Consider the following 144,179-nt stretch of genomic DNA (forward strand, 5'->3'; position numbering starts at 1 on the left):
GCTATATCGAAACATGGACCGATATGGCCCATTTACAATACCAACCGACCTACACTAATAAGAAGTATTTGTGCAAAATTTCAAGCGGCTAGCTTTACTCCTTCGGAAGTTAGCGTGCTTTCGACAGACAGACGGACGGACAGACGGACGGACATGGCTAGATCGACATAAAATGTCGCGACGATCAAAAATATATATACTTTATGGGGTCTCAGACGAATATTTCGAGTAGTTACAAACAGAATGACGAAATTAGTATACCCCCCATCTTATGGTGGAGGGTATAAAAAATTAGAACATGGGTCAGCCGGAATCAATGTTAGGTAAGCCGAATGCCAATGTAGTAAATGAGGTAAAAGTTGAGGAGAAATTAGATAATCTTTTATTGGTTAGACCTCGTCGGTCTAACCATTTTTGCAAGCTTAAATTTAGCTTTAAAGCTATACTTAATGCATCATAAGATGCCTAAGAAAAAATATTTGGATAAAGGAAAGAATCTCGATAGGATCTAATTAAACACAACGAAAGGCAATGGGATGGAATCTATTGCACACAGTTTTAGAAACAGAAAAAGAGAAATTCATGAAAGCTTACAAGTGTATAAAAAAAATAATCATATATTAGGTTAGAAATGATAAAGAAGAATCTAGGGATATTAGCGAGCTCGATCGAGAATATTAGAAAGTTAATATACGAATACAGAAGGAAACTAGTCGAAGAACACGTGAAATATTGCCTAGCATTTTTTTGGACTATAATGGATCAATTGGTGAAGATTTTATCGAAGCACCACATTAATCAGGAGGTTCCTCATGCTATTCATAGCCCTCTGGAGATAGATATAGATATTTTATTCCCGACGGGAGGGACTGGAATACTAGAACCTATCGGAGAGCATTCGGAAGAAGGTAAGACTGATTATAAAATGGGCCAGATGACAGTGGAATTCTTGAACACCGTTTCAAGACTGATACCCGACATCGATGAGAAACCAGAAAACTGGCGTTCTTTCATCGACGCATTGTCACTGGTGGATACTATCAAAGATTCACATGAGGAAATTGCGGTTTCTGTAATAAAGACAAAATTAAAAGGGAACACCATGAACCTAATTTAGAATGAGACGACCATTCTACAAATAATAAACAGACTTCAGGTCTTAACTGCAAGAATCATGAATATTAGGCAAAGTAGCAAAACCGCAGGTGCTTATTGTGGTGAGATCGAAGCCCTGACGAAGTCTTTCGAAAGAGCATACATATCAGAAGTACTATCGAGTTATATGGCATCCATGTATTCAACTCGGATGGCTGTGAAGGCGAACCCGAAGAAGTGCACCAATGATAGGGTTAAACTTATCATGGAAGCAGGTCAGTTCAACTCCATGAACGAAGTGGTCAGTAAATTCATCAGCAGTTGTACAGAAGCGACGGGACAACAGAACTCTGTACTATATTTCAGAAACATCTTTCGTGGTGACTATAGAGGAAATAGCAGAAGGTTTAGGGGAAACTTCCGGAGTAATAACCACAGTAATAACAATAGGAATAACAATAATAACTACCGACAGAAAAACAGAGGTCGAGTTTGGAACTGACCCAACAATGGCAATAACTATTATGGAAATAGAAACGTCAATCTAATATTGACAATACAAGTTCGGAAAATCCGAACAGTCCCCTAGGATCAGAGCTGTAAATAGGAAAGTGTATACTATCCGCCTTAATTTTTGCTTATTTGTACAATATATTTGCACATAAAACAGCCAGACACATTAATAAGTACACACTGGAGCAAATGTTTCACTTATAAAAACTAACCACGCACCATATCATGACATAGACAGAAAGCATATTTCAAATCTCAGCGGAATAGGACAAGGTAAAATTTGAAACACTTGGAATAATAGATTTTGACTTAAGATTCAAAAACTATGAAATACTACAAATTTTACATGTGGTTAACAACGATTTTCCAATACAATGTGATGGAATCATTGGTAGGGATTTCATAAAAAAATACAATTGTTTATTGGATTTCAAAGAAGATTCAGATTACCTTATCCTACGCCCACACAATATTCAAAATCAAATAGAAATATCCATGTCGAATACATGCAATGAAGATTTGGCTCCACCAGCAAGGTCTGAAGTCATACAACCAGTTACACTTACGACTAAATATAAAGAAGTTTTGATACCAAATCATAAACCACAACCAGGTGTGTTCATAGCTCTTGTGCGATCTGACAAAGCATATATTCGATTCTTGAACACAAATAACCACACAGTTACACTCAAACATAAAGAAATTTTAACAGAGGATATCAATGATTGTGAGATAATTGAAAATAAGACAAATAATAGTCAAAGAAAATCAGAAATTATTAAATTATTGAATAAAAATTTTCCAAAACAATTTTGCGAAACATTAACAGAACTTTGTTCTGAGTACATTGATATTTTCGGGCTAGAATCAGAAATAATAACAACCAACAATTTTTATGAGCAAAAATTAAGGCTTAAGGATAATGACCCGCTGTACATTAAAAACTACCGAATACCGGATACACACAAAGAAGAGATAAGAAAACAGGTCACTAAACTCGAGAACCACCGTAGCGCAGTGGTTAGCATGTCCGTATATAACACTGAACGCCTGGGTTCGAATCCTGGCGAGACCAAAAGAAAAACTTTTCAGTGGTGATTTTCCTCTCCTAATGCTGGCAACATTTGTGAGGTATTATGCCATGTAAAACTTCTCTCCAAAGAGGTGTCGCACTGCGACACGCCGTTCGGACTCGGCTATAAAAGGGAGGCCCCTTATCATTGAGCTTAAACTTGAATCTGACTGCACTCATTGATATGTGAGAAGTTTGCCCCTGTTCCTTAGTGTAATGTTCATGGGCAAAAATTTGCAATTTGCAAAACTCGTGAACGATAATATTGTGGAACTCTCACAATCAGAGTACAATAGTCCATTACTATTGGTACCAACGAAATCCCTTCCAAATTCCAACGAGAAGAGATGGAGACTAGTTATCGACTATAGACAAATAAATAAGAAACTGGTAGCTGATAAATTCTCACTTCCAAGAATAGTCGATATTTTAGATCAACTTGGTAGAGCTAAGTATTTCTCTTGTCTTGACTTAATGTCCGAGTTTCATCAGCATCGCGGTATAATCAAGGCGACGATAGGAAACCTGGAAGGAATGGAAGAGTTTTCCGATCGGATACCTAAGACGACAACTAGGAATGAGAAGCAGACGATTTGGCTGTAAAGACCAGAGAACTGCCATCAATAAACTTGGTTAACCCGAAGCCTTTCGGGTCGACGCTGTCCGTGTTAAGGGCGTGGATGACGAATGCGCATGTGGAACCGCGAAACGGTCATTAGGACGGCGAAAATCCTTTGGAGAGATCCAAATCGTGAGAAGACGAGGCTATTACTGAAAGTAAGTAAAAAGGAGGTCAGTATAGCTCTCGGTATCATAACGGCGCACATAGGATTACGAGCTCATTTATGTTAAATCGGTGCGGCAAGTGATAACAAATATAGAGCACACGGGGAAGATGATGAGACGTTGGGGCATTTCTTTTGCCATTGCCCGGCTTTCGCGCCAAATATTGGGTTGCCTAAAAAGTAATTGCGGATATTTTAAAAGAAAGTAAATGCATTTTTAATAAAACTTAGACTGAACTTTAATCAAATATATAATTGCCATTTTGTTCGATAACCTTTTGCCATCTTCCTGGCAAATTTAGTATTCCACGCTCATAGAACTTCTGGCCTTTATCTGCAAAAAACTGAACCAAGTGCGATTTGATAGCCTCATCATTGCCGAAAGTTTTACCATTTAAGGAGTTCTGCAAAGATCGAAATATATGGTAGTCTGATGGTGCAAGGTCAGGGCTATATGGTGGATGCATCAAAAGTTTCCAGCCAAGCTCACTCAGTTTTTGGCGAGTGACCAAAGATGTGTGCGGTCTAGCGTTGTCCTGGTGGAATATGACACCTTTACGATTGACAAATTCTGGTCGCTTCTCCATGATGGCTGTATTCAATTTGTCCAATTGTTGGCAGTAAACATCCGAATTAATCGTTTGGTTCCTTGGAAGCAGCATAAAATATACCACCACACCCTTCCAATCCCACCAAACAGACAGCATAACCTTCTTTTGGTGGATATCAGCCTTTGAAGTGGTTTGAGCTGGTTCACCATACTTGGACCATGATCGTTTTCGACTAACGTTGTTGTAAACAATCCATTTTTCATCTCCAGTTATGATTCGTTTTAAAAACGGATCGAATTCATTGCGTTAAGGTGCATATCACTAGCGTTGATTCGGTTTGTTAAATGAATTTCTTTCAATACATGTGGTACCCATATTAAAATTGACGCCAAACAAACAAATGTAAACAAAATTCGCGCACTTTTTTTCTAAAGCAAGCTAAAAGTAACAGCTGATAACTGACAGAAGAAAGAATGCAATTACAGAGTCACAAGCCGTTGAAAAAATTTGTCAACGCCGACTATATTACTACTATATTACCGACAATTACTTTTTGGGCAACCCAATAGATACCGGCACTTAGGTGGGGACACAATGTCAGACATGATCCTACTTAGGGTCGTGGCTTGGAAAACAATTAAGGATATTGTATGAAGCAACTTAGATTTTCTATTTCGAGGTTACTTTTTTAGTATTTAGACCGCACAACAATTCGATTACTGATGCCCATAGTGGCATGGGGCGGATTAACATCCGCACCCTCTTTTCAACCTAACTTAACCTAACCTAATATAGGGGAGTTAACGACGAGATTGATCGGCTAGGCTGGCCTTGCAAGAATTTAATTTGAGGTGTTATTGTTATCTACTCAGACAAACGTAGTGTAAACATGTTGAGTAGACTAATTTATGACTGCATTTGAAATGTAAATTAGTAAGTATGATAAAGTAAATAATGAAATATCAAGCATAGGCTAATTTATGCCCTAATACATGTTTTGAAAATTTGGTAACGGGTCGATCCGACAGAGTGATAGTATGAAGTACCCAGACCTTACCCTTTTCGAACGCCTTACATGGAAGGGCCATATAAAAGTAAAGCCGCAACATCTAAAATTAAATTAGAAAGTTGTAATGGTTACTAGGCCATAAATCTGAGTTAAGTTTAGAAAATAAAATGTTGCTATATAATAACACTTTTGAAACCAGTCTGGACTTATGTTATTCAGCTTAGGGGAACTGCAGCTAATTCTAACCTTGAAATTCTGCAGAGAAGCCAATCCAAAACCTCTAAATGATCTCAAAAGCATCGAGGTACATTAGCATCAAAAATATCCAAAAAGACAAAAATATATTAACAGTAAAAGTATAAATTCGAAAACATTCAGCAGACTATTTTGTGGACTAGGTAACCATATCAACCCACTAGCAATTTCTTTCCTAGATGAATCAAACGAAGTATTGAGGCTCAAACCATTGCATATAAAGGGTGATTTTTTTGAGGTTAGGATTTTCATGCATTAGTATTTGACAGATCACGTGGGATTTCAGACATGGTGTCAAAGAGAAAGATGCTCAGTATGCTTTGACATTTCATCATGAATAGACTTACTAACGAGCAACGCTTGCAAATCATTGAATTTTATTACCAAAATCAGTGTTCGGTTCGAAATGTGTTCAAATTTTGACAAATTTTGTTCAGCGATGAGGCTCATTTCTGGTTGAATGGCTACGTAAATAAGCAAAATTGCCGCATTTGGAGTGAAGAGCAACCAGAAGCCGTTCAAGAACTGCCCATGCATCCCGAAAAATGCACTGTTTGGTGTGGTTTGTACGCTGGTGGAATCATTGGACCGTATTTTTTCAAAGATGCTGTTGGACGCAACGTTACGGTGAATGAACACATTTCGAACCGAACACTGATTTTGGTAATAAAATTCAATGATTTGCAAGCGTTGCTCGTTAGTAAGTCTATTCATGATGAAATGTCAAAGCATACTGAGCATCTTTCTCTTTGACACCATGTCTGAAATCCCACGTGATCTGTCAAATACTAATGCATGAAAATCCTAACCTCAAAAAAATCACCCTTTACAAGGCTTGCCGTTTAGATTTTTACTTAATTAAACAGTTTTGCATGTTATTTCCATATTAAATGAATACTTTTCAACATAAGAAAATAATTTTTTGTTTTGAATGCTAAGAGTGTAATTTATGTTAAGCTTTGAATTGTAATATTTTAAGCCAATTTGCATAAATTCTTATATTGTTTTTAAAGTGAAAACAAGATATGGTCCGGTTTTGACCACAATTCGAATAAGAATTGCGGCCTTTGGAGGCTCAGGAAGTAAAATAGAGAGATCGATTTATATGGGAGTTGTATCGGGCTATAGACCGATTCAGACCATAATAAAAACGTATGTTGATGGTCATGGGAGTATCCGTCGTACAAAATTTCAGGCAAATCGGATAATAATTGCGACCTCTAGAGGCTCAAGAAGTCAAGATCCCAGATCGGTTTATTTGGCAGCTATATCAGGTTATGAACCGATTTGAACCTTATTTGACACAGCTGTTAAAAGTAAGAATAAAATACATCATGCAAAATTTCAACCAAATCGGATAAGAATTGCGCCCTCTAGAAGCTCAAGAAGTCAAGTCCCCAGATCTGTTTACATGACAGCTATATCAGGTTATGAACCGATTTGAACCATACTTGGCACAGTTGTTGGATATCATAACAAAATACTTCGTGCAAAAAGTCATTCAAATCGGATAAAAATTGCGCCCTCTAGAGGCTCAAGAAGTCAAGACCCAAGATTGGTTTATATGAGAGCTATATCAGGTTATGAACCGATTAGAACCATACTTGGCACGGTTGTTGGATATCATAACAAAACACGTCGTGCAAAATTTCATCCCCATCCGATAAGAATTGCGCACTCTAGTGGCTCAAGAAGTCAAGACCCAAGATAGGTTTATATGAGAGCTATATCAGGTTATGGTCCAATTGGAACCATACTTAGTACAGTTGTTGGATATCATAACAAAACACGTCGTTCAAAATTTCATTCCAATCAGACAAGAATTGCGCACTCTAGAGGCTCTAGAAGTCAAGACCCAAGATGGGTTTATTTGACAGCTATATCAAAACATGGACCGATATGGCCCATTTACAATACCAACCGACCTACACTAATAAGAAGTATTTGTGCAAAATTTCAAGCGGCTAGTTTTACTATTTCGGAAGTTAGCGTGCTGCCGACTGACAGACGGACGGACGGACATGGCTAGATCGACATAAAATGTCGCGACGATCAAGAATATATATACTTTATGGGGTTTCAGACGAATATTTCGAGTAGTTACAAACAGAATGATGAAATTAGTACACCCCCCATCCTATGGTGGAGGGTATAAAAATTAACAGGCCAGAATTTATATAGCCGCCCTCGTATCCAACTTTATGGCAGCTTAGTTACAAATAGTAAGAGATCACAGTATAAATGGAAAACTTGCTGAAAAATTAAGGTTGTGAGAAATTTTTCTAGAACGCCAAAGAAGAGAAAACTATACAATGCCTGTTAGAAATAAAATGGCTTGCCCCCATTTCTACTTTTGTGGTATAAGGGTTGGGTTCTGTTTGTCTTTTCACATGAACAACTGCCAAAATCCATACAAACAAGTAAAAGCGTGCTAAGTTCGGCCGGGCCGAATCTTATATACCCTCCACCATTGATCGCATTTGTCGAGTTCTTTGCGCGGTATCTCTTTTTAGACATACATAGAATATTGAATAAGAACTGTTATCCTATTGGAGCTATATCAAGTTATAGTCCGATTCGGACCATAATTGAATGCTGATTGACATTGTAGAAGTCATTGTGTAATATTTCAGTTCATTCGGATAAGAATTGCGCCTTGTAAGGGCTCAAGAAGCAAAATCGGGAGATAGGTTTATATGGGAGCTGTATCAAGCTATTGATCGATTCAGGCCATACTAGACACGTATATTAAAGGTCATGAGAGAAGGCCTTGTACAAAATTTCAGCCAAATCGGTTGAGAATTGCGCCCTCTAGAGGTTCGAGAAGTCTAGATCCCAGATCGGTTTATATGGCAGCTATATCAGGTTCTATATCGATTTACGCCATTCTTAGCATAGTTATTGGAAGTCATAACAGAACTCCTAATGAAAAATTTCAGCCAAATCGGATGAGAATTGCGCCATCACTTGGCTCAAGAAGTCAAGATCCAAGATCGGTTTATATGACACCTATACCAGATTATGAACCGATTTGAATCATACTTAGCACAGTTGTTGAAAGTAATACCAAAACACTACGTGCAAAATTTTAGTTAAATCGGACGATAATTGCGCCCTCTTGAGGCTCAAGAAGTCAAGACCCAAGATCGGTTTATATGACAGCTATACCAGATTATGAACCGATTTGAACCATACTTGGCACAATTGTTGGATATCATAACAAGACCCAAGATCGGTTTATATGGCAGCTATATCAAGTTATAAACCGATTTGAACCATACTTTGCACAGTTGTTGGATATCATAACAAAACACGTCGTGCAAAATTCCTTTCCAATCGGATAAGAATTGCGCACTCTAGAGGCTCAATAAGTCAAGACCCAAGATCGGTTTATATGGCAGCTATATCAGGTTATGGACCGATTTGAACCGTACTTGGCACAGTTGTTGGATATCATAATAAAACACGTCGTGCAAAATTTCGTTCCAATCGGATTTGAATTGCGCACTCTAGAGGCTCAAGAAGTCAAGAGCCAAGATCGGTTTATATGGCAGCTATATCAAAACATAGACCGATATGGCCCATTTACAATACTAACCGACCTACAGTAATAACAAGTATTTGTGTAAAATTTCAAGCGGCTAGCTTTACTCCTTCGGAAGTTAGCGTGCTTTCGACAGACAGACGGACGGACGAACGGACAGACGGACGGACATGGCTAGATCGACATAAAATGTCACGACGATCAAGAATATATATACTTTATGGGGTCTCAGACGAATATTTCGAGTAGTTACAAACAGAATGACGAAATTAGTATACCCCCCATCTTATGGTGGAGGGTATAAAAATTATAAATGAAAAATTTTTGAAAAAATAAAAGTTTTTTGCGCTTATAGCTCTATCACACTACATGTTCTTGTTTTTTAACATGCCACTTTTTATGTATCATAGGTATTTCATTAGGTAAGGTTGAAAAAACGGTACGGATATTAATCCACCTCATGACACTATGGACATACACCTAAGCCAGTAATCGTCTTGTTGTGCACTCTAAAATCTAAAAAGTAAGATCGAATGAGAAAATTTTTATTTGGAATTCCGTGCTACTTACAAAATCCTTAAATGTTTTCCATACCACTCCCCTAAGTTGGTTCATCTCAAGTATTGTGTCCCCACCTAAGTACCGGTGTCTTATAGCAGCGAAAGCCGGGCAACGGCAAAGGAAATGCTCCAACGTCTCATCATCTTTCCCACACCGATTTTTCATAAGTGAGCTCGTAGTCCTATGTGTCCCGTTATGTTCCCAAAAGCTATACTGACCTCCTTCTTACTTCCTTTCAGTAATAGCCTCGACCTCTCACGATCCGCATCACCCTATAGGATTTTCACCGTCCAACCGACTGTTTCGTCGCCCACGCCCTTACATTGGACTGCGTCGATCCGAAAGGTTTTGGGTTTACCAAGTTTATTGACGGCAGTCTTCTGGCCTTCACAGCCAAATCGTCTGCTCTTTCATTCCCCCTTATTCCGCTATGACCCGGCACCCAAGCAATGTGGATTCTGCCATACTCCTTCTTACGCTGTAAGACTGTTCGTGACCTTACCGTCCTGGTTGTTATTGCCCTGATGGCCAGTTTACTGTTCGTAAAGATGTTCGCACTCGACGTCCTCGCGTGAACATCAACCCACCTCGCTCATTCCGTGATTGCCCGGATCTCCGCCTGCAGGACAGTATTTTAGTTAGGCAGTCTAAAACAGATCTCAGACCCTAAGTTCTCAATGTAGACCACCAGGCCCACTCTGTCCTCTATCTTTGATCCATCCGTGTAATACTATCTTCCAGATGGCAATACTAGGGTTACGTCTGTTCAAGACTGTGCCGCTGGCAGCAGTGCCTCGCATTCGACCTCAAGTTTAGTCTCAGGTATCCGATCGGAAACCCCTTCCCTCCAGGTTTCCTATCGTCGCCACGATTATACCGTGATGGTATGAGCTGCCTTGCCTCTAAGAACTATTATAACATCGTCTACATAGCAGACGGGTTCAAATCCCCCTGTTGCGTACCTTGTGCCACTGTGCATGGGACCCGCAATTTTTCCACCTGTTCCTTAGCATATGGTTTATCCAGTATCTACAGACCCGGTTCTTGGATCAATGTGTGCGTCCGCATATTGTTAAATGCCCCATCGATGTCAATGCAAGCCGCCAATGTGTATGGCATCGAAGGATTCTGCTATTTTATCAGTTTCGTGTTGGGCAGTCTCCACTGACTTTCTCTTGACAAAGGCATGCTGTTTGTATTAGAGCAGTTTGCTGGATGTTTGCTGGATGTCCTACTCGTATGATAGATACCATGGTATCTACCACACGTTCCATGGTTTTGAGTAGAAAGGACCTAAGACTTATAGGTCTGTAAGCCATAACTTGCCTTGACGGGCTTGTGTATAAATACCAACCTTGTATCCTGCCAGGCTTTCGGAGTATATGCAAGTCCCAGGCACGCTGTGAAAATAGTGGCCAGATGAGGCGCCAGATAGTCGACCTCCTTTTGTACTAACGCCGGAAATATACCAACAGGTCCGGGTGACTTAAATGGTTTGAAGCTCCTCAAGACTTCCATGACCATAAATTCCGCTTTGATAAGCCTTCGATCAACCTCATTATTCCAAGATTCCGGTGTCTCCGTGAGTCCCGTCGTATCCTGTGGAAAAGGGGATTTTATCAAAAGCCTCAACATCTCCTCCTTTGCCTCTGCTCTCACCCCCATGTCGTCTATTAACGTTTCAGCTTGGACATGGATTCTTGATAGAAACTTTTTCATCTTGGTGGCGTCATTAACGCTATCGACCTGGTCGCAGAAAAACTTCCAGGAGGCACGTTTTGCACGTTTTTTTTCTGAAAATCTTGTTGTATTCCTCGAGCCGTGTGTAATAGACATCCCAATATACTTATTTACGACGTGCTCTGTTATAAAGTCTGCGGACCTCTTTCCCAATCTTGCGAATCTCCCCGGTCATCCAGGGGTTTTCTTGGGTTGATTTCCTTCTTTGACGAGGCGACTATCTTCGAAAGACTCCACTAGTGCAGTCGTAATCCAGTAGATATTTTCGTTAATGTCTTCTATGCTTCTTATTTGAACTGTTGAGTGGAGCGGATGTGTTTTCATTACGCTCCCCCAAGAAAAAAAATCTGTATCTCGTAATAGGTACCTATTATGAATAATTTTAAAAACAAATCGCCAGACTAATGGATGAGGAAGAGACCGATAAACCAGTTCGTCCCCAGCCTTTGAGTAAAATGTTTTGTGGGTGTGTACCGGCAGCGCAATCGGGTGACAGCGCAGGATGCTGGAGGGGATGGAACTGACATTCCAGACACTTTTACGGAAGCTGGAAAGAAAATCAGATCTCCCGAAGAGCATAACATTGCCAAGACGCTGAAGAAGAAACAGAGCTCTCCGCTTTCAAGTACTCTGGGAAGATCAAGTTAGCCAGCCCTCAATGGAGACTCCAGACAGTGTCCTGTGGAGGGAGACAATGTCGGAACAGCAACGAAGGAAGCGCGCACGGCCCCTGAGTCTTCATGTTGGACTGTGCCTTCCAAAAGGATGCCACAGCCATCACGGAAGGGGAAGATGTTCGCTGAGAAAGGTAAGGAGTCGCCCTATTACGCCGGAGTGACAAGGAAGCACACTAGAGATGAGATGACTTGTGCAGTCATCGATGTCGGCTGTGCATCCGGTAGAATTCCACCAGATCGTCAGTCCCAGGTGAAGCATTTGATAAACGAACGGGTTGTCGAACATGTGTTGAACTCTGAAGGGGGTCCACCCATACGAATTATGAGCTGCGGAAAGTTTTGGTACTGTCAAAAAGCTCGTTGGAAGTATTCACACTCGCTTAGCACAAATGTTTAAAGTCGTAACAAAACACGTCATGCAAAATTTCAACCACATCGGATGACAATTGCGTCCTAGAGTGGTTCAAGAAGTCAAGATTCAAGAACGATTTATATGGCAGCTATATCAGATTATGGACCGATTTGAACCATACTTGGTACAGTTGTTAAAAGTCATAACGAAACACGTCATGCTAAATTTCAGCTAGAGCGGATGGGAATTGCGCCCTCTACAGGCTCCAGAAGTCAAGACCCCCTGATCGGCTTATATGACAGCTATACCAGGTTATAAACCGATTTAAACCAAAATTAGCACAGTTTTTGAATGTCATACTGAAACGACATGTGCAAAATGTCAGCCTAATCGGATAAAAATTGCCTCTAGAAGCTTAAGAAGTCAAGACCCAAGATGCGTTTATATGGCAGCTATATCATAACATGGACCGATATGGACCATTTACAATCCCAACCGACCTACACTAATAAGAAGTATTTGAGCAAAATTTCAAGCGCCTAGCTTTGCACCTTCGAAAGTTAGCGTGCTTTTGACAGACAGACGTACGGACATGGCTAGATGGACTTAAAATGTGATGACGATCAAGAATACTTTATGGGGTCTTAGACGAATATTTCGAGGAGTTACAAACAGAATGACGAAATTAGTATACCTCTATCCTATGGTAGAGGGTAAAAAAACAAAATGCTCACGAACTAAAAAGAAAACTACAATGAAAAAAGTAAAAGAAAACAAGATATAGTCCGATTCGGACCATAAATGAAGGTGAACATGCAAGAAGCAAAATCGGGAGATCGCTTTATATGGGGGCTGTATCAAGCTATTGATCAATTCAGACCATATTAACATACGTGATGTTGAAGGTCACAGGAGAAATACCAAATTTCTGCCAAATCGAATGAGAATTGCGCCCTCTAGAGGCTCAAGAAGTCAAGTTCCCAGATCGGTTTATATGGCAGCTATATTAGGTTATGTATCGATTTGCGCCATACTTAACACAGTTATTGGAAGTCATAACAAAACACAAAACAGCCAAATCGGATAAGAATTGCGGGCTCTGGATGCTCAAGAAGTCAAGTTTCAATATCGGTTTATGTGGCAGCTATAACAGGTTAAGGACCGATTTGAAGCATACTTGGCAAAGTTGTTGGATATCATAACAAAACACGTCGTGCAAAATTTCATTCCAATCGGATAAGAATTGCGCACTCTAGAGGCTCAAGAAGTCAAGCTCCAAGATCGGTTTAAATGACAGCTATACCAGATTATGAACCGATTTAAATCATACTTAACACAGTTGTTGGAATCATACTTAACACAATTGATAACAAAACACTATGAGCAAAATTTCAGTCAAGTCGGACGAGAATTGGGCCCTCTAGAGACTCAAGAAGTCAAGACCAAAGATCGGTTTATATGGCAGCTATATCAAAACATGGACCGATTTGAACCATACTTAACGCAGTTGTTGGAAGTGATACCAAAACACCACGCCCAAAATTTCAGTCAAATCGGACGAGAATTCCGCCCTGTAGAGGCTCAAGAAGACAAGACCCAAGATCAGTTCATATGGCAGCTATTTTAAAACATGGACCGATTTAGCCCATTTACGATCCCAACCGACCTACACTAATAAAAAGTATTTGTGCAAAATTTCAAGCGGCTAGCTTTACTCCTTCGAAATTTAACGTGCTTTCCACGGACGGACGGACGGACATGACTAGATCGACTTAAAATGTCATGACGATCAAGAATATATATACTTTATGGGTTCTCAGAGACATATTTCGAAGTGATACAAACAGAATGACGAAATTAGTATACCCCCATCCTATAGTAGAGGGTATAAAAACATAATTTTATTCTTTGCTGCAAATTCCATGAAAACAAATTTTTGCGACCTTGAATACAACGCCCTGTTTTGGGTCCATTAAAATGCTACCGTGACCTAAGCACATCTCCACATAAGAACCGTGTGTTCAACGTATTTGATTCAATAAATTATACTAAATCATTCGAAGTAACAAAATCCAAAAATTTTTCGTATATATATTTTTTTTAATTATTTGAGACAAAGAATGTTGTTAAATTCCAATTTTCAGTGATAAGCGATCCACTTTTAGGTGCCAATATGTCGCCCATCATCAGAGAGTATCAGAAAATATTTAGAAGAAGACAGAACATATAGTACATAAATGCAAGTGATATATACGGATTACAAAATATGCACATAAGACGATATGAATGCAGATTTGATTAACATTTGACCACAATAAACAAAGTATTTGACTGTTATAATCTTATATATAAAAATCAATTTGTGTTTGTAGGTTTGTATGTTTGTGTGTTCCTCATAGACTCAGAAACGACTGAACCGATTTTCTTGAAATTTTCACAGATGGTGCATAATGGTGCCGTGGTGAAAATAGGGTACTACATTTTTTGATATCTGAAGGGGGGGGCGGACCCTCCCCCTTACCCTAATTTTCAGAAACGCCAGATCTCGGAGATGGCAGGTGCGTTTTAAGCGAAATTTTGTGTGCTCTTATATAGTACCCTAAAAATAAAAAAATTGGTATTCAAATTTCGAATGGGGTACCTAGGGGGGGGCACCCCACCCTAAAACCTACCAAACATATATTTAGACCAATCACGACAATATGGGACTCAAATGAAAGGTATTTAGGATAAGAAAACGTATCTGATATCCGATTGTCGGACCAAGTGCTAGGGGGACCACCCCAAGCCCCAAAACACCCCTAAATCGGACATATTTACCGACCATGGCAATATGTGGCTTAAATGAAAGATATTTGAGACTAGAAAACGAATTTGATAGCCTATTTTGGGGCCATGTGTTTGGGGGACGCTGGAAATTTGAAATTCACTCAAAAGCGTGGACGAAGCGTTTTTAAACTCGGGTCAACATGATAAAAAAGATGAATTTCTTTGTTCATTTTCTTTTCAATAATTAACAAGTTTTAGCAAATATAGCTCTTCTACATTTATTTTTTGTGATAACACTACACAAACATCACAATTTACCAAAATAATGGTAGTGGAAAAACATATGATGGGAGGTTTGACCATATGTCTATTTATTCCAAAACAAGTAAAAGCGTGCTATGTTCGGTCGGGCCGAATCTTCTATACCCTCCACTGCAGATCGCATTTGTCGAGTTCTTTTCCCGATACCTCTTTTTAGGCAAACAAAGGAAAAAAGAAAAGAATTGCTATAATATTGGGGCTATATCAAGTTATGGTTCGATTCGGACCATAATTGAATTGAATGTTGGAGACCATAGTAGAAAACATTATGTAAAATTTCGGCCAATTCGAGTAAGAATTGCGCCCATTAGCTCAAGGGTTTATATGGGAGCTATATCAGGCGAAAGACCGATTCGGACCATATTTGGCACGTATGTTGAAGGTCATGGCCGTTGTTCAAAATGTCAGCCAAATTGGATAATAATTACGTCAAGAAGTCAAGATCCAAGATCGGTTTATATGGCAGCTATATAAGGTTATGGATCGATTTGAATCATTTTTGGCACAGTTGTGAGAAGTTGTTGTTGAAAGTCATAACGTAACGCGTCGCGCAAATTTCAGCCAAATCGGATAAGAATTGTGTCCTCTAGAGGCTCAAGAAATCAAGATCCAAGATCGGTTTATATGGCAGCTGTATCAAAACATAGCCCATTTACAATCCCAACCGACCTACATTAATAAGATACATTTGTGCTAAATTTTATGCGTCTAGCTTTACTCCTTCGAAAGTTGGCGTGCTTTCGACAGACAGATGGACGGACATGACTAGATCGACTTAAAATGTCATGACGATCAATAATATATATACTTTATGGGGTCTAAGACGAATATTTCGAGGAGTTACTAACAGAATGACGAAATTAGTATACCCCCATCCTATGATGGAGGGTATAAAAAACCCTTTTGTGGGGATTTCTACAACAGAGAGAAACAATGCTTTGTGAAAACTTTCCACAGTGTACGATCTTAATACCTACCTTAAAGCGGACGAAGATTTAGCCATCACAGAAATAGATTACAACAAGTAAAAGCGTCCTCAGTTCGGGCGGGCCGAATCTTATATACCCTCCACCATGGATCGCATTTGTCGAGTTCTTTTCCCGCACTCAGAAAAATGGGGCACATAAAATAAAGTAAAATACTTATTCCAAATAAGTTAGCGAATTTTAATCAAATTTGGTGAAATTTTGATTAAAACAAAAAAAAAAGCCAATTTTTAGTAGATTTTACTCATCTGTAATTAGTGGCAAATAGTTCAGTAGGGAAGTCATTTTACTTAACCAAATTTCTTCTCAACAAGTTAAATAATCCTATAGCAAACAACGTTATTATTTACCAAATATAAACATGTTGTTATGTTGAGTTGAACGCTTCTTACTAATCTATATTCTTCAATTTGAATAAATATTCGTTCAAAATATTTTACGAATTTCTCTAATTTCAGTATATGCGAATAATCTTAATTCAATTAGAAGTTTTAACTTAAAAGTTTGTTTAAAATGAACTTAGGTTGACAGATTTTGTAACAGAGATGATTAAATCCATTCTTCTCAGTAATACTAAACTTAGTTTTAATGCAATTATAAAGATGGTTCTTAAACACGTTGTTTGTCCTTCATACAATAATCACATGATTAACAAGTAAAAGCATGCTAAGTTCGGCCGGGCCGAATCTTATATACCCTTCACCATGGGTCCTATTTGTCGACTTCTTTTCCCGGCATCTCTTCTTAGGCAAAAAAGAAATAAAATACAAGATTTGCTCTGCTATTAGAGCGATATCAAGATATGGTCCGGCTTGAACCACAATTAAATTATATGTTGGAGACATGTGTAAAATGTCAGTCATTTCGAATAAAATTGCGCCCATTGGGGGCTTAAGAAGTAAAATAGAGAGATCGATTTATATGGGAGCTGTATCAGGCTATAGACCAATTCAGACCATAATAAACAAGCATGTTGATGGTCATGAGAGGATCCGTCGAACAAAATTTCAGGCAAATCGGATAATAAATGGACCTCTAGAGGCTCAAGAAGTCAAGACCCAAGATCGGTCTATATGGCAGCTATATCAAGTTAATGGCCGCTTTGAACATAATTTAGCACAGTTGTTGGAAGTCATAGCAAAACACGTCGTGCAAAATTTCATTCCAATCGGATAAGAATTGCGCCTTCTAGAGGCTCAAGAAGTCAAGACCCAAAATCGGTTTATATGACAGCTCCATCAGGCTATGGACCGATATGAACCATACTTGGCACAGTTATTGGATATCATAACAAAACACGTCGTGCAAAATTTCATTGCAATCGGATAAGAATTGCGCACTCTAGAGGCTCAAGAAGTTAAGACCCAAGATCGGTTTATATGGCAGCTATATCAGGTTATGGACCGATTTGAACCTTACTTGACACAGTTGTTGGATATCATGACAAAACACGTCGTGCAAAATTTCATTCCAATCGGATAAGAATTGCGCACTCTAGAGGCTCAAGAAGTCAAGACCCAAGATCGGTTTATATGGCAGCTATATCAAAACATGGACCGATATGGCCCATTTACAATACCAACCGACCTACATTAATAAGATACATTTGAGCTAAATTTTATGCGTCTAGCTTTACTTCTTCGAAAGTTGGCGTTCTTTCGATAGACAGACGGCGGACATGACAAGATCGACTTAAAATGTCATGACTATCAATAATATATATACATTATGGGGTCTCAGACGAATATTTCGAGTAATTACAAACAGAATGACGAAATTAGTATACCCCCTCTTATGGTGGAGGGTATAAAAACTTAGAATATCATAATACAAGAACATTTGATTTGTGACTTCGCTTTGTATAGGACAATGGCTCAAAACGCCATTAGAAACTTTAAAAGGTTTATTACTGACACAAATCCTAATTTAAAAAGGAAAATCCGTCTTTTACACTGTCCTCTATTTACATGTGCTGTGGTATTAAGCATCATGCGCCGCCAACAAAAAGGCGTCAGCAACACACACACACACAGGTCACAGCTAAAAACCATTCCCATGACGCGCATGTGCCGCCGACAAAAGGGCCGCCTTAAAATTATTTTTTTAAAGACAAAATTCTTATTAAAACAATTTTTAAGCGTATTTTTATTATTTCAGCGTATTATTCTCTTATGACAAAACTTCACCACTCGCCGGACTTCCTCGAAATTATTTTTTTCAGACAAAATTTTATTACATTTCTCCTAAAGACCAAATTTTTATAAAAATGCATGCATATTAATCACTTTTTTTAAAGACTAACTTTCAGTGAAAAACCTTACCTTACCCCGAAATTATTATTTACAATGTAAATTTAAAATTTGCATAAACATTTTAAAGTCTTTTTAATTTGCTTATCTCTCCCAGAAAACATTTTCATAAAATTTATTCTATGGCAAGTTTCAATGAATATTTTTAAATACAAAAATTTAACCCTTACGCCTGACCCTCGATTCCGTTGTCCGATTTTGATGAAATTTTATCTCTATATTTAAAAGAGAGGCGTGATTGACTGATCATCGTCCAGCCCAAACGGCTAAAGCTAGAGTCATGAAATATGGCACGAATGTGGGTCTTGGGTCGTAGGACCCCGATAAGACAGGGTTTTTGATGTTCGTACGTTTAGGTACTAAAAATTACGAAATGGTGACTTTTTACCCAGCGCGAACGTGTGGGGCTAGAATTATAATTTTGAGCTCAAATTAAAGAGCGTCTCAAAAAATAAGATTTGGTGACAAAAATTTCCCATAATAGTACTGGAACTTGGATAATGGATGTTTAGTACGCAATTGATACTTTTTGGTACCTTTTTTGTCAATTGAGCAACAGCATTGAGTTTTTGAATTTTGGTACACTATGGCAACCTTAATTGGTATGCCGAAAGAGCTTTTGGTCATTTAGAAACAAAAAGTACCAAAAATTATACGAAAAACTTTGCATAGGGCGAACAGGAACTAGAACTTCGAAATTTGGTTTAAATGATTGTTGTTGCGAAATAAAGGGGGTAGATAGAAAAAGTTGTAATGAAAACGAAAGAAGTAATTGATACCATTTCATACCTTAACGTTTTAATACCAAAATGTACGAAATAGGTTATTTACTTTTACAGTGAACGGAAAAGTGTAAAATTAAAAAGTTGGTAGAAATGATCGATGTCTTGAAAAATATACGATAAGTTGTACCAAAGATGAAATGTTGAAATCGTACAAGGAGTGGAATAAAAAGTACTTAAGTGCTGCAATTGATACTATTTAGTACTTTCTTTATAGATTGAGCTACAACTCTGAAATTTGGAATACAGTTACATCCGAGCGACTAGAAGACTTTTTAGATATTAGTTCATTTTGATACTAAACTTTATTCAAAGACTGAGCTACATCTGTGACATAAGAGATACAGGTACATCTTGGCAGTATGTAACGGATGACTAGAAGATTGTTTTGAATTTTAAATATTTAGGTACTAAAACGTACAAAATGGTACCTTATTTACGGATTGGGCTAAAGATCTCAAAATTGCGATATAGTTACACCTACACATTACACATTAATTTATTTTTTTACAGAAACCATCAAATGAAAACAAATTCCAGAAATTTCACTGCTAAGAATCTTAAGAAATCTTTTTGTTTGATTTTTGGGATATACAAAATTTGCTAACTTTTGACAAGCCAATTCTCCCCTAAAACATGACCGAAAAATTGTTGTAGTTGGTTTCAGTTGTCTACTTTACACCAATCTACGAAACGCCAGTATTTTTCGTCGTTATTGCGAACCTGAGCACACGGAGAATCAGCAAGAGCTCATTCGAGCCAGTCAAAGCCATTAATATATACTGTGTTGGCAATCAGTATAAAATTCAGCTCCGACTTTTTGACAAGTGTCCCCGCCGACGTATCAGTTCCTGCACCGAATAGCTACCACAATTTTGAAAAAAAAAAAATGGAAGTATCTTTACCAATTTCACAGTAATAAGAATTTTGGCATTTTTCTATTTTGAAAGAATGTAATCCTGGCTACGTTCTTGATGGGACCTGTATCCAAATAAGAATCGATGTGGCCCATTTGCAATCCCTAACGACCTACATCAATATGTAGTTTCTGTGCAAAATTTCAAGCGACTTGCTTTACTCCTTCGAAACTTAGCGTGCTTTCGACAGACAGACGGACGGACATGACAAGATCGACTTAAAATGCCATGACGACCAGTATATATTGTTTATGGGGTATTAGATGAATATTTCGAGGAGTTACAAACAGAATGACGAAATAAATATTCCCTCATCCTATGGTGGAGGGTATAAAAATGGATATCATCCTTAAATGCATTTGTTCTTGTTTAGAGTGGCTACGTTAATTCGGGCCGAACCGTATATACCCTCCATCATGGATCGCATTTGTCAAGTTCTTTGACTGGTATGTGTTTAAAACAGCGAATACTCTCTTAATGTATTTTTTTTAAATATCTCAATGTTTAAAAATAATTTTTGGGACTAAATTTTTTGTGTTTTGCAAGAATAAACATAAAATAAGAAAACTAAAATACGTTCTAGACCTTCCAAACGTTTTATCAATAACAAGTAAAAGCGTGCTAAGTTCGGCCGGGCCGAATCTTATATACCCTCCACCATGGATCGCATTTGTCGAGTTCTTTTCCCGGCATCTCTACTTAGGCAAAAAAAAGTATATAAGAAAAGATTTGCTCTGCTATTAGAGCGATATAAAGATATGGTCCAGTTTGGACCACAATTAAATTATATTTTGGAGACGTGTGTAAAATGTCAGCCAATTCGAATAAGAATTGCGCCCTTTGGGGGCTCAAGAACTAAAATAGAGAGATCGATTTATATGGGAGCTGTATCGGGCTATAGACCGATTCAGACCATAATAAACACGTATGTTGATGGTCATGAGAGAATCCGTCGTACAAAATTTCAGGCAAATCGGATAATAATTGCGACCTCTACAGGCTCAAGAAGTCAAGATCCCAGATCGGTTTATATGGCAGCTATATCAGGTTATGAACCGATTTGAACCATTCTTGGCACAGTTGTTGGATATCATAACAAAACACGTCGTGCGAAACTTCATTTCAATCGGATAAGAATTGCGCACTCTAGAGGCTCCAGAAGTTAAGACCCACGATCGGTTTATATGGCAGCTATATCAGGTTATGAACCGATTTGAACCATTCTTGGCACAGTTGTTGGATATCATAACAAAACACATCGTGCGAAATTTCATTCCAATCGGATAAGAATTGCGCACTCTAGAGGCTCCAGAAGTCAAGACCCAAGATCGGTTTATATGGCAGCTATATCAGGTTATGGACCGATTTGAACCATACTTGTCACAGTTGCTGGATATCATAACGAAACACGTCGTGCAAAATTCATTCAAATCGGATAAGACTTGCGCCCTCTAGAGGCTCAAGAAGTCAAGAGCCAAGATCGGTTTATATGACAGCTATATCAAAACATGGACCGATATGGCCCATTTACAATACCAACCGACCTACACTTATAAGAAGTATTTGTGCAAAATTTCAAGCGGCTAGCTTTACTCCTTCGGAAGTTAGCGTGCTTTCGACAGACAGACGGACGGACGGACATGGCTAGATCGACATAAAATGTCACGACGATCAAGAATATATATACTTTATGGGGTCTCAGACGAATATTTCGAGTAGTTACAAACAGAATGACGAAATTAGTATACCCCCCATCTTATGGTGGAGGGTATAAAAATCATTGCTTTAAAATAAATACCGAAAACGATGTGTATACCCCTGCGCGTGTTGTGAACCGGGCCATACTTGGTTCAGAAGTTGCAGACCATAGTAGGTACAATTGTGCAAAGCTTCAGCCAAATCGGATAAGAATTGCGCCCTATTGGGGCTGGTGAAGTAAAATCGGGAAATAGGTTTATGTGGGATCTATATCAGCTTACAGAGCGACTTAGACCATATATGGCATGCATGTTAAAGGTCGTAACCCCTCTAAGGGCTCAAGAAATGCAATCGGTAGGTCGGTTTATATAGGAGCTACATTAGGTTTTGGACCGATTGGGACCATACTTGGCACATCTGTTGAATGTCATAGAAAACATTGTAAAGGGTGATTTTTTAGCTATTATCTTTTTGGCAACACTGGTTTAAATAGCTCACGCACATTTCGTGTTTTGTTTCACTGTCAAACATCTTTAGTTTTGTCTATAATTTAACCGTGAATCGTCTTACAGACGAACAACACTTGCAAATTATTAAATGTTATTATCAAAATGCGTGCTCATCGCGCTCTTCTTCCATTTTATGGTCAGTTTCATCGAACCACTCGAATTTCCCACCAAATTTACATTGTTGGACATTAAACCACCAACACGCTAATGTAGAGTGCGAACTGAAGAAAACATCGTAGCTGTAGCGGCTAGTGTTAATGATGACCATCAAATATCGATTTGTCGCCGTTCGCAAAATCTATAACTCGTGGAGCAGGATTTAGGTGTGAAGCCTTCAAAATACAGCTGGTGCAAGAATTGAAGCGGAACGACCTACCGCAACGTATAATTTTTGGTGAAGTGGAGATCAGCCAGGAGCATTGCAAGAACTACCAATGCATCCAGAAAAATTGACACAGTTTGGTGTAATTTATGGGCTGGTGCCATCATTGGGCCGTACTTCTTCAAAGAAGATGCGAGTCGTAACGTAACGGAGAAAGGTTAGCGCTACCATGAGATGATATCAAACTTTTTTTGCCCAAAATGCAAGTGCTTGACTTGCATTTCATGTCGTTTCAACAAGACGGTGCCACATGCCACACAGCACGCGTGACAATGGACTTATTGAGAGGCGAGTTCGGTGAACATTTTCTTTCATGTTCGGGGCCCGCCCATTGGCCGCCTAGATCGTACAATTTAGACTATTTTGTGAGGCTATGTTAAAGCTCATGTTTACACAGACAAACCCGCTTCAATTGACGCATTGAAAGACAACATTTAAGCATTAATTCGTAAGATACCGGCCGAAATGTTGGAAAGAGTATGCCGAAATTGGACTAAGCGGATGGACCGTTTGAGGCGCAGTCACGGTCAACATTATGAATGAAATAATCTTCAAACATTAAATAATATGGAACCTACTATCGACTCAAATAAAAATTTAATGCATTTTTCTGAATTTTATGTGTTTTTTAGCTTTCCTATAGCACCAATCACAATCATCCAAATCACCCTTTAGTACAAAATTTCAGATGTATCGAATAAGAATTGCGCTCCCTAGAGGCTCAAGAAGTATAATTGGGAGATCGGTTCATATGCGAACTATATTAAAACATAGACCGATATGGCCCATTTACAATCCCAACCGACCTACATCAATATGAAGTATTGAAGTACAAGCGGAATGACGGATTTAGTATACCCCCATCCTATGATGGAGGGTGTAAAAAGCAAAACAAAAATATTAAAATCGACTTTAATAAAATCTAAAATCCAATAACTGTTACCATAAAAAGACATTCATCTTGAATGGGTTTCTGAAGATACAAAAATATGAATACAATTTCTACTTATTGTTCCATAATAAACAGAAAATTAAGCAAGTATATGTGGAAACTAAAAAGGAAGAACGCGTTAAGGTTGGCCGATTCAAACTTTGTATACTCCACACAAGGGATATATGCCCTACCGACTCCAGGCAGTTAAAAATACATTATTATACCCGCCACCGTAGGATAGGGGATATATTCATTTTGTCATTCCGTTTGCAATACATCAAAATATCAATTTCCGACCTTACAAGGTAAATATATTTCGGATCGTTGTGAAATTCTAAGGCGATTTAACGATGTCCGTCTGTTGTAATCACTCTACAGCCTTCAACAATTGAGATATTGAGCTGAAATTTGACACAGATACGTCTCTTTGATGCACGCTGGTTAAGTTCTTGAACGGGCCAAATGGGACCATATTTGGATATAGCTGCTACATAAACTGATCTGCCGATAATTGGATTATTTGTCATCCGATTTCGCTGAAATTTGAAACAGTGAGTAGCTTCCCGATATCTGACCAAACTATGGCCCAGATCGGACTATATTTGGATATAGCTGCCATATATACCGATCTGCCGATTAAGGGCCTTTGGCCCAGAAAAGCTTTATTTATTACCAGATTTCGCTGAAATTTGAAACAGTGGGTTAATTTAAGCCTCCCGATCTCCCGATAAAGGGAGAAAGCTTTATTTTTTATCCGATTTCCCTGAAATTTGAAACTGTGGGTAGTTTTAGGTCTCCTGATATCCGCCCCCAATATGGTTCTGATCGGACTGTATTTAGATATAGCTGTCATATAGACCGATATGTCGATTAAGGGTCTGAAGCTCAAAAAAGCTTTATTTATTACTCGATTTTGTTGAAATTTGAGATAAAAAATTCAACAGTGACTTATATTTAGTAGACCACTCAATGTCTATGCCGAATTTGGGTGTATAAGTTATCCAATTTTCACCAGATTGCGACGAAATGGCGTTTACATATACACCCGAGGTGGTGGTGGGTATCCAAAGTTCGGCCCGGCCGATCTTAATGCCTTTTAATTTGTTATACCCTCCACCATAAGATGGGGGTATACTAATTTCGTCATTCTGTTTGTAACTACTCGAAATATTCGTCTGAGACCCCATAAAGTATATATATTCTTGATCGTCGCGACATTTTATGTCGATCTAGCCACGTCCGTCCGTCCGTCTGTCTGTCGAAAGCACGCTAACTTCCGAAGGAGTAAAGCTAGCCGCTTGAAATTTTGCAGAAATACTTCTTATTAGTGTAGGTCGGTTGGTATTGTAAATGGGCCATATCGGTCCATGTTTTGATATAGCTGCCATATAAACCGATCTTGGGTCTTGACTTCTTGAGCCTCTAGAGTGCGCAATTCTTATCCGATTGGAATGAAATTTTGCGCCACGTGTTTTGTTATGATATCCAACAACTGTGCCAAGTACAGTTCAAATCGGTCCATAACCTGATATGGCTGCCATATAAACCGATCTTGGGTCTTGACTTCTTGAGCCTCTAGAGTGCGCAATTCTTATCCGATTGGAATGAAATTTTGCACGACTTGTTTTGTTATGATATCCAATAAATGTGTCAAGTATGGTTCTAATCGGTCCATAACCTGATATAGCTGCCAAATAAACCGATCTGGGATCTTGACTTCTTGAGCCTGTAGAGGTCGCAATTATTATCCGATTTGCCTGAAATTATGTACTACGGATCCACTCATGACCATCAACATACGTGTTTATAATGATCTGAATCGGTCTATAGCCCGATACAGCTCCCATATAAATCGATCTCTCTATTTTAGTTCTTGAGCCCCCAAAGGGCGCAATTCTTATTCGAATTGGCTGACATTTTACACAGGTCTCCAACATTTAATAATATAATAATAGCAGAGCAAATCTTTTCTTATATCCTTTTTTGCCTAAGAAGAGATGCCGGGAGAAGAACTCGGCAATTGCGATCCATGGTGGAGGGTATATAAGATTCGGCTCGGCCGAACTTAGCACGCGTTTACTTGTTTTCACTGATATGAGACCACAAAATATTTTCTTCCTCATTCTTATTCGATTTAGCAATGTCCGTCCGATAGACAGACGGATGGACACAGGCGGGCCGTGGTGTTCTGACATCATCGAATACTAGCTTCATTTTGTTTAGAATTCATCTAAAAGTTGATATGAGACCCTAGAAAGCATACATATAATTGATGGTTGAAACTTGAACGAAAACTTCTAACTGGAGAAAGTATATTGGACCTGTTGCAAAATCTAAATCATAATTCCAATAAAACAAATCTATTAAATTTCTCAAAGAAAAGTAAACTTTATAATTCTACTAGCTGACCCGGGCACACTCCGCTGCGCCTTCTTTTACTTTATATGGAACAAGAGTTTCCTTGGAATATTTATTTTCGAGAATTAAAGATCTTCAACACATCGAAATATCCATTTCCGACCCTATAAAGTATATATATTCTTGATAAGCGTAAAAATCTAAGACGATCTAGACATGTCCGTGCGTCTATCTGTTGAAATCACGCAACAGTCTTCAAAAATAGCGATATTGAGGTGAAACTTTGCACAGATTCTTTTTTTGTCCATAAGCAGGTTCGAAGTTCGAAGATGGGCTATATATAGACCGATCCGCCGATTTAGGGTCTGAAATTTGGAACTGTGAGTTGTGTTAGGCCCTTCGACATCCTCTGTCAATTTGGACCAGATCGGTCCAGATTTGGATATAGCTGCCATATAGACCGATCCTCCGATTTAGGGTCTTAGGCCCATAAAAGCCACATTTATTATCCGGTTTTGCTGAAATTTGTCACAGTGAGTTGCGTTAGGCCCTTCGACATCCTTCGTCAATTTGGCTCAGATCGGTCCAGATTTGGATATTGCTGCAATATAGACCGATCCACCTTTAGGCCCATAAAAGGTGCATTTATTGTCCAATGTCGCCGAAATTTGGAACTGTGAGTTAGATTAAGCCGCTTGACATACCTCTGCATTATGGCGCAGATCGGTCCAGATTTGGATATAGCTGCCATATAGACCGATCTCTCGGTTTTAGGTTTTGGGGCCATAAAAGGAACATTTATTGTCCGATGCCGAAATTTGGGACAGAGAGTTAAGCAAAGCCTCTCACATATTTCTGCAATTTGGTCTAGATCGATCAAGATTTGCATATATCTGCCATATAGACCGATATCTCGATTTAAAGTCTTGGTCCCAAAAAAAGCGCATTTATATTGCCCGATTTAACTGAAATTTGACACAGTGACTTATGTTAGGCTCTTCGACATCCATGTTGTATATGGTTCAGATCGGTTAATTTTTAGATATAGTTACTAAAAATACCAATATTTTTTTTACACAATTGAACAATGACTTGTACTTATTAGTATTTGGTCCAAATCGGATCATATTTCGATATTAATGAAAGGTGTTTACATATATACCTGAGGTGGTGGGTATCCAAAGTTCGGCCCGGCCGAACTTAACAACTTTTTACTTGTTTTTTAATCAAATCAAATTGCCATATTATACGATTCTCAGTAGTAGAGAACTAATTTGCCGGTCTTTATATTAGTTGCGGTGGCGACAGTTCTTAGTAATTTAACCATGTAAAACTTTTGAATATGAAAGTGTTGCCCAGCTGAACGTTTTTTGGACTTGTCTAGGAAAAGAAGGCTCCTTGTCGATGAGCTAAATATGGCGGCCAGCTTGACTTAAAGTTTGCAACTGCTCCTATCACACTGAACGGCATAACTTTGGGGGTACGGCGGCAGTATCCTCTTCGGTCCAGATTTGGATATATCATATATATAATTGATTATAATTGATCAACTGTTTCGAGGTGAGGTGGTCCGCTAGATATATGAGCAGAATAAAGATATCATATTCGCAGTCCACAACCTTATACTTTGATTTTAACCCCATATTGTCATAATTGGTGCATACAGCCGTTTCGTGGGGGACGCCACACTCCATCTGCCACTTGAGCACAAATTTGAATGATGCACTCCACTTAAAAATATTTATATCTCTTGATCCCCCATTGTTTAAATGGGGAGGTAAAGCACCACCTTGATTCTTGGACACCAAGTTTAATGTCATATTCGTATTCTGCTACCAAATGCTTTTAATTTGAGGCTCATCTATCTAGGATCGAATTATATTCCCATTTACCTGAATTCCTTTTATTTGAGTCCCATATTGATATTTACGTCCAATATGTTTGTTTGTGGAAGTTTTTGGGGTTGGACGACCCCTCGCATACTTTATCCCAATTTTTAATACCATATTCGTATTCTACTCCCCAATACCTTACATTTGATACCCATATTGTCCCTATTGGTCCACTTTTGATTTTAGGTGGTGTTTTTGCGGAAACGGGGGAGGGTCCGCCCCCTCCAATATCAACAAACTAAAAAGCCTTTTCAACCTTCCTGATCATTTTCGTAATTTCCTCCCAAATACCTTTCATTCTAGTCCCATATTGTCATTATCGCCCAATAAATCTACTTTAGGGGGTTTGTGTTTGGGGCGGCCCCCAGTTACTTGGATCCAATTTTTAATATAAAATTCGTAGTCTACTCTTGAATACCTTTCATTTGATTTCCATATTGTCCCGATCGGTTCACTTTTATTTTGGGGTCGTACTTTTAGGGTAAGGGGGAGGGTCCGCCCCCCTACTGATATCAATAAATTATATAGCCTATTGCTCCTTCCGGACCACTCCCCACAATCTGTGAAAATTTGAAAGAAATCGGCTCAGCCGTTTTTGAGTCTATACGGAATAAACAAATTTACAAACTGACAAACAAACACACATACAAACAAACAAACACACATACAAACAAACAAACACAAATTAATTTTTATTTATATAGACTAGCTGACCAGGGCCCGCTCCGCTGCGCCGTTTTTTACTTTATATGGAACAAAAGTTTCCTTGGAATATTTATTTTCGACAATTAAAGATCTTTATACCCCCAGAAAATTGGTCCCGAGATTGGGTGTCAATTCTTGCTCTACCCAATACCTTTCATTTAAGCTCCACATTCACATTGTCGGTAAATATGCCCGATTTAGGGGTGTTTTGGGGATTAAGATTAAGGTGGTCCCCCAAACACTAAGCCCTGAAAAAAAATTAGCATCGTGCTCTGTTCTCATATAACTATATATCATTTATTTGAACCCCATATTGCCATTGCCCTCAAAATTGGATATCAAATTTGTTTCTTAATCTCATTCAAACTCCTTATTGCAAAAGTCAGCAAATATGTCCGGTTTGGGGTATTGGCCCTAAAAGCTATGAATATTTAGTTCCACTCTCTTTATGACCCAAATTGTCTTGGTGAGCAAATACGTCCTATTTGGGGGTTGTTATAGTCGTGGGACGTCAGCTAGACAGTTGGCCCCTAATGTTGATATCAGATACGTGGTCTACTCCATTAATTTGAGCCCCATATTTCCATAGTCGTCAAACATGACCGGCTTGGGGGGTGTTTTATTTTGGGGCGGCCACTGTGAGTTGGGCTTGAAAATAAATATCGTACGTATTCCACTTTAAAAACCCTCTTATTTTAACCTCATATTGCAATAGTCAGAAAATACTTACTAATCGGGTGGCATTGTGTGGGTGGGGTGGCCCCGGAGACATTTTTCCCGAATATTGATATTAAATTCGTGCTTTACTCCCAAAGACCTTTCATTTGAGCCCCACATTGCTATGGTCGTAAATTTGTCACCTTTTGGGGATGTTTTTGGTGAGAGGCGGCCCCCAAACACTTGGTCCCATATTTGGATATCAGATTCGTATTTTACATTCAAATACCTTGTATTTAAGCCTCATATTTCCATGGTCAGCACATAAGTCCTGCTTGGAGGCTGTTTTGAGAAAGGGGTGGACCCCCAGAAACGTGGTCCCACATATGGATACAGATTCGTATTCTACTCGCAAATACCTTTCATTTGAATCCCATATTGCCATGGCCGGTAAATATGTCCGATTTCGGGGTGTTTTAGGGCTTGGGGTGGTCCCCCGAGCACCTGGTCCAACAATTGGATATCAGATACGATTTCTTATCCTAAATTCCTTTTATTTGAGTCCCATATTATCGTGATTGGTCTAAATATTTGTTTTGTAGGTTTTATGGTGGGGCAGCCCCCCTTGGTACCCCATCCGAAATTTGGATACCAAATTTTATTTTTAGGGTACTGTATGAGAGCGCTTAAACGCACCAACCATCTCCGAGATCTGGCGTTTCTGAAAATTAGGTTAAGGGGGAGGGTCCGCCCCTCTTCACATATCAAAAAATGTAGTACCCTATTTTCACCACGGGGTCATTATGCACCATCTGTGAAAATTTCAAGAAAATCGGTTCAGCCGTTTCTGAGTTTATAAGGAACACACAAACATACAAACAAAACTACAAACCTACAAACAAACATAATTCGATTTTTATATAGTTTTATATATAAGATGTATTCAATGAAATTTTTTCTAAAGACAAAATTTCAATGAAATTTTTTCTAAAAACAAAATTTTAATCAAATTTTTTCTAAAGACAAATTTTTGACTTAACAAATTTCAATGAAATTTTTTCTAAAGACAAAATTTCAATGAAAGTTTTTTTAAAGACGAAATTTCAATAAAATTTTTTCTAAAGACCAATTTTTTACTTAACTTTTTCAAACTTCTATCAATTTTTTTGCTCTCTGCCAACAAAAAGCTATATTGTAGAACCTTCCTGATAGTTTTATTTTCGATAATGTCACAAACTACCTTCCTTCTTACCTACGTATGTATGTCAATCCATATTTTTTGGTAAATTAAATTTCATTGATATCTCACATACCGCCATTATAAAATCAATGCTTTCTTGTTGTATGTGAAAACAAACAAACGAATGAAAATTTAAAACACTCAACTTGTAACGGTATTACCAATAATTATAATTTTTGTATTTGGCAACAATGATTGTGTGGCATGGCCCGCTGTAAACTTACACTTATCGACTTTTGGACTCCAACATCGATTTCATTGCAGGCTATCGATTGGTCGAAAGCCGATTTATAGATTCGAACCAAAACATGGTAAGTGAAGAACATAAACAAAGAAAAATTAATATCTCTGCTGCGATTTATGTATATTTGATAAAATTTGGAGCATATAAAACAATGCATAAACAAAGAATTAAAAGAGTAATGTTAATTTTGTACACCTCAGTATTTGGATTATCTAGAATTTGTTGGGTTAGCTCGGACAGCTTTCAACGAATCTCTAAAATACTTTGGAATGCCAGCCCACTTGAAAGTCCGTGGAGTAGTTATAACTTAGTACGGTAAAGTGTTTTCATCTGTGTGATCTGTTTCCAATTCGTTTGCAAGGGCACCACCACTTCGTTTGCCACCCCATGAGTGGAATCTTTGCTTCTTTCCCAAGACCACAGTGTTGCGTTTCTCATCTCTCTGCTGCGCTTGTTGCTGCAATTGCTGTTGTTGCAATTTAAAGTGACATCTCTCAACAACTGCATCCCGTACGATGTTTGCAAAGTCCACATCGTTAAATTGGGCCATGAACAGCTTAAAGAATGTCCATATTTCAGCTTTTGGCTCTGGTGGTTGATAGTGACCAAAAAATGCTATTGGTGGGGGTAGACCATTATCTGGTATAACTAAGTTTCTCGTATTATAAGCTTCACAGACATCTTCGAAGCTTAGTATAGCTTGAAGCAGGAATCGTCGATATTTGTTCAAGTGTGTTTCACATGTCTGTAGGTCCCTGGTTTCGACCGCCTTGACGTAGTTATACCAAAAACATATGAATACCATGAGTATACAGGCCCGAACAGCAAACATGATGTAGTATGAAATTAACTGAAATCGATAAAAAAAGATAAAAAAAAAATAGTTTAGTTACTGTGTATAACGTAAAAAGAAAAAGAATCTAGGAAAATCAGTTGTTGTTGTTGTAGCAGTTTATTGTGTTCTATCTTTCGTCTGCTTGATTCTGTTAAGTGTCAAGACCTAGGAACTCTGCGACTAAGATGGGGTGCGTCCACAGGGATCTGGGTCTGGCCGGGCAGTTAAATAGGTGACGAGTATCGCGCGGTCCCTGGTTACAATCGGGACATACATCTTGCACGTCGGCATCAATCCTAGCTCTGTAGGAATTGAGGCGGCTGCATCTGCCGGAACGTAATTGAGCCAGAACTACTCTGGTTTGCCGGGGGGTGGAATGGAGCATAGGTAAAGGTTAAACAGTGCCGGAGATAACACAACACCTTGGGGAACTTGCTGTTTCACTCTACGGTGTTTCGACTTCTTATCCCTAAATTCCACAAATGACTGGCGACCACATAGATAATTCACGACCCATCGTTTCAGGCCTCGCTGGAGGGACGTGTTGGCAATGTCTTCAAATAATTTGGCATGGCTAACCGTGTCGAATGCCTTCGATAGGTCCAGTGCCCCCGAGAACCGTCCTAACACATGGCCTGGCCTGATTGAAGCCACGGCAAATGTGTGCGGTGATGGCATGCAAAGCAGTTGCTGTGCTATGCAGTCTTCGAAATCTATGTTGATGCTCGGCGAATGGAAATTCTCCTCCGAGGCTGGTGAGAGAAGGAAGATCGGTCTGTACGACTCCCCCAAACTCGGGTCCTTTCCAGGCTTCAGTAGCGGGATCTCTGCCCATTTTCCAGACATCGCGAACTATAAGATTGTTCAAAGACAGGTTGAGGACGGTAGTAGTAAGGTACTCAACTCAAGGTAAATCCAGATTCTTCAACATAAATTTAGAGATTTCTTCGGGGCCCAACGATTTAAATGATTTGGCGCCAGGATGACATTCATTACTTCACCCACGGTAAATTGTGATGGCTGTTCATCGGCTTGGAGACCACGGATACGGCGAATGGCTCTTCTCCTTGCCCTGTCACTCTTGGGATGCACAATAAATTAACGGTTGAACAATCTGGCGCATCTCTTCGGATCAGTCACGGTTACTTCGCCAAAAGTGACTGAGGTCTTGTCATCCCGTCTACCGGTGTTCGAGAATGGCTTAACAGTAGACCACAGCTTGCCTAAGTTACATTGCTCCAAGCGTTCCAGCCACAAATTCGGCCTATGCTCGTTGACTACCCTGTTTATTTTCAGAATCAGCTCGCCGGAAGATTCACCATTATTTCCCAAGCCATTTGTACAATCCACAATGGCCTATGGATATTCAAATCTATAAAACAATCAGTTTCTCACCATGTGCCCTAAAGGGGAAGCTCATGAGTTAATTAAATCGTTAATTCACCCAGACAATGTTAATGTGGCGATAGAAGAGCTCCGATTTAGATTTGATCGTCCTGAACAACTCATCCAGAGCCAACTACAACTTGGTGAAAATAGTGCCCTTTTCAACCAAGGTGAAAATTTTTCTGTATTTCTGCAATCTGTTGATGAGCAACAACATATAAGTTACCCTACACTCCTGGAGGAGCTGACCTCGAAGCTCCTCATGGGCAAGAAACTTGAATGAGCTAGGGTTGCTATGCGTTTGCAATCATATCCCATAATTATCAGTCTTAGCAATTTGTTAGGCAAAATAGACAATATGGTTTGTGCTGTCCGAGAATTTGTGCCAAAGGAATAGAGCAGCCGCTTTTTATTGCATACGGAAAAACAGCAACAGTGTCCGCTATGTAAAGAACAACGTACAATTTATTATTGCAGACGTTTTTTAAATTTTAATATAAAAGATCGTTGGGACCAAGTAAAACGCCTTCGTGCATGTTCCTTTTGCTTACACATTTGCCATAGCACTCGTGAACGCCGGCGTAAGAAATTATGTGACAAAATTGGATGCCAGAGGAAGCATCACAAACTTCTTCATGATGACACTCCATGTGATCTGCCCTCCATAAATAGAATGAATAGAATAAGCTGTTCTAATGACAACAAAAAGCTTTTATTTCGTGTTATACCTGTCACTCTGTACGGAGGGAATTGTTATGTTAATATTTACGCACTTTTCGATAACGGATCATCAATCACCATGCTTGATAGAGAAATAGTAGCCAAAATTGATGTAAGGGGAAAAGTTCCTTGAACATTCAGTGGTTTGGCGGAAGGTCACAAAGATAGCCTTCAATTTCTTTTAACCTAAGAGTAAGTGATGTCAATAAACGGAATTGTCATCTCTTTAAAAATGTATATGCAGTTTCAAATTTAAATCTTCCGTCACAAAACCTTACATCAAAAGAATTCGAGTCTGTCTTAAAAAATGCAAATGCACCAGTGCACCTGTACGGCAACATAGTACCAAAGTTACGTATTGGCTTAGACAACGCACTCATTGGTTTGCTAATCAATAATGCAGCGGGTCGCTTTGCATGTAATACCGAATTAGGATGTGTGGTATTTGGGTCTTGCCGTAATACAGAAAAATACCAGATACTTGTCTTTTTGTCAATGTGAGTACCAATGGTCTCCAGTGCTTCATAAAATGGTTGCAGACTATTTCGAAGTCGAAAGTATGACCAGCTCCAATTGTTGAAAATGAAGAAGTAGTAAGGGCTAAATGGATTCCACGTGAATCCACAAAACGAGCTGGAAATCGATATCAAACGGGTCTGCTTTGGAAATACGATGGGGGCAAACTTAACAGATGTGTACTCAGCTTCCAAATATCTTTCGATTGATACCCATATTGTCCCTATCGGTAAATATGTCTTGTTGAGGGGTTTTGAGGGGTGGGTAGTCGCCTCTGACACCAAGGAATAAATTTGTATATCAACGTTGGACTCTACCTTTAAATAGCTTTAATTTGATACCCATATTGTCCCCATCAATTTGTTCTGCTGGGGGGTGGAGAGGGCTCTCAGACCCCAAAAAATAAATGTTTGTGTCAAATTTGTATTCTACTTTTAAATACCTTTCATTTGATACCCATATTGTCCAAAGCGGTGAAAGTGTACTCTTGGGGCTTTTTTTGTGGTGGGGGACCCCCCGAAACTTAAGAGTGCAATTTGTATTCCAAATTCGTTCTCTACTCCTAAATACCTTTCATTTGATACCCGTATTGTCCCATTCGGTACACATGTCCGTTTAGTGGGTGGGTTTTGGGATGGGGCGTCCCCCCAGGTTATTTGACCTCAAAATATTTACCAATTTCGTGTTTTTGGGGTACCATAAGCTGGCACACAAAATTTCGCTTAAAACGGTGCACGCACCTGTATTAGGCTATAAACCGATTCATGCCATATTCGTCACGTATGTTAAAGGTCATGAGAGAAGCCGTTGTACACAATTTCAGCCAAATCGGGTAATACTTGCGCCCTTTAGAGGCTCAAGAAATCAAGATCCTATATTGGTTTATATGACAGCTATGTCAGGTTATGGACCGATTTCAACCATACTCATCACAGTTGTTGTAAGTCATAATAAAACACTTCATACAAAATTTCAGCCAAATCGTAGAATAATTGCGTCGTCTAGTGGCTCAAGAAGTCAAGACCGCAGATCGGTTTATATGGCAGCTATATCAGATTATAGACCGATTTGAACTATTCTTAACACAGTTGTTGGAAGTGATAACAAAAAACCTCATGCAAAATTTCAGCCAAATCGGATAGGAATAGCGCACTCTAGACGCTCAAGAAGTCAAGACCCCAGATAGGTTTATATGACAGCTATATCAGGTTATGGACCGATTTCAACCATACTCAGCACAGTTGTTGGAAGTCATAATAAAACACCTCATGCAAAATTTCAGCCAAATCGGATAAGAATTGTGTCCTCTAGTGGTTCAAGAAGTCAAGACCCCAGTTCGGTTTATATGACAGCTATATCAGGTTATGGACCGATTTCAACCATACTTAGCACAGTTGTTGGAAGTCATAATAAAACACCTCAATTTCATCCAAATCGGATAAGAATTGTGCCCTCTAGCGGCTCAAGAAGTCAAGATCCCAGATCAGTTTCTTAGACGAATATTTCTAGAAGTTACAAACAGAATGTCGAAATTAGTATACCCCCATCCTATGGTGGAGGGTATAATAATAGAAGAGGAAGATTTTGTTGACAGCTTCGATAGAGTGGATGAAGCCATAATAATTTCCAAGCAAGTAAAGGAAATTTACAAATATGGAGGCTTCGAATTGAGAGAGTTTATTTCCAATTCAGTACGTGACCCTAGCCCTCGACGGGAAAATAAGCTAAAGGTTTTACAATTGTTTTGGGAGCCATTTAGGACATGTTTATGTTCAATTTTGAAATTTCATAAAGAAGCCTTAGTTGTCATATCTGGCAAACAAATACCTACCAAAAGAGAAGTTTTGAGTATTATTATGTCGACGTTTGACCTCCTTAGTTTCTTAAGCCATTTTACTGTGTGTGGTAAACTACTGTTCGACGAAATTTGGCGACGTAATTGCAAGTGGGATGAGTCAAATTCTGTTGATTTGAATACGTGTTGGAAACAAGGGTGTAGTCAGAAGGGAAATGTAAAACAATTTCGTTGTAGCCTTTTCTATTTCCAAAATGTCAACCCTAAAGAGCTCTAACTTCACATATTTGTCGACGCTAGCCAAGAAGCATTCGCAGCCGTTGCCTACAGGAGATATTTATCTCTTCATGAGGATATAAGGGTTACATTTGTGGCATCAAAAACAAAATGCACACCACTAAAGAGAGTTACTATACCCACCCGGAGCTTCAAGCTGCCATTCTAGAATAGCGATTGAAAAACATTTTGGAAGAGCACAATTTGGTTCCATTTAAATGTTTCCGATGGAGTGATTCTAAAACGGTATTCAAATGAATAGCCAGCACTCACAGACAGTATAAACCATAAGTCGCTTATCGTGTAGCTAAAACACTTTTAAGCTCTAAAATTAACAATTGGCACAGGGTGTCAATAAAGAACAATGTGGCCGATGATACAACGATAAACTCAAATAGTGTTGAACTTTTAGCATCTTCACGATGGTTATGTGGACCCCAGTTTCTAATACGAAATGAAAGCGAGCGGCAACGAGATTTGGCTGACTCCAGAAAATTATGAAGAAGAAGCATTTAGTCGCACAATAAACCTGTTAGTTGTCAACAATGAATTCAAAGATTTTCTACGATTTTCTTCTCTTACTAGACTCAAGAGAACTGTGTCATGGATTTTACGATTTGCAGGTTTATAGCCTGACATCCTGTGAGTTACATGCTGCTGAACGCCAATTATGTATACAGTTACAAAGCGAAGCCTATCGCAAAGAACTCCGTTGCGACCAAGATGGGCAACACGTTCACAAAACTAGTACCTTGACAAATTTAACGCCCTATCTTCATGACGATGGTTTGTTAAGAGTATGGACGAGTCGATGCAGCTAGTTGTCTGTCTTACTGCACTAGAAGACCGATAGTTTTGCCCAAAGATCACCAATTTTCTAAATTACTCATTCTACATTATCATCGTCAAATGAAGCACCATAACCTGGAAGTCACAATTTGTGAAATTAGAAGAAGGTTCTGGATTTCATAAATAAGAAGTCTTCTTCAAAAATTTATTTCCAGCTGTATGTTTTGCAAAATCAAAAACGTAGGTCCTGTGCCTTAACTAATAGGTCAAATTGCTTTTGAGAGCTTGAACTAAATGTTGAGCCTTTTAAGTATACACATACAGGGGAAAGTTGATACCAAACGTGCTCATTTCAGTACCAAACGGAATTGATAGTAAAGCAACACCATATGGTACAAAAACAATACCAGATGGTATGGATGAAATAGAAAATGATTAGTACCGTTTGGTACTAGCCTTATTACCGAACTGGTATTGGTTTTAAAACGAATCTGTTATTGGTTTTAGTAACCAAACAGTGTACGCTAAGACGGCAACCCTTGCCGATGAAAGAATCCTTCGGGTCAATCCGGTACGTACAACCGGCTGCCGTATCAGCAGCCGGCTTTGTATTCAGCAATTGATTCCATATCCATTGATTCCCAGAAGTGATTTTCGAATGCATATACCAACACAGCATCGTTTTGCACACAAGAGACTATCCTGTTTTTAATGTAGAATGTCCATAGAATTTGTACTAATTCCATTTCACAGCTTTCGAGTATTTGAGCAGGTTTTTTGCGCACTCAAACAGTATTCAAACTTTTATTTATGATATTGAAAATCTTTGCCAATGACGCGAACAAAATAATTCCAGGCGGTATTTGCAAAGTACAGTAATTTGCTACAGTGCAGGCCTTTATTATTTTGGGCCAATAATTGTGGCTATAGGAAGATGAACTTGGAAGAGATGGGTGTCTCACTATAAGGGCCATACATTTCGAACTGGCTCACGATTTGTCTACCGATTCATGTTTAATCGCTATGAGAAACTTTATAAATCGAAGAAGTGATCCACAGAGAATGACAACAGAAAGAATTTTATTGGTGCCAATGAGGAAGAGAAGAGATCCTCCGAAGTGTTTGATGCCGAAAAAATCCATGGATGTTTAATTGCCCAGCGAATCCATCGGAAGGCAACATCTGAGAAAGGATGGTCCAATGCGTAAAAAAGGTTCTGCAATCTTAGTTGATCGAAGCGGAAAATATGGTAAATTCAAGGCCGTTGAAACATTTGTCAGCAAGTCCTCATGAGGAGGAACAACTTACTTACAATGTTGCTCGGTGGATAAACTAGTTGATAAGCTTTTCGCTCTGAAAAAGCAGTGGCGTGTTGCACGAAGCCTACGTGATAGATTTTGGAAGCGGTGGGTTATGGAATATTTGCCCATGTTTTTAATGTAGAATGTCCATAGAATTTGTACTAATTCCATTTCACAGCTTTCGAGTATTTGAGCAGGTTTTTTGCGCACTCAAACAGTATTCAAACAAGAAGGGTAAAATGTTGTGAATATACTGTTACTCTCAAGGTCGGTGACGTGATCTTTGTCTGCGATCCTAATGTACCAAGAAGTCAATGGCGGAGAGGAATGGTCACTTGCGTCCATGCTGGCAGTGATGGTGTGGTAAGAAGAGCTGACGTGAAGACTGCATCCGGTGCCCTCCCGCGTGCTGTGTCAGAGTACGCCGTTCTTGACTTGGACATTGGTGTAGCTGATTACCCCACGGGGGTGGGGATGTTGCGGAACGACTAACTGACGATTAACGACCACTTACTCCTAGCCACTCTTTAATAGGCAGAGGAAATGTTGCTCCAACCCCATCGGTGGATAAACCATTTGATAAGCTCCTGAAAAACGATGGCATGTTGCACGTAGCCTACGTGATAGATTTTGGAAGCAGTGGGTTATGGAATGTTTGCCCACGTTAACAAGAAGGGTGAAATGGTGTGAATATACTGCGATCCTAATGTTCCAAGAATAAATGACAATGACAGAGACAAATGTCTTGGGCACTAGTGTAGCTGATCACTCCACGCGGGTGGGGATGTCGCGGAACGTCTAACTGCTTCAATTTTGATTTCGGCGAAGGTGGAGGTCAAAGACTGCGGTGAGCATTTTATCATTGTGTTTGTATGTAATGTTTTAACCCGTTATCGCTTTTTTAGAAATAAACTAGTCCCATACGGATTCAATACAATTCAGCTAATTGTGTTTGTATATCTGCGGGCTGTTTACCGCAAGCCTGCTTTTTCATATTTACGGCCAGAAACAATGACGGACCCTCCCCTTACCCTATTTTTCAGGATATGAATTCAAGGATATTTAGGATAAGAAAACGTATCTGATATCCAATTGTCGGACCAAGTGGTAGGGGGACCACCCCAAGCCCCAAAACACCCCTAAATTGGACATATTTTCCGTTTCTAGAGGTCCACCCCATTCCCAAAACATCCCCCAAACAGAACTTATCTACTAACCGTGGTAATATGGGGCTTAAATAAAAGGTATTTGAATGTAGAATACGAATCTGATATCCAAATATGGGACCAAGTGTTTGGGGGGCCACCTCTCCCCAAAAATATTCCCCAAAGGGGACAAATTTACGACCATAGCAATATGGGGTTCAAATGAAAGGTCTTTGGGAGTAAAGAACGAATTTAATATCAATATTCGGGAAAAGTGTCTATGGGGCCACCCAACCCCCACAAAACCACCCAAATAGTAAGTATTTTCTGACTATTGCAATATGTGGCTCAAATAAGAGGGTTTTTAAAGTGGAACACGAATCCGATATATATTTTCAAGGCTATCTCACTGAGTGGCCGTCCATCCCCCAAAACATCCTCCAAACCGGTTATGTTTGCCGACTATGGAAATATGGGGTAGTAGACCACGTATCTGATATCAACATTAGGGGCCAACTGACTAGCGGACGTGCCACCACCATAACAACCCCAAATAGGACGTATTTGCTCACCAAGACAATTTGGGTCTTAAAAAGAGTGGAACTAAATATTCATAGTTTTTAGTTTAAATGAGATTAGAAAACGAATTTGATATTCAATTATGGGGGCAATAGCAATATGGGGTCCCGGCCGATACGGGATGATTATCGTCCACAGGTTGCGGATGGTGGAAAGCTCCGTTTTTATGCGGAGTAGCTGCAAATGCGGCTGCGGGCAATCAGCGATTTTCGAGAGGAGAGTCTCAGTGAGGAGTCAGGTGGCACTGGCTATTAATTAAATACTGAGTGCCAATGATACTCGAGATGACAAGGCGAGTTATTGGCGCCTTCAAATAACCAATGGCGTCGGATCTTGGAGCACGCGACTCCCCACAACGAGGGATACATACAATCCCACAAAACCTATGCGGTTGGGGCGCTGGGCCTGTAACCCGCCCCGGAAAACTTAGGAATGTCCCCACTCTTTATAGAGAAGATGCAGTATACGCGCTGGCGGATGTATTAGAGAAGTACAAGGCAGATATAACCGCCTTACAGGAAGTGCGATGGACTGGGAATGGCGTCACTACAACACCAAACGGTGACGAACTATAATATAGCTGCCATAACACGAGGCATGAATTTGGCTGTGGATTTGTGGTTAGTCGGAGACAGAAACACCTTGTCTCCAGCTTTACTCTGGAGGATTAGAGGCCAGCCACAATCCGCATAAAAGCCAAATTCTTCAACATCAGCCTTATTTGTGCCCATGCCCCGACGGAAGACAAAGACGAGCAGACCAAGGATATTTTCTACGAGCGCCTAGAGAGAGAATATGACCGCTGCCCCGCTCATGATATTAAAATCGTTCTGGGAGATTTTAATGTGAAGATAGGGAAGGAAGACATTTTTGGTCCAACAGTCGGAAAGTTTAGCCTCAATGAGATAACGTCCAGTAATGGGTTGAGGCTGATAGATTTCGCCGCGGCAAAATACATGGTAGTTAGTAGCACCAGATTTCAACATAAAAATATTCACAAAGCCACATGGCTGTCACCCGATCAAAACACGAGAAAGTAACAGTAACCCGACTAAAGAACAACAAGGCGGCAGGAGCCGACGGTATTTAAGCAAGAGCCGGTACCACCTGGTCTCTCACTGAGACTCTGCACTTGGTATCGCTGACTATTCGCGACTGCAATTAAAGCTACTCCGTATACGAAGCAACATGTAGACACTCCCGTCAGTTCTCGGCTAAGCTTCTCGTGATGACGATGAACATCACACAAATCGGAGGTCAGAGTTTAACCCGTGTGACACTCATGGTAACCCCGTGCCAGGTCTTATTAGTCTTTTATTTTTATACCCTCCACCATAAGATGGGGGGTATACTAATTTCGTCATTCTGATTGTAACTACTCGAAATATTCGTCTGAGACCCCATAAAGTATATATATTCTTGATCGTCGTGAAATTTTGTGTCGATCTAGCCATGTCCGTCCGTCTGTCCGTCCGTCCGTCCGTCCGCCCGTCTGTCTGTCGAAAGCACGCTAACTTCCGAAGGAGTAAAGCTAGCCGCTTGAAATTTTGCACAAATACTTCTTATTAGTGTAGGTCGGTTGGTATTGTAAATGGGCCATATCGGTCCATGTTTTGATATAGCTGCCATATAAACCGATCTTGGGTCTTGACTTCTTGAGCCTCTAGAGTGCGCAATTCTTATCCGATTGGAATGAAATTTTGCACGACGTGTTTTGTTATGATATCCAACAACTGTGCCAAGTATGGTTCAAATCGGTTTATAACCTGATATAGCTGCCATATAAACCGATCTTGGGTCTTGACTTCTTGAGCCTCTAGAGTGCGCAATTCTTATCCGATTGGAATGAAATTTTGCACGGCGTGTTTTGTTATGATATCCAACAACTGTGCCAAGTATGGTTCATATCGGTTCATAACCTGATATAGCTGCCATATAAACCGATCTTGGGTCTTGACTTCTTGAGCCTCTAGAGTGCGCAATTCTTATCCAATTTGAATGAAATTTTGTACGACGGATTCTCTCATGACCATTAACATACGTGTTTATTATGGTCTGAATTGGTCTATAGGCCGATACAGCTCCCATATAAATCGATCTCTCTATTTTACTTCTTGAGCCCACAAAGGGCGCAATTCTTATTCGAATTGGCTGACATTTTACACAGGTCTCCAACATATAATTTAATTGTGGTCCAAACCGGACCATATCTTGATATCGCTCTAATAGCAGAGCAAATCTTTTCTTATATACTTTTTTTTGCCTAAGAAGAGATGCCAGGAAAAGAACTCGACAAATGCGATCCATGGTGGAGGGTATATAAGATTGGGCCCGGCCGAACTTAGCACGCTTTTACTTGTTATACCCACCACCGACGGATGGGGGTATATTCATTTTGTCATTCCGTTTGCAACACATCGAAATATCCATTTCCGACCCTATAAAGTATATATATTCTTGATCAGCGTAAAAATCTAAGACGATCTAGAAATGTCCGTCCGTCTTTCCGTCTATTTGTTGAAATCACGCTACAGTCTTCAAAAATAGAGATATTGAGCTGAAATTTTGCACAGGTTCTTTTTTTATCCATAAGCAGGTTAAGTTCGAAGATGGGCTATATCGGACTATATCTTGATATAGCCCCCATATAGACCGATCCGCCGATTTAGGGTTTTAGGCCAATAAAGGCCACATTTATTATCCGATTTTGCTGAAACTTGCGACAGTGAGTTGTGTTAGGCCCTTCGACATCCTCCGACAATTTGGCTCAGATCGGTCCAGATTTGGATATAGCTGCCATATAGACCGATCCTCCAATTTAGGGTCTTAGGCCCATAAAAGCCACATTTATTATCCGATTTTGCTGAAATTCGGTACAGTGAGTTGCCTTAGGCCCTTCGACATCTTCCGTCAATATGGCTCAGATCGGTTTAGCTTTTGATATAGGTGCCATATAGACCGATCCTCCGATTTAGGGTCTTAGGCCCATAAAAGCCACATTTATTATCGTATTTCGCTGAAATTCGGGACAGTGAGTTGTGTTAGGCCCTTTGATATATTTCTTCAATTTGGCCCAGATCGGTTTAGATTTGGATATAGCTGCCATATAGACCGATCCTCTGATTTAGGGTCATAGGCCCATAAAAGCTACATTTATTACCCGATTTTGCTGAGTTGTCTTAGGCCCTTCGACGTCCTCCGTCAATACGGCTCAGATCGGTTCAGATTTGGATATAGCTGCCATATAGACCGATCCTCCGATTTAGGGTCATAGGCCCATAAAAGCTACATTTATTACCCGATTTTGCTGAGTTGTCTTAGGCCCTTCGACGTCCTCCGTCAATATGGCTCAGATCGGTTCAGATTTGGATATAGCTGCCATATAGACCGATCTCTCGGTTATAGGTTTTGGGGCCATAAAAAGCGCATTTATTGTCCGATGTTGGCAAAATTTGGGACAAAGAGTTAAGTTAAGCACCTCCACATATTTCTGCAATTTGGTCTTGATCGATCAAGATTTGCATATAGCTGCCATATAAACCGATCTCTCGATTTAAAGTCTTGGCCCCATAAAAGGCACATTTTTAATCCGATTGCACTGAAATTTGTGGGGTATATAGTTCAGATCGGTTTATTTTTAGATATAACTACTAAAAAGACCAATATTTTGTTATATATATATATCCGAGGTGGTAGGTATCCAAAGTTCGGCCCGGCCGAACTTACTTGTTATAGCTAACTAACTGGACCGGTCCCGCTCCGCTGCGCATTCGACAATTAAAGAGCTTCTGGTAAAATACCATGGTACGAAAATAGTAAATCGCTTGACAAACAGTTTAACAATATAAGTGTCTTTATCTGAATCCCATATGATCTTTATTGGTCTACGAATTTAATTTTAGATGTAAGATGTACTCCATTCTTAAAATACTTTATTTCAACCCGATATTCTCATGATGTCTGATTTAGGGGTGTTTTCGGGGTCAGGTGGTCCTCCAGACACTTGGCCCTGAAAAAATATCAGCATCGTACTCTTCTCTCAAATACCAATTATTTAAACCCCATATTGCCATTGGTTTTGAGGGGAGTTTGCAGGATGAGGCGTCCCCCAAACACATGGCCCCAAAATTGGTTATCAAATTCGTTTTCTAATCTCAAAAACCTTTCATTTGAGCCACATATTGGCATAGTCGTAAAAATGTCACCCTTTGGGGGGTGTTTTGGGGAAGGGGTGATGCCTTAAGTACATGGTCCTACATTTGGATATCAAATTCGTATTCTACTCCGAAATACCTTTATTGCTTTATTGCCCATATTGCCATGGTCAGTATAAATTGCTGCTTGTGGGGTATTTTGGGGAATGGATAGACCCCTAAGAAATGTGTCCCGAAAGTGGGTATCAATTCTTGCTCTACCCCCCAATTCCTTTCATTTAAGCCCCACATTGACATGGTCGGTAAATATGCCCGATTTAGAGGTGTCTTGGGGAGTGGTATGGTCCCCCAAACACTAAGCCCGGAAAATATATCAGCAACGTGCTCCCTTCTCATATATTTGAACCCCATATTGCCATTGGCCTCAAAATTGGATATCAAATTCAATTTCTAATCTCAAATAACCCCTTACTGAAAAAGCCAGCAAATATGTCCGGTTTGGGGTATGGGCCTAAAAATTATAAATTTCGAGCTCCACTGTCTTGACGACCCAAATTGTCTTGGTGAGTAAATACGTCGTACTTGGGGGATGTTATGGTGGTGAGGCGTCCCCTAGACAGTTGGTCCCAAATGTTGATGTCAGATTCATGGTCTACTCCCAAATGCCCTTCATTTGAGCTCTGTTGGGGGGTGTTTTGGGGGATGGGGCGGCCGCTCAATGACTTGGCTTTGATATATGTATATCAGATTCGTCGTCTACTCTAAAAAAAACTCTTATTTGAGCCTCATATTGCAATGGTCAGCAAATACTTCCTATTTGGGTGGTGTTATGGGGGTGGGGTGGCCCCATAGACATCTTTCCCGACTATTGATATCAGATTTGTGCTTTACTTCCAAACGCCTTTCATTTGAGCCCCATATTGCTATGGTCGTAAATTCGTCTTCTTTGGGGGATGATCTCGGGGATGGGTGGCCCCTTAAACACTTGGTCCCATATCTGGATATCAGATTCGGGGTGGACCCCCAGAAACTTTGTCCCAAATTTGGATATCAGATTCGTATATTACTCGCAAATACCTTTCATTTGAGTCCCATATTGCCATGGTCGGAAAATATGTTCGATTTAGGGGTATTTTGGGGGTTGGGGTGGTCCTTCAAACACTTGGTCCGGCAATTGAATATCAGATATGTTAACCTTAAATACCTTTTATTTGAGTCCCATATACCAATCATATATGTAAATTTCGTAGGTTTTGGGGCGTAGGTGTAAAGTCTACAAAGTGGCTTGCGTTGTAAAAACTAAATTTATATAATTGATTTAATGTTTTAAAAAAATGTCGGGCTTAGGAGCTAGGAGTCAGATCTTGCATTTTATTTGTTATTTAGTTATAAGTATAATTGTCAAACAAGTAAAAGCGTGCTAAGTTCGGCCGGGCCGAATCTTATATACCCTCCACCTTGGATCGCATTTGTCGAGTTCTTTTCCCGGCATCTCTTCTTAGGCAAAACAGAATATAAGAAAAGATTTGCTATGCTATTAGAGCGATATCAAGATATGGTTCGGTTTGGACCACAATTAAATTATATGTTGGAGACCTGTGTAAAATGTCAGCCAATTCGAATAAGAATTCCGCCCTTTAGGAGCTCAAGTAGTAAAATAGAGAGATCGATTTATGTGGGAGCTGTATCAGGCTATAGACCGATTCAGACCATAATAAACACGTATGTTGATGGTCATGAGAGAATCCGTCGTACAAAATTTCAGGCAAATCGGATAATAATTGCGACCTCTAGAGGCTCAAGAAGTAAAGATCCCAGACCGGTTTATATGGCAGCTATATCAGGTTATGAACCGATTTGAACCATACTTGGCACAGTTGTTGGATATCATAACAAAATACTACGTGCAAAATTTCATTCAAATCGGATAAGAACTGCGACCTCTACAGGCTCAAGAAATCAAGAACCCAGATCGGTTGATATGGCAGCTATGTCAGGTTATGAATCGATTTGAACCTTATTTGACACAAATGTTGAAAGTAAGAATAAAATACGTCTTGCGAAATTTCAGCCAAATCGAATAGGAATTGCGCCCTCTAAAAGCTCAAGAAGTCAAGTCCCTAAAACTGTTTATATGACAGCTATATCAGGTTATAAACCAATTTGAACCATACTTGGCACAGTTATTGGATATCGTAACAAAATACTACGTGCAAAATTTCAATCCAATCGGATAAGAATTGCGCACTCTAGAGGCTCAAGAAGTCAAGACCCCAGATCGGTTTATATGGCAGCTATATCAGGTTATGGACCGATATGGTCCATTTACAATACCAACTGACCTACACTTATAAGAAGTATTTGTGCAAAATTTCAAGCGGCTAGCTTTACTCCTTCGGAAGTTAGCGTGCTTTCGACAGATAGACGGACGGAAGGACAGACGGACGGACGGACGGACAGACGGACGGACATGGCTAGATCGACATAAAATGTCGCGACGATCAAGGATATATATACTTTATGGGGTCTCAGACGAATATTTCGAGTAGTTACAAACAGAATGACGAAATTAGTATACCCCCCATCCTATGGTGGAGGGTATAAAAACTAAAGAACACCTCTTTCGCAAATTTCTGATGATGCGTATTAGGTGACTAGTTACTGATATTTCCTTTCTTACTTCCACCTTTACTAGGTTTTTGTTGAAATGTGTTTGTATATGTGTATGGCAAGCTTGTTCCAAAAATAATTTTGATTGCAATCAAACATTTCACTTATTTCTACAATCCAATTAAATTTCAATTTAAAGTTTTCATGTTCGTTCTGCCACAGGTCATATTTTTGGCAACCACTTTATTTTAAAGAACGCTAGGTCTTAATACGCCTCTCTTTTAATTTTTGGGCTCACAATTTCGTTAATTATTATTAAATTATAGGTGCCGTTTTACCTTTTTGGTTTGAAATCGAATTAACACTTTCCCCAAAAAAACAGGCAACAGGCAAACTCCGCTAGAGGATACAAGAACCGGAGTTTCTTGAACGCCGTCGATGGCTCTTCAGACTTGTGAGTAAGACGAATATTAAGTGAATACTGTGCAGCAGAGCAAGTTTCACTGCTTGTTTTATACATTTTTGAACGAATGAAACTGTCACCATTCCCAAGCTCCCAAAGTGGCATTCATAGAGGATAAACCATTTCTTGTTAATCGCCAATTTCTTCCTAAACGAAGTACATTTTTAAGGCAGTTAATAAAATAATTACCGACGACGGACGGACGACCAGTTTGGATTTTTGCATAGGAGCTGCGGCAATAGCACTTGCAAACGAGTGACTGAAAAGGCTGACAACTAATGTAAACACTCTCATATTTACCCTTACAGGCACGTACGCTGTCGACACATCCTCGAGAAAGTTTGGTGGTCCTTTTTGCCGTTTCTGCAACATTTGACAGACAAGCGGTTTGACAAATTAAAAAAATAAATAAAAATAAACGACAGAGCGTGGTGGTGTTGGGTGCTGGCTACTGATTATTATTGCGGAAAATGGTTTAACGCTTTATCTGAACCCTCCCTCCCCACATCTCCGCTCAAGGACTTGGGAATTGAGCGACGCAACAAGTGTTTCAAAGGACTGCAGACACAAGTAGAAGAGTGATAGAGAGAATGCTTATCTGCCACTGAATGAATGGGAAACGGACGAACGTTGAATGGAATATAAAAATGTTTGCAGAATTGTTTGTTTATTTGTTTAAAATTTGTTGTCTCGTTGTTGAGTTGCCGTAATTATTATTAATTATGAATATGGCAAATGTAGGTATTTATATAAATGTTGATAATTTCCTAGAGACGGGTGTAGGCTGCTAAGTTCAGGGAAAAAAGGGCGATGTAATTAGTTACGCTTAAAAGAAGGCTTAAAGGACAGAGATGCGAATTAAAAAGGAAATGTATGGGGCTTAAGTTATTTGTTTCCAACCAACTATTTTCCAAATCGTCGAATTCTGTAAATGTGGAATAACTGTTTCGGATATTTCCAATTGTTTTCGGAAAATTGTGGACGCTACTGGTTCTAGGTACTGACCCATCGGCGATGACTTTTGGTCAGAAAATGGCCGCTAAACTTTGTGTTGCTTTCCAAAACACTGCTTATATCTTCATAATGTGCTTGTCTTAGCGGATGTCTTAGTTTTATGAGCGAGTACGGGCGCCCTACTTTGTTAAAAATTTCGGCTAATAAGCGTTAGTACGTTCATGACGTTTTTTTTATACCCTTCGCCATGGGATGGGGGTATACTAATTTCGTCATTTTGTTTGTAACTCCTCGAAATATTTGTCAAAGACCCCATAAAGTATATACATTCTTGATCGTCATGACATTTTAAGTCGATCTGGCCATGTCCGTCCGTCCGTCCGTCTCTCTGTCGAAAGCACGCTATCTTTCGAAGGAGTAAAGCTATCCGCTTGAATTTTTGCACAAATACTTCTAATATATGTATGTAGGTTGGGATTGTAAATGGACCATATCCGTCCATGTTTTAAAAAAGCTGCCAAATAAACCGATCCGGGATCTTGACTTCTTGAGCCACTAGAGGACACAATTCTTAGCCGATTTGCCTGAAATTTAGCATGACGTGTTTTGTTATGATTTCCAACAACTGTGCCTAGTATGGGTCAAATCGGTCCATAACCTGATATAGCTGTCATATAAACCGATCTGGAACTTTGACTTCCTGAACCTCAAGAAGGCCTAATTATTATCCGATTTTTGATCTTAGCACGCTTTTACTTGTTTTGTTAAATACCCTTAAAAAATTATTTTGCGCTTATTTTAATGGAATCTCAAATTGGTTTTGTTATTTTAAAAGGATATTGGTCAAATTTTGAAATCCATTTTAAATGCTTCTCATTCTCATGAAATTCTACGGAATTCTAGATATTAAAAACAAGTAAAAGCGTGCTAAGTTCGGCCGGGTCGAATCTTATATACCCTCCACCATGGATCGCATTTGTCGAGTTCTTTTCCCGGCATCTCTTCTTAAGCAAAAAAAGGATATAAGAAAAGATTTGCTCTGCTATTGGAGCGATATCAATATATGGCCCGGTTCGGACCACAATTAAATTATATTTATGTTGCAGACCTGTGTAAAATGTCAGCCAATTCGAATAAGAATTGCTATCTATCTCTATCTTCACATGCAACCGGCTTGATTTTAAAAGCTAGAGGAGGTTTGCTTGATTTAAATGCCGGAAATTTTACTGGAAGTAATAATCCAAATAATTTTTGTAAAGGGTGATTTTTTTGAGGTTAGGATTTTCATGCATTAGTACACGTGGGATTTCAGACATGGTGTCAAAGAGAAAGATGCTCAGTATGCTTTGACATTTCATCATGAATAGACTTACTAACGAGCAACGCTTGCAAATCATTGAATTTTATTACCAAAATCAGTGTTCGGTTCGAAATGTGTTCATTCACCGTAACGTTGCGTCCAACAGCATCTTTGAAAAAATACGGTCCGATGATTCCACCAGCGTACAAACCACACCAAACAGTGCATTTTTCGGGATGCATGGGCAGTTCTTGAACGGCTTCTGGTTGCTCTTCACTCCAAATGCGGCAATTTTGCTTATTTACGTAGCCATTCAACCAGAAATGAGCCTCATCGCTGAACGGTAAATGAACACATTTCAAACCGAACACTGATTTTGGTAATAAAATTCAATGATTTGCAAGCGTTGCTCGTTAGTAAGTCTATTCATGATGAAATGTCAAAGCATACTGAGCATCTTTCTCTTTGACACCATGTCTGAAATCCCACGTGATCTGTCAAATACTAATGCATGAAAATCCTAACCTCAAAAAAATCACCCTTTACAATTTGCAATTTAAACCAACCGGAAAATTAATACTGAATGAATATAATATCTAATCACATTTGAATTTTTTATTGTGTATAGTATTGACTAGTATTGAAAAAATGGCTAACAGCAATATCGCTATGCCAAACATAGATGTAAAATAAGTTATATAAAAGTTATAAAGGAATTAATATAATAAAATAAAAAAAAAATAAGAATTGCGGCCTTTGGGGGGGCTCAAGAAGTAAAATAGAGAGATCGATTTATATGGGAGCTGTATCAAGCTATAGCCCGATTCAGACCATAATAAACACGCATGTTGATGGTTTAAATATGCATTAAACAGTTTAAATATTTGCCTTTTTTTTTAAGATTTCTTCGGTCAAATCGCAAATTTCGTACATGACTAATCAATTTCTGCGGGAACCAAAGGTATTTCCTATTTACTGAAAGATTTCAATTCTGTGGATCCCGTATAAATTACCTTAAAATAATTATTGTCGTTCGTTTCTCTTTCGAGACGTGCTTAATTATCGAAGATTTTTTACAATGGAAAAGGAAAGCCAGAGATTACAACACTACAACCACTTTGGGACGCGTTTCATCCTTGGTTAATGCGCTATTACACGTCATGTAGATGTCTTATGACTTGCCACTTTGTGTATTCACATGAAATTGAAAATGTTTGTCAAAATTGTCAATTTACATACGATTCATAATTTTTGCTATCACACCTATATATTATTTTCGTAGGATATAACCCAAAAATTTGAGCAAAAGCTGTTTTTTTTTTGCGTAAAAATTGCTAAAGTTGTGAGAAAGCTGGTTAAATCATAATATTCTGAAAACAATTTAATTTTGGGGTTACTTTCATTCGACTGCCATCAAAAACAGCTGATGGATTAATGTTTCTGTCAGAAAGAATAGAGCACGCTCTAATCGAGAAAAATTTACATGTGCTATTTTGAAAAGTGATTTTCATATGTTAGTTTCGTTTGTATCACACGATATATAGAACTCAACATGTGTTAAATTTGACATGTCATAAGACGGCAACATGTCGTGTAATATAGCCTTTAGGGGACTAATTCAACCACATTAGATGTGGAGGCTTTAAGGACCATACATTGGTAGGTCGTACTAATATCGAATATACCGCGAAAAAGTGTTGACGATGTAAGTGCGACACTAACCAGTTTGACACTTTTCACTCTAGCTGTTCTTTTCCACCTCATGTGTTTTTCTTTGTAGTGATGGATTTGTTTTCCACATGACTGCAATTGCTTGCATGGTATACACATGTTATGTCTCCATAGTTTGGAAGTTGTAACGGGTCTCGCGGTTACTGTTGTCTAGCGTTCGAAGCCATCAATACAACTTCCAAAAGATACACAGATTACATGTGTATACGGTGGAGGCAATTGCAGTCAAGTGAAAATCAAATCTATTACTACAAAGAAAAACGCATGCGGTGGAAAAGAACAGCAGTGTGTAAGTTGTCAAACTGGTTCTGTGTCGCACTTGCATCGTCAACACTTTGGCGGTGTATTCGATATAAGTACCTACCAATTTTGTCTGTAGAGAAATTGAAATTTTGTCTTTGGAAAAAATATTTTCGGGGGCAACACGACGTAAATCTCATCCGATATGGTTGAAATTTTGCACAATGACATCTACTATAGTCTCCAACATCCAAGCCAAGTATAGCCCGAATCGGTTTAAAACTGATATAGCTCTAGTAGCATAACAATTCTTATCCAAAAATTCAATTTTGCCCATGAACATTCCATTAAGGAACGGGGGCATACATCTCACATATCAATAAGTGCTGTTCGATTCAAGCTTAAGCTCATTGATAAAGGACCTACCTTTTACAGCCTGAACTTTTTATAGTCTGCTCGGCGTGCCGCGGTGCGACACTTCTTTGAACAGAAGTTTTTACTAGGGATCCCACAGTCGGCTTTCGACTAATCAATAAGTCGACTTTTTGCGTAAAAATGTCGAAAGTCGAAGTTGACTTTCAATGATTAAAAGTTGAATAGTTGATTTTGAAGTCGAAAAGGAAGCTGCACAGAGCTACAAGTTTTGCTTTGCTTCTGTTGCTGATAGGTTGCTTGGTAAAAATTGTTTCCAATTTGTATACCCTACACCAATACTGTGGTACTGGGTATTATAACATAGTGCATTTGTTTGTAACACCCAGAAGGAAGAGAGATAGACCCATTGATAAGTATACCGATCGACTCAGAATTACTTTCTGATTCGATTTAGCTATGTCCGTCTGTCTGTCCATGTTAATTTGTGTACAAACTATAGGTCGCAGTTTTCATCCGATTGCCTTCGGCCGTGAGACGAAAGCTATTGAAATTGGATATAATCGGTTCAGATTTGGATATAGCTTCTATTTATATATTCGCCCGATTTTATTTAATAACTATCTGACCCGGGCCTGCTCCGCTGCGCCTCCTTTTAATTTATATGGAACAAAAGTTTCCTTGGAATATTTATTTTCGAGAATTAAAGAACTTTTAATGAAATACCATGCAACGAAAATAGTATATCGCTTGACTAACAGTTTAACAATATAAGAGCCTTTATCTGAATCCCACATGAACTTTATTGGTCTACGAATTTAAGTTGGATGTAAAGTGTACTCCATTCTTAAAATACTTCATTTCAGCCCGTCATTCTCATGATGCCTGATTTAGTGGTGTTTTCGGGGTAGGGGTGATCCCCCAGATACTTGGCCCTGAAAAATATCAGCATCGTACTTTTCTCTCAAATACCATTTATTTAAACCCCATATTGCCATTGGCTTAAGAAGAGTTTACAGAATGAGGCGTCCCCCAAACACAGGTTATCAAATTCGTGTTCTAATCTGAAATACCTTTCATTTGAGCCACATATTGGCATGGTCGACAAATTTTTTCCCTTTGGGGGTGTTTTGGGAAAGGGGTGATGCCCTTAATACATGGTCCTATATTTGGATATCAACCTCGTATTATACTCCCAAATACCTTTCTTTGAGCCCCATATTGTGATGGTCACTAAAAAATTGCTGTTTGTGGGGTATTTTGGGAAAGGGGTAGACCCCTAGAAAATTGGTCCCGAAAATGGGTATAATCCTTGCTCTACCCCCCAATATCTTTCATTTAAGCTTCACATTGATATGGTCGGTAAATATAGCCGATTTAGGGGTGTTTTGGGGTGGGATGGTCACCCAAACACTAAGCCCGGAAAATATATCAACAACGTACTCTATTCTCATATAACTATATATCATTTATTTGAACCCCCTATTGCCATTGGCCTCAAAATTGGATATCAAATCAAATTCGTTTTCTAATCTCATTTAAACACCTTATTGCCTCATAGACACTTTTCCCGAATATTGATTTCAAATTTGTGCTTTACTCCCAAAGACCTTTCATTTGAGCCCCATATTGCTATGGTCGTAAATTTGTCCCCTTTGGGGGATGTTTTTAGTGAGAAGCGGCCCCAAACACTTGGTCCAATATTAGGATATCAGATTCGCATTCTACTCTCAAATACTTTTATTTAAGCCCCATATTCCCATGGTCAGTAAATAAGTCATGTTTGGGGGGTGTTTTGGAAAAGGAGTGGACCCCCAGTAACGTGGTCCCACATATGGATATTAGATTCGTATTGTATTCGCAAATACCTTTCATTTGAGTCCCATATTGCCATGGTCGGTAAATATGTCCGATTTAGGGGTGTTTTGGGGCTTGGGGTAGTCCCCCTAGCACTTGGTCCGACAATTGGATAGCAGATACGTTTTCTTATCCTAAATACCTTTCATTTGAGTCCCATATTGTCGTGATTGGTCTAAATATATGTTTGGTAGGTTTTAGGGTGGGGCAGCCCCCCTTGGTACCCCATCCGAAATTTGGATACCAAATTTTTAATTTCTAGGGTACTATATGAGAGAACACAAAAATTCGCTTAAATCGCACCACCCACCTCCGAGATCTGGCGTTTCTGAAAATTAGGGTAAGGAGAGGGTCCGCCCCCCCATCAGATATCAAAAAATGTAGTACCCTATTTTCACCACGGAGTCATTATGCACCATCTGTGAAAATTTCAAGAAAATCGGTTCAGCCGTTTCTGAGTCTATAAGGAACACACAAACAAACACAAATTGATTTTTATATAATGTGATTTTTTGAGGTTAGGATTTTCATGCATTAGTATTTGACAGATCACGTGGGATTTCAGACATGGTGTCAAAGAGAAAGTTGCTCAGTATGCTTTGACATTTCATCATGAATAGACTTACTAACGAGCAACGCTTGCAAATCATTGAATTTTATTACCAAAATCAGTGTTCGGTTCGAAATGTGTTCAAATTTTGACAAATTTTGTTCAGCGATGAGGCTCATTTCTGGTTGAATGGCTACGTAAATAAGCAAAATTGCCGCATTTGGAGTGAAGAGCAACCAGAAGCCGTTCAAGAACTGCCCATGCATCCCGAAAAATGCACTGTTTGGTGTGGTTTGTACGCTGGTGGAATCATTGGACCGTATTTTTTCAAAGATGCTGTTGGACGCAACGTTACGGTGATTGAACACATTTCGAACCGAACACTGATTTTGGTAATAAAATTCAATGATTTGCAAGCGTTGCTCGTTAGTAAGTCTATTCATGATGAAATGTCAAAGCATACTGAGCATCTTTCTCTTTGACACCATGTCTGAAATCCCACGTGATCTGTCAAATACTAATGCATGAAAATCCTAACCTCAAAAAAATCACCCTTTATAAGATTCATTAAAATGGTAATTTGTTAATCGATTCTCTCGAAACTTGGCAGGAATTTCTCTTGACTCTCGACATTACTTGTGAATATCATGTAAATCGATTCAAATTTAGATATAGCTCTCATATATATATCGCCCGATTTTAACTTCTAGAGTCACAGCAAGCGCATTTATTGACCCATCATGCCACAATTTTGCAAAACGCTTTCTTCGCTCAATTCTTATTCGAATTGACTGAAATTTTACACAGGTCTCCAACATATAATTTAATTGTGGTCCAAATCGGACCATATCTTGATATCGCTCTAATAGCAGAGCAAATCTTTTCTTATATCCTTTTTTTGCCTAAGAAGAGATGTCGGGAAAAGAACTCGACAAATGCGATCTATGGTGGAGGGTATATAAGATTCGGCCCGGCCGAACTTAGCACGCTTTTACTTGTTTAAATTTAATACGTTATTTAAATGGTAGGCAAAAGTTGATAATATCTTTACATGGTTGAATCGATTTGATGATTTTCGGCAGCGGTATTCAGATTGTAATAACAATTCGTGCCATATCCAAGATAAATTTTAGGGATTACATCCTTATAAGTGTAAGATTTAGCTAAATAGTTTTTTGTTTATGGAAGCTGCATTTTGGCACAAATGTATTTTTTATCCATTAAGCGTTTATGCCCTGTCATTGCCCCGTAAAGACTGGACTCCAGATTTGAATTCTTCAATATCCGAGATAAAAATCTTAAGCCTATAAAATGTGAATATGGTCCATATGGGTTCAACCTTAGGTGTAGATCCCATACGTAAGTACCCACAATTTTAGGTGTTTTTGCTCTGAAACCCACATTTTTATTCCAATTTGTCTAAAATTTGGCAAGCGACATTTTTTCGGCATGGTAAAAGTATAATACAATCCACGAACGAAACAATCAAGAGGTAGAGAATAAAAGTTCGTTACTTATATGTGCAATAAAATGTGACGTTCCACTTGGATTTTAACCTTCAGAGTAACATCCGCTTGGTACTTGAACCCAAATTTTAATACGATATTCGTTTTCTAGTCTCCAATACCTTTCATTTGATACCCTTATTGTGCCCATCGGATCACTTTCGGATATGGGTGGCGTTTTTGGGGTAAGGGGGAGGGTCCGCCTCCACCCAATATATAAAAATTATGTATACTATGTTTCCTTCCAGACAAGCGAACACAATCTATGAAAATTTTAAGAAAATCGGTTCAGCCATGTATCATATAGTCATAATGGGTCTAATGGCGTTTTTGAGAAGTGGCGTGACCCCCTATAAATTCGATCTGATTTTGTATGCCAGATTCGATATCTTCTCCCGAATACCTTTCATTTAAACCCCATGTTGAAATAAACGTCCAATATGTCTGTTTGGGGCAGTTTTGGGGTTGGGAGGGCCCGATGGGTACTTAGACTCAAATTTTAATACCATATTCGTAGTCTACTCTCTAATACCTTTCATTTGATACCTATATTGTCCCGATCGGCCCACTTTTTGATTTTGGGTTGTGTTTATCGTAAAAGGGGAAGGGTCCGCCCCCCACCCGATACCGAAAAATTATATAGTCTATGATTCCTTCCAGACCAACCTACACAATATGCAAAAATTTCGAGAAAATCGCTACTGCCGTTTTTCAGTCTATACGGAACAAACAAACCGAGTCCCATATATCCGTGATTGGCTAATGTGACCATTTTGGGCGTTTTTGTGGATTTGTATGAATTTGTATGCCAGATTCGTTATCTACTCCCGCATACTTTTCATTTGATACCCACATTGTCCTTATCGGTCCACTTTTGATTTTGGGTGGTGTTTTCGGGGAAACGGTGGAGGGTCTGCCCCCACCGTTAAAAATTCCTATTTTGTACTTGGCTACTATGCATGGCATTGTATCTCACAAATATTGCCAACCACCGCTGAAAATTTGTTCTGTTGTTCTTGCCAGGTGAAATGGAAACAAAGAATAGTGGAAACGGGCCCCTCGATGGAACCATCACCGACTCTCAAGATTCGGAAGACTAGAATATGCAAATACCCTAATATTGAATAGTCAGGCAGCGCAGCGACGGGAAACTCAACCAGGCCTAAAGAACAGAGCGAACCACTCCCAAGAAGCCCATTTACTGAAGGACCAGTGATTGAGGTCAAGATAAACCTCCACCGGAACCAAACAGCCACAGAGAAAATCAGCAAGAGCAAGATTCATATTGCCTTAATTCAGGAGCCATAGACGACCCGGAACAAAGTTTCTGCGCTGAACCATATCAACTACCAATTATTCTATGCTAACAATGGTATTCAGCCGAGGACCAGTGTTATTTGTCATAAAAATTTGAAATATATATATTTTACCCAGAGTGGTCAACGTCGGAAGCAACAGTGATGAGACAGGGAGACGGTGGAGCATACCTGGCATCACTTTATATGCCTTTTGACTCTCCGATGCCGCCAACTACGTCGGAGCTGCAACGGCTGATGAGGAAAGCAAAACAGTCAGGAAACGAGGTACTAATAGGGTGAGACCTAATAACACATAACATTAGGGAGGAGGTTTTAGATGTGACACTATGTATGGAAAATCTGATCAACGAGCTTCAGGATTGGAGGGTCTCCATGGAGAACTCCTTCTCTGACCATCGCTACATTAGGTTAAGAATAGCACGGCTAGCGCCGAATCCGATAAGCTTCTGTAATACGTTGAAAACCAACTGAACAAAATCCGCAAGAAGGCTTGGGCAAGATGATTTAGATTTTCTAAAAATAGAAGATATTGACCACAATGTCAACAGGATTACGAATGGAAATGTCTTTCGAAGATAGTTGTCCTCTTTGAGAATGGAAATAAGCAGAAAAACAAAAACCCCTGCATGACAGGGAGATTCGCAACATTACGAAAGAGGTCTGCAGACTTTGCAACAGAGAACTCGTAAAAAGTTGGAAGTTTACACGGATGTATTTACACACGGCTCAAGGAATACATTAAAATTATCAAAGCGGCAAAACGTGCCTCCTGGAAGCTTTTCTGCGAATAGGTCGATAGCGTTATTGACGCCACTAAGATAAAAAAGTTTCTCTCATAAACCCATGTCCAATCTGAAACGTTAGAAGGCCACATGGGTGTGAGGGCAGAGACAACGGAGGACATGTTAAGGCTTTTGATGAAAACACATTTTCCACAGAATACGACGGGACTCACGGAGACAACGGAATCTTAAAATAATGAGGTTTATCGAAGGCTTATCATTACAAAATTTATGGCAAGGTAAAGCCTTGAGGAGCTTCCAACTATTTATGTCATCCGGACTTGATAAACTATTTCCAATGTGACTACAGAAGGAGACCGATTATCTGGCTCCCCTTCTGGCCTCCATTTTCACAGCGTGTCTAGCTATTGCATATTCTCCAAAAGCCTAGCAGTAGGCAAGGCCTACAGACCTATAAGCCTTACGTCCTTTATATTCAAAACCATGGAACTTATTGAACTTATTCAAAACCATGGAACTTATATGGACATCCGGCAAACTGTCCAAATACAGACAGCATGCCTATGTTAAGGGAAGATCGGTGGAAATTGCGTTGCGCGAGTTTGTGCATAAAATAAAGGAATCATTCGATGCCAAGACGTACACGTTGGCCGTGTGCATTGACATTGAGGGGGCTTTTAATAATGTGCGGACTGACACACTGATCCAATCCTTAGACCAGTACCGGGTCCTTAGAGACTGAATAAACCAAATCCTAAGGAACAGAGGGATAAATTGTGGATCACATGACATAAATATAAGGGAGAAAGTGGCACAAGGCACGCCACAGGAGGATATTTTATCGCCCCTCCCATGGGTGACCACCATTAATAATCTATAACGAATGCCGACTGAGGAAAGATTTGAACCCGTCTGCTACGCAGACGATGTTATAATAATTCTAAGAGGTAAGGATGCGAATCAGCTATGCAAGACACTTTCGGCCCTTCTGCATAGTTGCAGAAGGTAAGACGGTAAGTTCGCGAACAGTCTTGGTGTGTAAGAAGATATCAACGCCTTCTCTGAAGATGGCAAGATCATTCAGCGTTTCATTTCAGCGTTGTGAATGCCGAACCCACATGATGTTGTATTTCAAGACCAGGGTTTCCGTTTTGGGCTTTTTCTACCATGATCGGTTTGATCGGCTGGACTGCCCATTCGATTTTGGTCGGTTTTTAGCGAAATTACATGTTTGTAACCACCAATATCCATATTGAAATGAACGTCCAATATGTCTGTTTGGCGGAGTTTTGGGGTTGGGGCGGCCCGATGGGTACTTACAATCAAATTTTAATACCTTATTCGTATTCTACTCTCCAATACCTTTCATATATTGTCCCTATCATTCCACTTTTGATTTTGGATCCGATACCGAAAAATTATATAGCCTATGTTTCCTTCCAGACCAACCTACATAATATGCGAAAATTTCGAGAAAATCGGTACTGCCGTTTGCTTGGCGAGGTCCATCAAAATTGGTTCAGAATTGGATATAGGTCCCACATTGTACTTATAGGGTAGGTGTAGGGTATTATACAGTCGGCACCGCCCGACTTTTGCCCTTAATTACTGGTTTTGATACGAATATGGTATTAAAATTCTTTCAAAAAAATTCCTCAAAACTTCCCCAAACAGACATATTGGACGTTCATTTTAATATGGGGCCCAAATAAAAGGTAGTCGGGAGTAAATTTCCAAGTACCCAGCGGGCCTTGGAATGGAACTTTTATAAATATAAAAAAAATATTTAAAAAATTTCTTTAAATGAAATATTTTGCTTGTTAGCCTGAAAAAAAATTCCAAAGAATAACTAGTAATATTTAATTATAAATTATTTGAATTACATTAGCAATGAAATGAAAAATTTTAGGGATCGGAAAAACAATTTCAAAACCCCGAAATGATCACCTAGATTAATTTACATTTTTAATTATTATTAAAAATGAAACATTGTGATTTTTTATTTGGAATTCTATAATTCAAAATACAGTACTTGATGCAATTAATATGGAGCTCCAAGTGATTAAGGGACGAAAATTCTAGTAGATTTGTTTTTGGTTTTGTTCACTTTGACCGTAAATTTGAGCACAGTGAAATTTTATTTAGAACATTTTCAAAATAAATTTTTGAATTTCTTATTGTTTTCCAAGAAAATCTTTTTACAATGAAACGATTTTGCGAATAACGATTTCCTTATGTACGAAAATCTTTAATGAATTGCGGCGAGTCAAATTGCATATTTACAAAAAGGTGGGTATTTAGTTGGTTTTACACAGTGAAATACACATGTTTTTCACGATTATTTTTTTGAAAAACTTCAAAAATATCACTGATAACATAACACTATTATTTAACTTTTATCATAAATAATTGGAATAACGAATGAAATCAGAAAGTAATGGTAAAAAATATTAATTTTCGCTGTGTAACGCGATCTTAATACCCACCTTAAGTGAGGAAATGTGTTAAAATAACATAGTCATCAGGCTTTTATCTATGAGAGCAAGTTTTATATTACAGTTAAGTTTTCCGCTAGGTCATTTGATATCAATTAGTGGTCAAAGAGAGAAAAAATGTTAAACTGCATTAACGTAGAAATCTCTTCGTGTTTCTGATTTTTTGTTCTACCACCTTTTCTTATTTTATCTCCAATAAATTAGGAAAACTTAAGATGACAATAGTTGGATGCAACTTTTACCGGACATCTTTTCCATCATAAACGGATTTTCAATCGATTTTAATTGAGTTGGAAGAAGAAATTAGCGACATAATTTAAGCAGAATGTAGACAGTTTTCGTAAGAATTGGTCGCACTTCATTTTTTAAAATATTTAACAATTATAGTCGCTTAGTGTTTTCAGTTTGTTTGCGTAAAATTTTATGAAAATAAAAGTAATTTGAAACCAATAGACCAACACAAACAATAACCTGTTTAAATCATAAAACTTGTTTGAGAGCAAAAATGAGCCCAAAAAACAAATTTCATCAAAATACTGAAGCCGATTCCCCAAATCTTTCACTATAAAACTAAGATATTCGCAAAGACAACCACACTTTGGAGGCTTTGAAAGATTAGGATAGGCCAGTAAATAGTGTGTTGGCAATAATTTTAAAACCAAATGTCAACACCTATGATTCAGTTGCTGCACGCAATGCGAATATCACAGTAACAAAAAAATTTTGGCAATTCTTGATTTTGAAAAATTAGATCCTGTTTACGTCCCTGACTCCCATATAAACCGATCACCCGATTTGGCTGAAATTTTGCATGCGGTGTTCTGTTGAGACTTCCAACAACTGTGACAAATACGGTCCAAATCAGTCTATGACCTGATATAGCTCCCATGTAAACCGGTTTCTCACTCATCTTTGTTCTGTTCCTAGAAGCTTTAATTTTGGCTGGTTTGGCAGACGTTTGGTATGAAGAATAAAGTTATGCCCTTCCACTTAATTTATTATGTATACAGCGGTCAAAAAAAGTATTCATCATTCAATGTTTTTTTTTTAATAAGTCTACAAAAGACAATTGGAATAAAACCATATTAAACTAATGATGCAGTAGTGCTTGTGTGATATATATGTACACAATTTCATTGTTTTTAAAGAAAAAAATAGTATTTATTGGAACAAAAAGGGCCATTTTACAGCTGAACACAAAAAATTAAACAAAAAAAGTATTCATCATTGCAAAAAAACAAAAAAATAAATAACATAATTTAAAAAAATTAATACTTTGTTATTCGACCACCGCGTCTTATAACTTCTTTTAAACGGTTTGACATCGATTGGACTAATTTAGCGGTTATATTTTGGTCTATATTAGTCCATTCCTCCATTATCACCTGTTGTATTTGACTCTTGCTCGAAAAATTGCGCGTTCTCAATTTGCGTTCGAGATGTTCCCAAAGATGTTCAATTGGGTTCAAGTCGGGACTTTGAGGAGGAGTTTTAATGACTTTGGGGCAGTAATACAGCATCCACATCTTGGTATTTAAAGCAGAATGTTTGGGGTCATTATCTTGATAATATTGAAAGTTATTACCAAGCCCAAGTTTTACAGCACTATCTTTTAAATTCCTCTTTAAAATGTCAATGTAATACTTATGATCCATTACTCCATTAATAATTTCAAGATTTCCCGCTCCTGAAGCCGCCATACACCCCCAAACCATTAAACCACCTCCACCATGTTTTACAGTAGCAACTGTGTTTCGTTCTTCAAGCTCTGTATTTGGTTTTCTGTACACTATGACCTTTCCATAGCACCCAAAAAGATTAAACTTGCTCTCGTCTGCAAAAATGACTGTTTTCCAAAATGATTCGGGCTGTTTTACATACATTTTTGCGAAGTTTAGCCTTTTCACTCGGTTTATTTTATTTATAAAGGGCTTCTTACGTGCAGTTCTTCCTCTGTAACTATGCCTTTTGAGTGTATTTCGAATTGTTTGTGTAGTAACTTCCTTCCCTAAATATTCCATAGTGTTTTTACGAAGAATGGTCGCATTTGTCTTCGGAGTTTTCTGAACTTGCCGCACTAGCCAACGCACATCTCCAACTGAAAGTGCTTTTGGTCGACCAGATCTTGGTTTATTGTCAACAGTTTTCGTTTCTGTCCACTTTCTGATGATGGATTGTATAGTAGATCGTGGTCTATTTAATATTTCACTGATAGTTTTTTGAGTTAAACCATTCCTGTGGTGTTTTATTATCAAAACTTTTACCTCATCAGAAACCTCGTTTTGCTTACGACCCATTTTGACAAAAACTATATTTTCAATGAAATTAAATATTTGCTGTCAAGGGCAAAGCCTCCTTTACTAAATAAAACAGAAAAGGGGGATTCCCAAATAATATTTGAATTTGACTTTGATGATAGCACATCAATGATGAATACTTTTTTTGTTCTGTTTTTGGTGTTATTATATAAAATTGCATTTTTTGCGCTAATTAAATTTATTTTTTGAATTTATTTTAAAACATATTACGAAAAATAAACTATTGCATAAAACTGCATTATTTGTTTACTTAAAATTTTCTTCAATTACCCAAAATAAGTGAATTTATTATCAATTTTGCTAATGATGAATACTTTTTTTGACCGCTGTACATGTTTATCAGAATCCATGGTGGTGCGTTCCCAAGATTCGACCCTGCTGAACTTAGCACGCTTTTACTTGTTACAACTCCACTACCTTATATATAGTTGTATGAATCGTCTTTAAATATAAGCTGGTCTGCATCATATTTGATTCAGGTGACGAGAAATCTTATAAAGATTGATTTTTTAAGAGCTATAGGAAAGTTTAAAAAAAGACACATAAAATTCAGAAAAATTCATGAAATCTTTATTTGAATCGATAGTACGGTCCATATAATTTAATGTTTGAAGATTAGTTCATGCAAATGTTGACCGTGACCGCGCCTCAAATGGTTCATCCGCTAAATCCAATTTTGGTTAACTCTATCAAACATTTCGGCCGGTATCTCACGAATAAATGCTTCAATGTTGTCTTCCGTGCGACAATAGAAGCGGGCTTGTCCATTGTTACGCGTGCTGTGTGGCATGAGACACCGTCTTGTTGAAACCACATGTCATCCATTTTGGGCAAAAAAAAGTTGGATATCTTCTCACGGTAGCGCTCACCATTCACAGTTACGTTACGATTCGCATCATCTTTGAAGAAGTACGGCCAAATGATGCAACCAGCTCGTAAACCGCAACAAACATGGATGCATTGGTAGCTCTTGCAATGCTTCTGGCTGATCTTCACTCCAAAATCGACATTTCTGCTTATTTACGTACCCATTAAGCCAAAAATGAGCTTCGTCGTAAATGCAAAAAGCGCGCGATGAACTTTATTACCAGAGCACGCATTTTGATAATAAAATTCAATAATTTTCAAGCATTGTTCGTTTGTAAGACGATTCATGGTCAGTGTTGCCGTTTTTGTAGGTTCCTATTAAATTGGTAGGATTTTTCTCCTTTGGTAGATTGACCTCAAAATTTGGTAGGTTTTTCCCACTTATCAACACCAAGCCAATTATTGAAAAAATCCCCGGGGATAACTTAAAATTGTTTCACTTTCTTTCGTAGACTATATTTCTCACGTACTCGGCTTGGGCGTCGGGAGTCTAATACTGTTAAAGGGGTTTCACTGTCTCAAATTTCAGAAAAAAATTGAATATGTTCTGATATTGACTACAACTGGTACAAGAGTGAAGGGATCTGCACCAAATTTCGTAAATGCAGGTTAAAAATTCCGCTTTTGTCCGATTGCCTTCATTCGGAAGACCAGGCTATATGGGAGCTATATACAATTGTGGACAGATCTGGCCCATACTCGGGCACCGAGGGGTAAAATTCAACTCACTGTATCGGCAGAAACGGGTAGTAAATCTGGAGACAGCTAAATACAATTTCTTTAAATTCAAGAATTCTTATCAGGAAATCTGTATAATGGGTGCTCTATCCATATATAGGTCATCTATAACTATGCAAATTTGCCCATGAACATTCCATTAAGGGGCCTCCTTTTTACAGCCAAGTCCTCACGGCATGCCGCAGTGCGACACCTCTTTGCGGAGAAGTTTTTACACGGCTGCCATTCTAAATGGTACAGTACCTCACATTTGTCGCCAGCATTGGGAAAAAAGAAAAATTTCCAAAGATCTCATCAGGATTCGTAACCGGGCGTTCAGCGTCATAGGCGGACATGCTAACCTCTGCGCTACGGTGGCCTCAGTCTTTCCATCTCGATCTTTAACTATAGCCGATATTTTTTATAGGCTGTAGAGCCATTTCAAGAGACAGACAGACGGACATGGCTAGATCCTCTATGAATATTAAGACGATCTGGTCTAGGTTGCATTTTTGGCTTGTAGAATATTTGGTAGGATTTGATCGCGTTTGGTAAGAATTTTCTTAAATTTTGGTAGGAAATATTTTTCTTGAGTGGCAACACTATTCATGGTTAAATTATAGATCAAACTGAAGTTGTTTGACAGTAAAACAAATCATGAAAAGTGCGTGAGTTGTTTAAACCAGTGTTGCCTCCTCATATTACCCATGTGTTTAGACCAAACCCTTGAAAATGTTGAAAGATTATATGAAAACCCTAATTCCTAATAAACTTTAAATAATCCCCATATATTTGAATTTGCCGTCATGAAACATATGTTCATGACGTTTATGGCAATTTTCGCCTTGTTTAAAAATCATGTTATAATGATAGTTTCCGCTTTAGCTCGAGGGCAAATCGTTCTTGTTCAACCTCTGTCGTCAAACTGATAGGTAAGGCTTAGTCCGCCGAGAAATAAATCCAACTTATCATTATAATCCTAAATCGAGTGTTTTGTTTTTCTTGCTATTCTTTCTTTTCATTTGTCCATCTGGAACACTCTCCTTAATATATTTGGGGAGTCGCAAGTTCAAAAGAAACCTGTTTTGTTTTGTATTTGCATTCGGCTCATCGTGTTCTATCTCCACTGCAGATCCATCCAGCTTCCATTTACACATCATCATTTTTGGTCCTTCGAACCGGATCATTGCTTACGGAGAACACGCAGAGATTTCAATTCCAGATCATCGCCCATACCTATCATCGAACGGCAGCAACAGGTTAGTTTGCATTTATGCATTGCTTCTATGGTTATTCGTAGATAATGTGCTTTACAGTGAAGTAGATCAAGCTAATGAAACAAGTTAAATCAAATTTTGCACGTGGAACATAATTTATTACATTTGTGTTTCTGTAAAAACGTAAAGAGCGTGAGATTTTTAAAGATTTTAAATTCTGGAATGTCAGAAATTAGAAGTTTACAAGAAATCCAATAAAAAGTGTGACATCTGATCTGTACTACGATCGAATAATCATCAACTGTTTTGAGTCCACTAACAAAATCTGCCGATCCATGTCAGAGGCAGTTAGGGTCCATTTTTTATGAGAAAGCTGATCACCAAAAGCTGTCCGAAGTTTTTTCATCAAATGCATGACATGCAACTTTTCGTTTCAGGTGATTATATTTATACTTCATATTGCACATTTCTTGATAGCGATAATTTTTCATTATAACACATAAAGTGCTGTCGTGGCTGCTAGAACGCAACATAGTCATTTTAACATTGAAGTCCGTCTGTCTCTGCTGAGAATATTACAGGCACCCCGCCAATTCTAATTGTTTCGCTTCACTTCGTTTCTTTTGAAACCGACGTAGTCAACCAAATACCAATACTTTAGGGAGACTTCTTCTCTTGAGTGATGTACACTGGATTAATTACGAATTAATCTCGTAGGTTATATTGTGTTCGAGCATTATCACTCTCTTTATATGTCTCACTGTCTTTTGCATTGGAGAGCTTTTGTTTACAAAGACTTTCGCTGCGGACGAGAATAGCTGAAATCTGTGGTACCTTCACAAAAATACATACATATCGTAGTCAACTTTATTGCCGAATGGTCTTTTGAATATTAAGTGTTATATCCCAGTACACATAACGATAGCTGATGTATTGATATTTTAAGCGCATTATATACAGAGTTTATTAAGGAGACATGAGGAAATTTATTATTTGACCTTTATATCGAGTCCGTAGAAAAAGGTATGAGAAGTCCACCACAAGAACTATTTCAGCTCCGAGATTTGAACACCAGAAACATACAGCTTGTTTTTTAGTACTGTTGAATATTGCTGCATCAAGATCTATGCTCAGTGTTCACAGAATATGATGTATGTATGAGACTTTATCTTCCAGACTATTACATTTCTATTGAAGAATATTTTTGTATGACACTGTATGTGTTGCAATATTTTTTTGGGACCTAACATAGTCGTATTGGCAGCCAAGTCTGTCTGTCGCTGCTAGACATACAACCTCTCTTCTAGTAGCTACGAGCAGAGAGCTATTTTGCTATCTTATATATTTTGTTTCGTTCCATATAGCTCCATTAATAAAAATCCCATGTGCACACACTGTTGTTATGAGAGACGTAAGCTCTTGAGTGATGTTTTCTTTGAAGAGTGCTTGAAGTTGATCTCTTGAGTGATATTTTAATTCGAAGATTGGAAGTCCCATTTTATGTCTCTCTCTCTTTTTGCTTCTTCTTCCATGTTTTGTTTGGTTGCCATTCCAATCATAAGGTCAATGACCGTGGTTTCCAATAACTTTCGCTAAAGAGCTGAAACAGCTGACCGCTGTCGTATTTCTAAACAAACATACGCACATACTTATGGAAATTTTTTGAGTTTGAAGTTGAGACATCTTTTGGATATTTATATTAATACCGCATCCCAGCGAACACTTCCAATGTCTTTATAATATTCCTATTGACTGCATTTTTCTAAATTTATGAGGACATTTCGGAAGTGTTTTATATTGTGTCTGCAAGATTTCGTTTGACGAGCATTAGGCTCGGAAAAAATTGGAATATTTATACGAATAAAGGGCGTTTCTACGATTTGATTTTCGAAGTTCACGCATTTTCCTACCATTATAAATGCTGAGACGTGTCTCTGTATAGGCTATCTTGCTCAGAGATATTTATCTTTTCGCTGTCCATATTTTGATTTTTTCTATCCTATTCGAAATTTTTTCTTAGCAGATCGTGGAATTTATTTCCTAATTTGTATTTAGTCATTGGTCGCTGCGTGTCCAGACGCAATTTGCTGTAATTGGGACAGATTCGTTTTCGACATATCCTTTTGTTTTTTCCGGAGAGGAGTGATCGAAGGATTCCTTCCGGATATTGGAGAAGGCCTCTGGATTTTGTCCAGATTTTGTTTGTGTTATTGCCTTTCGATTTTAGTTTTATTCTACCACGAAATGTCTCTCAACAGATACATCAGGATTGCCGATAGAATGGTCGAGTTCGAGGCTTTCCTTAACGATAAGCAGGCTCCCATGTCCTCATCGTTTCTCCTCGAGACACATATGGAGGAATTGTCCAAAACCTGGGCGGAATTTAGAATCTCTTACGAGCAGTGCTTACAGGATATTGAAAGTGAGGCGGACGGGGAATTAGATGGGAAGGGCAATTCGGATGAGGCCTCGGAAGTGACTATGGTCAAGGCAAAATACAATAGCACCTATTCAACGTATTGTCGATGCCATGCACAATTACAGGAACTGCACTTCGCGTTAATGTCCCCAAAGCAAACCCGGAGTCCTCAGTCAATTCCTTGCCCGAACACTGGACTCATTACGGGCCCTTGCCCACAACCTGGGTTCAAACTGCCCCCTTGCGAGATACCTCTGTTTAGTGGTGACTACTCATCGTGGCCCACATTTAGGGACGTGTTTACGGCGGTCTGTTCGAAGAATTCAAGGTTAAGCGCAGTTGAAAAACTCTTCCACCTTAACCAAAGGACCCAAGGAGAACCCCATGACATAGTCAGCAAGTTCCCCCTGACCAATGAGAACTTTGAACTGGCTTGGAGTAACCTTTCCTCTCGATACGAGAACAAGCGGGTCCTGGTTAATATCCAGTTGAAATCCCTGTTTAATCTCCCACATATCACCACGGAATCTGGAGACTCGATTAAGAAGCTTCAGAGGGATATGAACTCTTGCATCTCATTACTTAAATTGTATGATATAGATGTTGAGAGCTGGGGGCCGATCTTTGTGTTTATTTGTTCAAACCGTCTTCCGGATACTACGCTCACGCTGTGGGAGCAATCATTACCTGACAAGACCGGGATTCCGGAATGGTCTGAGTTAGATAGTTTTCTGACGAGTCGGCATCGAACACTCGAATCCGTGTCGGAGATTAGGAGAAAATATACCGCAGTCCCCAGTGGGAATTCTGTATCGAAGGGCAAGTCCAGTCCGAATCCGAACATGAAGAATATTCGGGCATTCCAGAACAATGTGAACCAAACCAAGTGCGTACTATGTCCGACTGAACTTCATGTTATAAGGAAATGTCCAAGGTTTTTGAATATGGATGTTGCCCATAGATTTGATGAGATTAAGAAGAATGCTCTGTGTATAAATTGCTTTTCGAAAGTGCATACCTTGAAAAAATGTACTAGCAGGTTTTCATGTGCGAAGTGCAATAAACGGCATAACACCCTACTTCACCGCGAAACTAGTAATCCCCCTTCTGATCCACCGGTCGTCAGCTCAAATGCTACCCAGGCTGTAGCAACTGCCTCAAATAGCTCGAATCAATCTGAAATACAGTCCACTAGTACGACCAATCCGGTCATACAAACTTGCTTTTCCAGCAGTTCAAGAGGAGTTCTCCTGGGCACTGCGCTTGTTAATATATCCCACGGGGAGTTGACGTACATAGCACGGGCGTTGGTAGACTCGGGTTCAGAGGGTACTTTCATGTCTGAAAAGCTATTCAACACACTTCGACTTCCTTTTAAACGTAGATCTGCTACGGTATCTGGTCTGAACAACACGATTTCTGCAGCTGTTCAGAAGGAATGTACCTTCACACTGGGGTCTATTAAAGACCCAGCGATCGAGATTTTCACGACGGCCCTGGTGGTGCCCCATTTATCGGGAGATCTCCCATCTCGTACCATTGACCCATCCATTATTTCGGAGATCCCGAAGATACCCCTCGCAGATCCCCGTTTCTTCAAGAGTTCGAATATCGATCTGTTGATTGGGGCGGATCTACTCCCTTCCATAATGCTCTCGGGCATTATTAGGGAAATCTGTGGGACATTAATGGCGCAGGAGACCGTCTTCGGCTGGATCCTTACAGGACCAGCACCTGCTCAACCTATCTCCACATTTTCCACGATTGTTTCATATTTTTGTGAAATCTCCTTAGACAAGGAAATTTCAAGGTTTTGGGAGGTGGAGGATCTTCCACGGAAGAAGTTTTTATCTCCAGAGGACATATTTTGTGAGAATCTATATACCACCACAACAAGAAGAAATCCAAATGGCAGATATGAGGTATCCCTCCCGTTCAAATCTGATTATCCAGAGGGGATAAGTATTGGAAAATCCAGAAATTGTGCGTTGGCTCAGTTTTTAAGAAACGAGGCCCGTTTGATGCGCAATTCCAGTTTTAAATTGGAATATGATCAAGTCTTGGATGAATATATATCCCTTGGACATATGTCCGAAATTCAGTCCAATGATGAGTCTAACCTGACGCGACACTATTACTTGCCTCATCACGCGGTTGTAAAACCCGAAAGTACCACCACCAAGGTACGTGTGGTATTTAATGCCTCTTCTTCATCATCCAATGGAGTTAGTCTCAATGATGTCCTTTATACCGGTCCGGTCTTGCAACAGGACCTTACAATCCTTATTCTTAAGTGGCGTTTTTTCCGATACGTCTTTAATGGTGACATAACTAAAATGTATCGACAGATTATGATAAACCCGGAACATTCTGCGTATCAACGCATTCTATTTCGCCGAAGTCCGAATGACACCATCAAGGACTATGAATTGAGGACTGTCACTTTCGGGGTTAACTGTGCCCCATTTTTAGCCATCCGCACAATGTTGCAATTGGCTGATGATGTCCAGATGACACATCCACTGGCAAGTGGAATTATTCGAAACTCCATGTACGTTGACGACGTCCTATCCGGAGCTCATTCAATTAGGGCTGCGATAGAAGCCAGGGATCAGTTAATTACTGCTTTAAAGTCCGCAGGTTTCTCTATCCGAAAATGGACATCAAACTCTAAGAAAATTATTACCGATCTTCCTCCAGATCAACTACTTAATGAGGATTTTCTCGAACTGGATGACAGTAGTATGGCAAAAACTCTTGGAATCCGATGGAATGCGCGGTCGGACTCCTTCTTTTTTACTTTAAGTTGTCTTCCATCTCCATGTCTGTATACTAAGAGGGAAGTCCTTTCACAGATATCAAAGTTATTTGATCCTGCAGGATGGCTTGCACCTTATATCATTTTGGCCAAAATGATAATGCAAGAAATTTGGATCGAACGTACCGATTGGGATGACCAAATAACTGAGACGTCCTTGGAGAAATGGCAGTCGTTCTTATCTGCATACCAGTATATCGATTCTGTCAGAATACCACGTTGGTTCGATTATCAGCCCGGTAGTGAAATCCAATTCCATGGATTTAGCGATGCTTCAGAAAAAGCATACGCAGCTGCTCTTTATATCCGAGTTAAGAGCAAAGAATCCGTTTGCACCCACTTAGTATGCTCCAAAACCAAAGTAGCTCCTCTTAAGACTTTGTCCATCCCTCGATTGGAATTATGCGGGGCTACATTATTGGCAGAGATAATAGATCATATCATTCCGCAGCTACAGATTGATAGCTATTCCATTTTTTGTTGGACCGACTCCACAATTGTCCTTTCATGGCTAGCCAAACCACCTTGTTACTGGACAACATTTGTCGCAAACAGGGTGTCCAAAATAACTCAGGTTGTTAGTCCAAAGGACTGGTATCATGTACGATCGGAGTCTAATCCTGCCGACCTTGCGAGTAGAGGCTCTTATCCTCAGCACCTTGTTGACAACCACCTGTGGTGGTATGGGCCAGATTGGCTTTCGAGGCAGCCTGACAGCTGGCCAACGGTTAATGGCGGAATTTATGAAGCGATAGATATTGAGAGAAAATCTATCAAGGTCAACTTTTCCTTTTTCAGTAATTTTGAGGATATTCTTGGAAGGTTTTCGTCCCTGCCGAAGGCATTGCGGGTCGTTGCATATGTATATAGATTCTTCTATAGCACCCATCCAAATTTCCGCTCAGATTTTCACCGGTCGTCAAAGGATATATCATCAACCGAAATAGCTCTTATTCAGTCAAGGCTTATAATAATGAGTCAAAAGGCTAGTTATCCAGATGAGTACTTGAATTTGTCCGCCAAAACGCAGATTGATCCTTCAAGTACAATTCTGAGTTTAAATCCTTTCATCGATCACGAAGGGGTTATGAGGGTTTGTGGAAGATTGACTTCATCGCCGTCGTTGACGTACGATGAACGACATCCCATTTTGCTTCCATACAATTGTCAATTTTCACGCCTGCTAGTGCGATTTATCCACGATATAAGTCTACATGGGGGTAATCAACTGGTCCTAAAGTTGATTCGTATGAAGTACTGGATCCCGAGGGCCAAGAATCTTATTAAGGCTGCCATAAACAAGTGTAAACCCTGCGTTATTTATAGGCACAAGTGCCATGAGCAGCTTATGTCCTCGCTTCCGCCAGAGAGGACGGAAATATCTCGTCCCTTCACTCATACCGGACTAGACTTTGCCGGCCCGTTTGACATAAAAAGCTTTTCCGGGAGAAATTGTCGCATGACGAAGGGCTACGTATGTGTCTTCGTCTGTTTCGCGACGAAGGCCATCCACCTTGAAGCCACTTCTGATCTCTCCACTCCTACATTCTTGGCCGCGTTTAGTCGATTTATATCCAGAAGAGGTTGCCCTCTTCACTTGCACTCCGATAATGGCACTACTTTTGTAGGAGCATCAAAGATTATATCCAAGGAATTTATTCAAGCCTCCCATAATGCTGTCACAGCTAATTATGCACACCAGAACTTGACATGGCACTTCATTCCGCCTGGAGCACCCCATATGGGTGGACTATGGGAGGCTGGAGTGAAAAGTTTCAAAATCCACTTCCGAAAGGTTGCCAGTAACTTCAAACATACGTTTGAAGAATTCCAAACCTTACTGTCCAAAATTGAGGCTTGTCTTAACTCTCGCCCAATATCTCCAATGTCCGAGAATCCGACCGACATGTCTGCGCTCACTCCTGGGCACTTCTTAATAGGCACACCTATCCTTGTGCCTATTGAACCTAACGTTCATGAAAATCCAATGTCTGTGATAAACAGGTGGCAACGGCTAAAAGTTATCCACCACCATTTTTGTAACCGCTGGAAGGATGAGTATCTCAAGGAGCTCCATAAGCGCCATAAATGGCAAACTCCCACAAAAGACCTTGAAACGAATACAATGGTGGTCATAAGAGAGGATAATCTACCTCCAAATTCTTGGCGATTAGGGAGAGTCTCCAAGGTTTATCCTGGCCCGGATAAAAGGGTTCGTGTAGCTGACATCCTTACGGAACGAGGCGTTGTTAAACGACCAATCACCAAACTTGTTTTGCTTCCATTCGTCACTTCACCTTAACTGCCTTCTACGAATAGCCTAGATATCATGAGTCCGCAGAATAAAATAGCAATCCTAAATCTTTTCGGAACCATACTTACAGTAAACCATGCGGAATCAAAAGCCCTCCTCCAGTACCAAACTCAATGAGTACGTCTGTCGAATATGCAGACAAAAACACGCGTTAAGGAAATGTAAAAGATTTTTGAATATGAACACGGCAAAACGTCTTCAGATAGTACAAACCTATGGATACTGCAGAAATTGTTTGGCACACTCTCATTCACAGGGATCATGTTTTACCAAAACTGGTTGCAAATACTGCCAAGGAAAACATCATAGCTTACTGCATCTGCATCCACGATTAAAAAAGGATAAACCTTCACGCCGTAAGCAAAGAACTCTTCGAGGGGAACCTGAGCCTAAACCATCAACCAGTGCTGCTGGAGCCGCACGAAACAGGTCCCAAAAAACCGAGTCAAAGGACAGGACAACACCAACCGAAACTGACTACAGTAATACCTCACTGTCCGCAATTCTGAAGCAAAATCTAATGACACTCCTTCCTACTGCCGTTGTCAAGATACTCAGCCCCAAAGGGGAACGTAAGATTCGCTGCCTTTTGGATACAGGGTCAAAATTCAGTTATATTTCAAAGAAGATAGTTGATTCTCTTGGTCTAACGACTTTGACTCTCGAAGAGGAGGCGATTTGCCCTCTCACGCTGGTCTCGATTTACGACTCTGGGGTCAAAATAGACACCACACTTCGAATGAATAATCGGATCAATATCCATACTCCCAGCAAATCACTGCCAAGAAACTTTACTCAAAATTTTCATAATCTTCTTCTATCAGACGAAAAGTTTTGCGAGTCTGCACCCATCGACGTAATACTCGGAGTCGATATTTATTCTCGAGTTATCACAGAAGGCATCCTTATCCGAACGGGGCTTCCGACAGCCCAAAATACCATCTTCGGCTGGACCCTTTATGGGAGTTGTTCCTTATAAACATAGTTTAAAAAAAAAAAAAAAAAAAAAAATCATTTGAAAACGAATTAAGGTCTTAAACTGAAATCAAAAGCTCACTACTCACTGAAATAAGCACATACTGAATACCAATGCATAATGTAAACTAATTTACTTATTTACAATTAGTATAAGTCCTCATGAATTACTACTTTCATACTATTAATTAATACAATATTGAATTTGAAATTAACTATTATATTATAATTAGAATTTTACACGATCATTGCGAATTTATCCTTACGATATGATTAACCTTCTGTTTGCAGAATTATATCCTGCAAGGGGGGCGGAATGTTTAGACCAAACCCTTGAAAATGTTGAAAGATTATATGAAAACCCTAATTCCTAATAAACTTTAAATAATCCCCATATACTTGAATTTGCCGTCATGAAACATATGTTCATGACGTTTATGGCAATTTTCGCCTTGTTTAAAAATCATGTTATAATGATAGTTTCCGCTTTAGCTCGAGGGCAAATCGTTCTTGTTCAACCTCTGTCGTCAAACTGATAGGTAAGGCTTAGTCCGCCGAGAAATAAATCCAACTTATCATTATAATCCTAAATCGAGTGTTTTGTTTTTCTTGCTATTCTTTCTTTTCATTTGTCCATCTGGAACACTCTCCTTAATATATTTGGGGAGTCGCAAGTTCAAAAGAAACCTGTTTTGTTTTGTATTTGCATTCGGCTCATCGTGTTCTATCTCCACTGCAGATCCATCCAGCTTCCATTTACACATCATCACATGTATGTAATAAATGTATGGCCTGTTAGTGTATGACAGATTAAAATACGGGTACAATATTGTTTTATAACTTGATTTAATGAACATCCTACAGGAGTTGAATTTTTAAATATTCAACGCATCCGCAAGTATACAAAATATGAGTAGATTATTTCATTGCATATCATCAGAAAATAAGTAGAAAGGCGTTAAGTTCGGCCGGGCCGAACTTTAGATACACACCACCTCGGGTATATATGTAAACCACCTTTCGTCAAAATCCGGTGAAAAATGCATACTTTATGCCCCATAGCAGCTTTTTCGAAATATGTTCCGATTTGAACCAAATACTAATAAGTACAAGTCATTGTTCAATTGGGTATAACAAAATATTGATTTTTTAAGTAGCTTTATCTAAAAATAAACCGAACTGAACCATATAGGATACGGTTGTCGAAAAGCCTAACATAAGTCACTGTGTCAAATTTCAGTGAAATCGGATTATAAATGAGCCTTTTATGGTCTCAAAAACCTTAAATCGACAGATCGGTCTATAAGGCAGCTATATCTAAATCTGGACCGATCTGAGCCAAATTAAAGAAGAATGTCGAAGGGTACAACACAAATCACTGTCCCAAATTTCGGCAAATAAATGCGCCTTATATGGCCCCAAAACTTTAAATCGAGAGATCGGTCTGTATGGCAGCTACAATATATCCAATTCTTGACCAATCTAGGCCAAATTGCAGAAATATGTCGAAGGACTTAACTTAACTCACTGTCCCAAATTTCGGCGACATCGGACAACAAATGCGCCTTTTATGGTCCCAAAACCTTAAATCGAGAGATCGGTCTATATGGCAGCTATGTTCAAATATGGACCGATCTGGGCCAAATTGAAGAAGGATGTCGAAGAGCCTAACACAACTCACTGTCCCAAATTTCAGCAAAATCGGATAATAAATGTGGATTTAATATATGGGGGCTATATCAAGATATAGTCCATCTTCGAATTTAACCTACTTATGGACAAAAAAACAGAATTTGTGCAAAGTTTCAGCTCAATATCTCTATTTTTATACCCTCCACCATAAGATGGGGGTATACTAATTTCGTCATTCTGATTGTAACTACTCGAAATATTCGTCTGAGACCCCATAAAGTATATATATTCTTGATCGTCGTGAAATTTTTCCGTCCGTCCGTCTGTCTGTCGAAAGCACGCTAACTTCCGAAGGAGTAAAGCTAGCCGCTTGAAATTTTGCACAAATACTTCTAATTAGTGTAGGTCGGTTGGTATTGTAAATGGGCCATATCGGTCCATGTTTTGATAAAGCTGCCATATAAACCGATCTTGGGTCTTGACTTCTTGAGCCTGTAGAGTGCGCAATTCTTATCCGATTGGAATGAAATTTTGCACGACGAGTTTTGTTATTATCCAACAACTGTGCCAAGTATGGTTCAAATCGGTTCATAACCTGATATAGCTGCCATATAAACCGATCTGGGGTCTTGATTTCTTGAGCCTCTAGAGTGCGCAATTCTTATCCGATTGGAATGAAATTGTGCACGACGTGTTTTGTTACGATATCCAACAACTGTGCCAAGTATGGTTCAAATCGGTCCATAACCTTATATAGCTGTCATATAAACCGATCTTAGGTCTTGACTTCTTGAGCCTCTAGAGGGCGCAATTCTTATCCAATTTGAGTGAATTTTGGCACGTAGTATTTTGTTATGATATCCAACAACTGTGCCAAATGGTTCAAGTCGGTTCATAACCTGATATAGCTGCCATACAAACCGATCTGGGATCTTGGCTTCTTGAGCCTCTATAGGGCGCAATTATTATCCGATTTGCCTGAAATTTTGTACGACGGATTCTCTTTAGTTTATTTTGTCCGTTTTTTTTTGTACCCAGAACGATGCATGAATATAAATTTTTTATTTATATTAACTGCTGCAATGGGGAATAAGTATATTTTCTTTACGACGTAGGCTCTTATTTATAAATGCGTGCCTGTATTTAGCTCAAAAAATTACGTTAAGTTGTATATTCAAGCGATTTCTAGATTAATTATTCTTGCCGTTCCTTGGCAAGTGGCCTATTTATGAGTTTAAATTTCAAAATATACAATAAGGAAGATAGTTTTTTTGTATCTATTAACATATTGTAGTAAAAAGGGAAAGGATACAGTTTTGCTATTTAAATCCATATCTTATATATAAAAATCAATTTGTGTTTGTTTGTAGGTTTGTTTGTTTGTTTGTATGTTTGTATGATTGTGTGTTCCTTATAGACTCAGAAACGGCTGAACCGATTTTCTTGAAATTTTCACAGATGGTGCACAATGAACCCGTTGTGAAAATATGGTACTACATTTTTTGAAATCTGAAGGGGGCGCGGACCCTCCCCCTTACCCTAATTTTCAGAAACGCCAGATCTCGGAGATGGGTGGTGCCAATTATGCCAAATTTTGTGTGCTCTCATATAGTACCCTAAAATTAAAAATTTGGTATCCAAATTTCGGATGGGGTACCTAGAGGGGCTGCCCCACCCTAAAACCTACCAAACATATATTTAGACCAATCACGACCATATGGGACTCAAATGAAAGGTATTTAAGATAAGAAAACTTATCTGATATCCAATTGTCGGACCAAGTGCTCGGGGAACCACCCCTAAATCGGACATGTTTACCGACCATGGCAATATGGAACTCAAATAAAGGTTATTTGCGAGTAGAATACGAATCTGATATCCAAATATGGGACCACGTTTCTGGGTCCCACCCCTTTCCTAAAACACCCCCAAACAGGACTTATTGGGTTGCCCAAAAAGTAATTGCGGATTTTTTAAAAGAAAGTAAATGCATTTTTAATAAAACTTAGAATGAACTTTAATCAAATATACTTTTATTACCCTTTTTTTCTAAAGCTAGCAAAAAGTAACAGCTGATAACTGACAGAAGAAAGAATGCAATTACAGAGTCACAAGCTGTGAAAAAATTTGTAAACGCCGACTATATGAAAAATCCGCAATTACTTTTTGGGCAACCCAATATTTACTGACCATGGGAATATGGGGCTTAAATAAAAGGTATTTGAATGTAGAATACGAATCTGATATCCAAATATGGGACCAAGTGTTTCGGGGGCCGTCTCTCACCAAAAACATCCCCCAAAGGGGACAAATTTACGACCTTAGCAATATGGGGCTCAAATGAAAGGTCTTCGGGAGTAAAGCATGAGTTTCATATCAATATTCGGGAAAAGTGTCTATGGGGCCACTCCACCCCCACAACACCACCCAAATAGTAAATATTTTCTGACTATTGCAACATGATTCTAAAATAAGAGGGTTTTTAAGGTGGAACACGAATCCGATATATATTTTCAAGGCCAACTCACTGAGTGGCCGGCCATCCCACAAAACTCTCCCAAGCCGGTCATATTTGCCGACTATGGAAATATGAGGCTCAAATTAAAGGTATGTGGGAGTGGACCACGTATCTGATATCAACATTAGGGGCCAACTGTCTAGCGGACGTCCAACCACCAAAACAACCCCCAAATAGGACTTATTTGCTCACTAAGACAATTTGGGTCTAAAAGAGAGTGGACTAAATATTCATAGTTGTTAGGGCCAATACCCCAAACCGGACATATTTGTTGACTTTTGCAATATGGAGTTTAAATGAGATTAGAAAACGAATTTGATATTCAATTTTGAGGGCAATGGCAATACTGACCATCGCAATATGGGGCTCAAATAAAGGTTTTTGGGAGAATTTGATATCCAAATGTAGGACCATGTATTTAGGGCATCACCCCTTTCCCAAAACACCCCCAAAGGGAAAACATTTTTCCACCATGCCAATATGTGACTCAAATGAAAGGTATTTGAGATTAGAAAAGGAATTTGGTAACCTATTTTGGTTATGTGTGGCCATGTGTTTGGGGGACGCCTCATCCTGTTTACTCCTCTTAAGCCAATGGTAATATGGGATTTAAATAAATGGTATTTGAGAGAAGAGCACGATGCTGATATTTGTTTCAGGGTCAAGTATCTGGAGGACCACTCCTCCCTCGAAAGCACCACTAAATCAGGCATCATGAGAATATCGGGCTGAAATGAAGTATTTTAAGAATGGAGTACACCTTACATCCAAACTTCAATTCGTAGACCAATAAAGATCATGTGGGATTCAGATAAAAGCACATATATTGTTAAACTGTTAGTCAAGTTTGGATGGTATTTCACTAAAAGATCTTTAATTGTCGAAAATAAATATTCCAAGGAAACTTTTGTTCCATATAAAGTAAAAGACGGCGTAGCGGAGCGGGCCCGGGTCAGCTAGTCTTATATATAAAAATCAATTTGTGTTTTTTTGTTTGTTTGTTTGTATGTTTGTGCATTCCTTATAGATTCAGAAACGGCTGAACCGATTTGCTTGAAATTTTCACAGATAGTACATAGTGAGTGATCCCGTAGTGAAAAAAGGGTACTACATTTTATGATATCTGAAGGGTGAGCGGACCCTCCCTACCCAAATTTTCAGAAACTGTTTGTGCTCTCATATAGTACCCTAACAATAAAAATTTGGTATCCAAATTTCGGATGGGGTACCTAGGGCAGACGCCCCACCCTAAAACCTATCAAACATAAACTTAGACCAATCACGACAATATGGGACTCAAATGAAAGGTAATTAATTTAAGAAAACTTATCTGATATCCAATTGTCGGATCAAGTGTTAGGGGGACCACCCAAACCCCCAAAACACCCTTAAATCGGACATATTTACCGACCATGGCAATATGGGACTCAAATGAAAGGTATTCTCGAGTAGAATACGAATCTGATATCCAAATGTGGGACCACGTTTCTGGGTCCCACCCCTTTCCCAAAACACCCCCCAAACAGGACTTATTTACTGACCATGGGAATATGGGGCTTAAATAAAAGGTATTTGAATGTAGAATACGAATTTGATATCGAAATATGGGACCAAGAGTTTCGGGGGCCGTCTCTCACCAAAAACATCCCCCAAAAGGGACAAATTTACGACCATACTGGGCTCAAATGAAAGGTCTTTGGGAGTAAAGCACGAAGCTGATATCAATATTCGGCATATTTACCGATCATGTCAATGTGCAGCTTAAATGAAAGGAATACAGCAAGAATTGATACCAATTTTCTGGGGGTCTACCCCTTTCCCAAAATACCCCACAAACAGCAATTTTTTAGTGATCATCGCAATGTGGGGCTTAAATAAAGATATTTGGAAGTAGAATACGAATTTGATATCCAAATGTAGGACCATGTTTTTAGGGCATCACCCCTTTCCCAAATTGTCGAAAATAAATATTCCAAGGAAACTTTTGTTCCATATAAAGTAAAAGAAGGCGCAGCGGAGCGGGCCCGGGTCAGCTAGTATATATAAAGGGTGATTTTTTTGAGGTTAGGATTTTCATGCATTAGTATTTGACAGATCACGTGGGATTTCAGACATGGTGTCAAAGAGAAAGATGCTCAGTATGCTTTGACATTTCATCATGAATAGACTTACTAACGAGCAACGCTTGCAAATCATTGAATTTTATTACCAAAATCAGTGTTCGGTTCGAAATGTGTTCATTCACCGTAACGTTGCGTCCAACAGCATCTTTGAAAAAATACGGTCCAATGATTCCACCAGCGTACAAACCACACCAAACAGTGCATTTTTCGGGATGCATGGGCAGTTCTTGAACGGCTTCTGGTTGCTCTTCACTCCAAATGCGGCAATTTTGCTTATTTACGTAGCCATTCAACCAGAAATGAGCCTCATCGCTGAACAAAATTTGTCAAAATTTGAACACATTTCGAACCGAACACTGATTTTGGTAATAAAATTCAATGATTTGCAAGCGTTGCTCGTTAGTAAGTCTATTCATGATGAAATGTCAAAGCATACTGAGTATCTTTCTCTTTGACACCATGTCTGAAATACCACGTGATCTGTCAAATACTAATGCATGAAAATCCTAACCTCAAAAAAATCACCCTTTATATACATGAATTTGTGTTTGATTATTTGTTGTTCCGTATAGACTCAAAAACAGCTGAATCGATTGTTTTGAAATTTTCACAGATTGTGGGGAGTGGTCCGAAAGAAGCAATAGGCTATAGAAATTTTTGATATCGCATGGGGGGCGGACCCTCCCCCTTACCCTAAAAGAACCACTCAAAAATAAAAGTGGACCGATCGGGACAATATGATCGGCACAATAATGAAAGGTATTCAAGAGTAGAGTACGAATTTCATATTAAAAATTGGGTTCAAGTAATTGGGGGGTCGCCCCGACCCCAAAAACTCCCCAAAATAGATTTATTGGACGATATTGACAATATGGGGCACCAATGAAAGGTTTTTCGGGAGTATATTGCGAATATGATCAGGAAGGAGGTAAAGGCTACATAATTTATTGATATTGGAGGGGGACGGACCCTCCCCCGTTACCCTAAAAACGCCACCCAAAATCAAAAGTGGACCGATAAGGACAATATGGGTATTAAATGAATGATATTGGAGAGTGGAATACGAATATGGTATAAAAAATTGGACTCATAGGTCGCCCAGCCCAAAAAACTGATCCAAACAGACATATTGGACGAACATGTCATTATAGGACTCAAATGAAAGGTATTCGGGAGTAGACTAGGAATATGGCATAAAAAATGAGGTTCAAGTAATTGATTGTCACTCCATCCCCGATAAGCCCCGAAAATGGGGATATTGCTCGGTTATAGCTTGATGAAACTCAAATGAAAGGCTTTTGAGAGCCGATTACGAATATGACATTAAACTTTTTGTCCAACAATCTTGGTGGTGCTTTACCTCCTAAAATCGCCTCCAATAGGTTATTTGACCCAATAAAACAAAAGAAAATTAAGTGATAGATTTTCTTGAATAAAGTCCGTCATTCAAATTTGTGCTCAAGTGGCATTCTGTTCATATATCTAGCGAACCACCTAACCCAAAAACAGTCGATCAATTTAATTGACCTAACAGGTCATTGTGTGATTTAAATAATGCGTGGGGACACAAATAAATGTAGTCCGCCATAGCCTCAAAATTATGACGTTCAGGGCGATAGCAAACCTTAAAGTTAAGGTTGTAACCATTTGTAGCTCATCGGTAGACAAGACCGAACGACGTGCCGCTGGCCAACACTTTTTTGTTCAAAAGTTTTACATGGTTTAATAGTAAGAACTATCGCCATCGCACCAAATACATAGACCGGCAAATAAGTTCTTTCCCACAAAAAACCGTTTAACATTTGATTTGATTAAACAGCCATATATAATAGGTAGTCATATAGTCAATTATAGACAACCACCACATGATGATCCACTCCAAGCGAGTAGCACTAACAGTTAAATTAGCCCATCAATTGGATTCAGTTTATCCAATTGGATTAAGTTGATCCAATTGAAAACAGGTGGCGCTCATTTGGAGAAGCCAACATGAACAAAGAGAGGGCAGAGTGGTCAACATTATCTCTGTTATGAAAACCTATCGGTCCTTTGAATGAAGTAAAATAAAATATAGGAGTTTCGCTGCGGTTGTTTGCGGTATTATTTTTTAAATTTCCCATCCAAGACGGTGTTTAAGGTAGTTTAAGTGTCAATCTTTGCCATAGAAAAAAATTGATATACATACAAAAAATTTCGATTGAAAAAAAATTTTTTGAGAGTAGAAACGAATTTGATATCCTATTTCGTGGGTCTTCCCACCCTCAAAAAACCCCTCAAATCGGACATATTTACCGACCGAATATAGATCTTAAATGGAAGGTCTTTGGGAGTAGAGCATGAAATTGACTTTTATTTTTGGGACCAAGTCTCTGGGGGTCCAAATTTTACTGGACATTGCAGTATGGGTTTTAAATACGAGGTATTTGCGAGTAAAACAAGTAAAAGCGTGCTAAGTTCGGCCGGGCCGAATCTTATATACCCTCCACCATGGATCGCATTTGTCGAGTTCTTTTCCCGGCATCTCTTCTTAGGCAAAAAAAAGATATAAGAAAAGATTTGCTCTGCTATTAGAGCGATATCAAGATATGGTCCGGTTTGGGTCAAAATTAAATTATATGTTGTAGACCTGTGCAAAATGTCAGCCAATACGAACAAGAATTGCGCCCTTTGGGGGCTCGAGAAGTAAAATAGAGAGATCGATTTATAAGGGAGCTGTATCAGGCTATAGACCGGTTGTTGGATATCATAACAAAATACTTCGTGCAAAAATTCATTCTGATCGGATAAGAATTGCGCACTCTAGAGGCTCAAGAAGTCAAGACCCAAGATCGGTTTATATGGCAGCTATATCAGGTTATGGACCGATTTTAACCATACTTGGCACAATTGTTGGATATCATAACAAAATACGTCATGCAAAATTTCATTCCAATCGGATAAGAATTGCGCACTCTAGAGACTCAAGAAGTCAAGACCCAAGATCGGTTTATATGGCAGATATATCAGATTATGGACCGATTTGAACCATACTTGGCACAGTTGTTGGATATCATAACAAAACAAGTCGTGCAAAATTTCCAATCGGATAAGACTTGCGCACTCTAGAAGCTCAAGAAGTCAAGACCCAAGATCGGTTTATATGGCAGCTATATCAAAACATGGACCGATATGGCCCATTTACAATACCAACCGACCTACACTAATGAAAAGTATTTGTGCAAAATTTCAAGCGGACCTTCCCGTACCCAAAAAACTCGAAATTGGTATACAATTGTAGGGTCGAATAACCTGGGGGGACGCCCCATCCTACAACCCACCCGAACGGAAATGTTCACCGATTGGGACAATATGGGTATCAAACGAAAGGTATGTAAGAGTAGAGTACGATCGTAGTATACAAATTTCACCCTAGGTATTCGGCAGGTTCCCCCAACAGGAATCTTTTACCGCTTTGGGCAATATGGGTATCAAATGAAAGGTATTTAAAAGTAGAATACAAATCTGACATACAAGTTTATTTTTTGGTGTCTGAGGCACCCACCCCTAACCACCCCTCCCAACCCCCCAAAACCCCCAGCAGGACATATTTTCCGATTGGGACAAATGGTTATCAAATGAAAGGTATTTACGAGTGCAGTACGAACTTGGCATAAAAATGGCACCCTTAGTGTCGGGGGATACCTCACCCCCTAAAACACCACCCAACTGGACACTTTACCGCTTTAGGCAATATGGGTATCAAATAAAAGGTATTTAAAAGTAGAGTACAAATCTGAAATCTTGGTGTCTGAGGAGAAGGCAATCGCCGCACCCATCCTACCTAAAAAAGGAATTAAAAAAAGACCATATCGGATGAGAGATGTATATGGGAGCTATATCTGAATCGGAATCGATTTTAATTAAATTTCGCACACGTATAGTTACACCATGGATCGCATTCGTCAAGTTCTTTGCCCGATATCTTTTTGTAGGCAAACAAAGCATAATGGATAACAATTGCTATGCTATTGGAGCTATACCAAGTTCTAAACCGATTGGGGCCATACTTGGTTTGCCTGTTGGATACCAAAGTGTCAAGCCATTGTGCCAATTTTCAGGAAAATCTGATAAGAACTGCGCCCTCTATAGGCTCAAGAAGTGTAATCGGGATATCTGTTAAATGGGAGCTATATGAGGTTATGAACCGAATTAGACCATATTAGGCACAGTTGTTGGAAGTCATAACAAAACACTTCGTCCAGAACTTACGCCAAATCGGCCGAAGAAATAAGATCCGAGATCGGTTTATATGGGAGCTATATCAGGTAATGAACCGATTTGAACCATACATAAAACATTTTTAAAAGTCATAACAAAACACTTCGTGCGAAATTTCAGCCAAATCGGGTACTAAATGCGCCCTCTAATCAAATCGGATAATAATTGTGCCCTCTAGCGGCTCAAGAAGTCAAGATCAGAAATCGGTTTATATGGCAGCTATATCAAAACATGGACCGATATGGCCCATTTACAATCCCAACTGACCTACACTAATAGGAATATTTGTGCAAAATTTCAAGTGCCTAGTTTTACTTCTTCGGAAGTTACCGTGCTTTCGACAGACAGACGGACGGACGACTTAAAAGTCATGACCATCAAGAACATATTTACTTTATGGGGTCTTATATGGATATTTCGAGGTGTTACAAACGCAATGACGAAATTAGTATTCCCCCATCCTATAGTGGGGGGTACAATAATTTAACATTGAAAGACGCTCCTATTGGAAAGGCTATTGTGCGCCTTTAACGGTTCACTGTTGTCTTGTCCCAAGGTCAATTTCCTAAGTTTCAACATGTTAACTTCCATTTTAGATTTTTGTCTTTAATAACAAGACACAAAGCTAAGGATTTATTAACCTACCATTTAAAATAAAAAATTCTTAATATGAAGCAACATATTTTTCACAAAAGAAAATTTTTTATTAAAACGTTGAAAAATGTATCACCTTTAAATTAAGTTTGCTAATCTTTGGCTCGAATCTTTAAAATAAGGACAAAAATGTTTTCAGTGTACAACCCTAATTTGGCACCCAATGACTTCTTTTTATTCCCGCAAACTTTTTATAAGCAAACAAATAAAAGAGTGCTAAATTCGCCCGTGCCAAATCTTATTTGCTCTCCACCATGGATCGCATTGATCAAGTTCTTTGCCCGGTATCTCTTTATGGGCAAACAAAGGATAATGTATAGGTCTAAGATGCAATTGGACCTATACATTATCCTTTGACTTTCAACATAAATTCATGAGTCGAATTAGAAAAGAACTGCATCCTCTACAGGGTCACGAACTGCAATCAGGAGATCGGTTTATATGGGAGCTATATCAGGCTTTATTCCGATTCAGGCTATACTTGATTCGTATGATTCAGGTCATAAGAGAAGTCACTGTACGAAAATTCAGCCAAATCAGATTAAAATTGCGCTCTCTAGAGGCTCAAGAAGTATAGTCGGGAGATCGGTTTATATGGGAGCCACTGAGACCGCTTTATATGGGAGCCACTGACGTAGCCAGGATTTCATTTTGAACCTCCTCGCTGTGGTTCGGCATCGAAAAATTCTTCTGTAACTATGAAATGGAGACTCATCGTCGGTGAGATTTTTGCATAAAACAAGTAAAAGCTTGCCGGGCCGAATCTTTTATAACCTCCACCATAGATCGCATTTATCGAATTATTTTCCCGACATCTTTTTTTATGTAGACAAAGGATAGAAGAAAAGAATAGCTATAATATTAGAGCTATATTAAGTTATGGTTTGCATCGGACCATAATTTAATTGAATGTTGGAGACCATAGTAGAAGTCATTGTAAAATTTCAGCCAATTCGAGTAAGAATTGCGCTCAAAAAGTAAAGTAGAGAGATCGGTTTATATGGGAGCTGTATCAAGCTATATACCGATTCAGGCCATATTTGACGTGTATGGTGAAGGTCATGGAAGAAGCCGTTGTACAAAATTTCCGCCAAATTGGATAATACTCTGCGCCCTCTGGAGGCTCAAGAAGTCAAGATCCCAGATCGGTTTAAATGGCAGCTATATCAGGTTATGGATCGATTTGAATTTTACTTGGCACAGTTGTTGGAAGTTATATCGAAACACATCATGAAAAATTTCAGCCAAATCGGATAAGAATTGTGCCCTCTAGTGGCTCAAGAAGTCAAGATCCAAGATCGGTTTATATGGCAGCTATATCAATATATGGCAGCTATATCAATATCGATATAGCCCATTTACAATCCCAACTGACCTACACTAATAAGAAGTATTTGTGCAAAATTTCAAGCGGCTAGCTTCACTCCTGCGAAAGTTAGTGTGCTTTCGACAGACAGACGGACGGGCGGACAGACGGACGGTCATGGCTAGATCGACTTAAAATGTCATGGCGATCAAGAATATATATATTTTATGGGGTCTAAGACGAATATTTCGAAGAGTTACAAACAGAATGACTAAATAATTACACCTAGAGTTATAACTAGAACAAATTTTTATTGTTGTTGTAGCATTGTGTTGTACACTAAAGTGGCAGCTCTTGTCGATGTAGGAACAAATCGGATCAATCCGGTTTGTACAACTGGCTGCCATGGGATTGGTTAAATATTGTATTGCTTGCCGATAAGATATTTTTGTGCAGATATCTTATGGTGATTTCGATTCTGAAAAAAATGTTACACTACACTACAAATGCTATGTTACACTTTTTGGATTTGCAATCGAACATGTTCATATGTTGTCATTTTGAATAAATAATACGGTAAAAATAGCATCCTCATCTTCGGAGGAAGAACTTTCAAGCAATGTATCTAATATGCCGTTAGCTAAATAAACCGCGTTCACTTTTTCCATTCTTATGTATTTCTTTTTAATATTTTGCCGCTTTTTCCCAAACATTCAACAAATTTTGTCTTCACTTATAATCACTGAACCCCGTTATTTTGGTGTAGGTACTTATTAAATGATAGCAGCTGATTTAAAATGCGACAATTTACACAGTAGACTTGGCACGATGTACAAAATGCAACATTTTTCCCACTCTTTGTAGTCGAAAACTACACCCGGTGGTGGGGTTACATTTTCTTGAAAAGCGGAAAAAAATTACGTTGTAAACGCAATAAATAGGGGTATACTAATTTCGTCATTCCGTTTGTAATATATGCGTCTAAGACCCCATAAAGTATATATATTCTTGATCGTCATGACATTTAAAGTCAATCTATTCATGTCCATCAGTCTGTCGAAATCACTTTAAATTTCGAAGGAGTAAAGCTAGGCGCTTAAAATTTTGCACAAATGCTTCTTATTTGTGTAGGTCGTCTGGGATTGTCAATTGGGCCCAATCGGTTCATGTTTTGATTAGCTGCCATATAAACCGATCTTGGGTCTAGAATTCTTGAGAAGGCGTAATTCTTATCCGATTTGGCTGAAATTTAGGGAGTGTTTTGATATTACTTCCAACAATTGTGTTAAGTATGGTTCAAATCGGTTCATAACGTGATATAGCCGCTATACTCCCAATTTGATTTTCCAAGCCTTTGGAGGGCAAAATTATTACCCGAAATTTTAAAGGTGGTGTTTTTCCACGACTTCTAACAGTTATCACAAGTACGGTCCATATCGGTCATATTCATTTGAAAAAGTCATTTAAAGAACTGGGTAAATGCTATCCATGGTAGAGAGTACTAAGTTCAGCCCGGCCGAACACCTCGAAATATTCGTGTAAGTCCCCAAAAAGTATATATATTCTTGATCGTCTCGTCGTTCTGAGTCGATCGAGCGATGTCCGTCCGTCCGTCTGTCGAAATCACGATAAAAGCCGAACGCGTAGAGCTACCCGTTTGAAATTTTGCAAAAGGTTGTTGGGGATTGCAAATGGGCCATATCTGTTTAAATTTAGATATAGCTCCCATATAAAACGATCTCCCGATTTGACTGCTGAGCCCCTGGAAGCCGCAATTTTTGTCTGATTTGGCTGAAATTTCGCATGTAGTATTCCGTTATGACTTCCAACAACTGTGCCAAGTACGGCCCAAATCGGTGTATAACGTAATATAGCTCCCATATAAACCGATCTTCCGATTTGACTTCTTGAACCCCTGGAAGCCGCAATTTTTGTCAGATTTAGCTGAAATTTTGCATGTGGTGTTCTGTTATGACTTCCAAGAAAGCGCCAAGTACGGTCTAAATCATTCTAGAACCTGATATAGCTCCCATATCAACTGATCTTCCGATTTGACTTCATGAGCCTCTGAAAGCCGCAATTATTGCCCGATTAGGCTGAAATTTTGCACGTGGTGTTCTTTTCCGATTTCCAACAACCATTTGAAATACGGCCAGCTATAGCTCCCATATAATTTGCGCGATTTGACTTCTTGAGCCTGTACAAGCCACTATTTATGTCCGATTTGGCTGAACTTTCGCATGTAGTGTTCCGTTATGCCAAGTACGGCCCAAATCGGTCTGTAACCTGATAGAGCTCCCATATTAGTCCTTACAAGCCCCAGTTTTTGTCCGAGTAGGCTGACATTTTGCATGCTATGTTTTGTTACGACTTCCAACAACTGTGCCAAATACGGTCTATAACCTGATATAGCTCCCATGTAAACCGGTCTCTCGATCATCCTTGTTCGGTTCCTAGAAGCATTAATTTTTGCTGGTTTGACAGAAGTTTGGTATGTAGAATAAAATTATGCCCTATAACTTAATTTTTATACCGACCACCCAGGATGGGGGTATATTCATTTTGTCGTTCCGTTTGCAGCACTTCGAAATATTCATTTCCGACCCTGTAAAGTATATATATTCTTGACTAACGTAAAAATCTACGACGATCTAGCCATATCTGTCTGTTGAAATCACGCTAGAGTCTTTAAAAATAGAGATATTGAGCTGAAACTTTGCACAAATTCTTTTTTTGTCCATAGGTAGATCGAAGATGGGTTATATCGTACTATATCTTGATATAGTCCCCATATAGACCGATCCGCTGATATAGGGTCTTAGGCCCATAAAGCTACATTTATTATCCGATTTTGCTGAAATTTGGGACAGTGAGTTGCGTTAGGCCACTCGACATCCATCTTCAATTTGGTCCAAATCGGTTTAGATTTGGATGTAGCTGTCATATAGACGTACCGCTCGATTTAAGGTCTTGGGCCATAAAAGGCGCATTTTTTGTCCGATTTCGCCGAAATTTGGTACAGTGAGTTGTGTTAGGCCCATTGTCAGCCCTCTTCAATTTGGCCCAGATTGGTTAAAATTTGGATATAGCTGTCATATAAACCGATGTTTCGACTTAAAGCCTTGGCCCCATGAAAACCGAATTTAGCTGAAATTCGACACAGTGACTTATGTTAGGCTTTTCGACATCCGTGTCGTATATGGTTCAGTTCGGTCTATATTTGGATATGGCTACCAAAAAGACAAATATTTATTCAACAAAATTGAACAATGACTGGTACTTAATAGACCACTCAATATCCGTATCAAATTTGGTCCGGATATATTTAGATAAAGCTGCTATGGGGCCATAAATTATGCATTTTTCACTGGATTATGACGAAGGGTGGTTTCCATATATACACGAGGTGTTAGGTATCCAAAGTTCGGCCCGGCTAAACTTAACGCCTTTTTAATTGTTTTTTGTATACATTTTTGCAGAATTCATGGTGGTGGGTTTGCACGATTCGGCCTTGCCGAACTTAGAACGCTTTGTGTCCCCACCTAGATACCGGTGTCTGTTAGCCGCGAAAGTCGGGCAATGATATAGGAAATGCTCCAACGTCTTATCATCTTCCGCACATGCTCTACACATGCTGTCACTTGCCGCACCGATTTTGCATAAGTGAGCTTGTCTGTCCCGTTATGACACCAAAAGCTGTACTGACCTCTTTCTTACTTCCTTTCAAAAATAGCCTCGTCCTCTCACGATCCGGATCACCCTATGGATATTAAGGGAGTGAAGGTAAAGTCTTTGTTCTCACACTTAAAGTCTTTTTTTATAACAGTTATACGAGACTTTAACATTCTGTATAAGTAGTTTAGCCAAGACAAGAACGAGACTTTAACTCGGGGACTTTATCTTCACTCCCCTATATCTAATTCTGAACCAATTTTGATGGACCTCGGCGGATGTATTCAGATAAGTTATTAAAATTACTATATCAAATTTCGAGCAAACTAAATATGTTCAAAATGTAATAACTACGGTTGACAAATGACGGGAGATGGGAGCTATATTTAAATCTGAACCGATTTCGATCAAACTTTTAGGATATTGTGGAATTCGTCGAGGAGAGCGTTGTACAACATTTTGGGAAGATCTCTTGCAGTGGGTCTAGGGGTGAAAATCGGGTGATATATATTTATGTGAGCTAAACCGATTTCTACAACATTCACCAGTAAAATTGAAGGTCATAAGAAAATTCTTCCTACCAACTTTTGAGAGAATCGGTTAACTAATGACCATTTTATTGCTGTATTACTGCAAATCGGACGAACATGTATTGGGTTGCCTAAAAAGTAATTGCGGATTTTTTAAAAGAAAGTAAATGCATTTTTAATAAAACGTAGAATGAACTTTAATCAAATATATAAATGCCATTTTGTTCGATAACCTTTTGCCATCTTCCTGGCAAATTTAGTATTCCACGCTCATACAACTTCTGGTCTTTATCTGCAAAAAACTGAACCAAGTGCGATTTTATAGCCTCATCATTGCCGAAAGTTTTACCATTTAAGGAGTTCTGCAAAGATCGAGGTCAGGGCTATATGGGGATGCATCAAAAGTTCCCAGCCAAGCTCACTCAGTTTTTGGCGAGTGACCAAAGATGTGTGCGGTCTAGCGTTGTCCTGGTGGAATATGACACCTTTACGATTGACCAATTTTGGTCACTTCTCCTTGATGGCTGTATTCAATTTGTCCAATTGGTGACAGTAAACATCCGAATTAATCGTTTGGTTCCTTGGAAGCAGCTCAAAATATACCACACCCTTCCAATCCCACCAAACGGACAGCATAACCTTCTTTTGGTGTATATCAGCCTTTGAAGTGGTTTGAGCTGGTTCACCATGCTTGGACCATGATCGTTTTCGACTAATGTTGTTGTAAACAATCCATTTTTCATCTCCAGTTATGATTCGTTTTAAAAACGGATCGAATTCATTGCGTTTAAGGTTCATATCACAAGCGTTGATTCGGTTTGTTAAATGAATTTCTTTCAATAAATGTGGTACCCAAATATCAAGCTTTTTCACCAGTCCAAGACTTTTTATGTGATAATGAACGGTTGATTTTGGTATATTTAACTTCTCTCCTATCTAACGCTCAGTTACATGACGATCCAATTCGATTGATGCTTAAAATTTGTCAACGCCAACTATATGAAAAATCAGTTAGTAATCAATAACTTTTTGGGCAACCCAATATATGGGAACTATATCCAAATCTGAACCGATTTCTATAATATTCACTTTTAATATCAAGAGTCATAAGAAAATCCTTCCTGCCAAATTTCGAGAGAATCGGTTAACAAATGACCATTTTATTGCTGTATTACTGCAAATCGGACGAACATTTATATGGGAGCTATATCCAAATCTGAACCGATTTCTATAAAATTCACCAACAATATTGAGAGTCATAAGGGAATCCTTCTTGCCAAATTTCAACAGAATCGGATAACAAATGACAATTTTATTGCATTATTACTGCAAATCGGACGAACATATTTATGGAAGCTATATCCAAATCTGAACCGATTGATTCCAATTTCAATAGGCTTTGTCTCTAGGCCGAAAAACATGCCCATACTAAATTTGAAGACGATCGGATGAATATTGTGACCTGTAGTTTGTACACAAATTAACATGGACAGACAGGCGGACGGACAGACGGACAGACAGACAGACAGACTGACATAACTAAATCGAATCAGAAAGTGATTCTGAGTCGATCATTATGCTTATCAATGGGTCTATCTCTCTTCCTTTTAGGTGTTACAAACTAATTCACTAAGTTATAATACCCTGTACCACAATAGTGGTGTAGGGAATAAAAATTACGCCTAAAAGTAGCATGTTTTTTTCATCAGAAAAATTATCAAAACCTGTCATTGAGAGTGAGTTCATAGCTTCAGTTGTGATCACTACGAATAACAAGTAAAAGCGTGCTAAGTTCGGCCGGGCCGAATCTTATATTCCCTCCACCATGGATCGCATTTGTCGAGTTTTATTCCCGGCATCTCTTGTTAGGCAAAAAAGGATATAAGAAAAGATTTGCTCTGCTATTAGTGCTATATCAAGATATGGTCCGGTTAGGACCACAATTAAATTATATTTTGGAGACCTGTGTAAAATGTCAGCCAATTCGAATAAGAATTGCGCCCTTTTGGGGCTCAAGGAGTAAAATAGGGGGATCGATTTATATGGGAGCTGAACCGGACAATAGACCGATTCAGATCATAATAAACACGTATGTTGATGGTCATGATAGGATCCGTCGTACAAAATTTCAGGCAAATCGGATAATAATTGCGACCTCTAGAGGCTCAAGAAGTCTCTACTCTCAATTCCGTGCCAGTAGTTTCAGTTTGGACATGGGTTTTTGAGAGAAACTTTTTCATCTTGGCGGAATCATAAATGCTGTCGACATGTTCGCAGAAAAGCTTTCAGGAGGCACGTTTTTCCACTCTGATCGTCTTATTGTATTCCTTAAGACGAACTTTTTTGCATTCTTTTACAGAATATTTTCAGATCTTTGGCCAGATATCTACTAAACGCAAAATTAAGTAAAATTTCTCATAGTTTTAAGGATATTTTTTCTAATGAAAAATTTTTAATGAAATTATCTCTCAAGACAAATTTTTTCTAAAGACAAAATTTCAAAGGCATTTTCTATTATAAAAGTAAAAATAAAATTGCCTCCTCTCTATTTGTGATTAATTTCAAAACATTATATATCTGAAAAATCGCGGCATCAAAAAAAAAAAACAAGCAAAACTCGTCAAGCGCTAAAAGACCAAATTTTAGCAAAAAACATCAACCTATGGTAAAATCGTCGCGTCTGGCAGACCTTTATTTGACAGCCATATCTAAATATAGTCCGATCTGCATCATTTTCGGCACTTATATTGACGTGTATATGGGCTCAAGACCTTCGATCGGTCTTAATAGTAGCTATTTCCAAACGTGGTCCGATTTAGCTCGTTCAAGAACATAATCAGCATATGAACGTAAAAAGAATCTGTGCAAAATTTCAACTTAATGCCAACAGTTTGAGACCTGGAGCTTGTTTACAACAGACGGAATTCGGACATTGTCAAATCGTCTTAGAATTTAAAACAATCAAGAAGTTTATATCTTTGGCTAAATATAAACATTTAACAAGTAAAAGCGTGCTAAGTTCGGCCGGGCCGAATCTTATATACCTTCCACCATGGATCGCATTTGTCGAGTTCTTTTCCCGGCATCTCTTTTTGGGCAAAAACGGATATGAAAAAGATTTGCTCTATTAGAGCGATATCAAGATATGGTCCGATTTGGACTACAATTATATTATATGTTGGAGACCTGTGTAAAATGTCAGCCAATTCGAATAAGAATTGCGCCCTTTAGGGGCTCAAGAAGTTAAATGGAGAGATCGATTTATATGGGAGCTATATCGGGCTATAGACAGATTCAGACCATAATAAACACGTATGTTTATGGCCATGAGAGGATCCGTTGTACTAAATTTCAGGCAAATCGGATAAGAATTGCGCACTCTAGAGGCTCAAGAAGTCAAGACCCAAGATCGGTTTATATGGCAGCTTTATCAAAACATGGACCGATATGGCCCATTTACAATACCAACTGAACTACACTAATAAGAAGTATTTAAGCTTTACTCCTTCGGAAGTTAGCGTGCTTTCGACAGACAGACGGACGGACATGGCTAGATCGACATAAAATGTCGCGGCGATCAAGAATATATATACTTTATGGGGTCTTAGACGAATATTTTGATCCTATTGTGGAGGGTATAATAAATAAATAAATGAGTCTAGACTTTCATCAACTTAATGCAGTAAAATGTTTCCAAAGTCTGGTTTCAAATATTGCCGAGTTACTGAGTAATTGCAAATCGTTAGGAAGTGAGTTCCAGAGACGTACAGCGAATATGAACATATGCCATTCAGAAACAACTAACAAAATCTGTTGTTTTAAATGTATGAAATGGAATCTCAATACAAAATTCTGCTAAAATATTAAAGACATTATTGTTAAACAGATAAAATAAAATTTTTGGTTTTGTTTTATTCTATGCAATTATTTATGTTTCCCTATTAGGCCGGTCGTGTGTTTTTATTATTTTAGGCCTTTTTCCAAAGGAAGTCGAGCTAATGGCCATTATGAGGGCAGAGAATATTTTAATTTGTGGAAAATAACTGAAAATGAATTACCTGATCAACAAATTCCTTGTACAGATCTCATCCATTGGTCGGTGGCTAAAGTTACTTGTCAATTTTATTGATCTGTTAATGTACGAATAACTGTCGATGCTACTTATAGCTATTACATATTAGAAATTAATATGCATGTAAATTGGCCCTCTTCCTTAATGGAATTTTGTTCATGAGCAAATTTGCATTTGCAAAATATCCACTGAGCCTCACATTTTCACTGGCTAGTGGTCAGCATCTCACTCAGAAACTTCCTTAAATCTTCCTTTTGGCACATTTATTGTTTTATTTGACTATGCTGCATTGCTGCTGAAACATACATATCTCCTTTTGCTTACTGGTATATGTCTCATTCATGAAACTTCCTTAACCCATTGTAGACCACTACCCCTTCTTGTGGTGCAATCGCTTTTGAAGGTACACTCGGTCTTTCTATGTTGTATAGTTCCCGAGAAATCGGGGTTGGAAAAATAAACAGGACAGACACTATATTAAATATCAAAAACAAGTAAGAGCGTGCTAGGTTCGGCGGGGCCGAATCTTATATGCCCTCCACCGTGGATCGCATTTGTCGAGTTCTTTCCGCGATGTCTCTTTTAAGGCAAACATAGAATAATGAATAAGAACTTTATGCTATTGTAGCTTTACCAAGTTATAGTCCGATTCGGACCATAAGTGAATTAAATGCTGAACATTGTAGAAGTCACAGTGTAATATTTCAGTTCATTCGAATAAGAATTGAATTGAGAATAGTGGCTCAAGAAGAAAAAATCGGGAGATCGGTTTATATGGGAGCTGTATCAAGCTATAGATCGATTCAGACCATATTGGATTCGTATGTTGAAGGTCATTGGAGAAGCCGTTTTACAAAATTTCTGCCATATTAGATGAGAATTACGCCTTCTAGAGGCTTAGAAGTTAGGATCCAAGATCGGTTTATATGGCAGCTATATCAGGTAATGTACAGATTTGCGCCATACTTAGCACAGCTATTGGAAGTCGTAACAAAACACCTCATGCAAAATTTCAGCCAAATCGGTAGAGAATTGCGCCCTCCAGCGGCTCAAGAAGTTAAGATCCATGATCGGTTTATATGGCAGCTATACCAGGTTATGAACCGATTTCAATCATACTTAGCACAGTTGTTGCAAGTGATACCAAAACACCACGTTCAAAATCACAGCTAAATGGGATAAGAATTGTGCCCTCTAAAAACTGAAGAAGTCGAAACCCCAGATCGGTTTATATGGCAGCTATCTCTGGTTATAAACCGATTTCAACCATACTTAGCACAGTTGTTGGAAGTAATACCAAAACACCACTTACAAAATGTCAGTCAAATCGGACGAAAATTGCGCCCTCTAGAGGCTCAAGAAGTCAAGACCCATGATCGGTTTATATAGCAGCATTATCAAAACATGGACCGATTTGCCCCATTTACAATCCCGAACGACCTACACTAGTAAAAAGTATTTGTGCCAAATTTCAAGCGGCCAGCTTTACTCCTTCGAAAGTTAGCGTGCTTTCGACAGACAGACGGACGGACATGGCTAGATCGACTTAAAATGACATGACGATCAAGAATATATATACTTTATGGGGTCTTAGACGCATATTTCGAGGTATTACAAACAGAATGACGAAATTAGTATACCCCCATCCTATAATGGAGGGTATAAAAATATAAGTGCAAATCAGGCGATACATATATATAGCCATATCTGAACCGATTTTGATGAAATCTTGCAGATATGTTAGTATCAGTAACAAAACTGCCCGTGCCAAATTTTGTTCAGATCGGTTGAAAATTGCAGCTACTACGGCCATTTAATTGCAAATCGGGCGATACATATAACACCTCTATATATGCGAGAGACCCCATTAAGTATATATATTCTTGATCGTCATGTCATTTTAAGTCGATCTAGCCATGTCCGTCCGTCCGTCTGTCTGTCGAAAGCACGCTAATTTTCGAAGGAGTAAAGCTAGCCGCTTGAAATTTTGCACAAATACTTTTATTTGTTTAGGTCGGTTGGGATTGTAAATGGGCCATATCGGTCCATGTTTTGATATAGCTGCCATATAAACCGATCTTGGGTCTTGACTTCTTGAGCCTCTAGAGGGCGCAATTCTCTCCCGATTTGACTGAAATTTTGCACGTAGTGTTATGGTATCACTTCCAACAACTGTGTAAAGTATGATTTAAATCGGATCATAAACTGGTATAGCTGAAATTTTGCATGAGGTGTTTTGTTATGACTTCCAAAAACTGCGAAGTATGGCGCAAATCGGTGCATAACCTGATATAACTGCTGTATAAACCGATCTGGGATCTGGAATTCTCGAGCCTCTAGAGGGCGCAATTGTCTTCGGATTTGGCAGAAGTACAACGGTTTCTCTCATGACCTTCAACATACGTGTCTAATATAGTCTGAATTGATCAATAGGTTGATACAGGTCCCATGTAAACCTCCCCGATTTTGCTTCTTGAGCCCCTACAAGGCGCAATTCTTATCCGAATGAACTAAAATAGTACACAATGATTTCTCCAATGTTCAGCATTCATTTATGATCCGAATTGGACTGTAACTTGATATTGCTCCAATAGCATAACAGTTCTTATTCAATATTATTTGTTTGCCTAAAAAAAGATACCGCGCACAGAACTCGACAAATGCGATCCATGGTGGAGGGTATATAAGATTCGGCCCGGCCGAACTTAGCACGCTCTTACTTGTTCAATATAAGTTAGTATCATATAGCCAATACATGCATGTAAATGTTCACTAAGTCACTGATGCGAAAGCGCAACACTTGTCAGAAATGGGTTAAATTTGCCTGTTCAAAATTTTCCCCCATTTTTGGGATATCTACCACAACATCGTTTGCTACTTGCTTTCCCTTGATAATAAGTACAACAGTACTTGCGTGCAAAGCAACAACAATGTTTGTCCCTTGCTTTCTATCCCCTGCCGTTGGATGTTGTTGATTGTTATTTGACAACACTTTTTATACCCTTCACCATAGATTGGGTATACTAATTTCGTCATTCCGACGCATATTTCGATGTTACAACATCGAAATATGCGTCTAAGACCCCATAAATTATATTTATTCTTGATCGTCATGACATTTTAAGTCGATCTAGCCATGTCCGTCCGGCTGTCTGTCGAAAGCACGCTAACTTTCGAAGGAGTAATGCTAGGCACTTGAAATTTTGCACATATACTTTTTATGAGTGTAGGTCGGTTGGGATTGTAAATGGGCCAAATCGGTCCATGTTTTGATAAACCTGCAATATAAATCGGTCTTGGCTTCTTAAGCTCGAGGAGGGCGCAATTCTTATCCGATTTGGCTGAAATTTTGCACGTGGTGTTTTGGTATCACTTTCGACAACTGTGCCAGGTATGGTCAAAATCGATTAATAACCTAATAGCTGCCATATTAACCGACCTTGGGCCTTGATTTCTAGAACTTCTAGAAGGCGCAATTCTTATCCGATTTGGCTGAAATTACGTGTTCTGTTATGAATTTTAATAACTGTGCCAAATATGTTTCAAATCAATTCATAACCTGATATAGCTGCCATATAAACTAATCTGGGATCTTGACTTGTTGAGCCCCCAGAAGGCCAAATCGGTCTATAACCCGATACGGCTCCCATATAAACCGATCTCTCTATTTTACTTTTTGAGCGCCTTAAGGGCACAATTCTTACTCGAATTGGCTGAAATCTAACACAATGACATCTACTATGGTCTCCAACATTCAAATCAGTTATGGTCCGAATCGGACCATAACTAGATATAGCTCCAATATTATAGCAATTATTTTCTTTTGTCCTTCGTTTGCCTAAAAAGAGATATCGGGAAAAGAACTCGACAAATGCGATCTATGGTGGAGGGTATATAAGATTCGGCCGGGGAAGAACACTGAATGTTTACTGCGGTTGTTTAACTGATTCTCACCTATGGATATCTGGTGTGGCATCGGGCTCTAGATAACAGTGCCCTCCGCAGGATGATAAATAAGTAAACGCGACGGTGTTGTTCTCTTGAGGAAGAAGGAGTGCCCCGAGTGATTCGCTGAATACCATTCTAGAGCTTAGGTTAGTTTAGGTCATTTGTCATATAAATCAGGTATCTGCATTCTTCTCTTCTGCTAGGGGATGGAGATGCGGCGAAGCGGCATGCTACTTGCTGCGCGATTTGTCCTTCCTTGTTGGCTAATGGGGGTCATATTCCCGAATAGAGATCTCTGAGCTGGGCACACTCCGCTCTTCCCGGGACCTTCTGTATGCACAGATGCGTCTAATTTCTTTTGGGATGTCTTTCTCCTGCCTAATGAGCATCACAAAAGAATCGACATAGCTTTAACAGCTGTTTTGATGGAGAATTTAGAATTTGAATATTATAGCCCTAGAAATCAAATTTGAATTTTGATTATTTCGGCTACAACTATTTTATATTTTTTTCCGAAACTCATTTATTCCTAAATCTGACTTCGTACAAAATTAAGTGAGCTTTAGTATGCTTTTATTAGGAAGTCATTTTTATTTTAGCTTTTGCACTTGAAGTTTTTATGCGCCAATTAAACAGAATAAATGATTATTATCATAAATGGTAATTCTACGCACAATTACAATTAGTATTTAAGTGAATTGTAAATTAATGGCGTGTAACATAGTTTCTTATTTTTGCAGAAATTCCGTTTTTGTGGCGATGGTGATTGTCCCGATTGGGTGTTGGGTGAGATCATTTCTACACTGTCCGTGTTGGAGGCCAACCAATTGAAAACTCTTGCAGACATGGTAGCCAGGAAAATATTGGGACAGCAATTTGATGTAAGTACGGCTATACACAAAACTTTTGAAGCATAACCAATTAGCTTGCCATTGAACATTGCCAAGGAGGATGAAGTGAAGTCATTGACGTCAACAGTGTCTTCGGACGGCAAGACAGCCATTGCATCCATTCATTTTCTGTTGAACAATGCGGCTCGTCACAATGCCAGTGAACTGGTGTTCAATGAGGAAATACAACAATTGGGCTTGCCCAAGGAACATGCCGCAGCAATGTGCACTGTACTAACGGAACATGCTAAAGCAATACGTCAGCGTTTGATTGATAAGTCTTTTAAAAGTATGAATTTTCATCTCTAACGCCAAATGTTGAATAACTGATGTTATGTACATACATTCATGAATTTTACTTTTAGTTAACGAACTCGAATCAATTCGTTTTCTACCACCTACAAGTGAAAGCATTAATTGCAGTCGTTTCGAATTGAAAATCGCACAGGATTTAGTGAACGGTTTGCCACAGGACACTACTCATGTGCTGCACATAGATAACGCCCAGTTGCGTGTACTATTGAATGAAATGAAACATGCCCGCAGTATTATGGATAAATATGATAATACGAATTTTAAAAAAATCTAATAACTATATTTAACAATTGTTCCATCGGCTAACAAACGTCATTTAGACATTAATGATACGTAAGCGGTGGTATTGTATATGCGAAATCCAAAAAAATTATGTGATATAAAAATCTTATATTCAAAAACTAATTAGTGTTTGTTTGTAAGTATGGTTATAAATGAAAATTGGGTTATATCATTAAATCAAAACTTTACAGGAGAAGGTTTTTATTTAATAAATCATGGCATAACTTAATTAAAATATGATTTTCACGTATGTTTAACATATTTGGCAAATACATTTGGTGGTAAAAAATTTGATGCATTTAAATATTTTCGCTGCCATATGGTTGATCTATTTTTCAGTAATTTAGAGGTAAGTGCAATTAATAACATTGTTTAGAAGTAAAATAAAACTTGCAATTGAAGTCCCACTTTTTTTCTATTTATTTAAGCATTAAATACATTTCTATGCTTAAGTTATACTACAACTAGCCTCTAAGTAGTGACTAACTAATAGTTCAAATAGTTACATCAATTTAAGCATATAAGTAAGTCTTATGGTTTGTATCGACGCAGTCTTCGAGGATGCACAGTGTTGCCAAACCGAAAAATCTTGGAAATAATTCTGAAAGTTGTTCACCTCGAGTATGTCAAATTTTGTTCTGCTTGCCAAACAGTCATTTATGGAACGATCAGCTAGATTTTTTTTAAAGATAGAGCTCGTTAAACCCTGCAAAAAACATGCGGAAATGTCCAGTATGTCTTGGTTTATAAGTTATTGGACTTAATATTTTTTTTTGAAAATTTATGTCGAGGTATGGTCGGTATTCCTAAAATTGTGAGACTTAAGTTCATGTACAATTATTAAAAACAGGTGTCGGTGTTTTTTATTTATTGTTTTATTTGAAACTTTTCCAATTTTTTTCATTACCGCCGGTAATCTTCATCACGGAATGGATGAATAAAAAGATTATGGTAACATAAAGCAAAATTTAACAAAAGCACAGAAACAAAATATGAATTTGATTAAAATTTAACGTTTGAAACATAAATTATATTTTGAAACAAGTTTACTTATTTCTTACACTACACAAGAATGGCTGAACCGGTTTACAAAATTTTTTTGATATCGTTAAAAAGGTTACAAAACTACACGAGTAATGAAAAAATTTGCGCACATCAACCTAAAAGTTATTCCCTGCAGAATCTAGAATTTCCCAAAAAGTCTAAATTTTGCATTTTTCTGCAAAAAAAGTAACATCAATATTTCCTTCATTACATTTTTTCATCCAGTATGAGGTATTTTCTTTTGTATGTTTTAAAGAGAATTAAATGTAGATGCCATTATTGCTGCGGAAGACCCGATTCGGTCAATTTATATATATTAAGGCCGTCCCAAATTGACAATTTTTTTCCTCAATCCTCAAAATCACACAGCACCAATTCCACAGTTCTTAACACTTTCAAGTAGCCACACATGTCGACTAACAAAATGGCAAACGTTTCTACATCGTTGCTATTAACGTGCAAGAAACAACTTGTTTACTAAAACGATTCATTTTAGCCAGGCTTGTACCTCATTTTGGGCAGTTTGACCGCTTTTTATAATATATTGGGTTGCCCAAAAAGTAATTGCGGATTTTAAAAAAAAAATTAAATGCATTTTTAATAAAACTTAGAATGAACTTTAATCAAATATATATTTGCCATTTTGTTCGATAACCTTTTGCCATCTTCCTGGCAAATTTAGTATTCCACGCTCATAGAACTTCTGGCCTTTATCTGCAAAAAATTGAACCAAGTGCGATTTTATAGCCTCATCATTGCCAAAAGTTTTACCATTTAAGGAGTTCTGCAAAGATCGAAATAAGGTCAGGGCTATATGGTGGATGCATCAAAAGTTCCCAGCTAAGCTCACTCAGTTTTTGGCGAGTGACCAAAGATGTGTGCGGTCTAGTGTTGTCCTGGTGGCATATGACACCTTTACGATTGACCAATTCTGGTCGCTTCTCCTTGATGGCTGTATTCAATTTGTCCAATTGTTGACAGTAAACATCCGAATTAATCGTTTGGTTCCTTGGAAGCAGCTCAAAATATACCACACTCTTCCAATCCCACCAAACAGACAGCATAACCTTCTTTTGGTGGATATCAGCCTTTGAAGTGGTTTGAGCTGGTTCACCATGCTTGGACCATGGTCGTTTTCGACTAACGTTGTTGTAAACAATCCATTTTTCATCTCCAGTTATGATTCGTTTTAAAAACGGATCGAATTCATTGCGTTTAAGGTGCATATCACAAGCGTTGATTCGGTTTGTTAAATGAATTTCTTTCAATACATGTGGTACCCATATTAAAATTGACGCCAAACAAACAAATGTAAACAAAATTTCGCGCACTTTTTTTCTAAAGCAAGCTAAAACTAACAGCTGATAACTGACAGAAGAAAGAATGCAATTACAGAGTCACAAGCCGTTGAAAAAAATTTGTCAACGCCGACTATATTACTACTATATTACCGACAATTACTTTTTGGGCAACCCAATACTAGCTGACCCGGGCCCGCTCCGCTGCGCCTTCTTTTACTATATATGGAACAAAAGTTTCCTTGGAATATTTATTTTCGACAATTAAAGAGCTTTTAGTGAAATATCATGCCACGAAAATCATATATCGCTTGACTAATTGTTTAACAATATAAGTGCGTTTGTCCGAATCCCATATAATCTTTATTTATTGTACTTCATTCTTAAAATACTTTATTTCAGCCCGCTACTCTCATGATATCTGATTTAGTGGTCTTTTCGGGGGTGAGGTGGTTCCCCAGGCACTTGGACCTGAAAAAATATCAGCATTGTGGTCTACTTTCAAAAACCATTTATTTAAACCCCATATTGCCATTGGTTTAGGGTGATGAGGCGTCCCCCAAATCTTTAATACCACATATTGGCATGGTCGAAAAATGTTTACCCTTTGTAGGGTGTTTTGAGGAAGGGGTGATGATTTTCCCTAAATACATGGTCCTAAATTTCGATATCAAATTCGTATTCTACTCCCAAATACCTTTATTTAGGCCCCATTTTGCGATGGTCACTAAAAAATTGCTGCTTGTTGGGTATTTTGGGAAAGGGGTTGACCCCCAGAAAATTGGTCCTGAAAGTGGGTATCAATTTTTGCTCTACCCCCCAATACCTTTCTTTTAATCTCCACATTAACATGGTCGGGTGTTTGTGTTGTATTGTCATGATTGGGTGGGGTGTTTTGGGGATTGGGGTGGTCCCCCAAACACTAAGCCCGGAAAATATATCAGCAACGGGCTCCAATCTCATATAACTAAATATATATCATTTATTTTAAACCCATATTGCCATTGGCCTCAAAATTGGGTATCAAATTCGTTTTCAGAAAATATGTCAGGTTTGGGGTATTTTATTACCAAAATCAGTGTTCGGTTCGAAATGTGTTCAAATTTTGACAAATTTTGTTCAGCGATGAGGCTCATTTCTGGTTGAATGGCTACGTAAATAAGCAAAATTGCCGCATTTGGAGTGAAGAGCAACCAGAAGCCGTTCAAGAACTGCCCATGCATCCCGAAAAATGCACTGTTTGGTGTGGTTTGTACGCTGGTGGAATCATTGGACCGTATTTTTTCAAAGATGCTGTTGGACGCAACGTTACGGTGAATGAACACATTTCGAACCGAACACTGATTTTGGTAATAAAATTCAATGATTTGCAAGCGTTGCTCGTTAGTAAGTCTATTCATGATGAAATGTCAAAGCATACTGAGCATCTTTCTCTTTGACACCATGTCTGAAATCCCACGTGATCTGTCAAATACTAATGCATGAAAATCCTAACCTCAAAAAAATCACCCTTTACAAGGCAGATATTACCGAGTTACCTGGGAATAACGTCACTACAACACCAAACGGTGACAAACCATACTATAGCTGCCATAACACGAGGCATGAATTTGGCTGTGGATTTGTGGTTAGTCGGAGACTGAAACACCTTATCTCCAGCTTTACTCCGGTGGATGAGAGGCTAGCCACAATCCGCATAAAAGCCAAATTCTTCAACATCAGACTTATTTGTACCCATGCCCCGTCGGAATACAAAGACGAGCAGACCAACGAACGCCTAGAGAGAGAATATGACCGCTACCCCGCCCATGATATTAAAATCGTTCTGGGAGATTTTAATGCGAAAATAGGGAAGGAAGACATTTTTGGTCCAACAGTCGGAAAGTTTAGCCTCCATGAGATAACGTCCAGTAATGGGTTGAGGCTGATAGATTTCGCCGCAGCAAAAAACATGGTAGTTAGTAGCACCAGATTTCAACATAACAAGTAAAAGCGTGCTAAGTTCGGCCGGGCCGAATCTTATATACCCTCCACCATGGATTGCATTTGTCGAGTTCTTCTCCCGGCATCTATTCTTAGGCAAAAAAGCAAATAAGAAAACATTTGCTCTGCTATTAGAGCGATATCAAGATATGGTCCGGTTTGGACCACAATTAAATTTTATGTTGGAGACCTGTGTAAAATGTCAGCCAATTCGAATAAGAATTACGCCCTTTGGGGGCTCAAGAAGTAAAATTGAGAGATCGATTTATATGGGAGCTGTATCGGGCTATAGACCGATTCAGACCATAATAAACACGTATGTTGATGGTCATGAGAGAATCCGTCGTACAAAATTTCAGGCAACCATACTTGGCACAGTTGTTGGATATCATAACAAAACACGTCGTGCGAAATTTCATTCCAATCGGATAAGAATTGCGCCCTCTAGAGGCTCAAGAAGTCAAGACCCAAGATTGGTTTATATGACAGCTATATCAAAACATGGACCGATATGGCCCATTTACAATACCAACCGACCTACACTAAAAGAAGTATTTGTGCAAAATGTCAAGCGTCTAGCTTTACTCCTTCGGAAGTTAGCGTGCTTTCAACAGACAGACGGACGGACGGACAGACGGACGGACATGGCTAGATCGACATAAAATGTCACGACGATCAAGAATATATATACTTTATGGGGTCTCAGACGAATATTTCGAGTAGTTACAAACAGAATGACGAAATTAGTATACCCCCCATCTTGGAGGTGGAGGGTATAAAAATATTCACAAAGCCACATGGCTGTCACCCGATCAAAACACGAGAAACCAAATTGATCACGTTGTGATACATGGAAGGCATTCATCCAGCGTGTTAGATGTACGATCGATCCGTAAACCGAATATAGATTCGGATCATTACCTTGTTGCAGCAAAGGTTCGCACCCGTTCGAACATGGCGAGGAAAGTACGATCCGACACTGCACGGAAACTGGACATTGAAAAGCTGCAAACACAACAAATGGCAGCGGCATACTCCACTCGACTGACCCAACTGCTTCATGAAAGCACTCCTTGTTCCGATGATATAATGGCGCTGTGGCAAACTATTGTCCACTCCATGGAAAATGCCGCGAAATCCGTACTTGGGTACCGGAGGCCTCCTCCAAGAAACCCATGGTACGACCAAGAGTGTCGAGATGCTACTGATGCCAAGAATGCGGCAAATAGAGCAACCCTGCAATCAATAGCAACGCGCCAGATGAAGGAGAAGTATCGGGAGAAAAGGAGAAAAGAAAAACGTCTATTCCGCAGAAAGAAAAAGGAAATCCGTGAGTGTGAGCGAATCGAGATGTACAGGAGTGAGAATGAAGTCCGGAAATTCTACCAAAGAATTAAACATCAAAGCGATGGCTTTCGTGCAGGCACATACTCCTGCAGAGTCCAAGAAGGAAATCTGGTAACTGACACAGACAATATGCTGAGGATATGGAAAGAACATTTTATCCAACTGCTAGTGTCCGATGTTGGCGGCGAAGAGGATACCGCAGAACCAATCCCTGATGATGGTATAGAATGTTTACCTCCTAGTCAGAATGAGGTCCAAGTAACAGTAACCCGACTAAAGAATAACAAGGCAGCAGGAGCCGACGGGTTACCCGCTGAACTATTTAAGACCGGAGGCGACACGCTGATAATGCGTATGCAGCAGCTGATCTGCGCAATCTGGCTAGAAGAACGCATACCCGATGATTGGAACCTCAGCATACTATGTCCCGTACACAAGAAAGGAGACAAGACGGAATGTGCCAACTACAGAGGAATAAGTCTCCTCCCCATCGCATACAAGATACTCTCGAGCGTACTGTGTGAAAGATTAAAACCTAAAGTCAATGAGATAATTGGGACCTATCAATGCGGCTTTACCAGGTAAATCCACCCTAGACCAGATATTCACACTAAGCTACCCTCTCTTTGTTGACAACAAAGCCGCTGTCGATACTCCTTTACGTTCAAAGGTATTTCAAGCCATGTCTGAGTTTGGTATCCCTGCAAAATTAATAACACTCTGCAGGATGACACTTGCTGATACGCGTTCCTCAGTAAGAATAGGAAAGAATCTCTCCGAACCATTTAATACCAAACGAGGTTTCAGACAAGGAGACAGCCTATCGTGTGATCTCTTTAATATCCTGCTGGAGAAGATTATACGAGATGCAGATGTGAATAGATATGGCACACTAATCACAAGAGAGCACATGCTACTCGCCTATGCCGACGATATCATAGGTCGGTCACCGGAAGTATTAACTGCAGCCTTTGAAAGAATCGAAAGAAAGTCAGTGAAAATGGGTCTGGCAGTAAATGGAGATAAGACGAAATTGATGGTTTCAACTCCCAAAACGCCTTGCAAAACCGAGCAGATAAAGAAAATGGAGAAAGTTAGGAACCACAACTTTGAGATAGTCAGTAACTTGATCTACCTCGGCACCGCCGTAACCGAAACGAATGACACCAGTTTTGAGATTAAGCGAAGAATAATACTGGCAAACAGATGCTACTTTGGACTAAGTAAGCAGTTAAGAAACAAGGCCACCTCTCGACAGACGAAGACTACACTTTACAAGCACTGATACTAACCGTGCTGTTATATGGTTCTGAAGCATAGGTACTTGTGAAAGCAGATGAGGCAGTGCTTGGAGTATTTGAGAGAAAGAATCTTCGTAAAATATATGGACCAGTTTGCGTTAGCGGAGAATATAGGCGACGTATGAACTACGAGCTGTATGACGACGATAGCATAGTTACACGCATCAAAATACAACGGCTGCGTTGGCTAGGTCATGTTGTCAGGATGAAGAAGCTCCAGCAAAGAAGTCTTTTGAAGGCAAACACGGTGGTACACGCAAACTGGGAAGACCAAAAGCCCGATGGAAAGATCAAGTGGTGGGAGACGCCTCGAAACTTGGTGTCAGATATTTAAGAATGAGCGCAGAAGATCTAGGCGCTTGGAACGCTATTCTACGTTCTGCTAATGAAACAAATATTCTGTCATAGCCAATTGAAGTAATGAAATAAGTAAGTAATCATTAGTTTTTTTTAATCAAACGATTTTCTGTGGTAAAGAACTAATTTGCCAGTCTATGTCTGTACCATATAAAACTTTTGAACAAAAAAGTTTTGGAAAGCAGCGCGTTGTTTGGTCTTGTCTATCAATGACCTAAAAATGGATGCAATCTTAACGTTAAGGTTTGCAATTTCTCCTGTCACGTTGAATGTCATAATTTTGGGGGTATGGCGGCCTATATTTATTTGTGTCCCCAAACATTAATTAAATCACACAGTGTCCTGTTAGGTCATTATGATCGGGACAATGTGGAAATCTATTGAAAGGTATTTGGAAGTAGAATACAAATTAGTTATCAAAAAAGAGTACATAGGGGGCTGCCCTGACCCAAAAATCCCTTAAAATAGGCATATTAGACGACAATGGCAATATGGGACTCTTCTGAAAGGTATTCGGGAGTAGACTACGAATATGGTCTTGAAGGAGTAATAGGCTACAGAATTTGTTGGTATAGGAAGGGGATCCTCCCCCGTTACTCCAAAAACACCACCCAAAACCAAAAGTTGACCGATCGGGACAATATGGGTATCAAATGAAAGGTATAGGAGAGTACAATACGAATATGGTATTCAAAATTGGGTCCAAATAACCAGGGGGCTACTCCATCCCCAAAACTCCTACAAACAGACGTATTAGACGTACATATAAATATCAAATTAAAGGTATTCGGAAATACAAATTAAAATGAGGTCCAAGTAATTGGACCTCATTTTTTATGTCATAAAATTCCCCCAAATGCGCTTATTAGCCTATCTTGTGGGATTCGTACGAAAGGTATTTGGGAGCAGATTACGAGTATGACATTAAAATTTGTGTCCAAGTATTCAGGTAGCGTTTTACCTTCCACAAGAGCTTCAAATAGGTTAATTGATAATCAGGGACCAAACAATAGATTTTTTTGAGTGGAGTGCGAAATTTTAATTTGTGCTCAAGTGGTAGGAGAGGTATGGCGTACAACCTTTCTATAGACGCCACCACTCAAATGGCTGTATAGACCACCTCACCCCAAAACAGTCGATCAATCATAATGATCCAACACGATACTGTGTGGTTTAATTATTTTTGGTACAGTGGATAATGTAGGCTGCCTTGTTCCAAAAATTATGAAGATTCGTTCGGTGTCATAGGGAAAGTTGAAAACCTTAGCACCAAGGTGGTAACCATAGTAACAGCAGGGATATATCTCACATATCAGTTTTTATACCCTCCACCATAAGATGGGGGGTATACTAATTTCGTCATTCTGTTTGTAACTACTCGAAATATTCGTCTGAGACCCCATAAAGTATATATATTCTTGATCGTCGTGACATTTTATGTCGATCTAGCCATGTCCGTCCGTCTGTCCGTCCGTCCGTCTGTCTGTCGAAAGCACGCTAACTTCCGAAGGAGTAAAGCTAGCCGCTAGAAATTTTGCACAAATACATCTTATTGGTGTAGGTCGGTTGGTATTGTAAATGGGCCATATCGGTCCATGTTTTGATATAGCTGCCATATAAACTGATCTTGGGTCTTGACTTCTTGAGCCTCTAGAGTGCGCAATTCTTATCCGATTGGAATGAAATTTTGCACGACGTGTTTTGTTATGATATCCAATAACTGTGCCTAGTATGGTTTAAATCGGTCCATAACCTGATATAGCTGCCATATAAACCGATCTTGGGTCTTGACTTCTTGAGCCTCTAGAGGGCGCAATTCTTATCCGATTGAAATGAAATTTTGCACGACTTATTTTGTTATTATATCCATATAAACCGATCTTGGGTCTTGACTTCTTGAGCCTCTAAAGGGGACAATTCTTATCCGATTTGAGTGAATTTTTGCACGAAGTATTTCGTTATGATATTCAACAACTGTGCCAAGTATGGTTGAAATCGGTCCATAACCTGATATAGCTGTCATATAAACAGATCTGGGGATTTGACTTCTTGAGGTTCTAGAGGGCGCAATTCCTATCCGATTTGGCTGAAATTTTGCATGACGTATTTTATTTTTACTTTCAACAACTGTGTCAAATAAGGTTCAAATCGGTTCATAACCTGATATAGCTGCCATATAAACCGATCTGGGATCTTGACTTCTTGACCCCTAGAGGTCTTAATTATTATCGGATATGCCTGAAATTTTGTACGACGGATCCTCTCATGACCACCAACAAAGGTGTTTATTATGGTCTGAATCGGTCTATAGCCCGATACAGATCCCATATAAATCGTTCTCTCTATTTTACTTCGTGAGCCCCAATGGGCGCAATTCTTATACGAATTGGCTGAAATTTTACACAGGTCTCCAAAATATAATTCAATTGTGGTCCGAACCGGACAATATAAGAATTCGACAAATGCGATTCATGGTGGAGGGTATATAAGATTCGGCCCGGCCGAACTTAGCACGCTTTTACTTGTTCCAATTAAAATTTTAGTTCATCAATAAGGGATCTTTCTTTCGTAGGCAACTCCAGACGACTTGTCGCTGGGAAAGACTTTTTGTTCAAATGTATTACATGGTCATCCCCACACTATTGGCGTCTGGGAATGACTATGTCCAATGTCTTCGCAAGATTTCGAACCCAAGCGTTCAGAGGTACAGGTGGTCATGTTCATACCTGCGCAAAGGTGGCTACCAAATATATAGACTGGAAAATTAGTTCTTAAGACTAGAAAATCGTTTAATATTGCTATTTGATTTGATTAAAAAAGGTTAAATTGTGAATACTTAATAGATAGTCACATAGTCATTTAAAGACAACTTCCACATCATGATCAATGTTATAGGCGTTAAGCCACTCCAAGCGAGTAACAATAACATTTACTTTAGCGCACTCTACTGGCTCTTCACTATTGGATATGAATGGAAACGCCAACACGAGCAAAGACAAGGCAGAGTGGTCAAAGTTGATGACAACCTATGGTTTTCTAAATGAAGAAAAATAAAATATAGGAATTTGGTTGAGGTTGTTTGCTGTATTACATTTTAACGTTCCTACCTTGAGACGAGCCTTACCAAAATTTTTTAAAATAATTTAAGAGTCTGTCTTTGTCATGGAAAAAAAGAAATATATAAAACAACATGTCTAAAAAAACTTTAAAAAATGAATTAAAATTTTGCATCATTTAGCATATTTTAATTGGGCCCTATTGCGCCTGTGGAGCAAGTAGTCCTATAGAGCACTTTTAAAATTCAGATGTGTGCTTTACAGCCTACACTATTTCGGTTGGTATGTAGAGCACCATTGATCCATTTGACAAAATCTGCTGAAGAAGGTTCATGGCGACCCACAAATCGCGATACGGATAGCCAGTCAAATGTTTTTAGCAGCATCAAACTTTCGGTGACTTTTTAATGTTTTTGCTATCCTATCCCAATATATAATATGATATATCCATATTACCGGTGATTTTTATATGGGCTTGTCATACCTAGGAAATAATTTTGAACCGATCATTTCATCGGTTTAAAACACTGGTAATTTCATTGATTTAAAATATCGGTCATTTCACTGGTTTAAAGAGTTAGGGGACCAGTCACTGGTCACCGAAAACCGGTGAAATTACCAGTTTGGACCGGTTCAAAGTCCTGCATGGACGATGCGTGTACAAAGAGAACAGCATCAAAACAACGAATACATAAGTATGAACAAGTTAAAAGGCGTTAAGTTCGGCCGGACCGTAGTTTGGATACCTACCACCTCGGATTTTCATGTAAAGCACCTTTCATCAAAATTCGGTGAAAATTGCATACCTTATGTCCCATAGCAGTTATGTCGAAATATGTTCCGATTTGGACCAAATACTAATAAGTACAAGTCATTGTTCAATTGTGTACAACAAAATATTGGTCTTTTTAGTAGCTATATCTAAAAATAAACCGATCTGAACCATATACGACACGGATGTCGAAAATCCTAATATAAGTCACTGTGTCAAATTTCAGTGATATCAGATTAAAAATACGCCTTTTATGGGGAGAAGACTTTAAATCGAGATATCGGTCTACATGGCACTTATATCCAAACCTGGACCGATTTGGGTCAAGTTGCAGAAAAATGTCGAAAAGCCTAACACAACGCGAAATCGGACAATAAATGCGCCTAGGGTAAGGGGGAGGGTCCGCTCCCCCTTTCTGATATCAAAAAATGTAGTACCCTATTTTAACCACGGGATCATTATGCACCATCTATGAAAATTTCAAGGAACACACAAACAAAAAAGCAAACAAAAAAACCTACAAACAAAAATCAATTGATGTTTATATATAAGACTAGCTGAGCCCGGCCCACTCTGCTGCGCCCGATAATGCTATGTTGGATAGAAGTACACTAAATTTGAACCTTTCTGCGTAATTGTAGTTGCAAATGTATTCCATTTTACCTATGGATTTTTCTACACTCAAGTACCTCTTGTTTAAACCCCACATTACAACGGTCAGTAAAAGTCCTTCTTTAGGTGTGGTGGACCCCCAGAGACTTGGTCCCAAAAGTGAAAAATCAATTTCGTGAGCTATTCCCAAAGACCTCTCATTTAAGATCCATATTGCCATGGTCGGTAAATATGTCCCATTTGAAGGGGGTTTTATAGTGGTGGAGTGACCCACGAAACACTTAGTTCTGCAATTGGATATCAGATTCGTTTTCTGCTCTCAAATACCCTTAATTTGAGTCCCATATTGTAGTGGTTGATCTATAAATCCGTTTGCCGGGTTTTTAAATACCAAATTTTTTGCTTTTAGATCCTCCCTATTGGGTTGCCCACTTTTTTTACACTTTTTTCTAAAGCAAGCTAAAAGTAACAACTGATAACTGACAGATGAAAGAATGCAATTACAGAGTCACAAGCTGTGAAAAAATTTGTCAACGCCGGCTATATGAAAAATCCGCAATTACTTTTTGGGCAACCCAATATATTCCTATATTTTATTTTTCTTTATTCAAAGGACCGATAGGTTGTCATAACAAAGATACATGTTGATGATTAGTTTTTACCACTCTGCCCTGTCTCTGTTCATGTTGGGATGTTTTTAATTGGATCAACTAAATCCAATTGGATCAAACAATTTCAGTTGAAGACTGCCAGATGACGGTAATTTAAATGTTAGTGCTACTCGCTTAGAGTGGATCACATGGTATGGTGGTTGTCTATGAATAGTCATCCATAGACAACCACCATACCATATGACTACCTATTAAATATTCATCATTTAGTCTTTTTTCATACCCACCACCGAAGGATGGGGGTATATTCATTTTGTTATTCCGTGTTCAACATATCGAAATATCTACAATATTTCCGACCCTATAAATTATATATATTCTTGATCAGCGTAAAAATCGAAGACGATCTAGGCATGTACGTCCATCTGTCAGTCTGTCTGTTGAAATCACGCTACAGTCTTTAGAAATATTGAGCTGAAAATTTGCAAAGATTCTTTTTTGTCCATAAACAGGTTAAGGTCGAAGACGGGCTATATCAGACTATATCTTGATATAGCCCGATATAGGCAGATCCGCCGATTCAGGGTCTTAGGCCCATAAAAGCCACATTTATTATAAGATTTTGCTGAAATTTGGGTCAGTGAGTTGTGTTAGGCCCTTCGAAATCATTCGTCAATTTGGCTCAGATCGGTTCAGATTTGGATATAGCTTTCATATAGACCCATCCGCCGATTTAGGGCCTTAGGCCCATAAAAGCCACTCTTATTATCCGATTTTCTGAAATTTGGGTTAGTGAGTTGTTTTAGGCCCTTCGACATCTTTCTTCAATTTGGCCCTGACCGGTTCAGATTTGGATATAGCTGCCATATGGATTGATCTTTCGATTTAAGGTTTTGGGCCCATAAAAGGCGCATTTGTAATCCGATTTCACTGAAATTTGAAACAGTGACTTATGTTAGGCTTTTCGAAATCCGTGTCGTATATGGTTCAGATCGACTTATTTCTAGATGTAGCTACTTAAAAGATCACTATTTTGTTATGTACAATTGAACAATGAGCTGTACTTATTAGTATTTGGTCCAAATCGGAACATATTTCGATATAACTGCTATGGGTCATAAGGTATGAAATTTTCACCGAATTTTGATGAAAGGTGGTTTACATATATACCCAAAGTGGTGGGTATCCAAAGTTCAGCCCGGCCGAACTTAACGCCTTTTTAATTGTTTTTAAATCATATTAAATTGCCATATTAAACGATTTTCTTGCCAGTCTATATATTTGGAGCGGTGGCGATAGTTCTTGCCGTGTAAAACTTTTGAACAAAAAAGTGTTGCCCAGCAACACGTCGTTTGGCCTCGTCTATCGGTGAGCTAAAAATGGTTGCAACCTTATCATTATGGTTTGGAACTCCTGCTTTCACGCTGAATGTTATAATTTCGGGGCTATGGCGGCCTACACATTAATTAAATCACACAGTGTCCCGTTAGATTATTATTATTGATCTACTGTTTTGGGGTGAGGTGGTCCGCTAGATATATGAGCAGAATAATGATATCAGATTCGCAGTACACAACCTTATACCTTTAATTTAACCTCATATTGTCATGATTGTTGTATACAGCCGTTTGCTGGAGGGCGTCTATATGAGGGTTGTGCACCACACTGCCACTTGAGCACAAATTTGAATGACGCACTCAACTCAAAAATTGTTTTGATAGGTCAAATAACCTATTGGAAGGCGGTTTTAGGAGGTAAAACACCACCTAGGTTCTTGTACACAAAGTTTAATGTCATATTCGTAATCTGCTCTCAAATGCCTCTCATTTGAATTTTATCAAGCTATGGTTGAGTAGTATTCCCATTTGGGGAGCTTATCGGGGATGGGGCGACTATCAATTACTTGAACCTCGTTTTTTATGTCATATTCGTAGTCTGCTCCCGAATACCTTTCATTTGAGTCCTATATTGATATATACGTCCAATATGTCTATTTGAAGCAGTTTTCGGGCTTGGGCTACCCCTTGGATACTTAAACCCAAGTTTTTATACCACATTCGTTTTCTACTCTTCAATATATTTCATTTGATATTCATATTGTCCCTATCGGTCAACTTTTGATTTTGTTAGGCGTTTTTGGGGTAACGGGGGAAGTTCCGCCCCCCTCCAACATCAACAAATTACATAGCCTATACCTCCTTCCTGACCATATTCGTAATCTACTCACGAATACCTTTCATTCGAGTCCCATATTATCATGATCGTCCAATAAACCTTCAGTTCATTCGGATAAGAATTGCGCCCTCTAGAGGCTCAAGAAGCAAAATCGGGAGATAGGTTTATATTGGAGCTGTATCAAGCTATGGATCGATTCAGACAATATTAGACACATATGTTGAAGGTCATTAGAGAAGCCATTGTACAAAAGTTCTGCCAAATCAGATGAGAATTGCGCCCTCTAATGGTTCAAGAAGTCAAGTCAAGAAGTCCCAGATTGATTTACATGGCAGCTATACCAGGTTATGGACCGATTTGAACCGTACTTAGTGCAGTAGTTGGAAGTAATATCAAAACACCACGTGCAAAAGTTAAGTCTAATCGGACGAGAATTGCGCCCTCTATAGGCTCAAAAAGTCAAGACCCAAGATCGGTTTATATGGCAGCTTTATCAAAACATAGACCGATTTTGCCCATTTACAATCCCAACCGACCTACACTAATAAAAAGTATTTGTGCAAAATTTCAAGCGGCTAGCTTTACTCCTTGGAAGGTTTGCGTGCTTTCGACAGACAGACGGACATGGCTAGATCGACTTAAAATGTGATGACGATCAAGAATGTATATACTCTATGGGGTCTCAAACGCAAACGAGGTGTTCCAAACAGAATGACAAAATTAGTATACCCCCATCTTATTGTGGAGGGTATAAAAATTGCTGCTTTTTGCTGGTTTTTGGCGTAGAGGCGGCCCTCCAATTTTTGTACTTGGACTCAATTTTTAATATGGAATTTGTACTCTACTTTCATTACCTTTCATTAATATACCTTTCATTTAAGTCCCATATTGTCCCAATCGGTCCACTTTTATTTTTGGGTGGTACTTTTGGGGTAAGTAGGAGGGTCCACCCCCAATGCGATATCAAAAAATTATATAGCCTAATGCTCCTTCCGGACCATTCCCCACAATCTGTGAAAATTTCAAAGAAATCGGTTTAACCGGAACAAACAAATTTACAAACCCACAAACAAACAAACAAAAGAAACAAACATACAAACAAACACAAATTCATTTTTATATATATAGATAGGGTCGGAAATGGATATTTCGATGTGTTGCAAACGAAATGACAAAGTGAATATACCCCCATCCTTCGGTGGTGGGTATAAAAAAACGAAATGTCACCAATATAGAGTCTTTTTAACTCGTGTTTTCCCCGGTTTATTCTGTGCAAAGCAATGGACTGAAATGACTTGTGATATGACCGGCCATCTGTGTTAATAGGGGTGAATTTACCCCAAACGTCCTGCAGGGAACAGCACATGCTTTTTATGGAGACAATAAAATTATGTTAATAGTGAAGTAAAATAATGGGGAGGAGGTGTTCACTCAAAGAAGGTGAAAAAACTGCAAGCTCATGTGATTCATTTTCGGTATATCTACAGTGGTTTAATTCAAAGAGCCTTGACAGTCATCTTAAAACCTTCAACTTATTTCGCTATGCATCCAGTTATTGGAAAAAAGTAGAAACAAGTTTACGATAAACATATACTCTTAAAATAAACAAGTAAAAGTTTGCTAAGTTCGGCTGGGTCGAATCTTGGGAACCCACAACCAAGGATTCTGCTAAAAATATATATAAATTAAATTTAGTTGAGGGGCATAATTTCATTCTATATATCAAACTTCTGTCAAACCAGCAAAAATAAAAGCTTAGGAACCGAGCAAGGATGATCGAGAGACCGGTTTATATGGGAGCTATATCAAGTTATAGACCGATTTGGACCGTACTTGACACAGTTACTGGAAGTCATAACAGAACATTATAAGCAAAATAAAAATCGCGGCTTGAAAGGGCTGAAGAGGTCAAATCGGGAGATCGGTTTGTAGGAAGCTATATCATGTTCTTGACCGATATGGACCGTACTTAGCACAGTTGTTGCATGACAGAATACTATGAGCAAAATTTTAGCCAAATCGGGTAAAAATTGAGGCTTCCAGGGGCTCAAGAAGTCAAATCGGGAGATCGATTTATATGGGAGCTATATCAGTTTCTTGACTGATTTGGACCGTACATAGCACAGTTTTTGGAAGACATTACACAACACTTTGTGCAAAATGTCAGCCAAATAAATTTGCTATATATAATCTGAACCTATATGGCCCATTTACCATCCCCAACGACCTACATCAATATAGACGATCAAGAATATATATACTTTATGGGGTCTTAGACGAATTTTTCGAGGTGTTACAAACGGAATGACTAGATTAGTATATCCCCATCCTATGGTGGTGGGTATAAAAATGAATTGCAATATAATTTTTATACCCTCCACCATAGTATTAGTATACCCCCCATATACTAATTTCGTCATTCTGTATGTAACTACTCGAAATATTCGTCTGAGACCCCATAAAGTATATATATTCTTGATCTTCGCGACATTTTATGTCGATCTAGCCATGTCCGTCCGTCTGTTTGTCGAAAGCACGCTAACTTCCGAAGGAGTAAAGCTAGCCGCTTGAAATTTTGCACAAATACTTCTTATTAGTGTAGGTCGGTTGGTATTGTAAATGGGCCATATCGGTCCATGTTTCGATATAGCTGCCATATAAACCGATCTTGGGTCTTGACTTCTTGAGCCTCTAGAGGGCTCAATTCTTATCCGATTTGAAAGGATTTGCACGAAGTATTTTGTCATTATATCCAACAACTGTGCCAAGTATGGCTCAAATCGGTTCATAACCTGATATAGCTGTCATATAAACAGATCTGGGGAATTGACTTCTTGAGCTTCTAGAGGGCGCAATTCCTATCTGATTTGGCTGAAATTTTTCATTACGTATTTTATTCTTACTTTCAACAACTGTGTTAAATAAAGTTCAAATCGGTTCATAACCTGATATAGCTGCCATATAAACCGATCTTGAGCCTCTGGAGGTCGTAATTATTATCCGATTTGTACGATGGATCCTCTCATGACCATCAACATACGTGTTTATTATGGTCTGAATCGGTATATAGCCCGATACAGCTCCCATATAAATCGATCTCTCTATTTTACTTCTTGAGCCCCCAAAGGGCGCAATTCTTATTCGAATTGGCTGCCATTTTACACAGATCTCCAACATATAATTTAATGGTGGTCCAAACCGTACCATATCTTGATATCGCTCTAATAGCAGAGCAAATGTTTTCTTATTTCCTTTTTTGCCTAAGAATAGATGCCGGGAAAAGAACTCGACAAATGCGATCCGTGGTGGAGGGTATACAAGATTCGGCCCGGCCGTACTTAGCCCGCTTTTACTTGTTTTATTTGGAATTTATATAATAACACTAACCGTGTGGAAACGAAAGAAAATTGTAGCTGTTTAAGCAAACAATTAATGCTTTCTATTTTCAACATCAGAAAATCTGTTGAAAAAAGAAAATCAGTAATCATACCTTCAACAAAGGATCATTCAGTTTGCAATACGATGAAATTTAAATTTCTAACAAAATTGACCCCTGATCATCAAAAAATGCTGGGACGATCAAGCCGCCTCGGTCTGTTTGCCTGTTGACATCACATTACAGTTTTCGTTAAGGATTTTCCGACGATCAAGAACAAAAATATACCTTATAAGGTCTTAGGGGGCCTGAATCCGAGGATAGTCCGTTAGCTCTAGGGGTGCACGGGCGCGTGATTAGGCCAATACTAACGTACGCCTCAACAGTTTGGTGGACGGTGATATATAAGGGCAATGTAACATATGTGGACGATAAGGACCACGCCTTCTAAGGAACTGGAGACTATTTTGGATATTCGGCCCATAGACATACAGATTAAATATGTGGCAGCCACTACTGCTAAGACACTTTAGGCAATGGAAGAATGGATAAAGGAAAGGAGCAGGTCATACCATTGCAGTATAATCGAGGCAACGAAAGGAAACTTGGAAAGAATTGACGAGGTTTCGGAGCGGATACCGAAGACGACACATGAGGTCAAGTACCAGGCACTGCTGGCAGCGGCGCAGCCTTGTATTGACGGAATTCGGTATTGCCATATGGAAGTTCATAATACACGGGTGGATCAAAGCTAGTTAACAGATTGGGCCTGGGATCTATATTGACTACCCAAGGACTGACATCTGTTTCCGATTGTCGACCACAATACGGTCCTGCAAGAGATCCTGACCATCATGGAACGCATGCGGTAATAAGGTGTTATCGCGAGTGTGAACATCTTTACGAAGAGAAAACTGCCCATCAGGGCTATAACAACCAAGACGGCGAGGTCACGAACAATCTTGGAGTGTAAGAAGGAGATTAGAGCCCCGATTTCGATAGCAGAGTAAGGGGGAACAAAAGTGCAGACGAATTTGTTGTAGGAGTCGGAGGACTGCGTTACTGATGGCAGTGGAGGACTGCCTTACTTAGGGAATGCGAAGCCTTTTGGGCGACGCAGTCCGAGTTACAGATGTAGGCAACGAATGCGCATGTAGCACTCTTGAACAGTGAAACGGTCAGTTTGACCTGCAAGCAAAATCTTTCTGTAACTTAAAATAGAAAAAATACTTAAAATTTTCTAATGAAAATTGTAGTTGTATCAATAGATACTGGTAAAGAATGACCACATTATTGCAATATTAGTCCAAATCAGACGAACATATATATAGGATTTATATCCGAATCTGAACCGATTTCTCCCAATTTCAATAGGCTTCGTCTCTACGCTAAAAAAAATTGGGACCTGCAGTTTGTACACAAATTAGCATGAACAGACAGACGGACATAGCTAATTCGAATCAGAGTTGATCGACGATTCTGAGTGGATCGGTATACTTATCAATGGGTCTTTCTCTCTTCATTAAGTTATAAATCCCCGTACCACAGTGGTGCTGTAGGGAGTAATGAATGTATTGAAACAACATTACGGAAATTGGGAGGAACTAAAGCAGTTAACAGATTATGTCCAAATTGTCAGGAAATTGGAGGGTAAAGAGCCCATTATTCGGGTCATATAGTTGGCCATCACGGTTGCACTATGGCTATGAGCACCACACGGTTTGGAACTGTGAGCTCCGATTTGTGTGGTATTCATCGGCATAACTGGAAGTTTAGCTGGGAGCTACAGGGCGGGTCCACAGATAGTCGGATAGCAGCAATTGTAATCGCGGATTATAAAAACTATCGAGTTGAGAGTCTCAGTGAGGAGTTTGGGTGGCACCGGCTCTTGCCTTAGAAATAAGTGCCTATGGTACACGACAAGACAAGGCCTTTGATGCCTTTAAACAACGAATGGCCATGACGTTCGAGGGGTGATCGGTTCCATGGCCGGAACGAGCTTGCTGCAACGTCTTGAAGAGACGAAATTTTCCGGGGACTCCGCAAATTTACCTTGTTCTTTGATACAATACGAGTACAATACAATGTCCCTAGAAAAACAAAGTCCGTAGACTTTTCTATGAATGGTTCCGGACTAGATGACCATGTGGGCTATGTGGTACACTCTAAAGAGTAAGGACTTGGGCATTAGGATAGGTTAATTTTAAGAGGTTGTCAAAATCGGAATCTTCCAGAATCAAAATCGACCTTCCGTACCGTACGGTTTGGACTAATATTGCTGAAGTGAGCTTTTGTTATCCGATACTCACAAATGTGCCGCGAAAGATTCTTTTGCGACTTGTCAGATTACACTCGTTGAAAAAAGTTTGCTGAAAAGAGGAAACGCTGTCTGCTTAAAATAAGCTATTAATTTTGCTGCTATTGTAGCAGTAGTTTTGCTATTTCAGCAATAGTACTGCAATTTCAGAGCAGCTGGCGTACTGCTGAAATGTATGTTGTTTGCTGAAAATGATTTCTGCTTTATTATGAAGACGAAAAAATAGAACACATATCTAAATGTGTGTCTCAGTGGATGTTTATAATCGCCACTGCATGTATACTTTCCATAATGTAGAGTAATAACAAAAAATGCGAGCTAGCTCACCCACATTTCGAAATGTATACAAATAGATGGATCAGGTAGCTTCTTTAAAATCATCTCTTCCACCAAAATTTCTAAGAAAATTCTAAAAAATGCCTTATGTAATCAAGACAAGTAACAGGCAACCATTAAAAGTAGGATACATTTTTTTAGCAGATTTGTGTATTAAAAATAGCAGATTTTGTTAATTGAAATAGCAGTAAGAAATGTTTGCTAAAACAGCAGTAAGGTCTGCTTTCCCATTTTCAGCAGACAAAAATTGCTGTTTTGAATAAGAAATTGGGTTGGGAGTAATGTTGCCACTCAAGACAATAATTTCCTTCCAAAATTTAAGAAAAATCCTACCAAACCAGACCGAAACCTACCAAATGTTCTGTAAGTCAAATATGTGGTATAGTGTGTATTTTTAGCTATCGCCAAACAGTTGGCCATTTTGACATTCCATTTTGAATACATCAAATTACATTATATACATTTTCAACTCTACAATGTACTAGATCGTCGTTATTCATAAGGGATCTATACATACCTTTTATTTGTTAAAATCACTCTACAGCCTTAAGTTCAAAAATATCCTACATCTTGATATAAATCCCTTTATACTGATCTTCCGATTAGAAATCTTCAATTCATAAAGTCGTATTTATGCCCCAATTTCAATGAACAACCGTGGCGAGTTTGGATAAAGCGATCGCCCAATTTAAGTGTTTGAGACCAGAACGCCATTTATACTACCCATTTTCGCCGTTACACTGAGTTGAATGGACCATGAGTATGGACCAGATTTGGTCATATTTGTAAGCAGCTGCCACATATACCTGGTTTCCGACTGATGACATTAAACGTACAAAACCCGCAATTCCTACCCTAATTTAAGAAATCTGGAAGAGATTCCTTAACACTCGTACCTGTTATAGTCAATATCAAAACTTACGCCCTTTTTCCTGAAATTTGAAGCAGTAACCCTTGTAACAGTAACATCCATCGTTTTATTTTGCACTCCTAACGTATACACAGAATCGACATGAAGTTAAATTTTTCAGTAATTGACTTGGTATTTACATATTATATATGATGTTGGAAAAACCTACCAAAAATTTAGATGAGCCTACCAACCAACCAAGAGGATAAAAACCTACCAATTTTGGTAGGAACCTACCAAAAACGGCAACACTGGTTGGGAGTACTGGTGAATTTCACAGAGGTCGGGTCAGATTTGCATATAGTTCCGATATATATGTATCGATCGATTTTCCTCAAGCCTACCACAATATGAATATATATATATATATATATATACAATATATATGAATATATATATATATACAATAAAGTATTTTAAGTATGGAGTACAGCTTACGTCCAATCTAGAATTCGTAGACCAATTCTCATCCGATTGGAATGAAATTTTGCACGTGGTACTTTGTTATGCTATCCAACAACTGCGCCAAGTATGGTTCAAATCGGTTCATAACCTGATATAGCTGTCATATAAACAGATCTGGGTACTTGACTTCTTGAGCTTCTAGAGGGCGCAGTTCTTATCCGATTGGAATGAAATTTTGCAAGACGTGTTTTGTTATGATATCCAACAACTGTGCCAAGCATGGTTCAAATCGGTTCATAACCTGATATAGCTGCCATATAAACCGATCTTGGGTCTTGAATTCTTGAGCCTCTAGATTGCGCAATTCTTATCCGATTGGAGTAAAATTTTGCACGACGTGTTTTGTTATGACATCCAACAACTGTGCCAAGTATGGTTCAAATCGGTCCATAACCTGATATAGCTGACATATAAACCGATCTTGGATCTTGACTTCTTGAGCCTGTAGAGGGTGCAATTCTTATCCGATTTAAATGAATTTTTGCACGTGGTATTTTGTTATGATATCCAACAACTGTGTCAAGTATGGTTCAAATCGGTTTATAACCTGATATAGCTGTCATATAAACAGATCTGGGGACTTGACTTCTTGAGCTTCTAGAGGGCGCAATTCCTATCCGATTTGGCTGAAATTTTGCATGACGTATTTTATTCTTATTTTCAACAACTGTGTCAAATAAGGTTCAAATCGGTTCATAACCTCATATAGCTGCCATACAAATCGATCTGGGATCTTGACTTCTTGAGCTTCTAGAGGTCGCAATTATTATCCGATTTGCCTGTAATTTTGTACGACGGATCCTCTCATGACCACCAACATACGTGTTTGTTTGATCTGAATCTGTTTATAGCCCGATACAGCCAAGATCGGTTTATATGGCAGCTATATCAAAACATGGACCGATTTGAAACATACTTAGCGCTGTTTTTGGAAGTGATACTAAAACACAACGTGCAAAACTTCATTCAAATCGGACGAGAATTGTGCTCTCTAGAGGCTTAAGAAATTAAGACCCCAGATCGGTTTATATAACTGCCATATAAACCGATCTTGAATCTTGACTTCTAGAGGCACTAGAGGGGCCATTCTTATCCGATTTGACTAATATTTAGTACAACGACTTTTCTCACGAATTTCAACATACTTGTCAATTATGGTTTGATTTGGTCTATAGCCTGACACTGCTCCCAAATAAACCGATCTCCCTATTTTATTTCTTGAGTCCCTTAATGGCGCAAATTTTAATCGAATTGGCTAACATTTTACTCAACGACTTCTACTATGGTTCTTTCGAGACAAGCTCAATGGTCGGAGATTTTTATACCCTCCACCGTAGGATGAGGGAATACTAATTTCGTCATTCTGTTTGTAACTACTCGAAATATTCATCTAAGACCCCATAAACAATATATACTGGTCGTCATGACATTTTAAGTCGATCTAGTCATATCCGTCCGTCTGTCTGTCGAAAGCACGCGAACTTTCGAAGGAGTACAGCTAGTCGCTTGAAATTTTGCACAGATACTACATATTGATGTAGGTCGTTAGGGATTGCAAATGGGCCACATCGGTTCTTATTTGGATACAGGTCCCATCAGGAACATAGCCAGGATTACATTCTTTCAAAATCGAAAAATGCCAAAATTCTTATTACTGTGAAATTGGTCCATTTCTTTTTGTTTTTGAAAATTGTGGTAGCTATTCAGTGCAGGAACTGACACGTCAGCGGTGACACTTGTCAAAAAATCGGAGCTGAATTTTACACTGATTGCCAACACAGTATATGTCCGGTCGCTTCGCTGCCCCGATGGTACACCCAATATCAAGATATAACTGTATAGCAATTTTAATAGCTTTAGCCTTATACGTAAAGAAATAACATTTTGAAAGTTTTAGTGCCCAAATGTACGAAAAAAACTCTGGTCGGCCTTATCGGCCGTCAAGGTGTAACTGTATAGCAATTTTGAGATCTTTAGCCCAATCCGTAAATAAGGTACCATTTTGTACATATTTACATGCCAAGATGTACCTGTATCTCTTTTGTCACAGATGTAGCTAAGTCTTTGAATAAAGTTTAGTATCAAAATGAACTACAATAGTATCTAAAAAATCTTGTAGTCGATCGGTACATAGTGCCTAGATGTAACTGTTTTCCAAATTTCAGAGTTGTGCTCAATCTATAAAGAAAGTACTAAATAGTACCAATTGCAGCACCTAAGTAATTTTTATTCCACTCCTTGTACGATTTCAATATTTCATCTTTTGTACAACTTATCGTATATTTTTCAAGACATCGATCATTTCTACCAACTTTTTAATTTTACCCTTTTCCGGTCACTGTAAAAGTAAATAAGCTACTTCGTACTTTTTGGTATTAAAACGTTAAGGTATGAAATGGTATCAAATACTTCTTCCGTTTTCATTACTACTTTTTCTATATACCCCCTTTATTTCGCAACAACAATCATTTAAACCAAATTTCGAAGTTCTAGCTTTACCCGTTCGCCCTATGCAATGTTCACCTATTTCGTACCATTTTTGGTACTTTTTTGTTTCTAAATGACCAAAAACTCTTTTGGCATACCAATTAAGGTTGCCATAGTGTACCGAAATTCCAAAACTCAAAGCTGTTGCTCAATTAACAAAAAAGGTATCAAAAAGTACCAATTGCGTACTAAACATCCATTTTTCTAACTTTCAGTACTATTTTGGGAAATTTTTTTCATCAAATCTTATTTTTTGAGACGCTCTTTAATTTGAGCCCAAAATTATAATTATAGCCCCACACGTTCGCGCTGGGTAAAAAGTCACCATTTCGCACTTTTTAGTACCCACATTCGTGCCAATTTTCATGACTCTAGCTTTAGCCGTTTGGGATGGACGATAATCAGTCAATCACGCGTCTCTTTTAAATATAGAGATAAAATTTCATCAAAATCGGACAACGGAATCGAGGGTCAGGCGTAAATTTTTGTATTTAAAAATATTTATTGAAACTTGCCATAGAATAAATTTTATGAATATGTTTTCTGGGAGAGATACGCAAGTTAAAAAGACTTTAAAATGTTTATGCAAAATTTAAATTTAGATAGTATATAATAAGTTCAAATCGGTCTGTAGCCTGATATAGCTCCCATATATATCGATTTTCTGATTTGGTTTCCTGAGCCCTTGGAAGCCGTAATTTGTACCAAATTTGGCTAAATTTTGTATATGGTGTTCTGTTATTACTCCCTCATATAAATATAAACCGATCTCCCGATTTGACTTCTTGAGCCGCGATTTTTTCCGATTTGTCTGAAATTTTGCGTATATTGTTCTGTTATGACTCTTAACAACTGCGCCAAGTACGGTCCAACTCGATCTATAACTAGATATAGCTCTCATATTTTAGCAAATCCATGGTGGTGGGTTTCCAAGATTCGGCCTGGCAATTAGAAAAGTAAAGCCAGATATCGCAACTCACACACCAACCATTATGGGATGCGTTTCGTCTTGGGTTAGAAGATTTTTCAACCATATTAGTTCTGATGGCTTCGAGGGACGTACGTCGGTATGTTGTATTTGAATCGTATTTATTGCGAAAACGCCTCTATAATGCAAATACCACTTTAACCACTCTCGACAACCCTGTCTATTAGTTTTGTTTTTTATACCCTCCACAATAAGATGGGGGGTATACTAATTTCGTCATTCTGATTATAACTACTCGAAATATTCGTCTGAGACCCCATAAAGTATATATATTCTTGATCGTCGCGAAATTTTATGTCGATCTAGCCATGTCCGTCCGTCCGTCCATCTGTCTGTCGAAAGCACGCTAACTTCCGAAGGAGTAAAGCTAGCCGCTTGAAATTTTGCACAAATACTTCTTATTAGTGTAGGTCGGTTGGTATTGTAAATGGGCCATATCGGTCCATTTTTTGATATAGCTGCCATATAAACCGATCTTGGGTCTTGACTTCTTGAGCCTCTAGAGTGCGCAACGTGTTTTGTTGCGATATCCAACAACTGTGCCAAGTATGGTTCAAATCGGTCCATAACCTTATATAGCTGTCATATAAACCGATCTTGGGTCTTGACTTCTTGAGCCTCTAGAGGGCGCAATTCTTATCCAATTTGAATGTATTTTGGCACGTAGTATTTTGTTATGATATCCAACAACTGTGCCAAATATGGTTCAAATCGGTCAATAACCTGATATAGCTGTCATATAAACAGATGTGGGGACTTGACTTCTTGAGCTTCTAGAGGGCGCAATTCCTATCCGATTTGGCTGAAATTTCGCAAGACGTTTTTCATTGCTACTTTCAATAACTATGTCAAATAAAGTACAAGTCGGTTTATAACCTGATATAGCTGCCATATAAACCGATCTGGGATCTTGACTTCTTGATTATTATCCGATTTGCCTGAAATTTTGTACGACAGATCCTCTCATGACTATTAACATACGTGTTTATTATGGTCTGAATCGGTCTATAGCCCGATACAGCTCCCATATAAATCGATCTCTCTATTTTATTTCTTGAGCTCACAAAGGGCGCAATTCTTATTCGAATTGGCTGACATTTTACACAGGTCTCCAACATATAATTTAATTGTGGTCCAAACCGGACCATATCTTGATATCGCTCTAATAGCGGAGCAAATCTTTTCTTATATCCTTTTTTTTGCCTAAGAAGAGATGCCGGGAAAAGAACTCGACAAATGCGATCAATGGTGGAGGGTATATAAGATTCGGCCCGGCCGAACTTAGCTCGCTTTTACTTGTTGTTTCTATTTATAATAAAGAGTGATTTTTTAGCTATTATCTTTTTGGCAACATTGGTTTAAACAGCTCACGCACATTTCGAGTTTTGTTTTACTGCCATCTTCAGTTTGGTCCATAATTTAACCGTAAATCATCTTACAAACGAAAAACCATTGCAAAGTATTGAATTTTATAAAATGCGTGCTCTATTAAGAAAATTCTTCGCGCGCTTCGATTTTGGAGTGAAGATCAGCCAGAAACACTGAAAAAGCTACCAATACATACAGAAAAAGTCACAGTTTGGTGGTTTATGGTGTGGTGGTATCATTGGACCGTACTTCTTCAACGGTGATGCGAATCGTAACGTAATTGTGAATGGTAAACACTATCGTAAGATGATATCCAACGATTTTTAACCCAAAATGAAAGAGCTTGACTTGTATGACAAGACGGTGTCACATGCCACACAGCACGCCTAACAATGGATTTATTAAGAGGCGAGTTCGCTGAACATTTTATTTCACATTCGCGGCCGGTCCGTTGGCCGCCTAGGTCGTGTGATTTAACGCCTTTAGACTATTTTTTGTGGGGCTATGTTAAAGCTCATGTCTATACAGATAAGCCCGCCTCAATTGACGAATTGGAAGACAACATTGAAGCATTTATTCGTGAAATACCGGTCGAAATGTTGGAAGGAGTATGCCAAAATTGGATTAAGCGGATGGACCATTTGAACCTTACTACTATTATATGAACCTTATTATCGATTAACAAAAAAGATTTTATGTATTTTTCTGAATTTTATGTGATTTTTTTTTTGAAGAACTTTCCTATAGGTCTTAAAAATAACCCTTAAGTGAATGGTGGACATTCACTCATCCAAATTTGTTATTCAAAACTTAAAAAATATTTGCTGCTGAAAATGGGAAAGCAGACATTACTGCTGTTTCAGCAAACATTTCTTACTGCTATTTCAACTAACAAAATCTGCTGTTTCGAGTACACAAGTCTGCTGAAAAAAATTGTATGCTACTTTTTATGGTTGTCTGCTTCTTGTTTTGATTACTATAGGCATTTTTTAGAAATTTTGTTGGAGGAGATGATTTTAATTTGTGGAAAATTACGGTAAAAAAGCTACCTAATCCATCCACTGGTAAACATTTCGAAATGTGGCTGAGCTAGCTCGTAATTTCGTCATTCTGTTTGTAACTACTCGAAATATTCGTCTGAGACCCCATAAAGTATATATATTCTTGATCGTCGTGAAATTTTATGTCGATCTAGCCATGTCCGTCCGTCTGTCCGTCCGTCCGTCCGTCTGTCTGTCGAAAGCACGCTAACTTCCGAAGGAGTAAAGCTAGCCGCTTGAAATTTTGCACAAATACTTCTTATTAGTGTAGGTCGGTTGGTATTGTAAATGGGCCATATCGGTCCATGTTTTGATATAGCTGCCATATAAACCGATCTTGGGTCTTGACTTCTTGAGCCTCTAGAGTGCGCAATTTTTATCCGATTGGAATGAAATTTTGCACGACGTGTTTTGTTATGATATCCAACAACTGTGCCAAGTATAGTTTAAATCGGTCCATAACCTGATATAGCTGCCATACAAACCGATTTTGGGTCTTGACTTCTTGAGCCTCTAGCGTGCGCAATTCTTATCCGATCAGAATGAAATTTTGCACGACGTGTTTTGTTATTATATCCAACAACTGTGCCAAGTATGGTTCAAATCGGTCCATAACCTGATATAGCTGCCATATAAACCGATCTTGGGTCTTGACTTCTTGAGCCTCTAGAGTGCGCAATTCTTATCCGATTGGAATGAAATTTTGCACGACGTGTTTTGTTATGATATCCAACAACTGTGCCAAGCATAGTTTAAATCGGTCCATAACCTGATATAGCTGCCATGTAAACCGATCTTGGGTCTTGACTTCTTGAGCCTCTAGAGTGCGCAATTCTTATCCGATTGAAATGAAATTTTGCACGACGTGTTTTGTTATTATATCCAACAACTGTGCCAAGTATGGTTCAAATCGGTTCATAACCTGATGTAGCTGCCATATCAACCGATCTTGGGTCTTGACTTCTTGACTTCTTGAGCCTCTAGAGTGCGCAATTCTTATCCGATTGAAATGAAATTTTGCACGAAATATTTCGTTATGATATCCAAAAACTGTGCCAAGTATGGTTTAAATCGGTCTATAGCCTGATATGGCTGTCATATAAACAGATCTTGGGATTTGACTTCTTGAGCTTCTAGAGGGCGCAATTCCTATCCGATTTGGCTGAAATTTTGCATGACGTATTTTATTTTTACTTTCAACAACTGTGTCAAATAAGGTTCAAATCGGTTCATAACCTGATATAGCTGCCATATAAACCGATCTGGGATCTTGACTTCTTGACCCCTAGAGGTCGCAATTATTATACGATATGCCTGAAATTTTGTACGACGGATCCTCTCATGACCATCAACAAACGTGTTTATTATGGTCTGAATCGGTCTATAGCCCGATACAGATCCCATATAAATCGCTTTCTCTATTTTACTTCGTGAGCCCCAATGGGCGCAATTCTTATACGAATTGGCTGAAATTTTACACAGGTCCATAACCATATCTTGTTTCTTCTAACATCCCCTTCATAATTAGGCAGCAGCCATTTTCAGCAAACAACACGCTTTTCAGCCGTAAGCATGCTACTCCAAAATTGCAGTAATACTGCTGTAGTAGCAGAACTACTGATAAAATGGCAGCAAAATTAGCAACTAATATTCAGCAGACAGTGTTTGCTATATTCAGTTAACTTTTTTCTATGAGTGTTCCAACATGTCTACCACATATTTAACCATAGGTTGTGTGTATCGTATATTCAAAGCTGCATTTAGCTTATGCCAAATGATATGTTGACCAACCGATCCTAAAAGAATTTTGGGTTAGCAATTCCACATTCAACAGTATGTTACTCAAATTTTATCGAGATATATCCACTGTGCAAAGTTCAACGTAAAAAATGGTAAACAATTAACTACCTTGGCTTACGTTGGCAGACAATAGAGAGCGATATTTTTGAATATCTATACATCTATCTACATAGGATTAAATGGAATATCATTCAATGAATTAAAATTTATAAGTTTCCAAATAGATTAAATATATCGCAATATGATAACGTTACTTCAAACAACCTGTAATACGACAATTCATATGACCCAGGGACATTTAATGATTAATTACATTGTTGTTTATTGATACTCCTTATATTTAGAAGCAACACCATTTTCGTTTGCTATCAAGAAAGCGTCTAAAATGTGTTCAAGTTTTTAAAAACTATTCAAAAGGAAACACGGGTTGCCAGATCGTGGTAAATTCCAAGTGCTAATGCAAATTTGCCCATGAAAATTCCATTAAGGGCCATATCAGTGAGTAAGGCCCTCCATATTTTAGCCTAGTCCGAACGGCTTGCCGCTGTGCGACACCTTTTTGGGAGAAGCTTTTATATGGTTGACAGTCCATTTTTTCAAAGGGCATATGGTTCCTCATAATTATCGTCAGCATTAGGAGCGGATAACCACTGAAAATTTTTTCTGATGTTCTCTCTAACAATCCAAGGTTCAACTTTTCTTAATAAAGTACTCAGGAGTTATATTGGATCATAAGTAAACTTTTAATGAACACATTATTTAAGTTCACAACAATGCAGTAAAGGTTGGAAGCGCTCTATTTCCCCCTGCCTAACCGGAAATCAACGCTTAGGTTATGTTGAAAAGAGGGTGAGGATATTAGTCTGCCCCATGCCACTATGGACATACACCTAAGCCAGAAATCGGCTTTTTGTGCGCTCTAAATACTAAAAAATAATCAGAAAAAAAATCTAAGTCTGGATTTACGTGCTCCTAACAAAATCCTTATTATACCCTCCACCATAAGATGGGGGATATACTAATTTCGTCATTCTGTTTGTAACTACTCGAAATATTCGTCTGAGACCCCATAAAGTATATATATTCTTGATCGTCGTGACATTTTATGTCGATCTAGCCATGTCCGTCCGTCCGTCCGTCCGTCTGTCTGTCGAAAGCACGCTAACTTCCGAAGGAGTAAAGCTAGCCGCTTGAAATTTTGCACAAATACTTCTTATTAGTGTAGGTCGGTTGGTATTGTAAATGGGCCATATCGGTCCATGTTTTGATATAGCTGCCGTATAAACCGATCTTGGGTCTTGATTTCTTGAGCCTCTAGAGTGCGCATTTCTTATCCGATTGGGATGAAATTTTGCACGACGTGTTTTTTTATAGTATCCAACAACTGTGCCAAGTATGATACAAATCGGTCCATAACCTGGGATAGCTGCCATATAAACCGATCTTGGGTCTTGACATCTTGAGCCTCTAGAAGGCGCAATTGTTATCCGATTGGAATGAAATTTTGCACGACGTGTTTCGTTATTATATCCAACAACTGTGCCAAGTATGGTTGAAGTCGGTCAATAACCTGATATAGCTGTCATATAAACCGATCTTGGGTCTTGACTTCTTGAGCCTCTAGAGTGCGCAATTCTTATCCGATTAAAATGAAATTTTGCACGACGTGTTTTGTTATTATATCCAACAACTGTGCCAAGTATGGTTCAAATCGGTCCATAACCTGATATAGCTGCCATATAAACCGATCTTGGGTCTTGACTTCTTGAGCCTCTAGAGTGCGCAATTTTTATCCGATTGGAATGAAATTTTGCACGACGTGTTTTGTTATGATATCCAACAACTGTGCCAAGTATAGTTTAAATCGGTCCATAACCTGATATAGCTGCCATACAAACCGATCTTGGGTCTTGACTTCTTGAGCCTCTAGCGTGCGCAATTCTTATCCGATCAGAATGAAATTTTGCACGACGTGTTTTGTTATTATATCCAACAACTGTGCCAAGTATGGTTCAAATCGGTCCATAACCTGATATAGCTGCCATATAAACCGATCTTGGGTCTTGACTTCTTGAGCCTCTAGAGTGCGCAATTCTTATCCGATTGGAATGAAATTTTGCACGACGTGTTTTGTTATGATATCCAACAACTGTGCCAAGCATAGTTTAAATCGGTCCATAACCTGATATAGCTGCCATATAAACCGATCTTGGGTCTTGTCTTCTTGAGCCTCTAGAGTGCGCAATTCTTATCCGATTGAAATGAAATTTTGCACGACGTGTTTTGTTATTATATCCAACAACTGTGCCAAGTATGGTTCAAATCGGTTCATAACCTGATGTAGCTGCCATATCAACCGATCTTGGGTCTTGACTTCTTGACTTCTTGAGCCTCTAGAGTGCGCAATTCTTATCCGATTGAAATGAAATTTTGCACGAAATATTTCGTTATGATATCCAAAAACTGTGCCAAGTATGGTTTAAATCGGTCTATAGCCTGATATGGCTGTCATATAAACAGATCTTGGGATTTGACTTCTTGAGCTTCTAGAGGGCGCAATTCCTATCCGATTTGGCTGAAATTTTGCATGACGTATTTTATTTTTACTTTCAACAACTGTGTCAAATAAGGTTCAAATCGGTTCATAACCTGATATAGCTGCCATATAAACCGATCTGGGATCTTGACTTCTTGACCCCTAGAGGTCGCAATTATTATACGATATGCCTGAAATTTTGTACGACGGATCCTCTCATGACCATCAACAAACGTGTTTATTATGGTCTGAATCGGTCTATAGCCCGATACAGATCCCATATAAATCGCTTTCTCTATTTTACTTCGTGAGCCCCAATGGGCGCAATTCTTATACGAATTGGCTGAAATTTTACACAGGTCTCCAACATATAATTTAATTGTGGTCCGAACCGGACCATATCTTGTTTCTTCTAACATCCCCTTCATAATTAGGCAGCAGCCATTTTCAGCAAACAACACGCTTTTCAGCCGTAAGCATGCTACTCCAAAATTGCAGTAATACTGCTGTAGTAGCAGAACTACTGATAAAATGGCAGCAAAATTAGCAACTAATATTCAGCAGACAGTGTTTGCTATATTCAGTTAACTTTTTTCTATGAGTGTTCCAACATGTCTACCACATATTTAACCATAGGTTGTGTGTATCGTATATTCAAAGCTGCATTTAGCTTATGCCAAATGATATGTTGACCAACCGATCCTAAAAGAATTTTGGGTTAGCAATTCCACATTCAACAGTATGTTACTCAAATTTTATCGAGATATATCCACTGTGCAAAGTTCAACGTAAAAAATGGTAAACAATTAACTACCTTGGCTTACGTTGGCAGACAATAGAGAGCGATATTTTTGAATATCTATACATCTATCTACATAGGATTAAATGGAATATCATTCAATGAATTAAAATTTATAAGTTTCCAAATAGATTAAATATATCGCAATATGATAACGTTACTTCAAACAACCTGTAATACGACAATTCATATGACCCAGGGACATTTAATGATTAATTACATTGTTGTTTATTGATACTCCTTATATTTAGAAGCAACACCATTTTCGTTTGCTATCAAGAAAGCGTCTAAAATGTGTTCAAGTTTTTAAAAACTATTCAAAAGGAAACACGGGTTGCCAGATCGTGGTAAATTCCAAGTGCTAATGCAAATTTGCCCATGAAAATTCCATTAAGGACCATATCAGTGAGTAAGGCCCTCCATATTTTAGCCTAGTCCGAACGGCTTGCCGCTGTGCGACACCTTTTTGGGAGAAGCTTTTATATGGTTGACAGTCCATTTTTTCAAAGGGCATATGGTTCCTCATAATTATCGTCAGCATTAGGAGCGGATAACCACTGAAAATTTTTTCTGATGTTCTCTCTAACAATCCAAGGTTCAACTTTTCTTAATAAAGTACTCAGGAGTTATATTGGATCATAAGTAAACTTTTAATGAACACATTCTTTAAGTTCACAACAATGCAGTAAAGGTTGGAAGCGCTCTATTTCCCCCTGCCTAACCGGAAATCAACGCTTAGGTTATGTTGAAAAGAGGGTGAGGATATTAGTCTGCCCCATGCAACTATGGACATACACCTAAGCCAGAAATCGGCTTTTTGTGCGCTCTAAATACTAAAAAATAATCAGAAAAAAAATCTAAGTCTGGATTTACGTGCTCCTAACAAAATCCTTATTATACCCTCCACCATAAGATGGGGGGTATACTAATTTCGTCATTCTGTTTGTAACTACTCGAAATATTCGTCTGAGACCCCATAAAGTATATATATTCTTGATCGTCGTGACATTTTATGTCGATCTAGCCATGTCCGTCCGTCCGTCCGTCTGTCTGTCGAAAGCACGCTAACTTCCGAAGGAGTAAAGCTAGCCGCTTGAAATTTTGCACAAATACATCTTATTAGTGTAGGTCGGTTGGTATTGTAAATGGGCCATATCGGTCCATGTTTTGATATAGCTGCCGTATAAACCGATCTTGGGTCTTGATTTCTTGAGCCTCTAGAGTGCGCATTTCTTATCCGATTGGGATGAAATTTTGCACGACGTGTTTTTTTATAGTATCCAACAACTGTGCCAAGTATGATACAAATCGGTCCATAACCTGGGATAGCTGCCATATAAACCGATCTTGGGTCTTGACATCTTGAGCCTCTAGAAGGCGCAATTGTTATCCGATTGGAATGAAATTTTGCACGACGTGTTTCGTTATTATATCCAACAACTGTGCCAAGTATGGTTGAAGTCGGTCAATAACCTGATATAGCTGCCATATAAACCGATCTTGGGTCTTGACTTCTTGAGCCTCTAGAGTGCGCAATTCTTATCCGATTAAAATGAAATTTTGCACGACGTGTTTTGTTATTATATCCAACAACTGTGCCAAGTATGGTTCAAATCGGTTCATAACCTGATATAGCTGCCATATAAACCGATCTTGGGTCTTGACTTCTTGAGCCTCTAGAGTGCGCAATTCTCATCCGATTGAAATGAAATTTTGCACGAAATATTTCGTTATGATATCCAATAACTGTGCCAAGTATGGTTGAAATCGGTCCATAACCTGATATAGCTGTCATATAAACAGATCTGGGGATTTGACTTCTTGAGCTTCTAGAGGCCGCAATTCCTATCCGATTTGGCTGAAATTTTGCATGACGTATTTTATTTTTACTTTCAACAACTTTGTCAAATAAAGTACAAGTCGGTTCATAACCTGATATAGCTGCCATATAAACCGATCTGGGATCTTGACTTCTTGACCCTTAGAGGTCGCAATTATTATCCGATATGCCTGAAATTTTGTACGACGGATCCTCTCATGACCATCAACAAACGTGTTTATTATGGTCTGAATCGGTCTATAGCCCGATACAGATCCCATATAAATCGCTCTCTCTATTTAACTTCGTGAGCCCCAATGGGCGCAATTCTTATACGAATTGGCTGAAATTTTACACAGGTCTCCAACATATAATTTAATTGTGGTCCGAACCGGTCCATATCTTGATATCGTTTTAATAGCAGAGCAACTCTTTTCTTATATCCTTTTTTGCCTACGAAGAGATTCCGGGAAAAGAACTCGACAAATGCGATCCATGGTGGAGGGTATATAAGATTCGGCCCGGCCGAACTTAGCACGCTTTTACTTGTTTTCCTTTTTATACCCTCCACCATAAGATGGGGGGTATACTAATTTCGTCATTCTGTTTGTAACTACTCGAAATATTCGTCTGAGACCCCATAAAGTACATATATTCTTGATCGTCGTGACATTTTATGTCGATCTAGTCTGTCCGTCCGTCTGTCCGTCCGTCCGTCTGTCTGTCGAAAGCACGCTAACTTCCGAAGGAGTAAAGCTAGCCGCTTGAAAATTTGCACAAATACTTCTTAATAGTGTAGGTCGGTTGGTATTGTAAATGGGCCATATCGGTCCATGTTTTGATATAGCTGCCATATAAACCGATCTTGGGTCTTGACTTCTTGAGCCTCTAGAGTGCGCATTTCTTATCCGATTGGAATGAAATTTTGCACGACGTGTTTTGTTATGATATCCAACAACTGTGCCAAGTATGGTTCAAATCGGTATATAACCTGATATAACTGCCATATAAACCGATCTTGGGTCTTGACTTCTTGAGCCTCTAGAGTGCGCAGTTCTTATCCGATTGGAATGAAATTTTGCAAGACGTGTTTTGTTATGATATCCAACAACTGCGCAAAGTATAGTTCAAATCGGTCCATAACCTGATATAGCTGCCATATAAACCGATCTTGGGTCTTGACTTCTTGAGCCTCTAGCGTGCGCAATTCTTATCCGATCAGAATGAAATTTTGCACGACATGTTTTGTTGTTATATCCAACAACTGTGCCAAGTATTGTTCAAATCGGCCCATAACCTGATATAGCTGCCATATAAACCGATCTTGGGTCTTGACTTCTTGAGCCTCTAGAGGGCGCAATTCTTATCCGAATGGAATGGAATTTCGCACGACGTGTTTTGTTATGATATCCAACAACTGTGCCAAGTATGGTTTAAATCGGTCTATAACCTGATATAGCTGCCATATAAACCGATCTTGGGTCTTGACTTCTTGAGCCTCTAGAGGGCACAATTCTTATCCGATTTGAATGAATTTTTGCACGAAGTATTTCGTTATGATATCCAACAACTGTGCCAAGTATTTTTGAAATCGGTCCATAACCTGATATAGCTGTCATATAAACAGATCTGGGGATTTGACTTCTTGAGCTTTTAGAGGTCGCAATTCCTATCCGATTTGGCTGAAATTTTGCATGACGTATTTTATTTTTACTTTCAACAACTGTGTCAAATAAAGTACAAGTCGGTTCATAACCTGATATAGCTGCCATATAAACCGATCTGGGATCTTGACTTCTTGACCCTTAGAGGTCGCAATTATTATCCGATATGCCTGAAATTTTGTACGACGGATCCTCTCATGACCATCAACAAACGTGTTTATTATGGTCTGAATCGGTCTATAGCCCGATACAGATCCCATATAAATCGTTCTCTCTATTTTACTTCGTGAGCCCCAATGGGCGCAATTCTTATACGAATTGGCTGAAATTTTACACAGGTCTCCAACATATAATTTAATTGTGGTCCGAACCGGACCATATCTTGATATCGTTTTAATAGTAGAGCAACTCTTTTCTTATATCCTTTTTTGCCTAAGAAGAGATGCCGGGAAAAGAACTCGACAAATGCGATCCATGGTGGAGGGTATATAAGATTCGGCCCGGCCGAACTTAGCACGCTTTTACTTGTTTTCTATTCCACACCCCTAAGTGCCTTCAAGCCTATTAATGTGTCCCCAGCTAAGTGCCTATGCCTTTTGGCCGCGAAGGCCGGGCAATGACATAGAAATGGCTCCAAAGTCGCATTATCATCCCCACATGCCCTACACATGCCTTCAGTTGCGGTACCTATTCTGCATAAGTGAACTTGTAGTCGCGCATTCTTTGCCCACGCTTGACTCTGAGTGCGTCGACCCGAAAGGTTTGGGATTAACCATGTTTATTGACGGCAGTCACCGTCAATTCATCTGCTTTTTCATTCCCGCTTACTCCCGGCATCCAAACAATGCGCATCGTGCCAACTTCAGAGAAGGCGTTAATCTCCTCCTTACACTCCAAGATTGTTTGTGACTTTACCATCCTGCTTGTTACAACCAATGTTGCCGTTTTTGGTAGGTTCCTACCAAAATTGGTAGGTTTTTATTCTCTTGGTAGGTTTGTGGGCTGACCTCAATTTTTGGTAGGTTTTACCAACATATAAATACCAAGTTAATTTCTGAAAAATCCGCCGGGGGTAACTCAAAATTATTTCACTTTTTCTCGTTTTGTGTATTCGTTAAAACTATGAATGTCGAGGATCGAAATACTATTACAAGGGGTCTCATTGCTTCACGAGTAAGTTCTGATGTTGACTATAACCGGTACAGGTATTAAGGGAGCTCTCACAAAATTCGTAGGTAGGAAATGCGGCTTTTGTGCGTTCTCTGCCTTCAATTGGGAAACAGGGCTATGAGGCAACTTCATACAAATATGGTCAGATCTGATCTATACTCAGATCTTGAAGGATCCATGCAACTCACTGTAATGGCGAAAATGGATAGTAAAGCTCATTACTGTGCTCACACACTCAAATCGGCCGATCGCTTTATCCAAACTCGGCACGATTGTTCGTTGAAATCGGGGCAAAAATATGACTTTATGAACTTAAGATTTCTAATCGGGATATCGGTATAAAGGGTGCAAATGGAATGACAAAATGGTCAACTCTTCGCTGGAGGGTGAAAAACATATACTGCATTTTTGATTTGTAGAACATTTGGTAGGTTTTGGTCGGATTTTGTAGGATTTTTCTTTTTTGGTAGGAAATACTGATGGCCAGTTTTCTCTCCGCAAAGATGTTCACACTAGCTTTAACACCTTACCGCAGCATGCGTTCCATGATCGTCAGGATATCTGTTTGCAGGATCGTATTATGGTCAGATAGTCGGAAACAGATGTCAGTCCGTGGGTCGTCAATGTACGCCCACTGTTATCTAGCTTTGATCCATCCGCGTATCATGATCTTCCAGATAGCAATATCAGAGTTTCATCAATCCAAGACTGTACCGCTGGTAGCGGTGCCTCGCAATTGACCTCAAGTGTCGGTGGGAAACCTCCAGCATATCTTCCGGTCCTATCGTCGCACAGTGGACGAAACGACGAATCTAGCGCGTCATAATTCACATTTCACAATAGAGCAGTAGTTTACTATTTTCTATATTTCAGATTGCCAACAAAATACTGCCTTTGAAACTGCGAGTTTTTGTTATTTTATGTACACGTTAAACTAGCTGTCAATCAGACCGTAGTTTTTATACCCTACATCACCACTGTGGTACAGTGTATTATAAGTTTGTGCATTTGTTTGCAACGCTAAGAAGGAGAAGAGCTGGACCCATTGATAAGTGTACCGATACACTCAGAATCACTATCTGATTCGATTTAACCATGTCCGTCTGTGAGTCCATATATTCTTGTAATCAAAGTGCAGATCATATTTGTTGTCCAATCATCCCGATATTTTGCACTGTCACTTTTTTGGCCCAAGGACGAAAGCTATTGCTTTTGGTAAAAATCGGTTCAGATTTAGATATAGCTCCCATATATATGTATCGCCCGATTTGCACTTAAATGACCGTAGTAACTACAATTTTCAACCGATCTGCACACAATTTGGCACGGGTGGTTTTCCTACTGATCTTAACATATCTCCACGGTTTCATCAGAATCGGTTAAGATTTAGATATAGCTCCCATGTATATGTATCACCCGATTTGCACTTAAATAGTAGTAGTTGCCGTAGTAGCCAAAATTTTCAACCGATCTGCACTATTTGAATATATAGCTCCTTTATATATATATTTCGTTCGATTTACACTTATAAGGCCACAATAAATATAATATTCAACCGATCTGCACAAAATTTGGTACCGATTGTTACACGATCTTAACATATCTGCAAGATTTCATCCAAATCGGTTCAGATTTGGATATGGCACGAGTGCAGATTTAGTAGATTTTAGGGCAGGTGTTGGGCCCGACTTTCGCCTTTCCTTACTGGTTATATTGATTTACATAACACTAAACTCTCGTATTTCAATCCAGTATATTTTAGCCAAGGTTAGAGAACCTGCCTTTACAAAAACTGCTTTAGCCACAACTCAATACAAACAATCCGATCTGGTAAATTTTTACCTTCAAGAAAGTTGGCATAGCACGAAGCATTCCCGCTAATATTAAGCCATCTTGCTTTATTGGTTTATAAGATATAAATTTTATACAGCTAGGTTAGTCATTTCGTCCACTGCGGGTAGCCTCGATTATACTGCGAGGGCGTGACCTGCTCCTATCCTCATCTATTCTCTCTTCGCCTTAAGTCTCATAGCCTCAGTGGTTGCCTCACATGTAATCTGTATGTCTATAGGTCCGATATCTACAATAGTCTCGAGTGCCCTAGAGGACATCGGCGTCGTTGTCATCGCCCCTGCTATGCTAAGATAACATGTTCCCTGACCAGTTGTATTATCCCTACGTTGCACTTTTACTTCGTTGCAGTCCACCAAATTACTGGGGCGAAAGTTAGTTTTGTTCTAATAACGCTGAGGTAGAGCCAGTCGGATTAAGGCCCCATTTCGAGCTCACGACCCGTCTACATAGTTGCCAATATTTGTGAACCTTCTCAGTACGCTCCTGAATGTGACACTTCCAACTAAGTTTCCTGTCCAAGATCACACCTAAGTATTTGACCTTGTCAGATATCGAAATCGTTCTATTGTTCAATGTGTCATGTGGAAATGCGTTTTTATCAAAAGCCTCAACATGTTCTCCGTTGTCTCTGCTCTTACTTTCATGTCGTGTACTAAGGTTTCAGTTTGGTCATTGGCGGCGGCGTCATTAACGCTATATAAACTCTGCGGACCTTTTTCCCAATATTGGCGAATCTTCCCAGTCGTTCAGGGTTTTGCTTGGGCTGATTTCCTTTCTCGAAGGGGACAACTATATTCAAAAGACCCCAATAGTACAGTTGTAATCCTGTTGACATTGTCGTCAATGATTTCTATGCTTCGAAAAGCTAAACTATCTTGTCCAAGTCTTCTTCTGTGTAGTCTTCCGAATTTTGGCCAGTTGGTTTTCAACTTATTCCGGAAGCTTATCGGATTCGGCGCTGGCCGTGCTATTCTAAACCTAACGTAGCGATGGTCAGAGAAGGAATGTTCCATGGAGACCCTCCAAGCCTGAACCTCATCGATTAGATTTTCCGAACATATCGTCACATTTAATACCTCCACCCTAATACCTCCACAATATTAATTGTTATTAGGTTGTTTGTATTCAAGAAATCTGCCAGGGCTTGACCCCGCTTATTAGTGTTGGTACTACCCCACGAAATGTGGTGAGAGTTCGCATCGCACCCTATTAGTACCTCGTTTCCCGTATGTTTTACTTTTCTCACCTACCGTTGCAGCTCCGACGTGAATGGCGGTGTCAGAGAGTCGAAGGGCAGATAAAGTGATGCCTCCACCGTCTCCCTGTCTCACCACTGTTTTATCCGACGTTGACAACTCTGGGGAAAATATGTAATTAAAATTTTGATGACAAATAACGCAGGTCCATTGGTAAAACATTGTTATATTCTTGATCGCCATGACATTTTAAGTCGATCTAGCCATGTCCGTCAGTGTGTCTGTCTGGCTCCTTTTTGTCTTTTTTCGGTTCTAATTTTTATTTTCGAAGTCGAAGTCGAAGTTTCGAATAGTTTACGCCCATCTTAAATTTTCAAAAAAAAAACAACACTTCCAACAACTGCGCTAAGTATGGTTTAAATCGGTCAATGTTTTGATATAGCTGCAATATAAACCGATCTTGGGTCTTGACTTCTTGAGCCTCTAGAGGGCGCAATTTTTATCCGAATGGAATGAAATTTTGCACGACGTGTTCCGCTATGATATATAACAACTGTGTCAAGTATGGTTCAAATCGGTCTATAACCTGATATAGATGTCATATAAACCGATATGGGGACTTGACTTCTTGAGCTTCTAGAGGGCGCAATTCCTATCCGATTTGGCCGAAATTTTGCATGACGTATTTTATTGTGACTTTCAACAACGTTATCAAATCGGTTCATAACCTAATATAGCTGCCATTAAACCGATCTAGGATCTTGACTTCTTGAGCCTCTAGAGGTCGCAATTATTATCCGATTTGCCTAAAATTTTGTACGACGGATCCTCTCATGACCATCAACATACGCGTTTAATATGGTCGGAATCGGTCTATAGCATGATACAGCTCCCATATAAAACGATTTCTCTATTTTACTTCTTTTTTTAGGGCGCAATTCTTATTCGAATTGGCTGACATTTTACACAGGTCTCCAACATACAATTTAATTGTGGTCCGAACAGGACCATATCTTGATATCGTTCTAATAGCAGAGCAAATCTTTTCTTATATCATTTTTTTTGTCTAAGAAGAGATGCCGGGAAAAGAACTCGACAAATGCGATCCATGGTGGAGGGTATATAAGATTCGGCCCGGCCGAACATAGCATGGTCTTACTTGTTTTTAATTCTCCTTTCTATAGGTCGGAAGGAATTCTGAACGATATGTGAACTCCGTTTCGGACGTTTTTGTTTTTTTGTGCTAGCTTTATATATTTATTTGTGTGAACCGTTAGGATTTAGATTAGAATTTTGTTCTGACAGTTCTGATGGAATTCGGAATTCTGAAAGTTGTCTGAACTCGTTGTCGGATGTGTATGTCTTCATTATGCTCGCTTTTTTGTACATTTTTGTTTATGAGCCGTTGGAGGTCACCGTACCACAAAGTTTAGCATGTCGGCCTATGACGCTAAAAGCCTGGATTGCTGGATTCTGGCGAGAACATCAGAAACAAATTTTCGGTTGTGGTTTTGTGAGAAACTATGGCACGTAAAAACTTCTCCCCAAAGACGTTCGGACCTGGCTCAGAAAAGGAGGTTCCTTATCATTGAGCTTTAACTTGAATGGGACAGCATTCATTGCTATGTGAGAAGTGTGCCCTGTTCCCAAATGGAATGTTCTAGGGCAAATTTGCAATTTGAACCGTCGGAAAACTCATTCGAATTCTAAAAGGATTCGGTTGAAATTCGATAAAATAGGTCAGAAAGTACATCCGAATTCTACAAAACTTTATTCCAGAATTCTATCAGAAATCAATGAGAATAACGACAATTCTAAATTATCTTCCAAGTTTTCTATAATTTTGGCTCAGAATTCAGTGTGACATGTCGGCAAAAACATCAGATTTCCCTCCAAGAGTTAGGCCAGAGAATACATCAACAATTTCGTATATTTTTCGTTACGAATTCGGACAAACTTCTGATCCCTCTCGATATCAATGCATACCGCCAATGTGTACGGTTTGATATCGAAGCATTCTTCTATTTTATGCACAACCTCATGCAAGTCAGTCTGCACTGACATTCTTTTCGGATAGGAGCCGTTTGTTTTTGAGCAGTTTGCTGGATGTTCCACTCTTTATAATATGGTAATCACAATACGTTCAATGGTTTTGAGTAGAAACGACGTAAGTCTTGTAGTTCTGTAGACCATTGGTGTCGCATAACTTGCCTTGCTGGGCTTGGGTATAAATACCACCCTTACCTCCTACCAGGCTTCAGAGTGTATGCAAATACCAGGCACGCTGTGAAAATAGCGGCCAGATGAGGCGCCAGGTAGTGCGCCTCCTTCTGTAATAGCGGAAATATTTCATCAGGTCCGAGTGACCTAAATAGTTGGAAGCTGCTTGAGGCTTCCTTTACCACAAATTCTGTAATGATTAGCCTTTAATCAACGTCATGTGTTTTCATTAAACGCCTCAACATGTCCTCCGTTGTCTCTACTCTCAATTCCGTGTCAGTAGTTTCAGTTTGGACATGGGTTTTTGAGAGAAACTTTTTCATCTTGGCGGAATCATTAATGCTGTTGACATGTTCGCAGAAAAGCTTTCAGGAGGCACGTTTATCCACTCTGATTGTCTTATTGTATTCCTTAAGACGAACTTTTTTGCATTCTTTTACAGAATATTTTCAGATCTTTGGCCAGATATCTACTACGGCGTGGATTTTTGAATTGTTTCTAGAAATTTTTTCTAAACGCAAAATTAAATTAAATTTGTCATAGTTTTAAGGATATTTTCTCTAATGACAAATTTCTAATGAAATTATCTCTCAAGACAAAATTTTTTTAAAGACACAATTTCAAATACATTTTCTATTATAAAAGTAAAAATAAAATTGCCTCCTCTCTATTTGTGATTAATTTTAAAACATTATATATCTGCAAAATCGCCACATCAAAAAAAAAAAAAAAAAAACAAGCAAAACTCGTCAAGCGCCAAAAGACCAAATTTTAGCAAAAAAACATCAACCTATGGTAAAATCGTCGCGTCTGGCAGACCTTTATTTGACAGCCATATCTAAATATAGTCCGATCTGCATCATTTTCGGCACTTATATTGACGTGTATAAAAAATGTCACTGTTTCAATCGTTCCCTTCTATGGACTCAAGACCTTCGATCG

The 144,179-nt window shown here is 38.9% G+C and overlaps 3 protein-coding genes across 6 annotated transcripts; 2 read left to right on the top strand and 1 right to left on the bottom strand.

Annotated features, from left to right (window-relative positions):
• Positions 1 to 30,692: 30,692 nt before the first annotated feature.
• Positions 30,693 to 100,459, top strand: LOC106095168 (COMM domain-containing protein 4). Of its 4 annotated transcripts, none has more exons than XM_059360586.1 (4): positions 30,693 to 30,924; positions 99,590 to 99,730; positions 99,797 to 100,028; positions 100,105 to 100,459. In XM_059360586.1, exons 1-4 carry the CDS (start codon positions 30,922 to 30,924, stop codon positions 100,326 to 100,328), a joined length of 600 nt encoding a protein of 199 aa, XP_059216569.1. In that variant the 5' UTR covers positions 30,693 to 30,921; the 3' UTR covers positions 100,329 to 100,459. The 4 variants fall into 4 exon arrangements, with proteins under 4 accessions (XP_059216569.1, XP_059216567.1, XP_059216568.1 ...); XM_059360584.1 differs by lacking the exon at positions 30,693 to 30,924 and adding an exon at positions 57,441 to 57,518; XM_059360585.1 differs by lacking the exon at positions 30,693 to 30,924 and adding an exon at positions 57,441 to 57,518 and having other exon boundaries at positions 99,800 to 100,028.
• LOC106095099 (leucokinin) lies at positions 30,961 to 47,794 on the bottom strand. Its single transcript, XM_059360588.1, has 2 exons — positions 47,733 to 47,794; positions 30,961 to 31,707 (listed from the first exon to the last, which is right to left on the bottom strand). The coding sequence occupies exon 2, from the start codon at positions 31,687 to 31,689 to the stop codon at positions 31,165 to 31,167; it is 525 nt and encodes a 174-aa protein (XP_059216571.1). The 5' UTR covers positions 31,690 to 31,707; positions 47,733 to 47,794; the 3' UTR covers positions 30,961 to 31,164.
• LOC131994164 (uncharacterized) lies at positions 65,587 to 74,159 on the top strand. Its single transcript, XM_059360583.1, has 2 exons — positions 65,587 to 65,653; positions 73,233 to 74,159. The coding sequence occupies exon 2, from the start codon at positions 73,239 to 73,241 to the stop codon at positions 74,139 to 74,141; it is 903 nt and encodes a 300-aa protein (XP_059216566.1). The 5' UTR covers positions 65,587 to 65,653; positions 73,233 to 73,238; the 3' UTR covers positions 74,142 to 74,159.
• Positions 100,460 to 144,179: the final 43,720 nt, after the last annotated feature.

This window comes from Stomoxys calcitrans, chromosome 1, assembly GCF_963082655.1.
Source record: "Stomoxys calcitrans chromosome 1, idStoCalc2.1, whole genome shotgun sequence".
In the NCBI taxonomy this organism is placed as follows: Eukaryota; Metazoa; Arthropoda; class Insecta; order Diptera; family Muscidae; genus Stomoxys; species Stomoxys calcitrans.

Excerpts from the sequence above, each read along its gene's own strand:
- LOC131994164 (XM_059360583.1), top strand. The coding sequence starts at position 73,239 with ATGCGGAATCAAAAGCCCTCCTCCAGTACCAAACTCAATGAGTACGTC.
- LOC106095099 (XM_059360588.1), bottom strand. The coding sequence starts at position 31,689 with ATGTTTGCTGTTCGGGCCTGTATACTCATGGTATTCATATGTTTTTGG.
- LOC106095168 (XM_059360584.1), top strand. The coding sequence starts at position 57,456 with ATGCCGCCAACTACGTCGGAGCTGCAACGGCTGATGAGGAAAGCAAAA. Across the intron at positions 57,519-99,589 it reads CAAAACAGTCAGGAAACGAG|AAATTCCGTTTTTGTGGCGA; the intron begins GTACTAATAGGG and ends TTATTTTTGCAG. Across the intron at positions 99,731-99,796 it reads TATTGGGACAGCAATTTGAT|GAGGATGAAGTGAAGTCATT; the intron begins GTAAGTACGGCT and ends AACATTGCCAAG.